The 121,896-nt window shown below is 41.9% G+C and overlaps 2 protein-coding genes across 13 annotated transcripts; both read left to right on the top strand.

Annotated features, from left to right (window-relative positions):
• The first annotated feature begins 2,117 nt into the window (after positions 1-2,117).
• ARL14EPL (ARF like GTPase 14 effector protein like) lies at positions 2,118-18,200 on the top strand. 12 transcript variants are annotated; one of them, XM_083404425.1, is made up of 5 exons: positions 2,551-2,609; positions 7,042-7,162; positions 12,892-12,936; positions 15,041-15,183; positions 17,083-18,200. In XM_083404425.1, exons 1-5 carry the CDS (start codon positions 2,566-2,568, stop codon positions 17,288-17,290), a joined length of 561 nt encoding a protein of 186 aa, XP_083260551.1. In that variant the 5' UTR covers positions 2,551-2,565; the 3' UTR covers positions 17,291-18,200. The 12 variants fall into 12 exon arrangements, with proteins under 12 accessions (XP_083260556.1, XP_083260551.1, XP_083260562.1 ...); XM_083404436.1 differs by lacking the exon at positions 2,551-2,609 and adding an exon at positions 2,659-2,834; XM_083404426.1 differs by lacking the exon at positions 2,551-2,609 and adding an exon at positions 3,565-3,964.
• Positions 18,201-23,983: 5,783 nt separating this feature from the next.
• COMMD10 (COMM domain containing 10) lies at positions 23,984-82,886 on the top strand. The gene is made up of 7 exons (XM_083404408.1): positions 23,984-24,080; positions 25,306-25,396; positions 26,095-26,205; positions 27,183-27,338; positions 38,042-38,152; positions 82,124-82,183; positions 82,688-82,886. The coding sequence occupies exons 1-7, from the start codon at positions 24,046-24,048 to the stop codon at positions 82,724-82,726; spliced, it is 603 nt and encodes a 200-aa protein (XP_083260534.1). The 5' UTR covers positions 23,984-24,045; the 3' UTR covers positions 82,727-82,886.
• The last annotated feature ends 39,010 nt before the right edge of the window (positions 82,887-121,896 follow it).

The following is a 121,896-nucleotide window of genomic DNA, read 5'->3' as shown; positions in this document are numbered from 1 at the left end:
AAAATAATATAATAAACTGAAATGGTGTCGGTCCAACTAACTTTTTCCAGATTAGCTTTTTTGTAAATGTGCATTTGGCAATGCGATATCATCTGGTAGCAGTTACCTCTGTGTGCAGTTGCTCTTTCCAAGAAAGGTTTTTGTATTACTGGCTCCTTCGCAGATTTAAATGCACAGCTGCAGGATCAGCGTAGCTTCCTCCTTCTTGTTTGTGGCTTGAGCAATTTTGTTTACAATAGGCTAAAGTATCTTCCTTCTTCTGCTCCAGTGTCCAATTTCCTGGAACTATCTTGCAGTCCTCTTCCTCATTTTGTACTACTAGGTCAGCAAAAATCTTCAGTGATTACACATATAGCTGCCTTTAAAGGTAAAGGCACCCCTGACCGTTAGGTCCAGTTGTGGATGACTCTGGGATTGCGTGGTCATCTCGCTCTATAGGCTGAGGGAGCTGGCATTTGTCCGCAGACAGATTCCGGGTTATGTGGCCAGCGTGACTAGGCCGCTTCTGGCGAACCAGAGCAGCGCATGGAAACGCCGTTTACCTTCCCGCCAGAGCGGTACCTATTTATCTACTTGCACTTTGACGTGCTTTCAAACTGCTAGGTTGGCAGGAGCTGGGACCGAGCAATGGGAGCTCACCCCGTCGCGGGGATTCGAACCACCGCCCTTCTGATCAGCAAGCCCTAGGCTCTGATTTAGACCACAGCACCACCCGCATCCCTTATAGCTGCCTTTAGATAATTTGACAGAAATACATCTTACCTTAATGAGGAAGTCCTGTGATTAAGTCACCTTGTGTGCCTGCAGAGTTCACTGTCTATGTAAACAAAAGAGCCCTGTTTTCCATCCTTATGGTTTCATCTGTACTTGGACCAGGTTGTCAAGGAGGGGGTCACCTTCCCAAGTCCTCCCTCCAAGCTTCCAATAACTCAAAGGTAGGGGATCGGGTTACAAGGCTTTACTGCAGTCTTCTCTGGCACCAGTTACAGACATCAAAAAGCAGTCTTATCTACAGCGTCTACTCTCCCCCCGCCCCCGCAGGTTGACTCCAAGATTTATAGGGCAGCCCCATCACCTGCTCCCACTTTGGGGACTAATTATTAACACCTGCCTGAGGGGCCGCACCCAGCGATACTTTACAGAATCACTCCCAGGTCCGGATTTAGGTTTGATGAGGCCCTAAGCTACTAACGGTAATGGGGCCCTTTATATGTCTAGCTGTCCTTTGTCAACAACAATTTGTCACTGTTTTTTGTGTTGAATATATGCTATATGGTAATTTATGGACCTGATGGGTATCTAAAGCCATTTGCACATAACAAAACATGTATTTTATCAGAGAAATTGTTGAACTGAAATACAATTAAGAAGTATATTAATAGTGACATTTTTGGGGGCCCCCAAGAGAGGGGCCCCTATAGCTTGTTTAGTTTATATGTAAATCCAGCACTGATCACTCCATGACACAGGTAGCTTTTCAGATAATGGACTCCTTTAAAGAGAGACATATATTCTACGAAGTTGGACATATGACTATCCAAGAGAAGCATTAAGACTATACTGAAATCCTCATAAGTTTGAACTGTTTATGCTTGATTACCCAAATGAGTAGTATCCTTTTTCTGTTAAAATATGTAAACTGTGTATAAGTCATAGCAGAGGATATGCTGGGTAGACTTTTGAGAAATAAGGAAAGCTGGCCCAGGGCATTTAATGCGAAAATGAAGATGTCATTTCTCCAACGACATTACATGTACAGAAGCTGACTGTTTAGTTGATTCTTATTTCAACACTGGCAATAGGACAGCACCCTCCATTTTACCTGAAGCTGTGTACGCCTTACAGCTAGGTCCATCCTTTTTCTCAATTTGGATTGAAGCTGGTTTGCAGGAAAATGCATCAAAACACAGTGCAGGCGACTCTCATATTATGTGGGGGTTAGGTGTGCAAAGCCACCATTGCGTATTGTAAAAAAACCATTGGGTCCAGTGGTGGGTGGGATTGCCGTAATCAATTTTCCTAGAAACCCACCCCCTTTGTATGTATTTTTATTTTTTTGCCAGGTGCGTAAAGCTGAATGTGTACAAGTTAAATGCACTTAAGTTGCAAATTACTTGTAATTCCTAAGGAACGACAAGATGGATACAGGATAGATAGGGATTGCTGCAAACATGAAGTGTCCACTGCCTCTCATACCAGCAGTTGGAAGGCATGGGATGGCTATGTTGTGGAGGCAAGACCTCCCTTGCTGCCTTTTTGTCACAATAAAAGACAACGGGCAGAAGGTCAAAAGAGCTTATTCAGTGCTGCAGCATAGAGGTGTGGCAGAATCTCTCCAAAAGACCAATCCCCGAATGCACAAAACCCAAAGCATTTATACTATCCTAGCAAGTGCATGCCCAATTTCTTCCTTTCTTGTGTTACTATTGACTAAGAACTTGAGTAGACAAAGCATGCTTAATTCAGGGATTCTTTCGATTGGCTACATGGCAGTTATTTCCTACCCCATCCTTATCTCGAGCTCAGGGGCAGACCAGGTGTGACCAGCCTTGCAGTTATCACTACATGATTATGCAGGCTCAGCAACCTGGCAGGCTGGGGACAGCTGGGTACGTGATGTGCTTGCTTCAGGGTTATGGGGCCCAGCTATCAGTTATGGAGCAAACGGGAGTGTGCAGGCTACTTTAGGGGATGTATGCCAGGTTTTGTGGCATACAGAGCTCTGGTCTTCCAAGAGAGAGCAATTGTCCAGGGGGCTCATGAGGAATGCCATAGGGGGCTGCTGCTGCTGCTGCACCCTCTGTGCCGCCTGAGGCAATTGCCTTGCCCCAATGGTAAGGCTGGCCCTGGAGGCAAGGGTTTGTGTGTTAAAGCGGGTATTTGGAATGAGAGAAATAGTGGCTGGTTCTGAAACTTGCATTGGGATTTATGCGTGTGTTATGTATCAAAATAATCATTGGCAGTAATTTTTATGCTAACGTAAAAGCTGTGTGAAAACCTTGCAAGGTATTTGATTTGTAAGTGGGATGGCAATTCAAACGAACGCTTCATAGTCTGTGTCAAAAAGAAACATATTTTTCATTCCTCGAGTGGCATGATACTGTCCTTGCGCCTTCATAGAACAATAGTGACACCTAATGGCATATTAGTTTAACTACATATTGCATGTTGCTGTACAGGTTTGTTGTTTGTTTGTTTTTAAGAAAAAAAAATCATTTTGTTTGTTTTTTTAAGTCCTGTTTCTTACTTCAAATTGACACAGGGCCTTTCGGCGTGACCAGTCAGACAGCCCCCAATTTCAGTTTTTTAAACTTTGTGAAATACATTGGTACCTTGGGTTAAGTACTTAATTCGTTCCGGAGGTCTGTACTTAACCTGAAACTGTTCTTAACACTTTAGCTAATGGGTCCTCCCGCTGCCGCCGCACTGCCGGAGAACGATTTCTGTTCTCAACCTGAAGCAAAGTTCTTCACCTGAAGCACTATTTCTGGGTTAGCAGAGTCTGTAACCTGAAGTGTATGTAACCTGAAGCATATGTAACCCGAGGTACCACTGTACTTTTCACTGACCACTGATGGAAATAACATTACAATGAAGGGAGATGGCACAGCAGGCCTGTGTTATATGTGTGGCCTACATAGCAGATGTAAAGACAGCAGAACCCATATTTAAGATAAAGAATAACACAGTGATGCCACTGCTTCTGGAATTGGCCCTACAGTGAGAAAGAGTGTTGTGGTCAACTTCAAATATCAGAATTTGGAGTACCATTTAAAAACAGCAAATTGTCAGTTACTTAGTTTTTTATATATATATTACCACAGTTGAGAGCACCATTTGGATTTTTTGTCTTCGGTGCCAGAGTTTTTGGCCTCATCACTGCAAATGGAGTTTGGTGTTTCCCTTTTGGGCATTATGCAACAGGGAAGCACATGAGTTTCAGATAAAAATAAAACATTTGCAGGTAAATGAAATGTGAGAGTTGGGTGTGTTGACTTTTTAAACTTCCAGCTTCCAAAAGCGAAGGGTGCTAAAAAGTTCTGACGCAACGTGGGAATTCAAAACATCTTTGGGTTAAATTAATATAATTTAATTTTGCTTGGTAAGTAAAATGTGTGAGAAATTGCATAGAAGTCTTTAAAAAGCATGGCCAAGTATTTGCAGTTATGTATTCTATATTACCTGACATTTTCAGAAGGTAAAATTAAAATTCTTTAGTTTTTAGGAGACTCTTAATCTCAGGGCTGTGGGTTCCAGCCCCATACTGATTCCTGCATTGTGGGGTTGGACTTCGTGGTCCTTTCCAATTCTGCAATTCTATGATTCTGTGGTAATCTTAGATTTACCAAGCTAAATGTTGTCCAGTCACAAAAATAATAGCAGGTTTAAATTCTTCAATCCAAAAACAATATTTTAAAGGCCGCTCACTGAAGATTTTTTTTGGGGGGGAAATAAGTTTCACCCCTTAAAATGACACGCCCTGCTCAGAGCCGGATTTAGGTCTGATGACGCCTTAAGCTACTGAAGGTAATGGGGCCCTTTATATGTCCAGCTGTCCTTTGTCAACAACAAATTGTCACTGTTTTTTGTGTTGAATATATGCTATATGGTAATTTATGGACGTAATAGGTATCTAAAGCCATTTGCACATAACAAAATATGCATTTTATCAAAGTAATTGATATAGAAATGAGCAAACCAGTGATATTTTAGGGAGCAGGCTAGCAGGCAGGGCCCATTACTTACACCATAGGAGCCCACACAACACAAAACACTGTTGCTGTATGTAGGTTTCATTTTATTTGTTTTTTATCTTATATTTTGGAAATATCGCCACCTTTAGGGAAAGCTGTCTAAAGCTGTTTCGTCATTAAAAAGTCCCTATAATTACCCCAAAATGCAAAACGAGCGAGGTCCCAACTAAAGAAGAATTGCAACAACTTTAGTTGACAGAACGCGCACAACTCGCAGACTTAACACACAGAAGGGAACAAGAAGAACATACATTTAAAGAAGATTGAAAAAGGTTTATTGAACATATGGAAATAATTGTGTACAGCTAAAAACGCTGGAAGCGTTAAGATAAATTCAACAGTGTAAACAGGTTTGGATGGATGCAATAATGGAATAGTTTTTTTGTAAAATATGCAGGGGTTTATGATATGAAAAAAGAGCCACGGAAAGAGAAGAAAGGAAGTAATGGTATCTTAAGGATGTAAAATGAGTATTTTAAATTGTAAAACAGAAAACTTAATAAAATTATATACAAAAAGAAATGAAAATATATAGTTAGAATGGATAGAAGTCCCTGTAATTAACTGAGCTTTCTAACTATAAAGAGGGAGAAGCCAGATACATTGTTCTCTGAAGTGGGATGGGATGAGAGGAGGAAGGGCTTATACAGTGGTGCCTCAGGTTAAGTACTTAATTCGTTCCGGAGGTCTGTACTTAACCTGAAACTGTTCTTAACCTGAAGCACCACTTTAGCTAATGGGGCCTCCTGCTGCCGCTGCGCAGCTGGAGCACGATTTCTGTTCTCATCCTGAAGCAAAGTTTTTAACCTGAAGCAATATTTCTGGGTTAGCGGAGTCTGTAACCTGAAGTGTATGTAACCTGAAGTGTATGTAACCCGAGGTACCACTGTACACACAAGGAGAAGCAGCCTGGAAGATTTCTGTTTTGGTGCAGAGGAATGGGGACAGGAAAGCACATTGGCCCAATTCCAGCTCCTGATTTATTCAGCTTATTTCCATGACCTCCATTCCTGATTGTTACAAAATTTGACCTGAAAGAAACCCTCTGTGTGTGTGTAATTTTATGTATTCTTAGCCAAATATATATTTTATTTTACTCTAAGCCAAATTAACTGCAGGCCTAATTTGGCTAAGAATAAAAGCAGCCGCTGTATCTCCTCATATTCTTTTTTTTATCTCAGATTTCTGGTGCAATTCAGGCCAGGCTCCGCCTCCTTCCTGAGTCCTCTATGTTGGGTGGGGCTGATGGGAGTTGTAGTCCAATATAGTTGGAGGGCTTCAGATTAGGGAAGACGGGCTCAGACTTACACATCAGGAGTAGAAACCGAAAGCTTATTCTTATTGCCGTACCCCAAAAACCTGGTGTCTTTCGGAAGTCGTCTTCTGCACGGGCCAGAGAGGTGGTGGGTGAGGTTGGATTTAGTACTGAGGATTGTTGGTGGCTTGGCTAGAAAGCCAAGAGAACATTTGTAGACCTTTATAGTATACAGTGGTGCCTTGGGTTACAGACACTTCAGGTTACAGACGCTTCAGGTTACAGACTCCGCTAACCCAGAAATATTACCTCGGGTTATGAACTTTGCTTCAGGATGAGAACAGAAATCACGCAGTAGCGGCGCGGCGGCAGCAGGAGGCCCCATTAGCCAAAGTGGTACTTCAGGTTAAGAACAGTTTCAGGTTAAGAACGGACCTCCTGAACGAATTAAGTTCTTAACCCGAGGTACCACTGTATTGCTTCAATACCTTTTAATATATCTCTAATGTGTACTTGTCACTGGCTTTCTGATAATTCTGTTAGTTTGTTTGCCCACAGCCAGCAGAGCTTTGTGACACGTTAAACACTTACAAATGTATTATTACGGCATACGCATCTGATGTAGTTTCCCGTCGTAACAAATTTGTTAGGTGTTTTTTTAATGTGCCACAAGGCTGTTTGGCATTCTTGCTGATAATGTTATTAGATTTAGCAGCCCTCAAATTGTCCTAATCTGCCGTTGTTGTTTTTTAGCATTTTCATTGTGCCTTCTGAAGCTTTAGAAGTACTCTTGCAGGAATTAACATGTGGAGATGAAGTATATCCATGGGATTTTTGGGGCGGCCAGGGGAGTAATATAAGAAAGAATGAATAGTAAAAAATCTGGGTTCAGTTACTATGGGAGAGAAAGGGTTCTGTATCTAGGTTAATGTGCCCTATAAAATGTCTCGTTGCTGCCATCTTTGAAAACCTTTAGCTGCCTAAAGTCTGGCACATGCTTCACCTGTATACATTGTACACCTGCCATTTTAGGTTTTGCGTACTTTTGACAATGGATGGTTCCTCAGAAGGAAATGGTCCAGCAGGAGAACAATCTGCAGCTGCGGGGCTGGTAGGAGCAATTAGCACTTTCACTAAAGAGCAAAAACAACAGGTAGGATATCTGAGTGCACACATATTATTTATTTCTATCTTTCAAAAGGTGTCTTCTAAATTACACTATAGAAAATGAAATTTTAAGTTGATCCACACTGTGGTTTTTATATTGTATTTTGTGTGTGTGTGTGTGTGTGTGTGTGTGTGTGTACTGCCCTGAGGATGAATGGTGGTATACAAATTTAGTAAATAACAATAAAATAAAAGTTTACATTTTCCAACCAGGGGGTTCCTCCCGTTAGAAATCTGTCTGGAACCTTAGTATTGATACAAATGTATAACATGCCTAGATCTCTCTTGGGTTTGGACCCCCCAACCTAACTATTTAGCAGCTCCAATATTCCTAAGTGCTGCAAGATGCCCATATTTTCAACCATCTTTCTACTGACAAGGGTCCTTATGGGACAAAGGAAATGGAGGATAGACTATGCTGTCAATAAAGTGATGTGTACTTTTCTTCATCATCTTAATGGGAGGGGGGATATATAGCTCAGAGACAATGTGTCACAGGTTCAGACAGTAAGTACGTGATTATTTATTAAGAAAGTGATTATTTATTGCATTTATTTGAGTTGCATTTTGTAAAAGGGGCAACTAATAAGTTTGATTAATATGAATAATTAATAATAATAATAATGTTTTCCCATAGCAGGAATTCTCTGGATGGCTCACAAAGCAAAAACAATATTTAAAAACAGTATAAACACAAAAAAACTATAACAAATTAATTTTAAAAAACCCCTAAAGCACAATTCAAAACTCAGCTTAAGACTCAGAGATTGAGACTATAAAGCGTTAATTAAAGAACAGATAACTCTTCACCTGGTGCTGGAAATTTCATAAAGATGGTGCCAAGTAGTCCTTTTTTTCTAAAAAAATGTTTAGGGGTATTCTCATTTTGACTCAAGAAAATGACCATTTTATTGTTCAAATCGGGAAAAATAAATACAGTAAATGGACAAAAGAACAAAGATTCACAAAATGTTTAGGGGTATGTGTACCCCTGTGTACCCCCAGAAAAAAGCACTGGTGCCAGTTGAACCTCTCTGACAAGGCTGCTTTGAAATTGGGATACCACCAATATCTTCTCCTGTTTCCAGTAGAATTTGGCATGGTGTTGGAGCCAATGCAGCTTGCCTGCCAGTACATCCTTGTTGCTACAATGACCAGGTTCACATGTTTTGGCAGCCTTGCTGCTGCCTCACCCCTCCCAGAAAACCACAGCCATACGGGTGTCAGGTTAGGTAAGCAGTACTCCACTGACCACTATTGACCACCCCTCTTCCTGTCAGGAGCTCAGCCTACACTCGAGTAGGACCCTGGCAGAGACACATGCCTGACTGGCATGTTCCCTCGCTCCTGGTCGATCGTTCGGAAGCTTCAAAAGCTTTCTTCTGCCCGAACATCACAGCGACCAATGTCAACCAACACCGGCACACTTAGGGATCCGCAGAGTTTGCGCATTTCGTGTGACAGACCTCAGCAACTCAGCATTTTGGCTAATCTACTTTATTTACATATCAACACACATGGAGCACTGCAACATGGCTCCCTCTCTCTCTAACCTCAGACAGCAAAGAGGGGAAAAACAAAGGACAATAGTCCCACTTCACGGAACACAAACATCCTGTCTCTGTCACTTCCCACTCTGTGGAGTCAAAGCATATACCGTCCTGTGAAAGACAGAAATCCCATGACTGCAATCATGGAGCAGGAATTCTAACACTTCCTTCCACATGGGACAGGTTCACAGTTTTAGTGTTATGTACATGAGCTGGAAGAACTCCAAGCAAAGCTTTGGGTTCATGCCTCTCCCCCTCCTCCTCTTCCTGTGCTACCAGAAGGACTTTGCCAGAATGTTTAAGATTCACTTCCCCCTAATTTTGGCTTGCTGTTGTGTATGAACCAGAAGTTGAACTATTGTAGCTGTCACAAAGAGTTGGGGTCAAATGATAGAAAACTGAAATGCTTGTTTGACCTTTTGCTACACCCCAAGGCCCCAGTGTTCCTTCCTGCCTCCTTTCCTGAATGGACCATCAGAGATGACCTTCGTTTCATCCCAGCCAACGTCCGGATACAGTTTAGGCCTCAGTTCATTTTACAGGCAAATATTTATAAATGCTCGGGGCCTTCAGTTGGAGTTACCTGGTGAGGCGCAATGCTATTCATCTGCCATGAGAGCAGCACAAAAGACTGGTAATTTTAGACTCCACTATTTCTGAAGCACATAAGAAACATTCACTGCCTATGTCAGTAGTTAGAAGCAAGTTCAGAACTCAGAACAAACTTTTCTTTTTTTGTAAGTTGGCTTCAATACCATGTTGTGTATAATTGGTTTATAAATCAAATTCGGAGATTTAAGCGTAGCTGGTGTGGTTTGATACAGTGGGATTCCAGTATTTCACCCCCTGTCCTGATCTTCAGCCTTTTAACCAAACTATGGTAAAATTCTATGGCTCTATATGGTAGCAGTTAATAATCCATTTGGCTAATCTATTGTAGACTTAATTCTGTTTACTAAGGTGGGGCCTTTAGGTACACAGTTAAGTTTGTCTTGTGACCCCCCAGGATGTGGCAGGATACAGGGAAGGGTAAGAACTCTGTAAATGACCTCGGAGTATGTCACAACCACAAGATCATCAGTTTCAAAACAATATACTTCACACCATGAGTTTATTTGCCTATTACATTTATATACCACCTCCATTCCAAGCTAATCAAGATGGCATGTGTAGTTCTCCCAGTCCCCACATTATCTTCCCAACAGCCCTGTGAGGTAGCTTAGGCTGAGATACTGCCACTGACCCAAGGTCATACAGTGAACTTCACTGCTTTCCACGCCCTAGTCCACAACTCTAACCACTCTGCCACAGTGTTGTTTTAACTGGGTCACTTTGTAGTTCCACAAGTACCCAAACCAAGAAATTTATGGAGGGACTGATTCAGCAACTAAAACATTCTCTGTCTTAGGGTGAAAATATATAGCCGCTCTGGGGTGGGCTAGCGTCATCATGTGTTTATGTTGACATGTGCATAGAATCCAGTTTTACATATGCTGTTGCTTAGACAAAAAGTGGATTAGTCAGGGATGTGTGATGCAGCAAATGGTTTTGTTGGGGTCATATAATAGGTTGTATTGTGCATAGGTACCGTAACTGTGCAGACTGCTATCCTTTGCACACAACACACATAGAGTTATAGCTAGTTTATTCTTCTCTGAATTGGTGTATTAGCTGCTTTTACTTTATCTGCTTTCTTATATATTGTAGCAGTTTTCTACCAGTGGTTGTTTTCCATTCTGCTTCCCTGAGAAGCAGAAATAAATACTCAGCTACATGGTGCAATGGCCCATCTGACTTTTTTTTTTTTTTTTGGCAACAAAGGGAATGCTTGTCAAAAGAACCTATCCATATGTGTGTATCAATGTTGTCAGCGATGAGGGTGGGGCAATGCAAACCACATGGACAGCAGTAGCACTCTAAAACAGCAGTGGGGAACCTCCAGCTGTGAGGCATCCCAGTTTGACCTACAAGTGTGTTTTGCCACACTCACCTGCCCTACTCATGAAGTTATATGTGGTTGCCTAAAAAAACTATCCTTTGTGGGATGTAATCCATTGGAGCATTCCTTGTTTCCCTAGAGTGGATACAGGCAGGGAGGTGTTACTCCAGCCAGTATAACTTCCTGTTCCCCTAGTCTGTAGCGTCCTTCCCCTGCATGTGACCAAAAAGATGGGCTGGAGAAGAGGAGGTTAAGGGGTGATATGATAGCCATGTTCAAATATATGAAGGGATGTCACATGGAGGAGGGAGAAAGGTTGTTTTCTGCTGCTCCAGAGAAGCGGACACGGAGCAATGGATCCAAACTACAAGAAAGAAGATTCCACCTAAACATTAGGAAGAACTTCCTGACAGTAAGAGCTCTTCGACAGTGGAATTTGCTGCCAAGGAGTGTGGTGGAGTCTCCTTCTTTGGAGGTCTTTAAGCAGAGGCTTGACAACCATATGTCAGGAGTGCTCTGATGGTGTTTCCTGCTTGGCAGGGGGTTGGACTCGATGGCCCTTGTGGTCTCTTCCAACTCTATGATTCTATGACCCTGGCTGACTCCACAAAAGAGCCAAGTCACGCAGCCATCTTTCCCTTGATGCCATGCTGCTCTCTATTTTGTTCTCCTGATGCTGTTCTCTTACTGTATTTTGCTGTCTGCTGGCTCTCAGCCAGCAGCACATGGGCTCTATCCCCATGTGGGATTAACTTACAATTTGCTATGTAATTATAAGCTAAAGCCTGCCTTCAGGGATCATACTGTGAGCTGAATGTGAGTAAACTTATTGCTACTTTTAAGGAAAGGCTCTTGTGTCTTTATTTTTTTAAGAGGGGGAAAAAGGGGACACCAGGAATAATGCATCTGGGCAAGCCAGATTGGATTGCTTAACTAAAGAGATTCAAATGAATCTGCAAACTAGCTTCCTGCTGTATTGCGGGGAATCTGCTCTGCTACATGACTCACTGGCGTGAGTGAAGGAAGGATAACGTTTAATCAATATATCCTCTCCCACTATCCTTAACATTTCCACATCCTTGTACCTGTATCAAAACTTCATGCATCAGTGATATCATCTGGTGACCACCTACACAGGTGCCTGATGGCATTGTGATGTCACGTGACAGACAGGTGAGGGGTCCCACCCACCTATCAAATGCACTTGTGCATGATGGGGGAGATAAGGATCTGGCCCAGATCCTGACATAAAGTTCCAGACACAAAGAAAACAGTCACACATTACAAATATACAACATGGGTTAACGCTTTAGCATCTGCATCCTCAATCAGCTTTTGCATCCTCAATCAGCTCTGAAAAGTTTGTGTGTGATAGAGAGGGGAGGGATGTATCCAGTACAGCTTAGCATGTGAAGGCTGCTTTAAATCCTTCCATGTGTCAGCTGTTGTTACATGGAGAGCTGCTTGCCCATGGAGATTCATCTCAGAGATTAGGCAGGTTTGGCCATGTAACCACAGATGTTGGAAAAGGGAGGTTAGCAGTTCCCTGGTGGAACTTGCTGGGACTTTATGGTGAGCCACGACGAACAACTCGTCATGTCACAACAGTTTCCACATGGAAGGATTTAAGGCGTTCAGCCCTAAGCTGATATTAGGAAAAGGTAACAGCCCGAGAGCTATTTAGTCAAACACAGGCAGGTGATATATTTTTAGCCACATAGGCACATCATTGCACAGTTGATCAAGCATAAGTCTATCTAATTCAGCAGACTGCATGTGTTTGGCATTTTCTCCTTCAATGTTGCTCCTTATCATTTCGCTTTCATTGTGCAAGCCTTTTATTAGAACAGATGCTTGGTTTTTTTCTGCAATTCAATCATTTGACTTGTCCCTCCTTCCCCCTCACCTTTTCAAACAACTAAATTAATACAGTAGTCAACTACTGACTTAGATATTTAAAAATAAATAAATAAAAGCATGACCTCATTCTTAGCTCCCGTTTGAATTTGTGCACAAATTTACTAGCTTACTTGTATTTTATTATGTATCAAAATTCAACCCTTTCTTGCTTCTGAAAATAAAACGGCCACCCTGAAATACTTTCCCTAGCTATTAATGTGTTGGCTTTTGGTTTATTCATTTTTTTCAGTACTTTGCTGTAGCACCTCTGCCTATTTTATTGTTTTTGCATCAGTGATTCTTTCCGTGCCTTTTCCTTGCCTTCAGATTCTTGAGTTGCCAGGCGAAGGGGATCAGTGGAAAAAGAAGACGGTAAGAGTTTGGAGGGAGGCAACTACCTAGCAGAGAGTAGCAGAGTTCAAGCATTTCCGGGGGGTGGGTATAAATAATATATTATTATTATTACTGTAGCTTCTGAGCTGAAGCCCTTGGTGTTTGAAGAAAGTAATATGACCTTTTCAGGCTGAAGATGCATGTCACAAGTGGGTTCAGAGGATGCATTTCCCTCCCAGTCAGAGATATCCTCTGAATCCATGGCCTTTCCCCCTGTAGATAAAGTGTCAGGGCCCTTGGTCATGACACCAGTACATTTTGAGTGGTTGTCTTGGCACCTAGGCAAACTGAGGGTCTCTTAGACATCACAAAATTAGCCTAAGTGAGCAACTCAACTATCATGCCTGCCTAGCAGCCTCCTTACTAGTGCTAATAAAGGTAAAGGACCCCTGACAGTTAAGTCCAGCTGCATACGACTCTGGGGTTGCGGCGCTCATCTTGCTTTACAGGCCAAGGGAGCCGGTGTTTGTCCGCAGACAGCTTCCGGGTCATGTGGCCAGCATGACTAAGCTGCTTCTGGTGCAACAGAACACCAAAACCAGAGCAGTGCACCGAAACACTGTTCACCTTCCCACTGGAGTGGTACCTATTTATCTACTTGCACCTTTTGGCGTGCTTTCAAACTGCTAGGTTGTCAGGAGCTGGGACTGAGCAACGGAAGCTCACCCCATTGCGGGTATTTGAACCACCGACCTTCTGTTTGGCAAGCCCAAGAGGCTCAGTGGTGCTGCCCTGTGTTTTCTTTGTTGTCATTTAACCTTGATCTGGTTCACAAGTAATGGTGAGCTATAATCAGGGGAAAAAAACCTATGAGGAGTGTGCTGGTGTGTTCTACTCAATTAGCATCTCTGGGACAAACAAACCACAAGGCTTGCCTTAGTGTTATATGTGAAGAGCATTTGAGGTTTGTTTCTCTCTCAGTAAACCACAAATGGATTCAAAGGTTTGTTCTTGGCTTACCAGTTAGTGGTTTGCACGTAATGTTTGTTTCTCCTATGGGTAGGTAAGGCAGAGTGGTTACAAGTGCTTCTGCACATTGCTTGTTCATTCACTGTAAACCGTGATTTGTTTCTGATGATGACTTACTGTTGACACCCATAAGTGTTGGTTTATCATGATTTTGTTCACCATTTCCAGTAGCAGTTAGTGCAGCTGCCTGTCTGGCCAGGACAGGTTGGCTGGCATTGCACCTAGTTTCTCCTTTGTGCATTGGCTATCTCCCCACCCCTGTGTTTGCCATCTGCTCTCTCTGCTAAATTATGACAAGATGAGGGGAATTTATAATTCATAATTTATAAAATTGCATGTGCCCTACAGCTGATGCCATCATGGTAAAAATAATCCTCCCCCTTGAGCATGCAGAAATGGTGAGCAAGAGAGGAAAAGAGAGCGATGGATGATTGAACCAATCCTTTCTCCTGCATTGCAACAGAAATCAGTTGGCTGCCTTTTGCCCTCCTGATCTCGTCTGTATTGTGATGGTCGACCATCCTTCCCTCCCTTCCTTCATGCACCCAGCAATCCACCACTGCGATTCATGAAGCAATAAAGTGGGTACAGCACAGCAGACAGGTTGTGGGAATGGCTGGAGCATCTCTTCTGTTGTCCCCTCATCCTGAAGTGCAGGCACTGGCTACAAGGGAGAGAGAGGGCCTTTTTGGGGGTGGCTCCTCTGTTGTGGCTTTCCTGATGTGCACAATGAGTTTTTGGGATAGGCATTGCTTTATGGCTTTGTGTTGGTCTGGCATTTAGTGTGAGCTTCTATCATCATTGTTACATTTCAAATGTGGTTTTATTTAACTTATTGTGCATCATCTGGAGGATCTGTATTCTGAGACAACTAAGAATATAGATAATAAATAAATAAGCGTAAGTGATAATGAAGTGGCCAGGTATATGTAGGTGTGGGTGTCAAACTTCAAATGGGGAAGGTAAGAATGTGAATGCCTTCCCTGTTCAAAATCATGTAACAACCCCCAGAATGCTTTAAGTTTGGGTCTGGCTTGAAATGGGTCCACCCTGTGCTACTGCCTGATTTAGAGTATTTTATCACTGTAACTCAGAACCGCTCGTTTTCTCTTAGCAACAAATAGAGCGTCAGCTGAAATGCCTGGCATTTCAAAATCCGGGACCGCTTCTAGCAGACTTCAACCCTGAAACCCGAGAGCAGCAGAAGAAAGCCTGCCTGTCAATGATAAACCAGGATTGTTTTAACAATACAAAGAAGTAAGTAACATGCGGCATCTTATTCTATATTTTAAATTGGGAGTAATTACAGACCATCATAATAATTACCATAAGATCATAAGGCTGGGTCCTGATGTTCATAATTTAAGACAGCAGTACGATGCAAACTGTCTTTTAAGCCCCACCGGTTTCTCTGGAATTTGCTTTCTGAGTAAAAAGGCACAGAATTGGTAATTGATTAAGATTCATTAGGCAGACAAGGGAAAAATCAGAAGTGGGGCCGAATGGTAACATCCATCTTCTCTGGTTCTCCATGCTCCAACATAGACTGTATCCTTTTTGGTAGCCCCAGTAGGCAGGTGTTCATCTGGAGTAGAACCACAGTTGATCATAAATATTACCTGCTCATCTGAGGGCAGAGCTGATTTTTCTATCTGCCGAGGCTGCATTCTCTTTAAAAAACAAGAGAAAAGCGCACAAAAGAAACTGCCATAAGTTATCATGCCATCCTTAGGGTCACTGCACTCAACTGGTTTAGAATTTTTCCAGTTATAATGGTAAAATAGTAACGGACAGCTTACATCTTTATGGAGACTACAGTGGTACCTTGGTTCTCGAATTTAATTTATTCCAGGAGTCGGTTCTACTCCCGAAATGGTTTGAAAACCAAGGTGCAGCTTCTGATTGTGCTGCAGGAGCCTCACTCAGTTGGAAGCTGTGGAAGCCATGTTGGACATTCGGCTTCTGAAAAACGTTCGCAAACAGAAACTCTGACTTCCGGGTTTGTAGCATCTGGGAGCCAATTTATTCGGGAACCAAGCCATTCGACTACCAAGGTACCACTGTACTTGAGTGCAGCAAAACTTTCTCATTCCCCTTCTTCACATGATATATTTAGTACAGTATAACAAACTCCATGGAAAATGTCCAGGATTTGGAGAAATGGGCCATCAATATGCTGATGGTACCCTTCTCTATTTTGTTTTTGCATCTGTATCGGAAGCAAATAGCGGCTTTGAACTGACTCTTAGAGACACTAATAAATTGCATGAGGAGGACAAAAAATAGTCTGAATCCCAAGAAAACTAGAATTGATGGTGGTTGTGAATTCTGCTGATAAGAAAGCAGGATAGGCTTATTGATAGTGCTCATCAAGAGCAGAAACCAGGACACCTCTAATTTATTTTAAATATGCTGTTTGCAAGACAGTACAGGAATGCAATTCCCTATCTCTAGTTAGTTTGGATTGTAATTAATCATGCTGGCCAGTCTTTGTGGCTAATGTTCCTGGCTGTCCCCTGCAGAATACTCCACTGAACCCTAGTTTGTTGATATGTGTGCCCATTTGTTAGGTAAGTTGTGCAACTGATCAGATTTCTGATATTTAGGGTCCTTTGTTAACTGCACAAATGACAGCTGTTCCTATATGGCTACAGTGCTTAAGCATAACTTAGCATGAACATCTAGGTTACCTGTGGAAAATCTTCCAGGGCACAGCAGTCCTTAGCAAACATCTTCCCCAAACAACCCCCAACTCATCCTTCCAAGTTGGACTTAGGTAATATGGCCTCAAGTTAAGGTCTGAGAATCAAAACTGTTTTTTCAGTACAGCAGTACCTTGGTTTTCGAGCATCTCGGAAGCCGAATGTTTTGGTTTTCGAACACCAAAAACCAGGAAGTAATTGCTTCTGTTTTCAAACTTTTCTCCATTTTCTCCATTGACTTTGGTGGACTTTGGACACTGCTCATTGTGCCTCGGTTGTTGAACGTTTGGGAAGTCGAATGGTCTTCCGGAACGGATTACTTTCGACAACTGAGCTACACTGTATATTGCAGGAGTATCAGGAGAAAGTATGGAGGCGCCCCCGCCGGCTTTCCCACTTTTATTTGCTTCGTACTCTGAAAACCAATGGCGATTCCATGTTTTCTCTTTTACAGACCCGTAAAGAAATATGACAAACACGGCCGGCTGCTTTCCAGTAAAGCGGATTTGTGTGACTGCCTGGAGAAGAACTGCTTGGGCTGCTTCTACCCTTGCCCTAAATGCAACTCCACCAAGTGTGGGGCAGAGTGTCGCTGCAACCGGAAGTGGGTTTACGATCAGATTCAAATAGAGGCCGGACCGGTTATCAGATTTCCGTTTTGAGCTGCTATTTACCTGACAACTGTTGTTGTGAAACAGAGGCTGGACTTATTTATTTATTTAAGAAGAAAGAGGGGCGTTATTCCTCCCGTTAGTTAGAGGAACAAAATGCCTGACGTGCAAAGACGGGTAGCAGAGATGTCAGGGTGTGACACGCAGACCATAATATTGAGTGTGGAAGAGAGCGGCGCTTAACACTTTCACCACTCACCACTTATCTGCTCCAAATCACTCCCCAAGCAGTCTTTTCTGCCTGTGGGGGCCAAAATACACGCACAGCCACATTTTGAACACTAGGTGTGTGGAGTTGGAAAAGGGCAGATGAAAAAGTTCAATCACTTTCTCATATCTTTTTGTTTGCTCTGAGCCAGGCGTTGGTCATAATATGTTGCCTGGCCTCTGAGTTTCTTCAATTTAAACAAGTTGGGAGTTGGAATTGGCTACTAGGAAGTTTATTTAATCTTTCTCATCTGTTAAGGCTTTAGAGAAGGAGGGGGGGGAGAGAGTTGAACATTTTCGTTGCACAGATCTAGCTGCCTTGGGAATAAACCAATTCAAAGCCAGCAGAAGCAAATTAAAGAAAAAGCAGGCCTCCCCTCTTTAAAAGCTCATTATTTCTTGACTGCATCTATACATGCCTCATATAGATTATTGTACCCTGTTATTGCTCAGGTGAAAAGACTGTGCCCTCCTGAAAATCGCACTGCAAAGTGACTCTTGCAAATAGAAGGAAGAAAGGGGGAACCAAGGAATTCAAGATTAATGAAAGCCTCTTCTTGTTCCCCAACGGGCTGCTGCACAACTCGAAAATTGATTCCTTCTGTGTTTATCATCTGTGCAGAACGAGGGGCTATCAAAGCAAATGTTTAAGTCCTTGAGCAAAGTTGCAGAAAATAAAGTTCGATATAAATAATGCCAAGCATACAGTTTTTATTGGTACGAAGACCTGGGTTCTAAATGTATTTAAGGAATTCATAGTTTAAAAGTTACGTTCTCAACCATTTTACACTAGTCTGCCTGTAGTGTACATAAAAAATGGAGATTTGTATTCATAAAAGGAAGCATGCAGGTGATTTTTGTTACAAGTGTCATTTCCAACTTTGAGTCCGTCCCCCCCCCCCCCAAATGAGTTGCTTACTCTTAAGATACTGTGGTCATAACAAACTGAAATGGCTAACAAGTCAAGGCTCCTTGACTGGGGAAAAAAATCAGCGACATAGAGGTTAGTGGAAAGGAAATGAGCATGTATGCTGGTAATATAGTGGTGTATATGAAGAGGTTATCAAATGATATAGTGTCTAAAATCACAATGAAAACAATTAGAATTTTGAGGGAGCCCCACCTTTCGCAGCGAAGAGAAACGCTGACATGTTTAATTGTTATTGTGTTTAACCAAGGTTTCTGCAGTGGTTGCTTCTCTTTGCAGTTTACTAATGCAGTTATGCAATAGCTGCACACTTAAATTGTTAATGTAAATTAAAACTTTAAAGAACTTTGGGCTAAATCCCATGTGAAATCCTGTGAGAGTTGATTGGTTCAGCCCTCCCCGCAATGCCTCTTTGCTAGGTTGTAGTTTTCTTTTGACTCCAATTGACCTCCACAAAATTGGCTAGGTGGCCTTGACCCCTTTTTCTTATTTCAGAGAAAAATAGAGCCATTACACTTCCTATTGGGAGGCTTGGTTGTTCACTTTCATTTTTCCCTCATCGGCTTTTAATGTGAGACAGGCAGCCACGGAAAATCACTTCTGATATGCCAACTTGGCCAGGTTTTCAGGTGGTGCTGTTTGGTATAGCTCCAACACAAGTCAATGTTTTGCTTAAAAGTGTGTCTAAAATTGAATTTTTAAAAATAGTCAAAGAAACCTAGTTTCAATAAATGAAGGCTTGCAAAACTCCGTAACTGAGATTGCAGCTTTACTAAGCCATTAAGGGAAACGTTGAATCAACAGTTCACTTCTTACTACGGTACCTTAAATTACTGTAATTTACCCACAAGTCCCTTCAATGTCCCACAAAACAATGTTTTGGGAAGTGCCCAAGTCACACTTCTGTGTTTGTGGTAGATTTGCAGTTTTAAATTTTGTTTATACTTTTATCCGGTACAAATTGTAGGGTTTGCTACATAGCATATGGGCTTCCCCTTTGCAGACAAGCATGACCAAAGACCAATCTCAATCCTTTATTGGCATATATACAAAATTCTGAAAGGTTCAGTACAATAAGACTACTCAGCAAAATCTGCATCTAACAATTCAACAGAAGTATAGTGTCCAGATCAAGTGAAGCAATAGTGCCACTCTATTCTGCCTTGGTCAAGCCACACCTGGAATACTGTGTCCAATTCTGGGCACCACAATTTAAGAAGGATATTAGACAAGCTAGAATGTGTGCAGAGGAGGGCAACCAAGATGATCAAGGGTCTGGAAACTAAGCCTTATGAGGAACGGTTCAGGGAGTTGGATATGTTTAGCCTGGAGAAGAGAAGACTGTGAAGAGATATGATAGTCATCTTCAAATATCTCAAGGGTTGTCACATGGAAGAGGGCACAAGCTTGTTTTCTCCTGCTATGGAGCATAGGACTCAAACCAATGGCTTTAAGTTACAAGAAAGGAGATTCCAACTAAACATCAGGAAGAACTTTCTGACAGCAAGAGCTGTTTGACAGTGGAACAGTCTCCCTCGGGAGGTTGTGGACTCTTCTTCCTTGGAGGATTTTAAGCAGAGGTTGGGTGGTCATCTGTCATGGAAGCTTTAGCTGAGATTCCTGCTTTTCAGGGGGTTGGACTAGATGATCAATGGGTCCCTTCCAACTCTAGGATTCTATGATTCTAAGTGAAGCAGGTGGCTAATGAAAAAAGACCTCAGTGGCAAAACCCTAGTTATGGAATGTCCTTCCCAGCAATGTATGCTCCCTGCACCACCTTTATGTTCTTTTCAGCACTAGATGAAGACATTTTTGTTCACTCAGGCTTTAAACACCTTGTTGTTTTACAATATGAGATTCTAAAGTTAGTAGTTTTTATTGTATATCTGTGTTCTTAATTATTTTACTTCGTCCTCTTCTAGAAAGCACTGTTTTTGTGCTGCTTTTCACTGTTTATATTTTTAAAAATAGCATTATAGTGTTAAGAATAGCATTATTGTGTTAAAATAGTATTATTGTATTAAAAACAAAAAAGCAGAGAACTTAACTTAAAAGGCAGCCAGATACCCTTCACTCTTTGACTCTAAAACTCTAGTGTGGAGTTTGGATTGTGCTCAGTTGACAAAGCCACACTACAACTTAATTTTTGTATCAATTGCAAGATTGCAGAGACCCAGAAAGAAAGTATCTGGATCATATCTTGAAATGTTTGCCGAGGCTTTGTTCCAAGTTTAACTGATTTTGAGACTGGCGGTCCTCAATCAGATCTACTTGGGTTTGGAAATATTGCTTATGTTCAGTTTTGTATTGTTAGGTAATGCTATTGAAAAACAAACAGAGCCTGGAAAGAGGTTGTGATTTGTGAATTTTCTGGCATAGTTATGCTCTTAACAGGCCAAGGCTGGTGAACATTAACTATGAAGCTCTCCCCTTAGCAGACGTTGATCGGTACGAGTGGTTGAATAGGCCAGACTCATTTTCCATCAAGTGATGAAGTGGGACCAGCTGGCATTTTGCCCAAAATACATCAGAATCACTCTTTGAAACCCAAAGGGGTGGCTTAATGGTCAAAACCTGGGATTGAAACTACTAGACTTTCTGGAGCCATAGGTCTCCCTGAGATGACAGCTCATCTTTTTTAAAACAGTGCAGATATGTTATCATGTAATATTCTACCCAGGAATCTTTGGGGGATTATACTTTTAGGGCCAGAATTGTTTTGCTATCATGATGATGCAAGTACCACAGTGCCTTAGGAGTATGTTACAGGGGCCTATTATATCATGTTCAAGTTACATAAGAGGGCCGGTTAAGTCAAGAGATCCCTCCAGCTGTTTATTGCCCATATTTGTTTCCCTCTGTAAACTCTGGGTTATTTTAAAATAATGCTGAATAAAATGCGGATACCACTCCTTTCTGTACTCACACATGCACAACGCCCCTTTAATGTGGTGTGCAGACCCAGGAAGAGGCCATAGTGGTGCAAACGCAGAAACAGTATTCTGCACCCGAAATAAGAAACTAGGAAGGCACCTGTTGATAGATGGGCAGGTAGAAAAACTTCAGGGGAGGAATGAAATAATACTGAAGCAAAGCCAGTTCAACATGCAGTTATTGAATATGTTTTCATAATTCAACAGTTTTGAAAAGACATCTAATGAATGTTTAATCTGATGACATAGCTGACAAGTGTCCCTTATTTGAAGGGACAGTCCCTTATTCCAGTGCCATGCCCCGCCGCTGTCCCTTATTGATGAATGTCCCTTAAATGATGTCCCTTAAATTTCAAAGGAAGCAGCTCCTCTCCCTCCCTGCCGGCCAGGGAGGAGGGAGGCTCCAACTGTGTTGCTTGGCTGTGTTGCTCACCCAATAAGAAGTCTAAGAATGACTGGAGGTGGAGCTTGCATGCCTTGTGTGTGGCTAGTTAATGCAAGCTGAGGGGTTTTTTGAATGCTGGGTGCCATTTTGTTGCATGTGCTGCTGCAAACTTTGCAGTGCAAAGCCAGGCTGGGGAGCCATCTTACGTTGAGGCTGCATAGGCCTTGTGGTGCATGTGATTCAGATTCTATTCAGTTGAACCTCTGGTTACAAAGTTGGTTGGACAGTGTTCTCGAAGCTACCAGCATGAGTTTGACCAGACTGCAGGAGGACAGGAAGACTGGAGTGCCTGGAACAGGTGAGGCTGCAGGTCCCTTATTTTGGTTGCTGGTCCCTTATTTTCAAGGCTGCTGGTCCCTTATTCTCAAATCTGTAAGTTGACAGCTATGTCTGATGAATGCCTAGGACCCTCATAACTATGGGACCGCCTCTCCTGGTATGTCCCACGGAGGACCTTACGGTCTTCAAACAAAAACATCTTGGAGGTCCCGAGCCACAGAGAGGTTAGGCTGGCCTCAACCAGAGCCAGGGCTTTTTTGGCTGTGGCTCCAATCTGGTGGAATGCTCTGTCCCAAGAGACTGCGGGACTTGACATCTTTCTGCAGGGCCTGCAAGACAGAGCTGTTCCACCAGGCCTTTGGCCAAGGCACAGCCTGACCCCCCTCCTTTGGTAATCCTCATAGAACTCTAGCCCAATGGTTGCCATTAATCTGATTTGAACTGATTTTATAATGAACTGATTTTATAATGTTGTATCATTTTGCTGTTGTTAGCCGCTCCGAGCCCGGCTTCGGCTGGGGAGGGCAGGATATAAATAAAATTTTATTATTATTATTAATGATGAAGGTGAACAATATCTGTATGGATAAAGGCTTCTGAAATTGAATAGTGCCCTCTTGAAAAAACCATGCTGTAAGATCTGGACTCCCTCCATGCAGACTGAAGGTACAAATAGGTGAATAAACCACATTTCTTAAAGCTACAGCAGTCTCTGCCATGTCTCAATTCTCCGAAGGAACACAGATCCTAAGAGCCTTCTTTTCTCTTTTTTTTAATAAATATTTTATTAAGTTTTACAAAAAGTATAAAGCGACAAAAAGTAAAAAATAAACCACAGCACAACAAAAATAGAAGAATACAATAACACACAAACACAAAACAGCGAAAAATATGAAAAAATAAAAATAAAAACTAAAAACAATTTTATCCTCATTATATTCTTTGCATTATCTTATTTCTCCGACCTCCCCAGACCTCCCATCTCTGTATTCCAGATCATATATTCAATCAGCAGATTCCTTCCCTCTGTCTTAATTTGATTTTATCATAATTTTAATATCTTAATATAACTACATTTCCTTATATCTTAAAGTATTGGGTCTTTTTTAATCTTTAAGCTTTTTACTAATAACCTTTTACATTCAATCTGGTGTCATCGGACATTCGTTATCTTATAGTGTTTCTGTAGATAGTCTTTGAACTTCCTCCAATCTTCCTTCACCGTCTCTTCTCCCTGGTCTCTGATTCTGCCAGTCATTTCTGCCAATTCCATATAGTCCATGACTTTCATCTGCCATTCTTCCAGTGTGGGTAGTTCCTGTGTCTTCCGAGCCTTCTTTTCTCTTGCAGAGAGTAAAGCTGGCACCCAACTTTTATAACAACCACCACCTATGTGTTGTACCCAGTGCTTTTTTCGGGGGGGGGCACAGGGGTACACACACCCTAAACATTTTGTGAATCTAAGTTTGGCCATATTGAGGGGCAGTATTTCAATATGAGTAGGAAAATGAGAGCACCCCTAGACATATTTTTTATAGATAAAAGCAGTTGTTGTACCTACTGAGAAGATCCATTAGAAAAGCAATTGTACCAAAAGGAATTATTGTGAGAATAAGAAATATTTCAAGGGGGCCCCTTTCACATTTTGTCCCCGCTCAGGGCACCCTGTCCCCAAATCAGCCCCTGCTGGGTATTATTATTCCTAAACAGTGACCCATTGGCGTAAAGTGATCTGGCATATGCGAGCTAAGCACTGCGCCGCCTGGCGGACAGAGAAGGAGACGCTCCGCTCTCCGTCCCGCTTTGCGAAAGCATCTCCGACGCTAAACCTCAGTCCTGTGGGTTGAAGTCGAAAGGCGGAGCTAGCTCGAGGCAGCCTGAGCCGGGATTGGCTCTCGGCTTTAGCTGCCTGGCTATTGGCTGGGCGGGGGCAGTATGCTCGACAGCGACCAAGATGGCGGCGCCCACTGTTATTCCGGATACCCTCAGGTAGGATCTGCTCTGCTGCCTCCTCCCTTGTGGGTCGGCCAAAGGCGCTGCCAACCCCGTTTCTCCCTTTAAATATGGCACGGGCAGGCGGGGGGTGGCGCCTTGAAACGGTTTCCAATGCCAAGGCTTCAAGTAGTAAAAACAAAGTGGTGTCTGGGCATGTGCAGGTTTCTTTCGCTGCACCAGCGTTACCTACCTAGCGGGGGACTGAGGCTGGGTCTCCGCAGCTGCAGGCTTGCCGGTATTCCTGTCTGAACAGTTCCGTGGCAACCGGGGTTGCTGTTGTGCACACGGTTATTGGGGAGCAAACTCTCCTTGAACTCAGCGGGTCTTGGTTTCCGAGACGTCCATCAAATTGTGCTGCAAAGAAAACCTATTGCTGATTTCCCCCTCTTCGCATAGAAGTGCAGTGGTAGGAAAAGCAACAGCAGCAGCAGCAGCATTTGCTGTTGAATAGCCTGTGATGTGTGTAGAGCAACGAACCAAAGGAAAATAGCAGTAATGAGCTCAGCAACACACACTTTTAGGCAGGGCGGAGGGTGGTGTGCTGGTTGAGAAGCAGGAACTAGACAGCCCAAAACCAGATGTAAAATTCTGCTTGGGTATAACCCACTCCAAGTCCTTTGTTTGCAGTTCCAGCATTTTTAATTTCTAGCTTCCCAGAAGCTGAAATGCTATGCTCAAGCATAGAATAAAGTGGTAATTCTGTCGTCTTTTTTCTACAATTTTTATTAACTTTTCTATTTTACATTTTAGAATATTCATTTAAACAACCTCAAAATTTCAGTGACTCCCCTTCTTCTCTTCCCATGGTTCACTTTGCATAACATAAATCCCTGCATATTTTGTATAAACTGAGCCATTCAGTATTCCATTATTACATCCATCAAAACTTATTTACATTGTTAAATTTATCTTAATTCTGCCCATGTTTTCAAATGTACACAATTCCCCCCCTCCATATATTCAATAAACATTTTAGATAAAGCGATAATTCCTGATCAGGAGACTGTTTCTTTTCTTTCCTTCGGCGGCTGCGTCTCTGGTGGAAGGTTTTTTCACAACACCTGTGTGTTCAGGAACTTTGCCTGGGAAAGTAGGCAGCCCTTTTCATTGTTGTTTAAACCTCTTCCTGGCATCTGAAAAGAGCAGGGAAAAACTTATTGTGCCCAGCAGGTCCCTTGTCTTTAACTGATTCTTGCCATCCTCTCTTCCCCTTTTCTAGTGTTCGAAAGGCTGTGTCCCTCATCAATGCTATAGACACGGGAAAGTTCTCTCGGTTGCTCTCCCGCATCCTTCAGAAGCTGCACCTAAAGGTTTGTATACACAGAGAGAAAATGACTGCACAATGCACAGTGAAATCTCTTAAGCTGGGTAGTATCCATGGGCTACAATTGAGTATAGATTCCAGAAAAGTACAATACAATTGCTTGTCCAAGTGTCTCTGCCAATGGGAGCTTTCCTTTGAGAGCTCTGTAAGGGCAATATTTTCTGCTGGGAGGAACACCTGGGGAAAAAACCATTCAGTAGATGTTTCACAGGTTTTTTTTAGCTTTGCGGGCACACTGATGGGGTTAAAAAATGCTGCTGTGGTCTGCTGTGCTCTCCTTTAGGCAATTTTATTTTGTGAACCATCCTGAGACATGCAGGTATAGGGTACTATATAAATTAAATTATTACTGCTATTACTACCACCACTAAAAATTATTATTCCACTCTCATGGGAAATGGCTGAAAGCTAGTTCAATGACAGCCAGAGGATGAGGTTGGAAGAGATGGGAGTAGGAGAGGGAGCTATATACAAGATGGTGACTCCTGTTTGAAGCTCTGGAGCGATTTTGCCTGTTAGTATAAATAATAATAAGCTAGGTGAACCAGTGGACTGACTCAGTGTAAAGCAGCTTTTGCCAATATAATTGACATTTATGCTGTTTGTGAAAAGGCATGAGACCAATCAATCTAGTGAATAAAATAGTATCTTAATTTTTGGTAAATGGGAATCTTTTTATTTCAGGCTGAGAGTACTTTCACAGAAGAGGAGGAAGAGAAGCTTCAAGCCGCTTTTTCAGTGGAGAAGCAAGATCTCCATCTTGTCCTTGAAACCATTGCGTTCATTTTGGAACAGGTATCTTCTATTGTAGTTCTATACTTTCAGTAAAAGGATGCAAAGTAGAAGGGATAATCCTCCTCCTTTAAGGTACTGCATCATTAAAAACACTTGGGATTGCTTCTTCGTGCTTTAAGATTCCTGTACCTGCATGCTTATTAGTGAGTAAGCTGCATTAATCAGAATGGAACCTACCTTCCAAGAAAACATGCATAGGATTGTGATCTAAATTGGGATTATCTGGGGTTGTAATTCAGAATCCTGTGTGTGTGTGCGCGCACACATGTCACACATGTAGTCTTCCCTGGTTCTTGCAGTGGTATATATAATGGTGTGCTGTAGTGCATGGAAATGAAGAACATATACCCATATGTTAACTGGGATGGGTGCATAGGAAGAAATAATAGAGCTGCAATTTGTTCCTGTTAGGCAGGCTTCCTCAACCTCGGCCCTCCAGATGTTTTGAGACTACACTTCCCAGCATCCCTGACCCCTGGTCCTGCTAGCTAGGGATCATGGGAGCTGAAGGCCAAAAACATCTGGAGGGCTGAGGTTGAGGAAGCCTGCTATTAGGCATGTAAATAGGTTTACAAGTAATGCAACATCCTGATCCTAAACATTGACTTAAGTAGGATTTTATCCTGGTGCTGTATATCATGTGTCAATTGTACAAGGTCTTTCCAGACAATCGGTTTGCCCTGCAACAAATGTGCAGCTAATCATTTCAAGGGTTCCTACAACTTTAAAGTATCCTTTCTGTTGCAGAAATATTTTGTTGTTAGAAACATTCTGTTCTTCCTTCAGCCAGTGCCCTCATTGCTGTTGTAAATTCTGTGCTAACTTTTTTTGTGCATTTTGGACATACCTACCTTGACTTAAATAATGAACCGTGAGTGTCAAATATTTACCATCACTTGGGTTGTTTAGCATGTTGTCTAGCGTATCAGCCAGGGGTGTGTGTGTGTATTGCATTATTTTTCTTTCTTTTTTTGCAGGCTGTGTATCACAATTTGAAGCCAACTGTTCTGCAACAGCAGTTGGAGCATTCCAAACTGGATCATGACAAAGCAGAAGTGTTTGCCACCACATGGGCTGCTGCAGGTCCAGAGACAGTGGAAAAGTTCAGACAGAGGACTTTGTCACCTCAGAAGGTAACAGTTACAGAAACACATAGAAAATACTTTTTTATTGGGACAGAAGGTACACAGCAAATGGTGAATGTGATGCATATAAGCTAAGAACTAGGTGTGTGCCAAAATTGAAAGAAATATTTTAATAGTGAAAACCTAGATTTTATTGCTAGCGAAGCAATGTAAACATTCTAGTGTGTGAACATACATATGCATGAGTCATTTTTGAGAGTTTGACACATTATGTTCAAAAAACAGCAACAAACCTTGCTTTGAACCTATTAATGCCTTGTAGAGAATCCAGTAGTTTACGTGACTGGATCGTTGGTTGAATAAGATACTTGGCTGGTGTAAGAGAGTACAGCATTAAATGATTCAAATAAGGCAATGAAACCATTTATTTAAGAATAACATATTACATATTATTATCGGTAGATGTGGTTACTGGTTGAATTGTGAAATGTACTTGGCCAGTGTGCCCAAGTTTCCTTAAGGCAACACGTACATGTAGCAAGATCAGAGCGCAGTGGCGTAGCGTGGGGGGTGCAGGGGGGGCCGGGCGCAACATCTGGGGGGGGGCGCGCTCGCACTCGCAGCTCTCTGCCCCTACCTGGCTCACTCACTCTCACTGCAGTGCTGGCTGTGCGAATCCGATCCGAGCCGCCGGGTCGCCGCCCACTGTGGAGGGGAGGGTGCCAGGCGTGCGGTGCGGTGCGGAGAGAGAGCGAGGGACTATCTGGGGGAGGGGCAGTGCAGCGGGGGTCCCCCCGAAAATTACTTGCCTTGCCCCAGGTTAGGGGGCACAAATTGCTTGCCTTGCCCCGGGTGCTGACAACCCACGCTACGCCACTGTCAGAGTGTTTATTCATTTATTTATTTCTTCATTTATTAATGTCGCAATACATTAATAAATAATATTCAGAGCATTCGTTTCTCTTGTATCACCACGAATCTTATTCTCTGCTGTGCCTCATCTTATTTTAATTGGTTGTCGCTGTACTGATTGTTTACAGTTTTCATTCATGTACAATTAAAAAAACATACATATGAGATGGATGCCTAAGGGAGATGGGAGGAAATTAGAATGTACTGAGTATTAAAACCTGGGACTATTAAAAAAAATAACCACCTCTGTTACTATTAAGAGCATAATTAAGGTGACAAATGGGTTTGGAAAGGTTTAAGCAAAAACTACTCTAATGGTGCTCTATCAAGAGAGTTGTGTTTACTTCTGTGCCTCATGTGGGATAGATTGCTTCTTTAAATGCTCTTACATACCCCATTAGGTAAGAAGGCAGGAAGGGGAACATTGTTTTATGAACTTTTATTATTGATCCCGTGGAGTAGCTGCCTTAGTCCAGTAGATGGTTGAAAGGCTACACCCTTCTAGAGAGGCAGAAGGTCAGAGCCACATGAAAAGGCAGGAGAAGGTTAGCTCGTCCTTCGCTCTGACACATTAGTTTTTTGGGATTTTTTTAGTATTGGGTGCTATTTTAACAAGAGCTACCCTCGTATTGCCTGGGAGAAGTACCAATCTGCAGCAGGCTCCATCAGCTGTTTCTGTTCTTAGCACTCATGTCTGCTGTTCTTGCATAGAAATGCCATATGTGTGAACCGGGTTGAATCGGTGTGATAGACATACACATACACTAACATGATTTTTGACAGCTTGAAAGGAAGGGCTCAGATTATAGTAGAGTCGTTAATGAAATCCACAAGCCAAATCTTCTCCCCTGGTAATTTTTTTAGAGGAGGTATCACTCTGCCCCCCGCCACTCAGCTTTCTAAAACAGTAGAAGGGAGCTGTCAACCAAGTTTAGGGGGCTGCCTGCCCTGTAGTCTACCTATGTTTGAGCAAAGTGTTGCCTTTGTCACTGAGAAATTGCAGTAGTTGCTCAGATGCAGATATCTCTCCCCTGTATGTGGTGAGTGTCGCCTGGCTGCAAGATGGCCTTTGCCATGCTAGGCTCCCCACGTATTTGCGTAGGAAATGCTCGTGAGTGTAAAGCAGCCCTTAGTTTGCTTCATGTTGCATAAGCCAGGACAGGAGGGGCTGCGAAGGGAGCTTGGGGTTGCTGGTGCTAGAAGAAATGGTGTAGGTTTGAATGCAACAAACCTAGGACTATAAAGGACGCACGTTCAGTAAAAGGCAAGCAGGAGTAAAGGAAAGGAGGTGGGAAGGAGAATATGGGAATGGGGCTTGAAGAGGCAGTGTTTGGAGCCCCATCAAAGGCTTCGTACATGGCCTAGGGGCAAAAGGTTGTGTGAAAAGGGATCTTTTGGGACAAGGAGGATGCCATGGGTAGCGATCACACAGGGTCTCCAGATGTTTAATGGTCTATTGATCCCTGTGCCCCCACTGTACTCGCTTCCCCGCTGCCACCAACCCGTTACTCTCGGGTAAAACACTGAGTCCAGACGATTGTTAAAAGTGAACCAAATAAACAAGTTTATTTTATAAACATTAACAAGTTTATTGTTTCTCAGATAATATTCCTGTCTTAACTTTAGTTTCTTTACCGGCCTATACCTTCCTAACACCTTCTGACTGATTATCTCAACTGTTTGACTGACTCTTAACAAATTCTCTCACTCTCTCACATCAGACTAGCCCAACCCACAGACTTATCCTCTTTGTCTCTTCTAACTCCAGACTGTCTTCGCAACCACCCTAACTCTAACTTCCTTCTCCTCCAAAAAACCCTCTGTGCTTAAACCTTATACACAATTAACTCCGCCCCTTGGGTGTCAGTATATGGAAACATCACCGCTGCAGACACACAGATTGTTGACATCACATGATGCGCCTATCTGTGGGAAAGAAGAGTTTCCCAGGACGTTCACAGGCTGGATAAGTCTTTGTGAAGAGTGTAACTTGAAACCTTCTGTGTGCGCATGTTCAGGAAGTTTATCTGACTTGCTAGAAGAACTGAACTGAAAGGACGTGTTTTTCTCTAGTGCTGTAATGTCAGAAATAAACATCATGTAAATAGATTTCTGACTTATTTTCTTTCCCCTGCGGAAGCAGGAGGGAGGGGTTGTGCATTTTACCCACGCTTGGGGAAATGTCGCCTATCAAAATCTCCCTGGTCTGTCTGGATATCAGCCAGAGGAGGTTACCGGTAAGCAAGCTCCGAGGACAGTGAGAGGGGCCAGCCTCTGTGGAGGGGGCTTGCAAACCGACATTGGGTTCCCATTGGTTAGTCATTTTACAATTAGTGAACCCTTTCCTTATGAACCCAGTATGATGTCGCACACCTAGGAGGGCAAACGGCACACCATGCCTCTGCTTTTTGATTTGTATTTCCAAGATTGGGTACAATAATTTAAATCGGGTCGGCAAAGTTTTTGTGGCTTGGACCAGTTCACGGTCCCGCAGACGCAGCTGTTGGCCGGAGTGCGTGCGCACGCATGTGCAAACGCTATTTCCAGTGCTCCTCCTGGCGTGGAGGAGGCGTGCACAGCTTCCCATTGGCTGCAGGAACTTCCTGCAGCCAATGGGAAGCCAGCCAGCATCGCGGAAGGGGGTCTCCGCTCTGCTCCATGCCAGTTTAGCATGGCGCACAGAAGCTGACCGAGTGGGCGGCAGGGGTCCATGGGCCAGTTAAACAACCCCCATGGGCCGCTTGTGGCCTATGGGCCTTAGGTTGTCGACCCCTGACTTAAATGAACATGAACCTTTGCTCATTTGTATGGATAGAACACAGGACGATATTTATTCTCACTGCCTTCATTTTGTGTTCCATGGGAGGGTGGAGGGAGGTGGAAGCAGTTATTGGCTTCAAATGGCTTCTTGTACAGGTATTTAACATAGATTAAAATCTCTGTCTGCCTGTAGCTGTTTGGAAGCAATGCGTTAGAAGCTGCCTTGAAATTAACTGGAATAAATTCAAAGCATGAGTGTTCACATTAACAGCTTGGTTAGGGGTACTGCTAATGCCAGAAGGAGCAGAACTATTAGAAGTAGATCCAGATACATGGCTAGATCTAATATAAAAATAAACGTTTAGTTTTATTTTTCTTTTGTGCTCAAGGGATGACATAATGAGGGACTGGTGTGGTCTGACTGATAGTTGATTATAACAGAGATCAATACGAGATTTATTACCGTGCCATAACTTTGTGGTTGCTCTTTTTTCATTGTGCTTATACTATTGCTGTGTTAGCAATCTTTTCTTTTTTTAAAAAAAGAAGAAAAATTCATCAAAAGACGATTCTACAGCTTTAACTTTTTATATATATATTTTATGCTGGCAAGATTCTGCTGCTAACCTGCTGAAGGTTGACACACAAAACAAAAATCCACAAAAGTTAAGTGAATGAATCCAGCCCATATTATGCTTTATAGCAGTGGTTCCCAATTAGCTAAGTACTGTGGACCTCTGCTTTTCAAAAACCAAGCCATGGACCCCTTACTTTTGAAAATGTTGATATTTCTATGGTAGTTTTTGTTAGGTGAAGGGTGAAGCCCTGGGTGGCTTACATGAACCTTCTGGTGTTCAAGGACCACCAATTGGGAAGCACTGCTTTAGAGGCTCAGATTTGCTCACAGTTCTTTTCTTGACACAATGATGTGTTGGATCCCAAGGCTGCAGTCCTCTCCCTTTCTCTGTGCCCATCGTTGCAAGTAGCCAGGCACTAAGAAACCTTATACATTCCTAGGTAGGGGGTACTGTGTGGCCCATTGGCTGCACCATAGCCACCAAATGTGATGTGATTGGGTTAAGCAGCTGCAACAGTTTGAGTCTGGGCTCCATGTCTGAAAGAAGCTTGCTACTGCTCAGATGAGATGCTTCAAGATTGGTGTTTAATGCATATGTAGCCACTGGCTCTAGTGGTATCCCAGTTCCCAGAGATGCCTTTGACACAGAGAATGCCAGTCCCTTCCTAGACAAAGGACAAAAATTAATTGCTGAGTTTTCTTTAAATATGGGTTAGGAGTTTTAACGGGTGTTTAAAAAAAAGGACATACAAAAAAGAATGGGAAAAATTAATAATCTCCCCAAGAGAACACTGTAAGCAAATCTAAACATAAGCTGAACTTTAAGAACCTCTTGTAAAGTAACGGGTTTTATGTACAACTTACACTTACGAGAAGTATGGAGAATATATTAATATGTAGATTGGTAAAAAATTGTTATTAGGACCCATGTAAGGGATGGGGGGAAGTCACAAGATTCAGAGAATCTCATGGCTTGATTATATAAAGAATTTTTGTTACCACTTTGTAATTATAAAAACTAATAAAAAATATTTCAAAAACAAAGAAAATAAAAAGAAAAATAGGACATAGAGTAGTGAGAAAGGTCCTTTAGAAGACTCTTTTGGAAGAAGCCCTTTTTGCTGAAAACGAGAAACATTTGCTGACGAGCAGGTGGTTTGTAGCTTCCCATATTTTTTCTGGCAATGTCCTCCTTTCAGGAGCTTAGAGCCACTGTCTGTTTAAAGATCCTCCTGCGCTAATGTTTAATGATGCTTATCTTCCTCTTTTTAGCTTGATTCCTAAAACGATGTTGGGCTTTGTCACCTTTGTCATTACTACAGAGGCTGTTTTAACACTGTTATAAATCACATTAAGTTCATTTTTAAATGCATCATCTAACCTGTCTACAGTCTCTTTCTCACTCCCCAGTCTCTTCACCTGTTCCCGCCTCTCGGGAGCATGAATCCTTCATGCGCAGATTCCTTAGCTTCAAATTGGAGCACAAATAAGAAATATATGCAAGCGTGACTTTTCAGTGCTGGAAACAAGCGCGTTGCTTCCAATAGCAACTTCCATCCAAGGTCAAATAGCACCTAGAGGAAGGGATTTTCATCAGGATCCCGAGGGAGAAATTAACCCTAACCCCCCTCCACTATGCCTGCTATTTAAGAAGAAACAAATGCAGGTTTTTCTTGTTTGAGCCACTGCTGTACACTGTCAGGTTTTTGGGTAGATGGGATTGGGAGGAATATGTAAACTGAATTGAAATTTATGTATCAAAAAGAGGACTGTGTAGGCCAATGTGACTATAAAGTGTGTTTGTGTAGGGTAAAAAGGTAAAGGTACCCCTGACCATCAGGTCCAGTCGTGACCGACTCTAGGGATGCGTGCTCATCTCACTCAAGAGGCTGGGAGCCGGCGCTTGTCCGCAGACAGCTTCCGGGTCACGTGGCCAGCGTGACTAAGCCGCTTCTGGCAAACCAGCGCAGCACACGGAAACACCGTTTACCTTCCCGCTGTAGAGCAGTCCCTATTTATCTACTTGCACTTTGGGGTGCTTTCGAACTGCTAGGCTGGCAGGAGCTGGGACCGAACAACAGGAGCTCACCCCGTCGCGAGGATTTGAACCGCCGACCTTCCGATCAGCAAGTCCTAGGCACTGAGGTTTTACCCACAGCGCCACCCGCGTCCATGCAAAACATGGGTGCCCATAATTAGTAGTTAGGGTTCCCACTTCACAAAAAAATGCTTGCTGAACTGGAAGTAGCTTTCAAGTGTTCAGGGAAAGCTCTAAGAGTTGTATTCTTTACGGCAACCCTGTAAAACAGGTTGATATTACTATCCCTCATAGCGTAGTTGGGGAAATGAAGGCAAAGCGAGATGGGGTGGCCTAAGGCAGAGATTCAAAGCAGAGACTGATTCGCAGTTCATTCTTTCAGCTGCTGCGCTGCACTGTTGGTTGAGGTTATCTGTGGTGGGCCGTTGTTCCTAAATAAAACAAAATATTGTGCGAACTGCAGCAGTGAAAATGGTTCATGGCACAGGGTGTTGGAGGAAGGAAAGGGTGTGTGTGTGTGTGTATTTCTAGTCAATTGTTTTTATGACTTTGTACAAGTTTGCTTAAAACTGTTTTGTCATCCATTATATATGTTAGTAGGGTCCCAGATTTTTCAAGCACCTTTAATTTAGATACTGTGAGGTTATGCAGTGCCCTCATTAAAGAGTGTCGCTGCTTAATGAAGGATTACTCACTGCATATGTATATAGTTTTAATTCTATCAATGTTTAATTGCTTTTTAATTATTGTTTTCGTTTTGAGCCGTTCTTGATTTTATCTGTAAGCAATCTTGAGTCCTGGCAGGGAAGAAGGCAAAGTATAAATATGATGATGATGATGATGATGATGGTACTTGCAGAAAGCAGCCTGCTGGCCAGTTTCTACTGAGCTGCATAGTCTCTGTCGGTGTTGGGATTCCTCCAAAGAGAACTATGTAGAATTTGGCCTGATCTTGCAAATACCTTGTTCTTAAGAGTGTATGGTTGGAATACATTGGCTGTTAAAGAGATTGTGTATGTGTGTGTGCATTGGTTTTTGTTTTGTAAATTCGAAACACATTGGTGGACCATGGGGAGTCTTTAAAGCAGGGAGGGACTAGACCACTCAAGAATGAAGTCAGCCCTCTCCCATTCTAATGTAATACTGAAGGTTATCCACTGTCTGATAAGTTATTGCTTCTGGGAGATGATTTTGAACTGTGTAATTCTACATATTAGGTGTGATAATTTTGCACGCACACATTCAAAAAATAAAACCCCAGCCTTAAAACTGGTGTTTGGTAAGAGACCTGCTGTATGTAACAATATATTGTTGTATAACATTTTTCCAAAAGCAAATCTCTGTAAAAAATAATTTTGCTTACTTGGAGGGTTCCTTAATTCTCAGCATGTGTTAAGTAACCCACTTCTCTATGCCTATATGCCTTGTCCCATTTTATTGCGATCATATATCATGTACTCTTAGCAGTCAGAATTGGATGGACTCTATTATATTCAATCTTCCTTTCAATAAAATAAATAGGTAAGCCATTCTGAAGCCCCAGGCAGCATATGGTACATTAATCAAAGATTTTGAAAGCATAGCTGTACTTCTAGAAATGTGGGGTGAAAACTCCACTTGAATTGCGCTGGAAAATCAGACCATCCAATCTATGAAAAGGTTACTTGTATTTTCCTTTGCTTGCTTACTCCGTTAATCTGCAGTGTAATTTGTGATTGTTCCAGTGCTTTTGTGGTTCTCTGATATTTTTTTAAAGTGTGCATTAAATCTGAATATATATATTTTCTAATAGTTTTCAATGCCACTGTGGTAAAATAACCATACGTCAAAGAAAGTGTAGTTGTGAGGAAAACCTGTGTTCCATGCACAGCAATGCTCGCATGGTGTACAGTGGTACCTCAGGTTAAGTACTTAATTTGTTCCGGAGGTCCGTTCTTAACCTGAAACTGTTCTTAACCTGAAGCAGCACTTTAGCTAACGGGGCCTCCTGCTGCTGCCACACCGCCGGAGCACAATTTCTGTTCTCATCCTGAAGCAAAGTTCTTAACCCGAGGTACTATTTCTGGGTTAGCGGAGTCTGTAACCTGAAGCGTCTGTAACCTGAAGCGTCTGTAACCCGAGGTACCACTGTATTGACACAACATCACATTTCATGAGTTGGGGATGGTAGAAAATGGAGCCAGCATGATGCAGTCGAAGAGCTTCTGAAATGGCTGATAAACGTGTGGAATTGTTTATGCCACAAAAGGAATTGTTGTTGTTATTTGTATTTATGAATTTCTCTTCCACCAAGGGACCTTGGGGTGATTCACAGCAAAATATTCATAAAACAACAACTCTTTAAACCTGCTCAAACCACAGAGTCAGTAAGTGAATAGAAAACCTTGGCTATAGATGTGTTTTTTTTGGAGCAAAGCAAACCATGGTCTCTGGGTTGGACATAATGTTAACTCAGGGACCATGGCTTGTTTCTTCTGTGAGCAAAGCGGCCAATATCTGTGCATTCATTATAAACTTTCATTATGGTTTACAATGACATGTGAGCAAGATATCTTGTGGCTTGTGTGTCAGAAATGAAACATGTTTTAAGATCACTAAAACCAGGATGGAAAAATGATTATGTGACACTAATACCTGTGTATTAAGTCTTTGTTCTGACAAGAACATTCCATCTTTCATCTCCTTATTTCCGTAGGAGACAACTATACTTGTAAAACAGAGATATATTAACATTAATAAGGTCAAATGTTTTATTTCTCATATAGTGGAAGCCCCAGGGCTACACTGGTAACTTTTCACTGAAAGTCTAAGCCCAGCTTAAAAAAAAAAAGTTATCAATTCTGTCTCAAACTTTTAGCAAAGTTGAAGCTTTAAATATCCTGATTTACAGTATTTAAACTGGTACACCATATGGTGTTCCTGTTTGATTTCCCCCTGTGGAAGTCGCGCATCTAAATAAATGTGATATATGAATGAAAACATTTATAAATAGCCTGGCTTTCAAGTATTTACATAAAAATAGAATTTTGGAACAGTATGGCTGTGAGGACCCAGTTGCCTTTTAGACAATGACCCAGGATCCTCTGGGGCCAAACAGATTCTGAGAGATTACGGTAACTCATTTAGGAAAATACTGTTTGCAGCTACCAGTCTAAGGGATGGTTAATATTGTAATGGGAATCCAGAATTCTCTACCCACATACTCTGGCTTACTGTTTCTGTTTTATTCATACTCACCCAGAGAATAAAAATCTCCCTTTTGAACTTTATAGCACTTGATGGAAACAATAAATATGGCCCAGCAAATAATACCAGTTTTCCCTCCCTTTTAAATAGGTCTATATCTATATCATGTATATCTATATATATCTCTCTATAAATCCTGGAAGTTTTTGTTTCCTGTAAACATGACAGTGGTGTTTGCCATGTGATACTTGCTTACAAAAATGTTTGGAAATAGAATACGGAAAAATCCCTGGGTTTAAAAAACGGTACATCATGTAAAAGTTTGCAACTTTGCCTTCAGGCTTGCATTTTTATCTGCTCAAGGAAACGGCTTTTGAATCTCATGCTCTTAGCCCTGCAAACCAAAAAATGGCTGACAGGTCAGGGATCTATAAATATATTTTCGTTGCTAGAATAAAGGAAAAGGTAAAGGACCCCTGGACAGTTAAATCCAGTCAAAGTGACTATGGGGTTGCAGTGCTCATCTAGCTTTCAGGCTGAGGGAGCCGGCGTTTGTCCACAGACAGCTTTCTGGGTCATGACTAAACGGATTTTGGTGCAGCGGGACACCGTGACAAGTGCCAGAGCGCACAGAAATGCTGTTTACCTTCCCACCACAGTGGTACCTATTTATTTACTTGCACTGGTGTGCTTTCGAACTGCTAGCTTGGCAGAAGCTGGGACAGAGCAACGGGAGCTTACTCCATCATATGGATTTGAACAGCCGACCTTCCAGTCAGCAGGCCCAAGAGTCTCAGTGGTTTAGACCACAGCACCAACAGTGTGCACCTCATTGCTAGAAGCCAGTAGCTTTGACTGAATGCACATAGGGAGCAGTTTGGCTGATTTGAGAAGGCCCTGTTTTCACATTGTAACCTCTCCAGCACAGGCACTTTTTATCTTTGCAGCTCTCACAGAGCTTTGAGAACTAGGAACTAGCAAACATCATTTGTGGTTTATGGTTTTAATCACAATTGCATACTTTTAGGGTGCTTGAAGTCTATCCTCATGAATAGGGTGATTGTCCTGGAATAAGCCTTATCTGTTACTTCATATAATTGCAGTGAAAACGACCCAGGCTTTAGGTTAAAGAAGAACTGAGTAAAGTTTCTAGAATTGTGTTTCTTTCAGTCTGTAGGCTCTTGGCGTTTGCTTAGGATCATCCTTGAAAGCTAAAACATTGATTTACCCTGGGTGGTTGTGGCGCATCTTATTTTAATTTGCATTTGTGTTTCCTAGCTTGAGTCTGTTGGATGGCAGCTTAACCTTCAGATGGCTCAATCAACCCAAGCAAAACAAAAATCTCCTCAAGCTGTTTTAGAACTTGGAATGAGCAATGAAGATTCAAAGGTAAGAAGCCTCAACTCATATCCATTGCTGCTGGTGATGATTCAGCTGGCTCCAGTTTTCAGATATCAAATATAGGTAACAAATTTAAATAGGCCTTGGTGTGTAGAGCTGCTGAGGTATCATTGCCCTGCTGAATGATCTGGGTTTCATGATTCTTATATGTGTGCCATGCAGGGAAACTCTTCTCTTGTTTTTGTAGTGAATTACTGTATCAGGGCTTTCTTTGGATCATTAAGGTGAAAGATGCTTCAAAACCATTACACATAATATTTATTTAAATTGCCATTTTCAGATCACCAGTAAATCTAAAGAGTATACCCTTAACCATCCAACTCAACTGTTGCAGCAGTTCAAAATACCTTTTTAATAAATTCAGGTAGGTAGCTGTGTTGGTCTGACACAGTCAAAATATATATATATATAAATTAAAAATTGTCCAGTAGCACCTTAGAGACCAACTAAGTTTGTTCTGGGTATAAGCTTTTGTGTGCATGCACACTTCTTCAGGTAAGTCCACCAACCTCACAAAGAAACTTGCACAGGTACAGACTGATATCTCCTTTCTGACTAAATGCAAGAACCTAAGGACATTATAAAAGGGACGCGGGTGGCGCTGTGGGTTAAAGCCTCAGTGCCTAGGGCTTGCCGATCGAAAGGTCGGCGGTTCGAATCCCCGCGGCGGGGTGCGCTCCCGCTGTTCGGTCCCAGCGCCTGCCCACCTAGCAGTTCGAAAGCACCCCTGGGTGCAAGTAGATAAATAGGGACCGCTTACTAGCGGGAAGGTAGACGGCGTTTCCGTGTGCGGCTCTGGCTCGCCAGAGCAGCGATGTCACGCTGGCCACGTGACCCGGAAGTGTCTCCGGACAGCGCTGGCCCCCGGCCTCTTGAGTGAGATGGGCGTACAACCCTAGAGTCTGTCAAGACTGGCCCGTACGGGCAGGGGTACCTTTACCTTTTTTTTAAAGGACATTATACCTAAGGGTCTTAGAATTAAGAACCCTGTACAATTCACCTATCCTACTAGGTATCTGAAGAAGTGTGCATGCACAACGAAAGCTTATACCCAGAACAAACCTAGTTGGTCTCTAAGGTGCTACTTTTTAATTAATATTATGAACGGCCCTGATTGTTGATTGAATCACAGAACTCTCACCTTCTTGAGCTACTTCCGAAGAATAGTCTGTAGTCTCGAAAGCTGCTGAGGGGTCAAGAAGAAAGAGCAAGTATACATTCCTCCCCCCAAATGCTGTCAGCCACAGCAACTAAGGCAGTTTCAGTGCCCTGAATTGGCCTGAAGCCCAAAAAGGATCCAGATATTCAGTGTCCTCCAAGCATGCCTGAAACTGGACACACACACACACCGAGCACCTTGCCCCAAAAGGGAACAATTGCCACTGAACAATAGTGGGCACTTCGGAAAATCCTCTTCTGGAGTGGATGTATCACTGCCTCCAAGGTTAAGTACAAATAAATAAAATAAATACTACAATATCTTAACCATAATACAAAGATTACACAATCCTAAAGAGCACTCAGCACATTTGAGATAATAGTCGATACCCATTACAATGAACTTCAATTTAGAAATATAAACCGTACCAATCTGTGCAGCTGAATTTGTGTTGGGGCAATGAGAACCGCTCATTACTGATGTTCCTGTCTCCTTTTCTGTCCTTTCTGATCCGTTCCCAAAATAGTCGGCCATCATTACCCACACATGCAGGACTTCCGTAAAATGAATGGCATATTGCATGTTCTCAGCATCGCCCTGATGCTCAACTCCAGAGCTCAGCACAGTCCCGTCTCTTGACCTTATGGGATGCCACAGGAACAATCCTAGGAAAAAATGGCTATTGTCATCCTCTGTGATCTCCCTGATAGAAGTGGGGAGATTTACTCCAGAATAGCCTCTCTAGCAACAGTTTCCCTCCACGATTACGAGCATTCACAGCAAAAAGTGGAACACAGTATTTTGGAATGCAGCCTGTGGCTTTGCAAAGCTCTCTTAGAGCCTATTGAAGTGGATGCTGGTACAACTTGCTCCTTGCAGAGGCATGATATGTAACGTTTTGTGCTCAAGCCCATCATTTTAAAAGGATCCTGTGAGTTCCCTTCCCAGAGAAATGGGACCTGGTAATCCTTATCACTTTCCCTATACGGATTATAAACAGGATTCTAGATTAATAGTGCCCCAACTTGCAGATTTACCTCCAGTTAAGCAGATAATCTCTTGCTGTATAAATTTTTCACTTGACGTAGGAGTTCCTTTTAAAATAAAGTGTTTTTATTATTGTTCTGGAAAGTTTCCTTGCCCTTTCCCTCAGCCAGTAGGTGTCATGCTGATTCGAATGTGCTTAGAAAGGAGTGAGGCAGTATGTTGTTCTCCACCCTTTCCCAAGGCACAGTGAGAGGTCCCTCTCTTCCAGTCCTTTGTACTGAACTCTTAAGAAGAGGTGTGGTAAGCAGTGAAACATCTTTCTGCTTTCTGAGCCCTTGGAAGACTTAGTGCCATGGTAACAACATACACCCTGTTCCTCTTGCCTGTTTGAGGCGAATGTGCAGTCTTGACTTTGCAGTCATGTGGACTCTTGAGAGATGGTCCACGTGATCTTGGCCAGGCACCCCCCCTCCTTGGGAGAAGGGTGGGATCTGTGGCAACCATGAGCTTTGGCTGACTACGCGGAGCTCTGATGGCATATAATACACTTGTCCTTTTGCAGGCAGTTTTTCAGTCCTCCGTATGTTTGCAGACATTAATAACTTTCTGCGTACATTGCATCTTGAATCTTCATAAAAACCAACTGAAATAAACTTGAACTACGAAGAGCCTTTTGTAAAAGTATGTCCCCTCATTAAATGAATGCTCTGAATTATTTATTTTGAGGAATGTATAAAATCTTGCTTTCAAGTGCGATGAAACACTTGTGTCTTTATTCTTTTAATCCTTCTCAGCTTCCTCTTTTAAAGCTATGCTGTCATACATTTATTTATTTATTTATTTATTTGCTGAGGAAAGCAACGAAGATTCCACCTAAACATTATGGAGAACTTCCTGACAGTAAGAGCTGTTCGACGGTGGAATTTGCTGCCAAGGAGTGTGGTGGAGTCTCCTTCTTTGGAGGTCTTTAAGCAGAGGCTTGACAACCATATGTCAGGAGTGCTCTGATGGTGTTTCCTGCTTGGCAGGGGGTTGGACTCGATGGCCCTTGTGGTCTCTTCCAACTCTATGATTCTATGACTTCAAAATCTGATTTTACTATTAGTAGTTGGTGGTTAGCTATTTATTGACCGAAATGTGTGTTGCATTGGCTCACTAGAGGGCAGTAGTGCTCTTCCAAGTGTCTTGTGTTTCTTTGACACATTGAATGCTTTCCCCCCCTCCCTCAAATAACATTGTTGAATTAGTTGTGAAGTTAGTTGTGGTGGGAAACAGTGTTTACCTTTCTAATCTACATACAACAATACGGTTCTGTTATACCCGCCTGCTCATTTTAATGCTTTTTAAATCAATGCAATGCTTTTTTCATCAGTGGAAACCTTATTGCCCCTTTTTAAGGAATCCCAGTGGACTACATACCTAAAGGGATTTCTTATTAGCTTGGACTCCTCAAAAGAAGCCACAGAGATATATTACCATTTTTTTGGCTTATTGTTTCAGTATGGGAACCGAAGAAGAAAGTTTGCAGTGTGAAACTTTGTGTGCTGTTTTTGGCCAAAGATGTTTCCAGTGCAGAAGAGAAAAGCCACTCTTCAGTATAAAAAGCAGCTTGTCTCTTTGGCAACAGAAATCTTGTGAAGCAAATAGCAAAGCTAAAGTGTGTTATGCCCATGTAGGCCTTATTTGGATCATGGCAGCAGTACTGAGTTCTGAGAGCTGATGTGTGCAGTCACTGATTCCATATGTTTTGTTAGCTTTTAAATGCACGGTATTGGATACTGATCCCCCCCCCCATTAAATAATATATAAACTGCCCACCATTCAAAAAGATTGTGGTGGTGTACAAAAAATAAATAAATAAAAATAAAATACAAGATACAGAGATACAAAAGAAGAGTATATTAAATCCATTTGTAAAACCCATCATTCTTTTAATCCCATCATGTGATCAGATACCATCTAGACATAATTTTAAAAGAAATTTCCAATAAATGACTATTTGGAGATAATTTAATATTCCATTTCCTTACGGGCTCCTACATCTTAAGGCATATTCCATCAATGGGAGGAGAATGAAGTGCGTAACTTGATAAGGTGCAACTTTTTTTGTTGAAGTGCTGGATAGTCGTCATTCATCATCATTCATCTCCCAGGGCTGTCTGTCTCCTTCCTTCTTCCCCCTTCTCTCTGCCCCTTCTCTTTCTCACTTCAAAGTGGGCTTGATCCCTGCGATCAGTTTCCCACCAGCTTGCCAAGTGAGTTGGTGCTATTAGCTTCCCCGTCTTCACTGGTGGCCACTGCTGATGTGAAGCACAGACATGGGAACTTGCCCCACGATCACCTTACTTGTACAGTTAGTTCCGCTTCATGCTATGGCCGGGAGACTGGCAACTTTCTACAGGGGTGCTGATTTCCTGTGGTGAAAATGATGTCTAGCATGGCTTTCTTCTTTAAGTCTGCCCTGTGCTGGAATAGTTAGGAGCGGAAACAGTTTTCTTGCCAGTGCCATGCTCAGTTGCTATTGTGTGATCTGTCTGCTTGCTGGAAAAAATAAGCGCAGAGTTTTTAAAAACATTCCTTGCTGGAAAAATAGAAAAAAGCAACACTTACGAAGTGAGTACAAGGAAATGAACGGATTAAACTGTGAGGACTCACCGCTTACGGTTAATGCTCTTTGTGTTGTTATGTCAGAGCTCTTTGACTCTTGGGGAATATTTTGCACTATAGATTACAGTGTTCTAACAGTAAGGGAAAGGAGGCTCTCCAAAACTTAGCAGTGACTGAACTGATGAAGAGAGATTTTGGTAAATTCAGATCTAATCACTTCTGGTAGATTATATTTATCATAAAATAAAAATTCCATTTTGCTTTGAGTTTATATTTAATCCGTCTTCCCAGGGTGCTGCCATGAAATCGCCTTGACAACAAAGGATAATTTATTTTACAAAAAAATTGGATTAGATTCTGTTTGCAGAGGGTGCACTATTTGTGGGAAGAGTTTCAAATTGGAAACACTCTGGATGAGAAACATTGTCTTTGCAAAATGTATCTTACTGGCTCTTCTTTCCTTTTTTTTTTTTTAAGCGTCTCCCTTCATTCCCGCTTACTGTTGTTACTGTGCCATAAATTTTCCCTTTCAGTGCAATTTGGTGCATGTCTGCTTGGAAGAAAGCCCCACTGTGTTAAATGGAACATACTTCTGTGAAAGTGCGCATAGGATTGCAGTCTTAACTTTTTGTCGTAACGACTGTGTTTATTTCCTCAATTGCCACTATTTCAACCGAACATATATTTTGAAAGTTCTTTTTAAGCTTTTAAACTATGGATGGATGGATAGTGTGCATCAATTGACTATTATACTGGAAGTCTGCAAAGAGATATTGATTGATTATTAAATTTGTTTACCGTCCTTCATCTGTAGATCTTGGGGAGGTTCACAACATAAAAACACAAAACATATAATAAAAACATGAACAATAAACTCCCTCCTGCTTCTTAATGGCTATTAGAATATTGCGTAACCTCCCGGTTGCAGAATCTTTGGGTTATGGCTGCGCCGCACATGTGCGCAGAAGCAGCACCTCTAGTTACGGGTTTTACAGGCTGCGCATGGCACCCTGAAATGAATTAAATCCATAACCAGAGGTACCACTGTAGTTCATTGTATCCTGCATGTAAATAAAAGAGCTGTGCTGACACAGCGCATATTAAGTGGACTACTCAATGTCATTTCAGGATTTTGGCCACATAAAGTTGCAGTTGTATGCCTGCTTCCCTGGTAGTGAGTCCTGTTTATCTTTCCTTCTGACTTCCGTCAGAGTAGACATGTATTGAACTGTGCTGTAAAAGGCTTTGAATGTCCTGCTTCCCCCCCCCCCCCCAAAAAAAAGAGGAATGTGTAAAGTAAAGGCTGTGTAAAATCCTGGAAGTAAGCCTTTCTCTTCTAAAACCTGGTGAACCGAATGCTGCTCCCCCCCCCCAACAACTTCCATGTACTTTAGATTTATTCGTACCATCCTGCAACATCAGTTTGACAACAAATGAATAATGGCTACGTTAGGTAAAGGTAAAGGGAGCCCTGACCATTAGGTCCAGTTGTGGCCGACTCTGGGGTTGTGATGCTCATCTTGCTTTATTGGCTGAGGGAGCCGGCGTACAGCTTCCGGGTCATGTGGCCAGCATGACTAAGCCGCTTCTGGCGAACCAGAGCAGCACTGCGTTAGACCTTTGTTAATTCCAGTGACAGCAAATTTTCCAGATTTGAGCCCTTTAGATTTTCTACATTTTGAACAGCAAAAAAATAAGATCTGTATCCATTGAATAATTGTACTCTTCTGTTCATCCTACGTAAATTTTCATCTCTTTTGAAAATATGAAGAGTAACTGTGGACATAATAAATAATAATAGTAATTTATTATTTATACCCCGCCCATGCGGCTGGGTTTCCCCAGCCACTCTGGGTGGCTTTCAACAAAGTATTTAAAATACAATAAAACATCAGACATTAAAAACTTGCCTAAATAGGGCTGCCTTCAGGGCTGCCTTCAGGTGTCTTCTAAAAGTCAGATAGTTGTTTATTTCCTTGACATCTGATGGGAGGGTGTTCCACAGGGCGGGCGCCATCACCGAGAAGGCCTGGACAGAATCCAACATTGTGACTTTAACTCTTGCAGTGAGACAGTACCATCCTGGTCTCTGGCAGCTCCCACAGACACCCCTAGTGCCCCCCCCCCCAGCAAATTTTCAGGGTGCACAAATAGTTGCAGAGAAGAGGAGGAGGTGTTGTTGTGTGATTCCTATATCACTACGTGAATATCTTCTAGAGGGAAAGCTGTCTGTTGAAGCAAAATGCATGAAGAGTTTTGTGGCACCCTGAAAACTCATAATTGTGTTCGTCTTTAAGGTGCCTCAAGACTCTTTTTGATTATGTGAATACAGTATCTGTTACATTCTTAATAATAAAAAAATAGTAGTCTGTATTGGTCATGTTGCCTCCTAAAACATGTATCTAGTGAAAGCTGCCAGAAGATGAAATCCACCACGCTGTGCGATTTGATGCATTTCAGTGGACTCCCACACAAATTCTTTGCTTTGAAAAGTGTGATTGTGCAAAGTAAAGGTAAAGGTACCCCTGCCCGTACGGGCCAGTCTTGACAGACTCTAGGGTTGTGCGCCCATCTCACTCAAAGAGGCCAAGGGCCAGCGCTGTCCGAAGACACTTCCGGGTCACGTGGCTAGTATGACATCGCTGCTCTGGCGAGCCAGAGCCGCACACGGAAACGCTGTTTACCTATTTATCTACTTGCACCCGAGAGTGCTTTCGAACTGCTAGGTTGGCAGGCGCTGGGACCGAACAGCGGGAGCGCACCCTGCCGCGGGGATTCGAACCGCCGACCTTTCGATCGGCAAGCCCTAGGCGCTGAGGCTTTAACCCACAGCGCCACCCACTTCCCTGATTGTGCAAAACAAACCTATTAAAGGAATTTACAGAATCTTCTTGACAATCTTTAATTTAAGCAAAATCAAATGATACTGAAATGTAAAACTTGCTGTAGATTTATTTCATGATTTCTTTCTCTTGTGGACTCTTATCTAGCCCTGCTTTATAGCAGCCTGATAAAAATCAAAGCATAAACATGCCACAGAGATTTATAAACTAAAATTACTGTTCTTTTCAAACTGAATACTTTTTTTCCAGTCTGTTCTAATCAAATGCTATATTGGCCCTTTCAAGTCTGTCCACAGGGTTCTGCCTTCTGAAAACGTTTCAGCTTGCTAACTTTGCCATACCTGTCGACAGCCTTTTTAAACCAGTAGTGCACACCAGGAAGTATAATTTTATCCGTATCCTATATCTGTGCTCTCTGCCCCTTCTCTGCTGGAAATTTGCCTTTCCTTTCCTTTCAAGGAGGGCAGACAACGCATATCCTCATAAATCTTGGAATTTCAGAAAATGCATGGGTACCTACAAGGTGGGAAGATGTGATTATTGCAGCCAACAGCACTGGCAGTGTTAGGCTTTAGGTTGTTCTTGGCAATTTCTGAATCTTCAGTTCGTTTCTTATAAAATGCAGAGGTCTTAAAGTGGTGTGTGTGTGTGTGTGTGCACGCACAAACACACACTTTGTATGTAGAAGTGACTGTTTTGGTACAATCTTCAAATCTTATTGCAGCCCCCAAACTGCTTTGATCTTTCTCTGCCGTTCCCCTGAGATACCAGTGATGCTGTGTAGTGATTTTGTAGGGAGTGTAACTTTTTAGAACAGCTGGGAATATGAGTGAAAGCAGACTATAAATAGAAGCGGGAAGTAGCAATGGGCTTTTCCCTTAAGCCTAGGTGCTTGTCGCTCAGTTCTGCTTTCAATGGTTACTTCTTACTGTTTGTGACTTATTCTTGCCTTGCATATTGGCTATTGGACATTGGTGATTAGGATGCCTCTTCCGCCATTGAACCTTATTGCAACATATTTTTTTTTAAAGCCAATTACGTTTTCAGTTTGGATCTGGACTTTTGCAAACTCTTGTTTGCAGATAATGATAAGTGATCCCTGAAGCAAGGAAACATGCTTCAGATATGTGGCAGATGAGACTAGAGACCATCTGATTGAGAAAGCATCTAATGCCTTTCCAATAAAAGCAGGTGTGGTGCAGGGAAGTTCCAGTATAAAGCAGACGGCGAGTTATAAAGCAAGCTGGTTGAAAACGGTTACTTCAGCAAAGTCAGTGTTTTTAGTGAGAGTACATTTTCAGGCCTTCGCAGTACCTTGCAAGTTATACAGGATATCCTGCTAAGCTGGTTCAATGTACTAATTGTAAAAAAGAGAGGACATTTTGCTGAAGTATATCAACGTAGTCAGTCTAACTAGAAATCACACATAGTTATAGTACCCGGTGTTATTATTTTGAGTGTGGACAGGATTAGTCACACACCTTGCATTTTGCTGTTAATATTTTTGCTACAGCTGCAAGGTTACCAAAGGATATGGAATGAATGCTGAATATTAGCTCAGGAATTTCTATATTACCTGAATTGGTTTCTTTGCATTAATTTATGCCATTGAGCACACCAATCATAATTTTGGCTTAGTAGCTGAAGAATCAGATTCCCCAGTGTGATTGTTTACCTGTAAAAAGTGACCTTTTGCTCCTCTAGAAGAGTTCTGTATCGTTCTTCATGGCACTCCTATTCTTGGCAGATGTGTATTTGATGCATTGAATGTATAGTTGAGGGACACATCCCTCCGCAGTCAAGTGCTGCTGCTGCAGGACAAACACAGTTTCAGCCGCATCAGAGCACCAGTGTGAGGGGAAACTTGGCTTTTGTTCTTAAAATTAAACTGAACAGTATGTGATACCTGCAGATCAGAAGCTATGTTGTTTACTGTTCGAAATTCGAGAAGCTGTGTTGGAAGGGATTAAAAACTTGATACGAAAGGGTGTTATTGAGGAGGCTGGTTAATCTGAACTGGTCTCATGATCTAGTAGACAGAATTTTAAACTAGCAAATGTATTCATACTTGTTCATAAGAACATTGGGCAGTACCTTTATTAGTACCAATAATCCCACAAAGCAATGAGCAGGCTAGAAATTGCACATAGCAACAGTTGGGGACGCTGGGAATGGAGTTAGTGCAGAAATTAGGTTGGATGTTGAAGCCTTGAGGTCTTCATTTCAGTTCAGCCTGACAAAGAAGATTGCAGGCTGAATTAGTCCCTGCTGGGTAGTTGCAGGTATTCAGTAATACCTAATATTCTAAGATGACAAAACAATGGCTGATCCCCATTTGAATAAACCTAGAGGCTGGTTGTTACCCAGCTCTGTCTAATGCTTTGAGCAAAAACGTGCAAGTTTCTGGTTAGGCAGGAAGCAGCTGCAAAGTAAAATATGGCAGTATTTATATTAGCAAAGCTGGAGATTAATTGTGGGTAGTACACTAGGTAAAAGTCATCTGAAGCCAAATTGTGTAGTATTGGTCATTGGAGGGCATGTAATCCCTCAGTAGTAGTAGTAATAATAATAATAATAATAATAATAATAATAATAATAATAATAATAATTTATTTATACCCCGCCCATCTGGCTGGGCTTCCCTAGCCACTCTGGGCGGCTTCCAACATCGGATGCAGAATCCCAATTCAGGTGGTAGAAAATAATCTCTGGCTATAACAGTGGTAACTCGGGTTACATATGCTTCAGGTTACATATGCTTCAGGTTACAGACTCCACTAACCCAGAAATAGTGCTTCAGGTTAAGAACTTTGCTTCAGGATAACAACAGAAATCGTGCTCCGGTGGCATGGCGGCAGCAGGAGGCCACATTAGCTAAAGTGGTGCTTCAGGTTAAGAATAGTTTCAGGTTAAGATCAGACCTCCAGAATGAATTAAGTATTTAACCCAAGGTACCACTGTATATTCCACTCAGTATGCAGTCTCCCAGGCATATAAACAAAGGCATCTGCATCTGTTCATAAGTTTTAAAAAAACACCACCACCCAAATCCGCAGTCCCTTCATTGGGACCAACCAAATGTCACAAAATAGTCAGCAAGGTTTCATGTTATCCAGTGCTCTTCATCAGGCAGGAATGTTATACAAAGCAAGGGCTGAGGGAAACGAGGAGGAAGAAACCCAAACATACAAAGAATAGGAGTCGTGAAACTCACTGGGTGACCCTGGGCTAGTCATTCTCATCTAAGCTACCCCTCAGAGTTGTTGTGACTTGGCATTGTGAGGTCCTTGGAAGGGAAGTGGGCGGTAAAAACATAAAATCAGTAATGCAGATTATTGGAAGATTAAGTTTCATCTCCATAAAACCTGTATTGTTTGACAAGCTGAATATTGCAGTCCATATTGTTGCATGTTATAAACACACTATAGGCTTAGCAGGGACCAAATAAGCAGTCACAGTGTTCCAGCAACCATTGCAGACATGTTTCAGGTAGCTGAAGTTACAGGTCAGCACCTCAATCAGTTACAAGGCCAGCAGTTTACATCGATCCCATTGTGCAGTTTGCAGCAAACAAGTTTGCCACCTGCAGCTATTCTACAACTTAACTTCATCACACTTACAGTTGTCGGCACAAAGGTACAGAAGGGAATGTCCTTAAACACAAATGAACACTGTGCGCAAAAAGGACCGGAGGAAATCAGTTGCAAGCTCATCTCTTGAAGCCTGCATGTTTGGCTTAGCACAATCAACTCCAAGCAATAATATTGCAGAATTGCTGAACTATCTGTAAAATAAATAAATTCTTACAGTCTATTTTTCTGTGTTTTTGCGGAATTGCAGAAATTGACTTCAAACTGTTTAGTGAAAGCTTGTTCTAAAGACAAGATTCAGTTGCTATTTGGAGAGAGAGAAAATCTCTGAATGCTTGCAGTTAGTGTCATTATTATTTCACCTTACAAGGATGGTTCCCGCCCTCTATTATTGACCCTTTGGATTGAGGACTGCTCTTTGTGTTACGGTTTTGGTGGCTCCACAGTTAAAGGCCTGTGTTGTATGCGCACTAAGATGGTAACAATCATTGAACACCCCTCCCTTTTCCATCTCGTATACATCTCCACTCTGGAGAGAGTGATTGGATCTGATTTCTTCATGTATATTTCTGCATTGAACATAAGATGAATAAAAAACCCCACATTTCTTCCAAACGTTACAGATTAGCAGGAGTAAAACACTTGCCTGTCATTAGCATTTATAATTTGCATGAGCTGAAATTGGAGCTCTTTTTACAAATTATTCAAAAAATGCCTTTTATGATATATGTGAATATTAATGCAAAACAGAAAGCAGAAGCATAAAAAAAGAATTTATTCATTGCTTGTTTAAATGTTATTTCACTAAATGAGGTGGGGTGGACAACATTTTAAAAAATCTATTAGGATGCACTTGGTAAAACAAACAGATTCAACATTGCAGCCAACTGCTGCTGGGTTTGTTAGGAGAAACACAATTTAAAAATAATGAACAAAACAAAGCACCCTCCCACACGTGGAAAATATTTAGATCTTATCTGGGAACAGGCAGATCCTAGAATAGGCATGTCTTTCCTTCCCTCCCTCCAGAGGTCTTTCATGGTCACTGAGGTATGGGAATAGTTAGTCCTGCTGATCAGTGAGGAAGCACGTTATTCCTGACACCACCAGTAAAGCTTTTGTTTAATATCAAAATATAGTTCTATTGTGGGACACGGGTGGCGCTGTGGGTAAAAGCCTCAGTGCCTAGGACTTGCCGATCGAAAGGTCGGCGGTCCGAATCCCCGCGGCGGGGTGCGCTCCTGTTGCTCGGTCCCAGCGCCTGCCAACCTAGCAGTTCGAAAGCACCCCCGGGGGCAAGTAGATAAATAGGGACCGCTTACTAGCGGGAAGGTAAACGGCGTTTCCGTGTGCTGCGCTGGCTCGCCAGATGCAGCTTTGTCACGCTGGCCACGTGACCCGGAAGTGTCTCCGGACAGCGCTGGCCCCTGGCCTCTTGAGTGAGATGGGCGCACAACCCTAGGGTCTGTCAAGACTGGCCCCTACGGGCAGGGGTACCTTTACCTTTACCTTTATAGTTCTATTAAAGAGCCATGCATATAGTTGAACTCCTCATTTGCAAGTCTTTCATGCTTTTTATTGCTAAAAGTCTTTTATCCCCACCCCTTACCTGTTTATTTGGAAAGAAATCTTCCAAATTCAGTGGGACTTTGGCCTAGCTGTGTGGACATTGAATTGTAGATTAAGACTGAAATCCTGTGCTCACTTACCTGGGAATGAGCCCGTTTGAACTTTGTGAGACTGGCTTCTGAGTAGACATGCATAGGGTGGTGTTATTAATCTTACGCTACTAATGAACATCTGTTCCCTGAATTATTAAAATATCCAAAGTGTAAAATAATTTCTCCCCCTGCCAGCTCCAGGTCTGGCTCTCTGATTGCTAACTTCAACTGCACATTTTATCAAGATTTCTTCCCAAAGAGCAAGGAGCTGCAAATGCACTTCACGTCAGACTTAAAATGATATATGTCTCCTCTTAAACCTTCTAGCTCATAGTAGCTCCGCCTCAAAGCTTCAGCAGTTTATATTGTACTATGACTCAAAATGATAAAGTGAATTGTAAAATGTCGCTATTAGCAGCTACTGGGGTTTCCAGATTCAGAGCTACACTGGAACTTTCAAAGTTTTTATTATGACCTTTTTAGTTTGTGACAGATATAAATAGCATACCTTGAAGAAGTCAATGAAACATCAGGTATAATGCATAGCATTGAGAATAATTACTCTATATATTAACAGGAATCAGTAACAGGCTGGGGGAGGGCCAGCAGTCTGAAGATGAATCCCAACAAGATGGACATGCTATGGGTATTTGGTTCTCAGGTCTGGGAGATTGGCGTTCTTCCTGTCTTCTTGACAGGCATGGATGCCCCTTTCTCTACTTTCTGACTGGCAGTATGTGCTATTTCCTTAAATAACCCGATCCAAAATGTTTGAGTTTTAACACAACATAAGATGGAGTACAACAACAACAACAATCCAGACATGACTCCATAGCTATTTGCTTCTGTTTTCAAAGGGAGTTGTTCCGAATTTTCTCACATTGTACGTTTGGAAATGCCTCCTCAAAATATCTTCTTTATCTGAAGCCAGATTGGTTGGGTTGAGGAGCAAAGCCACCTTTGTGGTGGCACCTGCTTTATGAAACTCCTTCCACAGAGAAATCCCATCAGGCCAGCCTGATTTTATATTATTATTTTTCCTTCTATTATCTCAGTAGGCATTTGGCAGTTTTGCATTGAGTGATCTGCTACTGCTGAAAACTTGGTTTACAGTGCATTTAGTTTTGTGTGTGCTAGCTTGGTCAAATTTGTTGGGGAAAGATGGAACGTCAGAGTTTGATTTGTTGTAGGCTGCCCTGAGAGCTCTGTAGAGCCAAGCTGGCCGGGAAAGGAACAAACAAATAAATCTTCTGTATGTTTCAAAGTAAATTAGAATGTTAACAGCCCTAGTGATGATTCCGGTTAGACGTTCTCTTTAGTACTTCTGTTCCTCCAAAAGTAATAGCTTGTGGGCTCACGATCATCAGTGGACTTGGGAAACCAGCTCTAGTGTCTTCCTTGTCCTCCAACATCCAAGATTGAAGACTCATTTGGCGGTGATAATGTACTTATAGAATATCTGCGATTGGGAGGATTTCATGGCTGCATTAGAGCGCAGCACTTGGGAAGATTTGGAGACATAAAAACTGTCAGGAAAATAAAGTAGAATTATGTTCAATTGTAAGTCCAAACAAGGCCCATATGCTGCTAGAACAGTAAGCCATTGTAAGGTTATATTATTCTTTGAGGAAGTTTTTCACCGCAGAACGTTTCCTTGTCCGCTCTTAGGTCCCTGGGAACTCGTTGTTCAGCACTGTTTGAACCAAATAAAGCCCTTTTGTAAAAAGTTTAAATGATGACATAATGACCACCCAGGTAAGAAATGTGGTAAAGGCCCTTGGTGGGATGGATTCCATCAAAGGTCTTATTAAAATGAAAAAGGAAGTTTGAATTACATTTCCTCATAGCTCTTAATGTATAATCAAATCATGCTATTTTTTAAAAAAAACCTTGGGGAACAAGAATTATATTTCTCATTTCTTCCAGAGATTGCTCTGATTTTTCTTAATTGCTACATCAGATTTTGGCCAGCAGGGGATTTTTTAAAAAGGCTTCACAACTTTTGTATTATTTGTGGGCAAGAGGAAGCTAACCTAAGTAATATGTGGTATGTGTGGTCTGAGTTAGGCTTTTATTGTGCATCTTTTAATAAATATATATTATAGAATGGATTTTTTTTAAGTAATTAAAAATAGAACTCTTATTGGACGACTGTCTGGCCTCTTAACTAAACTCCAAATCAGAGATTATAATTATAATAATGTTTTATTTTTATTTTTGCAGACATATTCATCTTAATACCTTATTATGAGAATAGTGGCAATCTGCACATCTGTTAACACTAAAGCTGCATTGTAAAGTGACCCTCATTATTGAACAGCATCATTTAAGGTCAAAGGGCACAATAAGCCTCCTGCTGTTGTCCCTTGTCATAAATTTCAAATGTACCCATAGTGCACATTTTAGAAGTTCCTTAGTTTAATTAACTGAGACTGCAGAAGCACAGAATTCAAAAATAAAGAGGCCAAGTATACCACTGGCTTTTTCACAGTTGTTATTTTTTATTACAAGCAATAAAATGTATTTGTGTATAGCCTTCACCCACCCCCGTATTTTGAAGTAAACGTAAATACCAGCACACATACACACTTTTCTTATTTATAGCTACAAATCCTTTTTTTTAACCTTAAGTTTCATTTGATTATGTTTTTTAAAAATCCTTTGTCTTATTACAGATAGGAGGGACATATCTACTATAGGATAACTGACATTTGTTTGCATTTTCGTGAACAAATTGATGAATATTGTAAAAACGCTTCAAGAAGGTTTTAGGCTAATTGCAGCAGCCCGATGAGGTTTGGGATACGGGCAATGGCTGTTTTGCAGGGGTGGTGGTTTGCATTCCTGACCCCCGTGCATGTTGGCGGAGCGCACACAAGTCCGCCCTGGCCACTTCCAGCTTGTGGCGATGCACGGGTGTGCGCAGTCACACGTCAATTGGATGCGTGTAAATTGGTCATTGCCTGTACCTCAGAGGACACCGTTTCATGTCAGAAGAGTCTTGGACCCATCCTGTTAACAGCTCAGGATTCATCCAAACCAAATGCACCCTCTTGCTACTACTTAGGCCTTCAGAGTCACATCCTTGTGGTGACTTGTTTCCCCACCCACTTTTTTACACCTGGGTTGCAGCATTACCAGAAACCCAACAGTTTTTACATCTCTTCTTCTGTTAATATTTGCTTTTGCACAAAACTAGGGACCTCTTGGGATGCGGGTGGCGCTGTGGGTTAAACCGCAGAGCCTAGGGCTTGCTGATCAGAAGGTTGGTGAATCCCCGCGACGGGGTGAGCTCCCGTTGCTCGGTCCCAGCTCCTGCCAACCTAGCAGTTCAAAAGCATGTCAAAGTGCAAGTAGATAAATAGGTACCGCTCCAGCGGGAAGGTAAACAGCGTTTCTGTGTGTTGCTCTGGTTCGCCAGAAGCGGTTTAGTCATGCTGGCCACATGACCCGGAAGCTGTACGCCGGCTCCCTCGGCCAGTAAAGCGAGATGAGCGCCGCAACCCTAGAATTGGCCACGACTGGACCTAATGGTCAGGGGTCCCTTTACCTTTACCTTTAGGGACCTGTTAGCTGTTTCTCAGCTTTTCACATGTCCCAACTAGGGCTGGGTGATATATTGATATATTGTCCAAAACCGCTTTGAAGTCCATATCATGATATCGGTTTCATAGTTTTTGACTTGGCAATATATTGCAAATCATGATGTGTGTGCATGCTATGCAACAATCACAATGGGGGGAAAACTGTGAAGCCAATGTTTCTACATAGCTCCATCCTTATTTTAGACATTGTGATATATCAATGTTTAGCTGGTGATATATCTTGATGTTGAAAACCAGATATTGCTCAGCCCTAGCGCTAACCACGTTGGACTGTGTCAGCTCAGTTTTAAGTCTTATTTTCTCTAGTGTGGAATAATTTTGATACCTGGTAAGGTTTTAAAGATGCCTGATTCCTGACTGAAGAGGACATACACAATCTCTACCAAGAATGCCTAACCTGTGGCCCTCCAGATGTTGCTGAACTAGAACTCCTATGATGCCCATTGCCCAGGGAAGGTGGGAACTGTAGTTCAGCAACATCTGGAGGGCTACGGTTTTACCACCCGTGATCTCTCCATATATGTTGCACCTTGAATAGATGCTCTATTGTGAACTGTGTAGCATCGTGAGCTGCATAAAGGAAAAGAAACTGAACATTTTCACGTTCCACAGTTGTTGGTTGCCTGTCGTTGCAATTATACATTAATTTTGCACATGTGATTTAGGTATCTGCTGTGCTTTAAACTCTAGGCTGCGTTTGGTATTGCAGCATAACCAGTCTTCAGCTGACTAGTTTCCAAGTCGCTCATTAAATCTTTCAGGTGTGTTACATTACTGAACTTTCAAGATAACAGTGAAAGGCTTCCTATCTGCCACCAGGTTCAGTCTACAGCCAGAGATATAATTTGAGTCGATAAAGTTTGATAAGATTAATGAATGTAATTGGCATATAAAATATCAGGATACAGTATATCAGAAACTGGATTTGTTTAGAAGCCAACCTCTTTTTTTTCTCCAACACAGCAATGTTTTGTTTGGGATGGTGCTGTGGGCACTTGCTGTGTGTGTTGCATTCAAGAAGGGGTGCCACTCTAGTCATTTGATTTGTGAGCTGGGAATGGAGAGGGTGTTCTGGGTGGCGTTTCTTAAAGTACTTCCAGCAAAATGACCTTTCTGGTGGGCTTTGTTTATGTCAGGAACTATAAAAGCAGAAGTGGATTAGGCAAAGAGATGATGACTACACTGAAGTTTTAACTAGTGGACATCATGTCTGAATGGGGTTTTGAACTTGGGTATTCCCAGTTCTAGGTAAGACAGCGGAGATAACAGGCCAAAAAATCAGTATCAGTTTATATCAAAATACTACAAAATAATACTTCTACCCGGGAATACTTGAATCTAGTATGTATGGTTTTGTAATTAATATTTAAGAATTCAATTGCACAATAAAACTTGGTATAACAACAACAATCAACAGCAACCACTGTAGCCAGTCCATCTAACTGGGTTGCCCCGGCCACTCTGGACGGCTTCCAAAACATAAACATAATAAACATAAACAAAATAAAACAGTACACATCGAAAGGCCAAAGGTTGGCTTGAATTACAAGGAGTTGCAAAACTGAGCAGTTACTGGCTTCTGTGTTACTATTATTGCCATCTTTGATATGGAGATCCTGGCTTATTTTAAACCAGAGTTCCCTGTTACTGCCAAAACAGAGAACTGGTTTAATGTGTTGGCCGAGGAGCCAGATTCAAATCCCAAATCAGCCATGAAGCTCACTTCATATTAACTTAGCTTTCACCCCAGGCTCTTGTGCCCTCCTTCCTCTCCCCATCACTTTCCTCCACCACAGGAGACCGGAAGCTTCTGTCTTAGATGAACACTTCAGCACGCTGTCCAAACTTAAACTGTGGTTAATCTTAGCTGTGGCTCATGAAAACAATTTAGCTTGTTTCCACTAAAATTAACCACGGTTTGTCCAGCTTTGGATGCCACAGTAAACTGTGTTTAATCAAAAATACACAGCAAAGTTTCCAGACTTCTACTTGTGGCCACCCTAGTGAATGACGGAGTGTGTGCAAGGCTTGGAAGAGGCTAGGCTCATTTTCATTGACTCTGAATTAGCCTACTACTTCAAGGTTATTGTGAGGTAGAAAGGAGAGGACCATGTGTGCTGCCCTAAACTCCAGATCGGAAAGACAAGATATATAAGTGAAATTAATTAATTAAGAGGAGTTGCTTTTAAGTAATGTTGCCACCTGCAAGATAATTTCAACACAATCATGAAGGTACAGTGGTACCTGGGTTGTCGGAACGTTTTGGATTTCGAAGGCCAAAAACCCAGAAGTAAATGCTTCCGTTTTCGAACGTGCCTCAGAAGTCGAGGCGTGTTTCCCAATTTTCTCAATGGAATTTTCCAACCACCCATTGCGCCTCGGTTGTTGAATGTTTAGGAAGTCGAACGGTCTTCCATAACGGATTATGTTCAACAACCAAGGTACTACTGTACTTCATAGCATATATTTCAGTGTTTGGGTTAATAATGGGAAAACCTTTACTTTTGCATTTTTAAAGAAGGCACTTTTAGAAATACCACATTTCTCTCTAACCTCCCCTACCCTCCACACCCCCCTAAATATGTGTATGAATAATCAGCTTTTTGCAATCAGGGATGTAGATGCTTGTATGCTGTTCAGAATGAGACACTGTGTCTGGGCAAAATTACTTATCAAACTGAAGATACTTTTTCACTCTAGTAACTTCAGCCAAACTAGGTCATTCAATAAATGTCAGTAAGACAGGAAAGTAAGTTAAATGTCACTTGAAAGAGGCACGTATGCATAAATTTGCGAGGCACTCTAAAAGCTTTTATAGGTAACATGACTAAAGGTTTTTTTGTATCGGTCTCTAGCGATAAATGAGTGAATGATTACATTAATTTATCAGGAGGTTTTCTTGCTTGCCTACTTGTTTATGTAAAATACCTAACAATGATGATAAGTAGTGGCGAATGAGAGAGCTTCTATCTTCTTGAAGTGGGTTTGAAAAGGCAGCTAGATTAGAAAAGGTTTCATGAGTGGGTTATTGTAATTGATATTGATTTAGGAAAAGTAACCTAATAGAAGTTACTGTTTTGTTGTGACTGTTCAAAGCCTTGCCATCTTCAAGCTATTACCTCTTGAATTCATGCCATGCTTTACACCTGTCACAATAAAAATATTTTCAGCATATATTGAAATAAAATTACAAGGCAGCTGGTTTTAATTTTCTCCTTCTAAAGTGGGTATCATGCCTATCTCATACAATAATCATGCGCAGGTCTTATAAACAGAAGCTTTGTACACTTATTCTTTCTTTCCAAATGCTCAAAACTTAAAAAAATTAGATACAATGTGTTTCCTTTTAGGAAGCTCATTGCTGCAAGTGGCAGGCGTATGTTTCCGTCAGCTACTTGCATTATGTTGGAGAAGCTGTTGCCAATCAGGTAAGCAGTTTTCATATTGGAACCCAAGATGGCTGCCACAAATTCACACTTGGTGAATATTTCATTCCCCATAAGCGTGAGAAAATTAACTCCAATTACAAAACTAACAAGGAGATCAATCATAATGTGTTATTTTTACTAACACATTATGATAATGTTATGTTTGTTATATGTTATGTTAAATAACATAATGTGTTATTTTTATTGTATGCATAAAATATCGCTATTCATACAAAAAAATGCAGCTAACAAAAACCACACACCCATATACACAATAAAAACCATGTAAAGATTTCAAATAATAGATCAGTTAATTATTAAAGGAAGATATTTTTTTCAATTCTTATGATAAGCTTGGTTTTCACCAGATTTTTAAAGGTTAAAACAGAAGATACCTGCTGAATATCTATGGACAGTGCAGGATTAGGCCAATTGTACTAAAGGCTTGATTTCTTTTTGCTATCATATGAGCTTCATCAACTTGTGGGACAGTCAGCAATGCTCCTGCAGATTATATTGTTGAGTAAAGCTTCCATGTAGCAGCTGATGCATGGTGAGGTCAGTCTTGCTCATTTGGATGATGGAGAGAACACCTTGTAGGGAACTTTTGCTCACTTGAACCCAGCTAAGTAGGATGGAGTCCCCTTCTAAAATGAAGATTTTATCTCCTATGCTGGCCTCCGGTGTGAGAAGGTCTGTAAACACTGGTTAGATGCTGTGGTGGCTTTCATGTTTTCTCGGCGAACCAGGGTCTTCTTGTGATTCCTACTGTATCTTCTTGAGGGTTATGGCTAGAAGAGGCATTAGGGGGAAAGGCAAACAGAAGTCAGTCCCTTGGATCAGTTTGTGTGGAGGGCATCCATGGCTTCTACTTGTGGGTGGTACCTGGAAAAGAACCTTGGTGTTTGGTTGCTGAGGTGAAAAGTGGACAGCTCTAGTTGGATCAGCCTGAATTCCCTTTGGATTTGGCAGAATAGTTGGTCAGATAAATGCCGTTTCCCTTGTTGTAGGGTCCCTCTGCTCAACCAGTTGGCTTGCTCATTTGCTTTTCCATTGACACACTCCACATTGACCTCTGCCCATGTCAAGAGCAATGGCTCTTGTTTAGAGCAGGTCCAAGATGTTGGCGTGAAGATACACCCTTCAGGTGAGTTCAGTGGATCTTTCCATTTGTTTCAATTCTGGAAAAGGTTGTTCATAGAAACTTGCTACTAGAAAGAAAGGGGTGTGTGTGGGTTATTTTGTTTTAGCAGTACTTTGTTGGTTGTGAGGTCCTTTTGAAGTCCTGGCTTCAGAACTTCAAAGTGCATAATCGCCTGATGTGATGGCTCCCTTCCCCAGACTGTGCTCACCATAGTACTTTAGGTGCGTATGTGTGTGTATTTTTTGTTGCGGTTTGTGTTCTAACAGCAAAATGAAATTCTTTTGGTCCAGGACTGAATGTGCCTCTGTATTAAGGAGCATTTGTAAAATTGATCTCTCTATTTTAGTAGGTATGTGATCTTACGCTGCCACTCTTTTTAGGGAGGTTATTTTTTTTGGTAAAACTTCCTAATGGACTACATCCACAGCGGGTGATGGTAATTTAACCGCTTAGTGCTTTTTCTGTCCAGTGATATTTCAACAGAAGTGCATTCTCTTTAAAACTTTTAAAGACAATGCTTTTAGAAATACTGCGTTGCAATCAGCTGATAAGAATGATCAAATAGTATCATGACAGTTGCACATTCTTATATCCGAACATTTGCAATGTTTGCATATGTTGCGCTCCTTTGTATGCTGAATACAAAGGGCATTGGGTCCTTTTGATGTTGCTTTAAAGAAGCTTTTTAGACATCTGATTTACTGAACAGTATTGCCCGCTGCTGTTTGTAACGGTTGAGTTGGTTTAGGAGATTTTAACTGTATTTTTTTTTAATTAATGGTTTATGATTATGTGTTTTATACTGTTACTTGCAAACTGTTCTATGGCTTTAATGAAGAGCATAACATTAAAAAAAATGATTTTCTTTTAATGTGCCACCTCGCACTATATGAGTTTCATGCAGCAAAATGCATAAACATACATACAGCTGAAGGAATGGAGATAACCCCACCGGAGTTGATATATGCTTAAAATTGGAGCATCACAAGGGTTGCTTTTGGCCAGCATCCAAAGAGCTACTTTAAGCATATTCAAGAGTTTGTACCCACCCAGAGGGATTTTAGATTTCAATAGGAGATTTCATCTCCTCACCCTTCCATGCCATACCCTGGATTTCTTTTGCTGCTCCCCTTGGTTTTGAGAGCTTTTTACTATACAGGATGCAAGGCAGCTGTTCATAAAACACAAGTACAGCTTTGGGTACGCGAAATTTGCTTTTGGGGTCTTGGCTTCTATGCAGAATAAGAGAAGGCTTTTATTTTGTCCAGAGTTTATGCCATTTAATATGCCTATTAAATGAGGAGTTACTCCTGACTTTTTAAATTAAGCAAGCAAGGGTTCAGCAAACCAAAAATGGCATAATTTGAATTTATATTTTGATTGCATATGTTAGTGCTTACGATGCCAGGGATATTTTTAAACTTCAAAGCCAAATAACTTTGTGGTAGCTACGCACACAAGCTCAAAGGAGTTTAGGTTTGGGCAGATTACTAGTCTAAACAATTTGTCGCGTAAAACCAATTCATATTGATAAATGACAAGCATGATATACTAACTGTACAAATTGTAACTAACATCTTGTAGTACGCGCTTCAGAGTGAAATACTACCTTTTGGGATTATGAAGATAAAAGTTTTCTTCAGCTGCGACTCTATACACATTTACCTGGGAACAAGTCCTACTGAACTTAATGGGACTGACTTATGAGTAGGCATGTGCAATATTGTGCTGTCACTGAAACTTTTATGCTTGCGTTGTGAGTTAACTGTTTAAGATAAGACCTTTACAGAACAGGACATCATCCGTTCCTGACAATCTTCTGGGTAGCTGTGTCAACATTAAGCTCTCTGATCCAACAGTGAATCCCTTCTAATAGTTTTTTTTTACTCTATGACACATCATGGGAACATGTATTTTAGGTGTGTCAAATGCTTTTCAAGTTGTTCCCCTATCAATGTCTAGTTTTCAAATGGTTTTTCTAGGCAATGAAAACTTTATTAATTTAGCGACAGCAGGTTTCCAGCAAGATCCGTTGCCTACTTTCCTAGTGATCTCATTATCTTCCAGCCTAATTAATGCAGATCTTACTGTTGCAAGTATCCTTTCCAAGCTTGACCTGCCTCAGAATAGAAATTATTCATTTCAACATTAACCACAGGTGATTGGAAGCACAACAAGGCCACTCAAAAAGAAGGGAGTGGCGTCTATATGCTTTGGGGGCTTTCGCAGGATGCAGAGGTATATGTGCTTATAAATTGAAAGGGTTTTCCTTTTTCTTTTTAAAGACCAAAATGGTTCTAGGACTTACAGAATTCATTGGCATTTGAAACTTGAGAGAGTAAAGGGATTTGAAAAGAGCATAAATTAGACTCCTGTAGACAGACCATCAATTGAGTGTATGAGGGAGAGCAGTGGAGATATTGAATGTTACAGTGTAAGCCGAAGGGAAGAAAAAAAAGGAAAGAAAATGGAGGGCAGGTGATGAGAGGCAGTAGGCCGCCTTAGAGCCCTAACAGCTTATATTGAATCTTGGAGGGAGTATTGGGGGGGGGGTTGTCCCCCCCCCCCACAGCCCATGCACTTATACAAGAATGTTTCAGCAGGAAATGAAGGAAAAAGGAACATGTTTCCTTTTCTAGTCTCCAGGACCCCCACCCACCACTATGCCGCTATTAAATGTTCTGCAATGAAATCCTTCTGCTAATACAGTGGTACCTCGGGTTAAGTACTTAATTCGTTCCAGAGGTCCGTTCTTAACCTGAAACTGTTCTTAACCTGAAACACCACTTTAGCTAATGGGGCCTCCTGCTGCTGCCGTGCCGCTGGAGCACAATTTCTGTTCTCATCCTGAAGCAAAGTTCTTAACCCGAGGTACTATTTCTGGGTTAGCGGAGTCTGTAACCTGAAGCGTATGTAACCCGAAGCGTATGTAACCCGAGGTAACTCTGTATATGGCACAGGGCTTGGGGTGGGGCCAGAATGTGTCCTTTCCTTTTTCTGTCCCCTGAAATGTCTCTCTCTCCCAAGAGGCCTGCACAGGGTTCCTGTTCCAGGCTAGCTGAAGCCCTGACCAGGAACCCTCCTCTGTTTAGGGACCGGAGATTACTGCAATGCTTTGTTACAGGTTCCACTGGAGAATGCTATATATAATCAGCTAAGCTTCCAAAACAAAACAAAGCAAACCTTAGTGACCCTGAATATTACCCAGAAATCTTTGGCAAAAACAGTCACAAGTAAGTGTTTGACACTGTCTAGCAGTCTTGGAAAATGGGAGCAGCAGACTCTGATGTTGTTGTTATCTGTGAACACAGTCTGCCCCTTTCTCAGCTCTGCTCCACAAGCTCAGGCAAGTGTCTTATTCTTTTATAAATGGAGCACTCCTAGCTCAGTTCTGATCATTTCTGTATGCACATAGTAATGTTTTGCTGATACTGAATCTAAAGAAAAAGATTTCTACTTATACTCCGAACTCCTCTAAGCACTAAACTCTGTGAGGAAAAAGAAGCAAGTATAATATTTGTGTTATATGGAGTTATACGGGTTATATTTGGGTAATGTGGAGTTTCTTTAAGCAGACATTATTCCTGCAAATCTTTCTAAAGTTGTTCTCTGTGCGGATGTTTCTTAATTTACAGGAAGCCTCCCTGCAGGAAATTCAAGGATGTAGCATCCTGTTGAGCAATAGGGTGTTACTATTTTTTGTACTTACTTCTTGGTTAGTTGGCTCATAATTGACGAATTGATAAAAACAGGAAAAGCATAACTTTTAGACAATATAATCACTTGAGCTGAGATTTTAAATCCCCTTTTGCCAGGAACTCCTTGCTATGCTGCATTGTGCTTCCTTTAAATTTAATCTCAAAGCCTACTTAGACCTTGCCAAATACAGTCATACCTCGGGTTACAGACACTTCAGGTTGCACGTTTTTGGATTGTGCACCGTGCCAAATCCAGAAGTACTGGAACGGGTTACTTTTGGGTTTCGGTGCTCGCGCAGGTGCAGAAACCGTACTTTGCGCATGCGCAGACACGGCGCTGTGGGTTGCGAACACTGCGGGTTGCGAACGTGTCTCCCGCACGGGTCACGTTCGCAACCCGAGCATCCACTGTAGACACAAGGGAGATCTACACCACCCTTGTGGTTGTTGTAAACATCTGCACAGCAGAGTCGTGTGGGATAGCCCCATGAGGAATTTGACTTCCACACGGTGTGCCTGGGCGACGTACCAATGTATGAGGCGATGTATGAGGGCCAGAGTGTTCTGGTGGCTTCACCCAGTGGTATACTGTGAGTGAAACCACCACTGCTCCTGAGTTCCTCCGCTTCCAGCGCCCGGTGGCAGGAACAAGCAGCCTTGGCCAGGCTTGAGATGGGTGTATGAAGGAGTATGGAGAATAGGGCATGCAGTGAAAGAGGTTTGAAATCAGGGTGGGGGACACGCACCACAGCCCAGAGGAGAAATCGGCTCTTTGGGAAATCAGCTGCCCTGAGGGGAAGGTACTGTGGCTCTGGGAAGGTGGCAAATGAACGATGCAAAGCAAGGAGACGGCGATTGTCCTTCCTCTCTTCTAGCTTGCTGGGTGGGTGTGTTGCATCCCCTCCGTTTAGCAACACAATGCATAGCCATATTGTGATGTTTGGCTGGTGATACAATGCAGTGTTGAAAAGCTGACATCGCCCAGCCCTACCACATGGTGTATGTAAGAGAGACAGACAGACATGAAACAATGCAAATACCTTGCAGAAGTTTAGATTGCCCATCACAGTTTGTGAGACAGCAACAATCCCATTTACTTGAAACTCCACCATGTCAAATATTTCAGTTGTGTTCGGAGAATGGTGTTAGAATTACTTAAATTATATTATTAATGGTCATTTAATGGATGCACCATTATCATGTCCCATTATGACTTTGCTTCATATTTCTGGTCCCTTTTTAAATAACCATCTTTGAAGAACTTGTGACAATCTCTTTCCCCTTGGGCTAGAAATAGTTCATAAACGCTGCTGTTTTGCTGTGGTTATAAATGTTGCTGGGTACTAACTTAAAGTATGTCCTTGTTGGTGCTGAATGCTTGCCTACTGTTCTGATTTATAAGCCAAACTCTTTGTGGTGTCATGATTTCGAAACACTTCACAGAATTAAATAGTCTCTTTGGACTAAAAGTCACAGACGGCCAGAACACCCAGTGGAGAGGAAATGTTACAACCCCTTTCTTTAACCTTGAAGGGAAGATGCCATTGCTCATAGGTAGACAATCTGCATTTGCATGCAAAGCACTTAATATTCAAACCTGCACCTCTTTTTAAAGGATCTCTGAAAGCAGAACTGGTAAAAAAGACCAGAAAGTTCTGCTGCCATTTAAGGACCGTTAATGGACCTTGTATATTGGTCCTTTGGTATAAGGCAGCTAAAGGCAACCTGATATAGGTAAGGCCAGTGTGGTTGTAGAGGTTAGAGTGTGGGACTAGGACCTTGGAGACCAGTGTTCAAATCCCGATATCAGTCTTGAAGCTCTTTGGGTGACCGTAGGCCAGTCATTCTCTCTCAGACTAACCTACCTCATAGGGTTGTTGTGCCAATAAAAGGGGAAAGAGAACTGTGTACACCCTAAGCTCTTTAGAGAAAAGGTGGGGTTTAGATGAAATAAACAAACAGGGAGTGTCTTGCAAAAGTACTGTATAAAGGTAAAGGGACCCCTGACCATTAGGTCCAGTCGCGGATGACTCTCGGGTTGCGGCGCTCATCTTGCTTTACTGGCTGTAGGAGCCGGTGTACAGCTTCCGGGTCATGTGGCCAGCTTCTGGCAAACCAGAGCAGCACATGGAAACACCGTTTACCTTCCCGCCTGATCAGTACCTATTTATCTACTTGCACTTTGATATGCTTTCAAACTGCTAGGTTGGCAGGAGCAGGGACCGAGCAACGGGAGCTCACCTGGGGATTCGAACCGCTGACCTTCTGATCGGCAAGTCCTAGGCTCTGTGGTTTAACCCACAGCGCCACCCGCGTCCCAATGCAAAAGTACTGTAGTTGTTACAAAATATGACATCCAACCTAGGGATCAGGTGGCAAAACCAATAGTTGCTTTTTTTCTCCAAATAATGGAAGCAAACCAAGTTTTCACTGAGGCATTCAGCAGAACCTCTGTGGCATCTATAATATACCTTTGTTTGAAAGCATTTTTACACCACTCTTTGCCAGAAAGGCTCCCAGGGTGACTTCCAGATGATCAGTCAAGACAGTCCTTTTTGCCCACAGGCTTGTAATCAAAAGATAAAAGGAATGGGGAGGAAAGAGGAAAACAAGCACCCTCAGGCACCATTTTTTAAACTTGCGAAGTAGTTTTTATAATGACCAGCTGCTCCCAAAACAGCTGAGTGGCACTGCTTCCCATCTGAATTGCTGCTGCAACCCGATGGGATGGATTCTGCCAAGTAGCACTTGAGGAAGGAGCCTGATGGAGCTGCTGCTTCAGCAGAGCTACTGGAGCAGCCCCAAAATTTGTTAACCAGAAATGCTAGACCAAATCCAGTGAAAAAGCTATTCTGATCTGGCAAATTTCCAGTTCGTAAAAGCATCTCTAACAGCTTTCGAAATTTGAGCCCGATATATATCTAAAATGTTCTTTTCTCCATTATGGACACAGTCAATATAATAAATGAAGTATAAAAGTGTAACACAAAACATAAAAACAGATGGGTACTGTGAATGTAGGAAAACCTGATCTTTTCACTCTGTTCAACAGAACTTCTATTCTTCTGTGTTCTGTTCCAAACGACGAGACTTCTTACAAAATAACACATATCCTCTGATTCTTCTTCGTTGCAGTCACTTCTAGGAACAGTTTTGCCATTATGCGAAGGATGAGGAATTTGTACTTTTTTCCCAGAAGCAAGGTAGCAAAAGACATATCAGACAATTAGTAATATCAGATTTCAAAACCCATCCCACCCCCTTTAGAACATATCATTGATATGTTTGTCCCAAATTCTGCAACAAGATCCTAACTCCTACTGTGAACGGAATATAGTCACAGAACGGCGTTTTCCATCCTTCCCCTTTTCACTTCACTGTACCCTCCTAAAAATCTGTCCTGGGGTTTGGGGGATGCTTGGGAGAATGGTGTGTAGGATATGGAGCAGGGGGCTGTAGCAGGTGGGGACAGAGGAAATGCCATTTCCAGTCTTTGATTTCTCTGTTTAGCAGACCTTCAGGCTTAGGTAAAAATAGGCATTTGAAAGCGTTGGTAGAAATAGCATGATTGCACCTTGATAGCAAAACAGTATTTTGTTAAAAGAAGGGTCTCGCTTAGCGACAGATTAAATGTTAAGTTGGCATCTGTGGTTTCACTAGAAGGCCCCTTAGGGAAGGGTGGTTAACTGGAGACCAGCTGGGCCAAATTTGGCCCAGGCATCGCCACTTGCTCACCCCCAGGCCAGACATATGTTTCCCCCTTACTTGGCAGAGTTCCTGTATTACCTCCAGACAAGTCCATTGATTACAGTAAAAGGTAAAGGTACCCCTGCCCGTACGGGCCAGTCTTGACAGACTCTAGGGTTGTGCGCTCATCTCACTCTAGAGGCCGGGAGCCAGTGCTGTCCGCAGACACTTCCGGGTCACGTGGCCAGCGTGACAAGCTGCTCCTGCGAACCGGCACCAGAGCAGCACACGGAAACGCCGTTTACCTTCCCGCTATAAAGCGGTACCTATTTATCTACTTGCACTTAAGGGTGCTTTCGAACTGCTAGGTGGGCAGGAGCTGGGACCGAACGACGGGAGCTCACCCCGCCGCGGGGATTCAAACCGCCGACCATGCGATTGGCAAGTCCTAGGCGCTGAGGTTTTACCCACAGCGCCACCCGCGTCCCACATTGATTACAGTAATATATGGCAAAACATAAACTTATTTACTATTTAAAAAATCATTTTGTATGTACGTTATTGTAAGCGATTGTATGCTTGTATGAGGGCTAGTTGAGTTTGAGTTCAGACTGTTGCAACAAAAGTTATGCGGTGCTTTTTTTAAAAAAAGTTGCTATTCCAGGTTATTAATTCTCGCTCTTTTCATCTACTATATTTTATAAACCTTTCAGCAGAAACCGCAATATCAAAGCAGTAGGCAATTATTGTTTGGCTGGTCTGAGATCTATTCAGGAGTTCACGCAGCTTTAAATTGTAGTCGTATGTTCATAATTATGAAGTCCTGTGTGGAAAATAAAATAATCTACTGCAGGGGTCCTTCCTGCGAGTTATTAGTGAAGGCATGCACTCACTGTGAAACTGAATTTCTAGTTATAGATCTTTTTGTCATGAACTTTTGTATCCAAACTGAATAATTAGTTAGTTCATCTTCTCATATACATTCATTTCCTTTTGTTTGGGGTCATGAACGGAATGTTCTTAGAGTGCTATTAAAACCTGGCTTTCTACAATTTTGGTCTTGTTTCCTGTTTGTGCCGGAATTTTTATTTTGTTTTTAATGTAATTGACATATATGCACCAGTGTATGTTCAGGGCACAGAGTGCAGGCAAAGGACGTTTAGTTGGTTAGACTATTTTTAGCATGTCCTGAACTGCATGTTGCTCATTTCTGCTGATATGTTAAAATATAATGTGCGTTTGGCCACTTCTCTCCATGTGGTTGTCGGGATATGACCCCATGCAAATGGCTTCACCGCAGGTAATCTACTTAAAAGCACTCTCACTTACGTTATGGCATTTCCCTCCAACACTCCCGGCCCACAGCTAGCCATTACCAGATGGTTTCGAAGCCTGTTTGGTTCTGTCTAAAAATCTCAAACTAATGCACTTTGTGTCGTGAAAATTCTACTCATTATTGATCCAGAGTGGATTCCAATGTATCGTTAGCAGAGTAGCAACTTAAACATGTTGCAGGATTCCCCCCCAAATAGACCAGAGGCCATTGTATTTCATCCAGCAGAGCTTTACTGCTACTGAAGGCAAATGAGCATAAAGGTCACAAATCCAATACATTCAGGATTGGCCCTGACCATAAGATATCCAGTTGCAGCAGACATAACCTTACAATAACTTATAATAAGTTTAAACACTAAGCATACTATGTACAGAACACCACAAAAAGAGATAGAAAGAGAACGTGAAACCCTGGCTTCTTCTGGCCGTATTATTATAGTCAGCATGACCTTGACTGAACGAGATAACCAAATCAGTTCAAACCAGCTGTACTCAGCTTATCTGAAGGAATAACCCAAACATCATGGACCTTCTGCTTGTTTCTTTCACACAGATAAGCTTCCAGAACCCTCTTGAACTAAGTAGAATAGGAAAGATCTCTGCACATCAGATCAATATGTTCTGTACTAAGAAATGCAAACTGACACTTGGACTATTTTAATGACACAGAGTACTTTTTGGTGACATGAAAGTCTCGGGGGTTCTGACAGTATCCCTCTACACTATACAATGCTTGCAGGATTCAGTGGTTACAACCCTGGAACCTGCAATGGGAGTACAGATCGGAGATGATGTATCATTTGGCAAAATGAGAGACCAAATTAAAGTTAGGGTATTTTTTTTGTCATTCCAGAAAGGAAAATGTGGAATGTTGTTTCTCTTTCCCCTGTATTTCCTTGCTTAGACTTGTTCTACACATCTACCAGAGTGAAGTGTATCAGTACTTTGAACGGTCTGTAAGTGATTCCATACTGGAAAAAGTCTGTAGTGTTTTCTGGATGTTTTAAGAGCATGGAATTAGCAGTAAATTAGCCTCTTACGAATTTCATGGATTTGATTTTTTTGTTGCTGTTTTGCATAAATACTTTAGCTTAATAATTTTTTTTAAAAAAACACCCACAAATTTATATTCAGTAGCATGAATATTTATTTTCACCTGTTTTTGTCAGTGCCAGGAATATGTTTTCATCCATATTTGAAGTGTTATGGTCATATGTTGAAATTATATCAATTTGTTTGATTGTGACATGTAAGTAAAGGTATAATCATAGTTAATTTAAAATGATCTTGGGTTGTGCAAAGTGGTTAGCGTTAGAAGGCGATTCAGGCTGGCATGTAAAGGAGATTCAGATTGGCAGCCAACTTGCTTTTCCGGTGTACGACCTCTTCTTATTAAGAGCAGCAATAAAGGGTCCATACTAATAGCCTGATTATTATTAATATATGCTGTCTTCTACTGACCCACTTTGTTTAGAATGTGCATTGGATATGAAGCGCCAAACACTGAAGAGTTGTAGATTTAAAAAATTCAGTTTGAAAGATGCCCTACCATTGTACATTTTAATAAGAGTTAACAGAAAAAGGTCTCTGCATGTTGCCAGGAGCAATATAGTAAAAGTCCTAAGTGCTAGTCATCTTATTGTCATGTAGAGGAATTGCTAATCTGGTCACTGAAAATTAATTTTCCTAGGATGGACAGGAAAGCAGATGGGCTTGTTTAAAGCCTGCATACTGATTGAGTCAATTTTTGGAAGGGAGAAAAATGTAGATGATACTGTAGGACTTTTAAAAAAGGATTTTTGAATTTGTTTTCTGATGTGAGATACTATGCAACAGCATAGGGTTAGTGGTATGTGTGTCACTCCCTCCCCCTTTACAACTATATTGTTTTACTGATGTGGTGAGATGGCTGGAGTACAGTCAGTATTTCTTGTGTTTATGCATTTTTTAAAAAAATGTAGCCTGTGGCTGTTGTTCAGTACTCTTAAAACAGAAAGTTGAGCTAGTTGATTCTTCTCTGAAATGCAGCCACTCCTTTAATTATGAAACGCCATGTCTTCTGTAACATTTCTCCTTTAGCTTTTTCAGCAGCAAAAACTGCTGATCCTTTGCTTTTAGTTTTATAGCCAAGAGAGAAACTGCAACAGCACACAACCCAAACTGTCCTATGCTTTGCCCAGCAACAGTTGCTATTAATACACTCCATAGCATTAAACTGTTATTTACAGATGCTGTTAAAAATGAACCCAGCCATATAGTTAAGAACATTCCCATGCTTACCTTTTCTTTTTTACGGATTTCCCCCCAGGGTCTTATTATGAGCCTTTTAAGAAAGATAAAAGCAACTCCGGGCTAAATATTGGCACGAGCAGCTTGTATTAAATGTTTCTTTGAAATGGTAACAAACAAACAAACAACCAACATATCTCAACCATTTCAAGGTAGGGACAAAATTAATGGGAAGGTATCTTAAAAAGCATAGACATCACCTTGCCAACAAAGGTCCGTATAGTTAAAGCTATGGTTTTCCCAGTAGTGGTGTATGGAAGTGAGAGCTGGATCATAAAGAAGGCTGATCGCAGAAGAATTGATGCTTTTGAATTATGGTGCTGGAGGAGACTCTTGAGAGTCCCATGGACTGCAAGAAGATCAAACCTATCCATTCTTAAGGAAATCAGCCCTGAGTGCTCACTGGAAGGACAAATCCAGAAGCTGAAGCTCCAATACTTTGGCCAGCTCATGAGAAGAGAAGACTCCCTGGAAAAGACCCTGATGTTGGGAAAGATGGAAGGCACAAGGAGAAGGGGATGACAGAGGACAAGATGGTTGGACAGTATTCTTGAAGCTACCAGCATGAGTTTGACCAAACTGCGGGAGGCAGTGGAGGACAGAAGTGCCTGGCGTGCTCTGGTCCATGGGGTCACGAAGAGTCGGACACGACTAAACGACTAAACAACAACAACCAATCTTGAAAGTGTTCACTATATGCCTTTAAAATGCTTTTTCCTTCTCTCTCTCTTTGTAAGAACAGTTAAAACATTGGAGGACCTGGCTTGGCAAGCCTGGCTATATCACACTCAGAGTCTGTCTGAAGATGTCATGGCACGGCATGGCTGTTTCCAAGTCAGACAATTTCTCGTTTCCCTTCATTTTTATACCCCTTTGACCTTTATGAAAGAATTTTGTTGCATCTCCTAGCTATGTCTGTGTTTATAGACTGTGATCTTTGGGCTGTACTGACTTAAATGGTGCTTCCCAAATATGCTGTATAGACAATTGTCTTTTTAGCTTTGCTATTCTTCAGTGTTTTTACTCTACAGAACAAACATTAGAACAAAGAGTACCATTCTACTCATAGTTCTTCTGATTCTATCCGGGAGCATACCCTTAGCAAAGTCATTCTATTTTGCTGTCATGGCAAGCCTTTGGTACAGGTCTATTAATATTTAAGCATCAACAATCAATCATAAATGAGAAATAGTCACCATCTGATGGACACCAGGCTTTCCATAGTGTCAGTTTCAGACACTGTGTTTAGGTAATCAATATATCCTGAAAAGTATAAAGGTGGCTCGGATTAAAATCCTTTAAAATCCTTGAAAGCGAGGCCATTGCAAAACACACAAAAATGACTGGAATGTTAACTGGCCAATGTGTTAACTGGTTAACGTGTTTGTTGTAGAGAAGATGTAGCGCAGAGCAAGACCACAAATTATTATTTTTTTTTTAAAAAAAAATCATAATTGTAAGATGAAAAATTGAACCCTGAATTGAGCAAGTCTGCTTCACAGGCCATATTGGGAAAAAACCTTCTTTGTTCTGAAGTAGAATCCCATTGCTTGTTGGGGAGCAATGGTTTGTGGTAGTCCAGTCAACATTTTGTTGACCACTGTGAGAAGAATGTTAGACTTGAGTTTGATCCTGCAGGAATTGTCTTATAATGTTTCTATTGATTACAGTGGAGCCTATTTTAAGAAAAATATACTTAAAACATTGGTGTGCATTAATGATTTATTAATCATTGGTGTGCATCACATCACTAGTTCTGGTAAGTTCTTCATCATGGCTCAGTCTTCCATTGTCTTAAAATTTGAAATGTAACATTTCCCAGTACACCTTAGGCCTTCCGGGTTAATCATGTCCCTGCTTTTGTATTTTCATATGGCTATCATATCACTACTGTCATTATGAATTAGGGCTCATATCCCCTGATAAACAAACCGTAGTTCTGAAATACACACAAAAATGACTCAAAGTTCTGTAAATAAGATGGGAAGATGCCTGTCTTTAAAGTATATAGTCTTCAGCCTCTGTTCATAAGGTTCTTCCAGGAACATCGACATTGTTTATAGTAATGTTACTGCTTATAGTAATAAATGTGTTCGCAGGACCAGTATTTTAAATGAAAATACAAGCTTTGGGACACTGACACACAAAATATAGGAAGACTTGGATTATATTCCAAACAAAAAGCGGTAGAGTTCAACCTCATTGATATGAATGACCCAGGGGCATTCATAATATTGACAAGAGATATTTAAACAAAGATGAGTGCTGTTGAAATAGATGTACTTTCTTATGGAACTGAATGGTTAGACGTGTTGGAGGACATACCATGAATTAGATTAAATGGGAGGTTGGAGTTAACATGTTTCTTACAGAATTGCAGCCGATTTTTCTTTCCACAGCTTTGTGGAAGAAAACGTGATGAGTCCAAATGTCCAGTAAGGTACCAATGAGAATCCAAATCAAAGCAACCTTAGCTGATTGGTGTTGAGCCTTGGGATATAGCTGTGGTTTCTTATAATAAAGTAAGCAAATGATGTGATGTCTTGGCTCAACATAAACACTTTTAAACCCGTGTGACTGGGTGCTTTTCTAGAGCTTCATTAGCCTGAAACAAATTTCTCCCCACTGAGCACAGTCTAAGCTGGTTTTGGGAATTTTGTTGATGATGATGTAGAAGAAGCTGGTTCTATTTTATGGGAAACTGTTATTGAAGAAGATATGACCAATCTGTGTCTTGCATATTGTGTTCTGTTCCTTTGAATATGGTGACATTAGTTTGAGTACATGACATATTATTAGTAAGCGTAACACTGATTGGTTCAAAAGTTTTTGCTCACCTGGTAAACCTACACCTGATAACGGTCATTGTTCAAGGGCAGTCCTAATATATTATTATGGATATCACTTCATCTTTATCCATTTTTAACTGCTGTAGTAGCAGCACTGAGAAGCTAGAGACTGACTGTGGGACCTGTAGCCTCTTCTTGCATAGGTTGGAAGGAGGGAAATGTGGATTGCCAAAGCCAAATGGCGTTACTGGATCTGACCTTCAGAACCTGAGTGTTATGACGATGGGCCCAGAGTCAGATTGGGGTGTGTGTGTCCTGATGGGAGACGCTGGATCCCTTGCTATTGCTGCCTCCTTTGGCAGTGAATCGTCTCCACTTTCTCCGTAATTTTATACCCTTCTGTCATGTTGCCTCTTCCTTGCCTTTCCTCTAAACTAAAACAGCTATGTTGTTGAGAAATATTAACTTGCTTTTCTCATTGCCTTTCCCTCTTGTGCTGTAACTGACTTCATTACTCCGGAGTTTAGGCAGTAATGTAATTTAAAAGATGAAGTGGTATGTTGATTCATTTCTGTGATTAAAATATTACTGTACCAAACAAAATGGATTTTGACTGAGGATGGCAGAGCTTTGCCTTTTAGCCTTTCTCTCTCAAATCTCTAGCTAATACAGTGTGATTAAGGTGTGTGTTATTGCATTTGATACAGTGTGCTTGGGTAGGAAAAGAAAAGTTCATTTTTAATACGTGGGATAAGATAACACTTAAGGAAAGAGTTGTTGCAATAGAAGCTCTTTCTTAATTTAATCAATGATTTTCAGTTAATAGTAAGAAGTCCGATTACAGAGCAATGCTAAGCCTTAATGATTTTCGAAAAGCAACTCTTAACATATATATTGCATTTTATGTTTGTGGCTAAGCTTTTTCCTAGTGAGCTTTTAAATCATAGTGGCATATCTGCACACACAGACACTTTTATATATACACACACACACACACACACATAAACAGCAGTAAATGAATTCTCTATTCTGATTGGCATGTAGTTGGTAACCTAATTCGCTCAATGTGTTCTGTTTGAGAATGTAAAAAAGCAGAAATACTGTGCCAGATAAGAGATCAGTACAGAAGGAAAGTAACTCTTGAATGGTCACAGTTTGCTCTTGGCAAAATTTCTTCAGCAGGTAAAAAGGTCAAGGGAGTCCACAAAATGTTCGCATTTCTATCCATGCTAATGCAAGTAAGTATCAACTTGTACTGTACTGACATCTTTCCGCAGGGCCTGTAAGACAGAGCTGTTCCACCAGGCCTTTGGTCAGGGCGCAGCCTGACCCCCTCCTCTGGCAATCTGCACAGGGTCTTGCTTGCTGGTTGCCATCAATTTGTTTTTGATTGATTTTATGGTGAAAAGTTTTTAGAATGTTGGATTGTTTTGATTGTTGTTAGCCGCCCTGAGCCCAGCTTTGGCTGGGGAGGGCGGGGTATAAATAAAATTTATTATTATTATTATTATTATTGTTGTTGTTGTTGTTGTTGTTGTTGTTGTTGTTGTTGTAGTAGTGGGTTTGGAAAAATAAAATAAAGCTGCAGTATAAAAACCAGAACTATCAAAGTTGTTTAATTATGCCCAGACTAAATCTTACTATAGAGTTCCATAACAGATAAAGACATCTTCTTTTTTTTGTCCTATTAATTGGATGAAATTGCAATGGGCTCTGTTCCCATTGAAATAAATGGGGTAAGTCCCATTTAATTTCAGTAGTAACTAAGTGCAGCTAAGTAGTGTGATCAGGGAACAGATCCCGGCCTATGAAATATTTATTATTATTATTATTATTATTATTATTATTATTATTATTATTATTATTATTTATTTGGGTTCCCTGAGCACCATTTAGGAAAACACTATGCTATTAAGGTTTTCTCTAACCTTCCCACTCCTTGCACCTGAAAACAGGTCAGTTAGGCAGCCAGCTGCTTCACGCCATACCTCCACTTGTTCCTCAAAGTGCTGACAGTGATGATACTTCAAGCCATCTAGATTTGTGATTTTGTGGACAGGGCTAGAAGTGCAGCCAGGTATCTTGATATAAGGTACTGCATAATCTGTGCAATCTGAAAGAAAGCATCCCAAGCTGTTTTTTAGCTGAACTCGTGTTTATTTTCATGGGATTAAATAGTATCTTGGGTAGGTAACACTGTGAAATCCCAATATTATTAAATAATAAATTTTATTTTTACTCCATATAGTATTAGACTCTTAAAAAGTAAAGGGTATATACTAGGCTTCCATTAGTTTTTACTAACAAACTATTGAAAATTCTGACTGCTTCTTTTGCAGCAAGAGCTATTTTGCAGCTCATTCACAAGCCAACCTGTCTCTCCATCTGCCTTCTTAGATGTGCTTGACATTAATTTGCCATGTTAGTGCCTTTTTTTTTAAAGGTAGCTTTTAGTTTTAAAACTTGACATCTGTCAGTATTATGCCAGTTTTACTTAGAACTGAGATGACTTTTTCATGTCAGAATCTGCATGTTTGATGAGGGGTACCCTTCTGACAAACAGCTAAAATATTTCCCAAGAAAAGAAAAGGGAAAAAAAGTTTCCCTCAGTTTTTATCCAGATCCTGAACACAGCTCAGATGAAGCTGTGCAAAAGGCCCTAAGGGCTGGTTTATTTTTGTAAGACTTCAGAGAGCCCTGCAAGCTTGGAGATGCTCATTCCTTCCTCAGTCCTGCTGCTGTTTTGTTGTTGTTGTTTAGTCATTTAGTCGTGTCTGACTCTTTGTGACCACCTGGACCAGAGCATGCCAGGCACTCCTGTCTTCCACTGCCTCCTGCAGTTTGGTCAAACTCATGCTGGTAGCTTCGAGAACACTGTCTAACCATCTCATCCTCTGTTGTCCCCTTCTCCTTGTGCCCTCCAACTTTCCCAGCATCAGGGTCTTTTCCAGGGAGTCTTCTCTTCTCATGAGGTGGCCAAAGTATTGGAGCCTCAACTTCAGGAGGCTCCAGTGAGCACTCAGGGCTGATTTCCTTAAGAATGGATAGGTTTGATCTTCTTGCAGTCCATGGGACTCTCAAGAGTCTCCTCCAGCACCATAATTCAAAAGCATCAATTCTTTGGTGATCAGCCTTCTTTGTGGTCCAGCTCTCACTTCCATACATCATTACTGGGAAAACCATAGCTTTTACTATAAGGACCTTTGTTGGCAAGGTGGTGTCTCTGCTTTTTAAGATTCTGTCTAGGTTTGTCATTGCTTTTCTCCCAAGAAGCAGGCGTCTTTTAATTTCGTGGCTGCTGTCACCATCTGCAGTGATCATGGAGCCCAAGAAAGTAAAATCTCTCACTGCCTCCATTTCCCCCCCTTCTATTTGCCAAGAGGTGACGGACCCAGTGGCCATGATCTTGGTTTTTTTGATGTTGAGCTTCAGACCATATTTTGCGCTCTCCTCTTTCACCCTCATTAAAAGGTTCTTTAATTCCTCCTCACTTTCTGCCATCAAGGTTGTGTCATCTGCATATCTGAGGTTGTTGATATTTCTTCCGGCAATCTTACCTGGAGCCAAATCATGGATTGGCTCTGCCTTACATTTGAACCCAGGCCTCTGGCTTGTTCCTCTCCAAACAAACCATGAATGGTAGTGCCAAGAATAAAGCTTGGTTACAGCTTGTGCTTTGTTTTGAGCCTTGAACAAAACAAACCACGAACCAGAGTTTGGGCATAACGCTAAGCCAAACCGTGGTTTGATTCTGCAGGACCTGTGAAGAGTAAAGCAGATGTGATTTTTTACACACTTGCTTATCCATGGTTTGTCTTATTGTTACGTGCAAACTGGACCATTGTTTTACGCCATGTTTTATTTTGTAAACTGAGACGCTAATTTATTGTATTTTCATCTGCTAGAAAGGATATATATTTTAATGCTGCATTTTAGTGGGGTTTTTCAACGTGGTTTTTAAATTATTACCTTGCATTTTAATACTACTTGTTTTGTAAGCCACCCAGGGAATGTGTGTTGATGGACAACATATAAACCTTGTAGTAATACATAAATAAAAGTAAACACAGCACAGCCAACGTTACAAGTCAAGGTAGGAGTCCAGCCTTAAATATATATTTTTAGTGTTCACCATGAGTCTCATCATTCATTTATTTATTACATCTTAACAGTATTTATATGCTACCCAATAACCAAGTTCTCTGAGTAGCTTACAACAGTAATAACATTAGTTAAAAAGTAAATGAAATATGCAGCATGCTGTCAATTCCAGGTTGCCAGTCACTAATACAATTGCACAAAATGTGGCAATATTTTAAATACATAATTCTGTTTTCATATGTGTTCCCTAGAAAGGCAGGGGAAAAAATAGAACCAAGTGCTTTGTGTCAGAATGCAGACTGGAAGTTAAGAGTGAATGAAATATGCAACATGAATCAGTACGAGGCTGAGTTGAAGGGTTTGATGCTAAAGTGCTGAAATCTCTCAAGTCAGGCATGAAGAACCTTTTTGGCTTATAAGGATCTAACCTCATGGGCTAAAATTGACAGGTGTACAGGGCTGCTCATTTGTCAGTCACGTGATGTCACAATGACACCAGGTGATTGGGTGATTTGAAGTCCCAAAGTCAAGACTTCAAAGCTAAATCCTTTGCACAGCTAAATCCTGCACACAGACTGTGCACAGCTAAATCCTGCACACCTGATTCAGCAGGTTTTGGCTGTGCCATAGAGTCAGAGCCTGGATTCCCTCACCAATGCACAATCGGAAGTGCACTTTAAGCGCATTGGCAGCTGCACCTCTGTAGGCCCTACACCTGATGTCATTTATGGGTCAGGTGACCGTGGTTTATGTAAAAGGGGCCAGATTTGAACTGCTGGAGGTTCCTCACCCCTCTCTTAAATAATATTTCCCTTGCATCATCAGTAGATTATTTTTTTCAAGACCAACTTCAACAGTTTACGTTTTGATGTGTCGTGAGCTATGAGGTAAAGGTAAAGGGACCCCTGACTATTAGGTCCAGTTGTGGCCGACTCTGGGGTTGCGGCGCTCATCTTGCTTTATTGGCCGAGGGAGCCGGTGTACAGCTTCCGGGTCATGTGGCCAGCATGACTAAGCTGCTTCTGGTGAACCAGAGCAGCACACAGAAACGCCGTTTACCTTCCCGCCGGAGCAGTACCTATTTATCTACTTGCACTTTGACGTGCTTTCGAACTGCTAGGTTGGCAGGAGCAGGGACCGAGCAACGGGAGCTCACCCCGTCGAGGGGATTCGAACTGCTGACCTTCTGATCGGCAAGTCCTAGGCTCTGTGGTTTAACCCACAGCGCCACCCGCGTCCCTTGAGCTATGTTGTACTGTTGTTTTAATGTTGTAATTGCTTTTTTTCTTTTACTTTGGTTGTCAATTGATCCAGGACTTCTTTTTAGTGGAAAGCAATGTAGAAAATGTAATATACCTAAACCCTATAAAGTATAAGAAGTTCTGAATGTTGATGGGCACCAAGGTTATTACATTTAAAACAAAAATTAAAGTAAAGCAAAATTTCCAGTCAGCGGTACTCTTTCACAGCATTGTTATATACTTATTTGTCGAATGGTTTAAAAGATACCCACAAAAGTATATTGAGGCTTTTCTTCTGTGACTTTCTGTGAACAGTTTTGGGCAACGTGGGGTCTGCGCTAACCAGTGCCAAATCTCGACTGACAGTTGAGGAAAGCATCCAAGTTTTGTTTGTATAGCGTGAAGAGCAAACTTCCAGGAATATTTTCTAACGTTTGTGTGTGTTTGCTTTTCAGAATTGTGTGTTAGTAGCATTGATTCAGTTTGCAGGTGATAAACTAGGAGGTTGAGACACTACAGTAAGTTGTTGTTTAGAAATGGGTCCCTCTTCTGTTGCTCTCTGTTTCAAGGCCGACAGAACATTTTACAAATCTTTCTCTTTCCTTTTAGCGTATTATGGTGTGTGTTTTTTTATAGAGAGAGGAGCAGCGGGAATCATGGCAGAAAGAACTCCTTTTCCAGGACTTCTGTTTTTTCATTCACTACCCCATTCCCAGCATTGCTTTGTTCCCTCCGCTAGAGCTAAGACTAGTCTCTCATACAAATTACTGGTCCTTTGTAAGTTCCCCCAGATTGCTAGAATAGGGGCTTTTTCTACTGAAGAGAGGAGGTGGCGTTGAGGTAGACATGCTGGCCCCAGTGATTTTATGGCTGTTAATAGCCACTTTTAAGGGTATGCATTGGGCAGTGTGTTTGCTTATGAAAATTCAGTATGCCAGTCCCAAGTTCCCTGAAATAGTTGGGCCGGTGGTCAAATCCAATCCTTGTAGTTCCTGTTTTTCTTTGAACCGAAAATGCATGTAAAGCACATCTTAAACCACTTGGGGGAAAGAAGTGTCATTTTAATTTGTTTAATCTTTTGGTCTGGCATGGTCACAACTGATTTTATTTTTTTTTAATAATATTTTATTAAGACTTTTACATAGAAAAAAAGAGAAAAAAAGAGAAAAAAAATACAAAAATACAAAAAAGAAAAAGAAAAACAGATAATAACAGTTCCATTTTCATAGTATTTCTTGCATTTGCTTATTTCCCAGACTTCCCCACACCTCCCCTCGCTGTATTCCAGTTCAAATGTTTGATCAGCAAATCCCTTCCCTCTATCTTATCTTAATCTTTATCTTAATATCTTATTATATTAAACCTTTAGTTCTGCATCTTTTACCCTTCAAATTTTCCATACTCCTTCACCGCATTATTACTAATAACCTTTTAACCTCCATCCGATGTCATTCTAACATTCATTAATTTTGTAATATTTCTGTAAATAATCTTTAAATTTCTTCCAATCACAACTGATTTTATACACCCGTTATAATAATAAATCACTTTACAGAAGGTCTGAGTCTAACCTTTGTGCACATCTTATTCAGAAACTCTTATCTGTTATAAAATACTGGTTATGTGAGTGGGTATTTTAGGAGTATCCAGTGTGTGAGAATGCCTTGGGACCTACTTAGTTGCTTGTTCTTCCTCTTGCTTCAAACATAGCTGAAGAAACCTTTTTATTGTTTTTATTAAAATAATATTTATTACTTTTTCAACAATTTAAACACTACAAAAAACAAAAACAAAAAAACCAATACAATACAATACAATACAATACAATACAAAGACACTACATAACACTAACACATTAAACTAACAAAACCAAACAAAAACAGTTTAAAACACTCAAACAATTTCAATATCTTGGCCTTCATTCACTTATTTCACCGACCTCCTCACACCTCCCTTTTTGTATTCCACTTCTGTCAATTGTTTCAGCAATTCCTTTCCATCTTCCTCTGTTTTCTGTCCTATAATTATCTTAACACATTCTAACCTTATTTTTCCTTTAATATTCTATTAATCTATTTATACTTAAATCCTTATAATCCTTCTATTGTTTTTAACCTTTCTGGAAAGCCAGAGTTCATTCTGAGCTCCCCTGACTTTCTTCCTGTAACTGTTGGGGATGGGGGCGGGTTGGGGGGCAGGCCAGCTCCTCATACAGGCTGTGGCAAGTGATGTATTTAATGTATGTGTCATGTTACATCCATGTCTGAATAGGCAAGAAAAATACTATATCAAAGGAAAGGGATTACCTTTTACAATATTTTGCTTGGCATTCTGAAAAGCTCCAAAGAATTTTCACCTTAAATCAACATACATTTTGCATTATCCTTGTTTAATGTAGATATACCAAGTAAGCTTATTTTAAAGAGCACCACCCCACAATTTAATAAACCATTCGTTTACGTTGGGGTTCCAATGTTTAGTACGCAGTAGTCTGGGCACTAAAATCCGATTCTTTAGCCTTCAGAAATTATTTCCTTTTGGATAACTTGATCAACAATGCCTACTGAAAAATTAGCTGCTAATGCAGTAGTTTTACCCGAAAAAAAGTACACTGGAGTGAGTAGGATTTTCAGTGCAGCCTTCAAGCAAACTGAATGGGGTTCTTGTCCCGATTTGTACCTTAATATCTGTCTTAATTGGGCTGGAGTGTGCTTTGTGTGTATGCGTGTGTTTGCCATCAATTTGTTCCCTGCACCTCCTTCCGTAGTCGGTTGTGCCAAGAAGAAATTCTTCCATACAGATCGATAAAGCAACACACCAGGATCAATACAACAGTGACAGCTTTTCTACAGGGATAGTTGGGCCACTGTGGTATAGAGAACAGTGTGCTGCACCTGGGCTGGGGAGACATGTACTTTTGGACAGGTCATTCCCTCGTGGCCTAACCCACCTGCTGGAGTTAGTTGCTGTGTATCCCTATGTACTTCTTCAGCTCTGGACGGGATGCAAGTGTGATAGAAAACAGTGCTATGTAGCTGGAAGCAAATGCAGAGGCACAATCAGCGTAGGAAGACATCACATGCATGCTTTTTTTGACTCACGTAGACCATCAGGTTGGATATACATATGGAAAAAACAATAATGCCTAAAACAATGTATTTAACGCCACCTTCAAACCACCATAGGATTACTAATGCACAGAGCTGTTATCGGTTTCATCCACTGTGTCCTTTTTCCTTTTCCTTTTAGTTTACCACTGCTTTGAAGCAGCTTGGTTAATTGTTAACTTTGACTAGAACGGCTGCGTGAATGGCTGTAGCAATCTCAGCATGAAAAGTTCAAAACTGCTAGATTAATTTGAGGTATTAACTCTGAGCTGATGTACTTGCTTTTAACGGCTCTGTGAGTTCAGTCGCATTCACTGCCTGCACAGTCTCCCTGCAATGGAATTTGCCAGCGCTTGAAAGGACTACTGAGAAAGTTGAAATGTAATCTTGTGTTTGAAAAGAAAAGCACAGCAATGAAATGATTTTCTTCCTTTGCATCTACTTTTGTTATGACTTGGAGAACAACTTCCAGAGGAACAAATGAAGTTGCAGACCAAAAAACATCATTTCTCTCTCTCCATAATGTAAATATGTACGTACTGTGAACATCTGTAGGAGTTTGTTGGAGTATTCTGCTCTTTTATGTCCCAAACTGCTGGAGTTAAAACTTTAAGAGTCACGATGCCTGAAGGAAGTGTTGCGGGTAACATCACATTATATGGGCTGACTCTTTTCTTCTCTTTCACAGAACATGGAGAAAGTGTTTGTGGAATTCAGTCATCAAGAGCTGTTTGAGTTCTATAACAAGGTCTGTACTGGTGCTTTTACAGACTTCCTAACATTTTGATAACCTTTCTTTTACCTTTAATAAGTCTTTATTACCAGTCCTTTGGTTCTAGCTGTTTTTGGTTTGAGCTTTCCTTGTAAACATGTAATAGCTTCATCCCCCAAAGCACTGCATCTCTGAGTTATGTCTCCTATAAAGCACTAACTGAATGCAGGTTTCACATTTGCCGCTGAAGTGCTTTCGAACAAGGTGATGCTTGCTATACCCTTTTAAATCTACAAACTTAACAAAAGGACAAGAGACTTTCAGGAAAGCATATCCTTATTTGTGCTTATACACATGGTGAACTCACCCAATCAGACTAAACATTTATATACGTTGCAGATTTGCAGGAATTAATTTCGTGGGGAAACACATTCAGGAGTTCTTGTTGCTGTTTGGATATATTTAATTTGCAGAGTTTATTATTTCTCTTCTACTTTCCATGTTTCTAAACATTTTTCTTTTTTCTTTTCTGTTAAATAGTTGGAGACTATACAAGCACAGCTGGATTCTCTTACGTGATACTGTGTGAAGACTTAATTTCTCCCACCACATTCCTCTCACTTCAATATTGAAGATAACTTGGCTGGCAGTGTTTGCTGAAATACTTAGTTGGCTGTTGTCAATAAATGGCTTATCTCTTCTTTGGCCAGTAACTTAAATTAAATCATTGACAGGAAAACTGAAGTTCTAATTGACTTAATCTCCTCAGAGTTTCCAGTGTTCAAGAACATGTATCATTGGGGGGCAGAGTATAGCTACCTTGTTTTGCTGTTCTTTGAATTACTTTGAAATGTATTGTGTCAGTTTTGGCTTTGGTGACGTTTTTGCAGAGAAGATGGTAACTTAAATATTGGTGGTCCATAAATGAAATGTGTTTATTGTTTTCCAAGACTGTAACCTATTCAAAAATTCTATTTTTAGTGGGGAAACTCCTCAGACTAGGTGTGTGAAGGCCTTGCTTACCTTCTTACCTAACTAACAATGGATCCAAGTATAGTCCACATAAGGTTTTGAACCCTACATATGCAGATCCCAGTCAGGGATAGTCTCTGCCTTCTGCTCTCCTAGTTTATAATCAAAATGAAGAAATCTAGAAAGGTTAAGGACAGATTTAGTTTGAGGCACAATTTGGGTCAAGCACATGAGATGGCCTTTTCTTGCTTTTCTCCAAGTTTCATAGATTTGATACTCTGACAGAATTTATCTTTTTACCATGCCTATACACCCAGCTGTTCTTCCTTCAGAATGGTCTTTTATGTGATTTCCAGGCATTCTCCCACTTAAGGCAGTAACCAGGACCAGGCTCCTCAATTCTAGCTGGCATATTTCAATACCACTACTCTTTAAGACTATGCCTATTCAAGAGGCTTAATTCTGCTAATGGAGATGAAATTTTTCCTTAGCTAATGAGTAATAACTATTTCCACCTGCATGCTATTGTTCCCATCCTTTACCAGGAGGTCCCAGGGTGGGTTACAACTATTTAAAAATACAGTGTTTTAAAAAAACCCCCAGTTAAAACAGATTACAATCAAGAGAATAGGGTGGGTCTTAAAATATATATCTCAGGTGTCAAAGGCAACAGTAAGGAGGTGTTCTTTAAGCATTTGGCAAGAATTATACAACGAAGATGACAGATACACACGTGTCTGTCTGTCTGTCTGTCTGTCTGTCTGTCTGTCTCTCTCTCTCTCTCTCTCTCTCTCTCTGTGTGTGTGTGTGTGTGTGTAGGGGGGAATTCTGCAATGTAGGGACTTCTGGAGGGAATACCTTCTCCTGGAGTGCCCCTTATCTCCCAGAAAAGAAACTTCTGAAGGTGGTAGAACTACAAAGTGTGTCCTCTCTGCCGATGTTGGCACCCTAAACCCCTACCCAACCTGGTGGCAAGTCAGCATGTCAAAGTTCAAAGACCAGGGGTCAAAGTCTATCCTGAAGTGCAGTCCCATAGAGCACCAGGCACATCCAAGCCAAGGTCCACCAACATGGGCAGTTGAGCAGACACAGCACCTCAGTTCTGCTTCCCTTTGGTACTTTGCATGCTGATTGCAGCACCTGGGCTTGATGAGGCTTATGACCTTCACCTGTTCCAAGCCTACTGCAACTGAGGAATTGCACTCCTCCTCCTAATGCTAACAAGCCTCCAGTTAGTGAGCTGGGCTGTGAGCCCTGGCCTGCCTCGGTCTCCTGGATCGCCTCTCCTGCTGCTCCCTATGACTTAGAGCCTGCCTTGGAGAAAGGGGTCCTTCTGGCTCTGGTGATGGGTCATGCTGCTCTGGTTCCTGTGCACCGACCTTCATCCCCATGCCATTCTCCATCACCCTGTGAGTACTTCTTTCCCCATTCTATGTATGTCCTGGTGTGTCCCAGTCCCGGCTACACCCCTTGCCGGGATCCCCTTCCTCCTCCCTGTTGTCTTACCAGTTCATGACAGCCTATAGTCTTTTAGATGCATGGGGCTTGTTGCTCTAACCGCTAATGGTCTGCTGGTCTTGGAAGAAATAAGATGCGTGTATGGTATATTACTGAGCAGGGACAGGGACCTTTTTTCCAGCCTATGAGCTGCCTGCTCTTCTGGGCAGCCTGCCATGGACCATGTGCGTTTGGTGGGTATGGCAAGACACAAAAGCAGCCAGAGTAATAAATGTAAATTTCACCTTTGTGCAGCTTGGTTTCTACACACCCACCCTCTCGATCCTCCATGCAGGCAGGCAAGAGGCATAATCAAGCATTCAAGGACACATTCAAACCAGGCAAAAGGGACTTGGGGTGCAACTAGAACCAGTGAGCAGTGTGGCTTGGGAGCGTACCAAGGGCTTGATAGAAAGGCAGAGAGGGCCACATTTCCCCAGGTCTGAGTTTCCCTATTACAACGCATGCAAGAAACAAGGAAGGAGCAAAGCTGGACTCAAATCTCCATCCCAACATGCAGAGATTTCTCAGGTTTGTAGAGAATTTTATGTGGCGAGGCGTTTACACACACTACCCTGTGTCTGCTATCTGACGTCAAACGGTTAAGCAAAAGTTTGTGCATAGTGGAGGGACCATTGTTGGAGGAACTGGACATGGAGGAAAGGGTTAATTTCCTTCATGAGTTTAATCCCTCCATGTATGAGATAAGCTAACAGGTGCAAGGTCAGCCAAGCCAGTTGCTATGACAGCAGTCCAGTGTCATCTATATTAGTGATTAAGGTATGTCCGGTCAGTGAGTCCGCCCGTGAGTCGGGAGTCTGTGTTACATCTTGAATTGCTGGAGCAACAGAAATGCTTTCTAATTATATGTATCTGTATCTGCAAAGCCTACAAGGTGTGTGTGTATGTGTGTGTGTGTCACAGAATTGTAGAGTTGGAAGGTACCCTGAGGGTCTTGTCCAACCTTCTACAGTGCAGGAATCCTGCCCACAGCTGTCAACATCAGGAACTGTATTACTGAAGCCTAACCTTGAAGTCCAAACTATTTTGGACCTTAAACTGCCTCTGTGTAGTGGCTGGAACTGGGGGGAACTTTCGCTGTGTGAGTATCTCACCTTCAATTCCCAACGACCATCGCCCAATAGTAGGGCGTAGGCTTTCTAGGGAGAAGATCCCAGGTTCGGTCCCTGCCATCTCCGGCGAAAGGGGTTAAGTAGTCAGGGAAAAGACTTTTCAGCCTTAAACTACAGAGAGCTTCTGTCGGTCAGAGTATGCAGTACTGGCCTGGATGGATGAACAGTCGCATCTTGGTTAAGACAGCTTCCTAGGTTCCTATTTATTAGTGCATATTAACTCCCAGTCTATGCAAAACAATTTCCCTTAGAGATGGCATGGTACATTGCCATCAACCTACCGTTGTCTTTTAGTAATTGATGTGAGGTTACTTGGCTAATTAAACATGATGGTAAAAGCATGGCTACTGTTTTAAGTATCTAAATGTGATTCAGCTCTAGAAGAAAAGAGGAGGGGATGGGACATAATGTTGAAGAAGCAGAACAGATACTGTGTCCTACAGATACAGTGGTACCTCGGGTTACATACGCTTGAGGTTACAGACGCTTCAGGTTACAGACTCCGCTAACCCAGAAATAGTACCTCGGGTTAAGAACTTTGCTTCAGGATGAGAACAGGAATCGTGCTCCGGCAGCAGCGGGAGGCCCCATTAGCTAAAGTGGTGCTTCAGGTTAAGAACAGTTTCAGGTTAAGAACGGACCTCCAGAATGAGTTAAGTTCTTAACCCGAGGTACCACTGTACATGGGCATTTATGACAGAGCTGAAGCAAAAAAGAAAAAAGAATGTGCTGAACTGTAACTATGAATCATTTCCAGATTTTGCAATGATTTATGTTTCAGGCTCAACTTACATCTTCTGAAAAGCCATCAGCAGTGTTTTTGCATTTAGTAGGCAGCAGTATAAAATCTCAATTTACTGGTGACTTTAATTTCCTGCTAAGAGGTATATGGTTCATGATCAAAAGTAAGATAATATAACCTGAAGTCACTGAGTGGATTATATGATTCTTCTCAGTGATATGGATGCCAGATATGTGTACCATTTTGCGTGCTTTGTGTTGTTGTTTTTTATGTTAAGATCTGCGGATGAAGGGCAGTATACACATTTAATAAAAAATAAAAAATATTTTAAAAATAATACCATAGAGCTGAAGACAATCCCATACTTCCTAGGCATGCAGTATTGATCCATAATACACCCTTTACATATTCTGCGAAGATGCTGATACTGTAATTCCCTACATTGTCCCGGCCTAACCTAATGGGTGCTCTTACTAATTTCTGCCTGACTTGAGGGACAAAGGAGATGAGAAACCATTCACACTACTCTCAGTTGCTTGAACGACTTAAAAGTAATTACCGGTAGCAGGCACAAGGCTCCCCCCCCCCCCAAAAAAAAAATCTGGAAGTGGTGCTACCATCTTGCTGTGGTCAAGATAAAAAGCAACCGCACTGCAAGCCTGCTTATTTCCAAAGGAAGAAAAGGCCCATTCACATCAATGGAAGCTTTTCTTCCAATGTAAATAGCAGGCATGATCCTCTTGGTCAGGACCACCGCAGGGGGCAAAAAGTTAATGCCCCCTACCACCCATACCAAGGTCTCAATTGGGATCTTCCTCCCCTCTGCTGCCCAGCTCCCTCTTATTTTATTTAAAGAGATATTTACACTATTTCTAATTGTATGAATGGTGCTTTGTCTGTTTTAGCCAGGACGTTCGATGAAACAGTGGCATTAGTTCCAGTATTCACTGCTGACCATAAAATGATAACCACCTCTCTCTCTTTTTGCTTTTTCTGTGTTAAGGTGCTCTCTGAAAGATATAGGAAAAGTGGCATTATGCCTAAATGACATTTCAGTGTGATTCAGAGTGTATTTCTCTGAAGTTGGAAAGTTCAGGCTGGAATTCATTTGGATTTCTTCAATCTATAAAAACAAGGGGGATAAGGGTTTGGATACAGTGCGGCATTTCACAATATCTCAGTTTAGACAACTTGTTTTGTTTTAGTAAAATGATTCCAGAATAGATACACAGATGGAATGGTGTTTTCCTAATATACTCCGTTAAAACCGATTCAAAACATTCACACACAACCTTACTGCCTGTTATTTCTTCTGATTTCAATTGCCTCTCTTAACAAGCCTTTCAGAAAACCTCCCTCAAACCGTCAAATGTGTTTAATACAGGAGCTGTTTCTCCAGGTGGGCCAGGTTAGGAGAAGCTCAGCACTTCAGATAGATTGTTTTTCCATTTAAATGGATTGCAGGCCAGTTCTGGGATCACTTAGGCCAGTGTTAGCTTGCTAGTTCTCTCCTGGTGCCCTTTTCCTGGTTGTTTCCTTTGCTTAGAAATCCTGATCTTCAAGAAATCTTCTCCACCAGAGGTTTCCCTGAATTCATAGAATCAAAGAATTTTAGAGTTGACTCTACTAAGACCCCTAGACCCCTTTTCACATGTACTACTGGCAAACCAGGTGTCCGCCATCTTATATTTGTGCTGCTGGTTATTCCTGCCAAGGTGCAGAACTTTACATTTGTCCCTAATCAAATTCATTTTGCTAGTTTTGGCTCAGTTCTCCAATCTGTTAAGGTCATCTTCAAACCTGTCTTCTGCGACATTGGCTATCCCTCCCAGTTTGGTGCCATCTGCAAATTTAATGTTTCCTGTTTTGCTGCCCTGTAAGTTAAACCACAGAGCCTAGGACTTGCCAATCAGAAGGTCGGCGGTTCGAATCCCCGCGACAGGGTGAGCTCCCATTGCTTGGTCCCTGCTGCTGCCAACCTAGCAGTTCAAAAGCACATCAAAAGTGCAAGGAGATGAATAGGTAGGGAAGGTAAACGGTGTTTCCATGCACAGCTCTGGTTTGCCAGAAGCGGCTTAGTCATGCTGGCCACATGACCCGGAAGCTGTACGCTGGCTCCCTCGGCCAATAAAGCGAGAAGAGCGCGCAACCCCAGAGTCGGCCACGACTGGACCTAATGGTCAGGGGTCCCTTTACCTTTACCTTTAAGAACCAAATTGAAGCCTGCTGGAATTACGACCCATAAAATGCTGGCGTTTGGTGCTTTGGAGAGTGCAGTCTTAGACTTGTCTTTGTCTTCAGTGATCTGCTGCTTGTGAAATGAAACTAAATGAGAACTTACCGGGTTCTAGGAAAACATGTCCGAGCCATTAAGTTCTGCTGCCATATGTAACAGGATAGAATTCAAAGGTGAGAAACCATTTGGAAGAGTTTAGAATTGTGTGGAGAACAGAAAATAAATCTGAAGAACTGGTGCTACTAAGATTAATGACAACAAAATAGGAAAGTCATATATTAAAAGGTAAAATATAAAATGCTGCACTCCGGAATGTGTTAAGAATAGTGAGGGAACGTCATTGTAATATAAAATCATTCCATAACAACTCTAATAATTATTTATGGAATGCCTCTGCCCAAACCAGTCCTGCAGGCTGCAATTCTGTATACACTTACTAAGTGGCAAGTGCCATTTAATTCAGTAGACAGGCTTATGAATAAAAGCATGTATGGTGTGTGCTTAAACCAAGTTAATATTTATTTTATTCTAATAAGTTATAGTATTGGTTGTGGCCAGCTGAAATGACAGAGAATAGAATCCACAGCTTGAAACCTAAGACTAAGGAGCTCAGATTATCTAGTTCAGTCTGTTGCATCTTACATGAATTTCCAGTACATGGATCTCTTCAGATATCTATCTAGGCTCATTTCCAAGCTTCCTTCCACGCAACTTGAGTTTCAGTATCTGCCAGTCTCTTGTTGGATCTAGTTTACTGTTAAACTTTCCAGTGTTTCGCCATACTACTAAAATTGAACATTTTCAGTGCATTTAAAATGTATCAGATTCTTGTAGAACCTTGCAATTTTTTCTGCACAAAGTCATTTTCATTTGGTTGCATATAACTTAAGTTCTTCTCAGAGTAAACCCACTGCAATTAATGGACCTAATTAGTCATGCCTATTAATTTAAATGTATCTCCTAACATATGACTTAACATTGGATGCAACAAATAGTTTTTAAAAGAGCACTAGTCCCCTTTGGTAGAACCAGGTTTTGCCTTTTTTGTCACTAATTTTAAAAGGCTACCATAGACTCAAAATTATGCTCACAGAGGGAGAGAAATCCCATGATCCATTCCGATGTTCATTTACCTGGATAAAGTCTTGCTGTGTTTAGCAAGACTTAGTCTAATGTAAGTATATGTAGGATTGAAGCCCGAGGGTTCAGAAGTCTGATAGTGGAAAATCCAGTTTTCACTCCATCTATTTCAGAAACCTTCTAAAATTCAAAACATATAAATTCAATAATCAATTAATGATAAACCAACTGTTATTTTAACACTCTATATAAAGAAAAATCACGCAGAGCTGATACATTAGTAATTTATATATCATTTTAAATTTCCAAACTGGGACTAAGACACAATGAATGTTCAGGAAATGGTAAGCAAAACTGTCCCTTCTGAAAAACTGTGTTGGACCATTATTATTTCCCCCATTTTATAAGATGGGGAACTGAGGCTGACTTAATGAAAGCCTTCCAGTGAGCAAGTTTGTAGATAACAGATTGGCACTGCATTATTTTCAATCCATTGGATCATAGTGCTTTTTATGATATTGTAATTAATCTGAAGTTGTGTGTGAATGCTAGTGAGTGACACACACTATACGATTTAAGAGAGAGGAACTTCAGGGCAATGTCCTATCCACTGAACCATAGTATCAGATTTTACATCTAAGCTAAAAAGCTTTCAGAATTCTGCCAAACGCTAAAGAGTAAACCAGCATGGTGATTTCAAATCTCTATTTGGCTAGAAGCCTGTTTCTTGAAATGTGGCAGATTCAAAGCCATATTATATATCTGCTACAACCTGTGCTATTTTTATAGAAAGATGATGTTCCGGAACTCACCTGTGAGCTGAGTTCCCCTTTGGGGAAAAAAAGCCATGCTTCCAGAAGGCTATACCTGTCTAGTTAGAACTTCTGCAGTGAATTACTCTAGTTTCCATATGTTCTTACACACTGAAGATTGGGAGTGGGGTGGAGTATGGCGCAGCTTAGAGGTCAGATTGGCAAGACTCATCTGACCAGCATTATTTATAATGGCTTATTGTTCAACGAGAGAGAGAGAGAGAGAGAGAGAGAGAGAGAGAGAGAGAATGTACCTGTCCATTGGAAAGGAAGGAAAAAACAGCACCGTCAAGTCTTGGCATGCAGTTCCATTCTGAAAATGAGTAATTGTGGTATGAAATGACATTAGCATTTAACTCCCTGTGTTGAGGTTTTTATACAGGTGAGGTGTATAGAATAGAAAAAAAGAATAGAAAATAGAATAGAATAGAAAAATAGAATAGAATAGAAAAAAGAAAAGCAGACTTTACAATCCCACAGGGAAGTCATGTTTTGCTTATAAGGGATAATGAATTCATTCTTTGGAGACCAGGATGCTTGTTCTGCTTGCATTCTGTACTGTCGGCTGAATAATCGCCTAACAAACTATGCCCATAGCCCTGCGATTTCATTTCTTTCCTAATATGTACCATAAAGCTGCTAACCTCTTCAGCAAATACACCTAGGTTGGGGAATGTCAGATTGTACAAACACCATTTCCCACTTGTATCTTTCTTTTAAGTAGTATTGATATTTGATTAAAAAACATATCTGAAATAATGCTGATGGATAGCACAGGTTTCTCTCCCAGATGTATTTTACAGACTGCTGAAGCAAAGCGTGGAGGGGAGAAAATGAAACACTTTGTCAATACAAGATGTGCTAAATAAACCAGCTAGAAAAAAGAAGAGAAGAGAAAAAGATGGGGAGAGAGGTTTATGCTTAAGCAGAACCAACAAGTTTCTTTAAAGCAGAGATCTTGTGAGACAAGAGGGCTGAATCTATGGAGAATTTCTCTGATACCACCCCCAGTGAAATGTATAGGAAACATGGTGAAAGCACAGCTATGATCTTGTGCGGTTCCCATTCAGTTCAATGGCACTATGCTCAAGACATTGCTGTTTTACTTAACAAACTGAGTATATCTTAGTGAGGAACACATTCAGACAAGTTCACACAGCTATTGCTTCCAGCATGAGCTAACTTTTCCTTCTTTTTTGTTGCCTTCTGTTTTGTGCATGCTTTGGTCTCGCAGTGATTCAGCGCATAGTCAGAGTTGTGGGCCAACCAATAGTTAGGTTTCTAATTAATAATTGTTGTTTAGTCGCTTAGTCGTGTCCGACTCTTCGTGACCCCCTGGACCAGAGCACGCCAGGCACTCCTGTCTTCCACTGCCTCCTACAGTCAAACTCATGTTGATAGCTTTGAGAACACTGTCTAACCATCTCATCCTGTGTTGTCCCCTTCTCCTTGTGCCCTCCATCTTTCCCAACATCAGGGTCTTTTCCAGGGAGTCTTCTCTTCTCATGAGGTGGCCAAAGTATTGGAGCCTCAGCTTCAGCATCTGTCCTTCCAGTGAGCCCAGGTTTGAAAACAAATCAGAAACTATTTACAGAACAAAGAGGTCTGACGGCATTCCACCAACATAAAAGTGTGTTTTATGTGAGAGTAGGAAAATGGATGGACTTAGTGGTGTGACTCCAATTTTATATGCAGGAAACACAGGACTGTATCTAACTAAATCGTTGAACAAAATGAAATGCCCCCCCTGTTCCCCCACTGCCTCCAAATCTGCTCTGAGGTTTTCCCCAACACTTTGGAGCAGGTTTGTGGACAGGGCAGGACCACAATACCTCACGGACCGTCTATTTCCATATGAACCTACCTGGACCCTGAGATCATCTTCTGAGGCCCTCCTTCATGTACCTTCTCCTCAAGAGGTCCAGAGGGTGGTAACACGAGAACAGGCCTTCTCTGCAGTGGCTCCTCATCTATGGAATGCTCTCCTCAGGGAAGTTCGCCTGGCACCTTCATTTTAACCAGGTCTTGGATTGATCTGATTTACATCCTATGCCCTTTTGAAATGTGTGGGGTTTTTTGTTGTTGGGGGAGGGTACTATTGGGTTGTTTTTATTTTTATTATGTATTTTGTGGTTTTATATCTTGATTTTATTCTGTGAACTGCCCTGAGACCCCGGGTATAGGGCGGTGTGTGTGTGTGTGTGTGTGTGTGTGTGTGTGTAAATAATAATAATAATAATAATAATATAGGAAGAGGAAGGGAAAGCTACATTGGGCATGCAGTGATTTGGGTGACTACGTCCCATAGACTTCAATATTAAGGTGAATAGCTATTTTATAATTGTATTTCACCCTTTAAGGGATTTTTCTAATAATCCTGTACTAGAGCGAACACTTTCAAGAGTCAGAAGAACTTCATAAGTCTCTAATTATGGTGCCTTTGTGAACTTTCTCTGGTGCCCACAAAGCCTCTAAGCCCAGGGGTGCCAACTTGAATAAAATATTGGAGGGGGAGGTAAGCCCTGCCTCACATGCACAGCATTTGAATGGCAATGCCCATCACCTTGAGGGAGCTGGCCCCCTCAAATATTTTAGGGGGGGGCTGGAGGGACCTTGACCCCTAGGATTTGGCTCCTATACCTGAGCCTCCAATCTGCTCTGTAAAGCCACCTCTGCGGGTGTTATGCTAGTGTCAGATACATAATGCGAACTGCTGCTTTTTCTGTGTGCATATCATTCAATGGCAAGCATGACTCTAGAGGTCAAATTATGACGACAGTGGGGTGTTCAAATCCCAATATATTCTGCTTCAGCTATCTAGCCAATAAGTGTTGTGATAAACAGCCGGCAATAAAATCCAGGGCCGTTTCCTTAGCTGTTTTTGTTCTGTAAAAGTACAGTTCTATTTAAATACGAAAGTCAGCAGTTGCAACTCTGAATGCAGGCGGAATGGGTCTGTTATATAAGGAAGTGTCATTTCTGCAGTGATGTTTTGTTGTTTTTGCAGAGTAGAGGTGTGCTTTAATTTCTCACCACCCAGGGACAGCAAAATGTTTATGTAAAAAGACTTCTGCTTCCTCCCCTGCTTTATAATAACTGCTTGCCTGTTGCTCCGTAGGGAAGCTGGAGATTGGTTCTAACCGGGGTGGGGATAACACTCCAGATTTAATCCTGACCATAAGAAGGTAGATCGCAAGGTGTATGGTTGCAGAATGTGTTTTCCTGAGATAAGAAACACAAACCATTTGGTAATCGGAAACATTCAAGGCTCAGCTTGGTCAGCTGAAGAAATGCAGATGGAAACATGTCCAAAGATTCGCCTTACAGTGGACACTGACTTAAATGTCTTTTAGAATACAAGGGTATTGTTACTTTGCATTAATGAACCCTCTGTGGGCCCAAGCCTAGACTAAGTATAGAAGCAGGAGCATTGGAACAATTAAAAATACACAATAAAGCATTATTAATAAATAATATATTTATTATTTTGAAGTAAGACTCAGAATAAGCAGAATAAGTGTTGTAGATACTTTCCCACATTTATTATGCTATTTTTGTGATATACAAATGACATGAGAAAATGGTATACTTGTTTGTATAACATGGTATACTTGTTTGTATAACATTATTCTTGTTTATAGCCCCCCCCCCCCAAAGAAAGGGTACCAGGAGGCAAATGTTTCCTAGGAGGTTTCCTATCCAGGCACTGACTAGGCCCAGACCTACTTAGGTTTAGCAAGGTGATACCTTCACGTGACTCTGGGACAGACGTGTCACATATAAAACCTTAAATTAAAATGTTAAGTACTATTGTTTAGCAAACGAGCACAATTCACTTCAGCTCCTTTTGCAGTGCTCCCGCTATTATCAAATGGGCTTTAACGGAGGAGGAAAAAAGCCCAATGAATTGCGCCTTTTTGCTTTACATCTGTATGCCTCAAGTAAATGGTTGATGGACCATGAGAATCCTACATGAATAATGAATTACCGGTACTAGCTCTGAAACCAACAACTTGTTAGCAATCACTCCTGTTCCTAAACTCAAAAATGACTGTCTTTGTGTTTGCCGATTTAATGACTATCCTTCTTGTGAGCACAGTCTGTTGTGCTTTTCCATACACTATATCACCAAAGCAGAATGATTATATTTAGCACATATGTGGGCGAAAATACCAAGTGTGTGGCGTGGGACACATTTTCTTCTGAGAAACTGCAGTATAGCTGTATCAGCGTCAAAAAATTCAGGCACAATATTTACTTATTAGCTGATGCTTCATCTATGTGCATATGTGTATGTTTGGATATAATTAAGTGTTTAAAAAGAAACAAAACTAAATAGCCGCTATTAATAATGGTTCATTGGAATAACATCCTTGAATACCCAGTTCTTTGTCCAGAAATAGAAACTGAGGTAAATTTGCCACTTATTACCACAGAGCAGCATGACACCCCTTCATTCCAAATTTCAAGCTGCCTATCCACGCAGCAGGAAAGAGATTCATTTTAAATTAAACATGCCGGGAAGTGGACTTCAAAGGGAACAAGGCAAAATTGTTGCTTTCACGCTGGAAATTCTCAGAAATGTCTGCACCAGTGGTCTTTGGCCCCCTATATTTCTTGCAAAAATTAATTGCTCCTCTTACTTAGCCAGAGCAATTAACTCGCAATAAAGGACCCTCGCAGAGAGTTCTCTTGAAGAGGTGAAATAACTGTCTAAGTGCTGGCTCCAAACTATGTCCGAGAAGACAAAATAGGGTAGCAGCCAGGGCAAAGCTTAGCAAAACAAACACCCCGTGTTTTTAAAGAGCCAGCTGTCCTTGAAGGATGCAACAACCTGCAGTGTTGTGGAAACTGTGGATTATACAATGGACAAGAGACGCATGGCCTGTCTCAACATGCCTCTATTAGCTGTAATTAATGTTGTTGCTACAGAACTGCCCACTACTACCGCTATATTCATGCTTATAATTACATGAGGAACACACATTTCCCCCCAAGAGTTTTTAAGTACAAGAGATTGGCTTCATTCAGTCATTTGGCTGACATCTTTTGTTCCTTTTCAAGCTTTTCTTAGAAAGCAAACACACTTTCTCTCATACACCATAATTTTAAATAGCAAAAGGCAGATAGCTGCTAGAGTTGACTGCATTGAAAGTGCCAGTATAGTCTCAATGAAATAATAAGAAAAAACCATTGAGTCTTGTTTTCGGATCAGGATCCAAGTCATTGATTTAAAATGAATATACCATTCTACTAATTTTCTAGGTTGTGAATGCTACAAAGGTAGAGCTCTTCCCTGCCACTGAAAGGATTACGATTTCCTTTCAGTTGCTTCAGATATATGAAATACAACAGAGCAGAACTGTAGAATATCACGTAAGGGAGGGGAAATTTTTCAGCTTGAGGGCCATATTCCCTTGTAGAGAATCTTCTGGGGGGTAGATTCAAAAGTGGGCAGGGCCAAAGCTAAAAGGGGGTGGAGCAATGGATTTGACTGATCTCCTATACAGTAGACTATTTTCCATACAAAAACCAGAGGTTTCTGCACACATGCAGACATATTACTGTCCAGGCAAGCAAGCAATCTTCAAGAACATATTGCACCCAGGTAAAAGTGCTTGAGGGCATGGAGCAGGGCTGAAGAAAGAAGCTGGGGCCTAGGAAGAGCCCCAAGGATGAGAGAGAGCATTGGAGAAAGCGCGCGAGAGAGAGCGCTAGAAGGACACCCTCCAAGTGTCTCTATTTTCCAGGGACATCCCTGATTTAGAGAACCCATCCCAGTTTCTGATTTGATCCTGGAATGTCCCATTTTGCCTTAAAGGTAAAGGTAAAGGTACCCCTGCCTTATGGGCCAGTCTTGACAGACTCTAGGGTTGTGCGCCCATCTCACTCAAAGAGGCCAAGGGCCAGCGCTGTCTGAAGACACTTCCGGGTCACGTGGCCAGCGTGACATCGCTGCTCTGGCGAGCCAGAGCCGCACACGGAAACGCCGTTTACCTTCCCGCTAGTAAGCGGTCCCTATTTATCTACTTGCACCCAGGGGTGCTTTCGAACTGCTAGGTTGGCAGGCGCTGGGACCGAACAGCGGGAGCGCACCCCGCCGCGGGGATTCGAACCGCCGACTTTTCGATCGGCAAGCCCTAGGCACTGAGGCTTTAACCCACAGCGCCACCCACGTCCCCTTAGGCCATTTTGCCTTAGGATGTCCCTATTTTCATTGGAGAAATGTTGGAGGGTATTGAGTTATCCACCCCCCCAAACCGCCTGAAGTCAATCTTGTATAAGGAAGGTTCTTTAAAAAAATAAATAATGTTTTATTATGTCTTTATATATTTTGGAAGCTGCCCAGAGTGGCTGGGGCAACCCAGTAAGATGTGTGGAGTATAAATAGTAAAAGTATCATTATGGTAGGGGACGTCCCTACTTTCATTGGAGAAATGTTGGAGGGCATGGTCTCAGGGTCTGAGGTTCCCCACCTCAGCTTGACATAAGGTCTCTGTATATCAGAAACATGTGATAGTGCAGAAGTGAGGCATGTACTCTTGAATAAATAACATCTATGGAAAAAGCAAAAACTAATTTTGCAAGTATCAGCGGTTGAAGATGACAAACATGCAATGGTGTGTTATTTATTTCTTTAAAATAATTTTGACAGTGTTTTGTATTGTCCAGAAAATATATCTTAAACAGTTTACGGCCTGTGTATAATACGTGTGTGCGTTTCTGTCCGCATGCCCTCCGATTATATTTGAAAGGAATAATGACTTATTCTGATAATTACCTCGCATGGCATTTTTATAAGCTTAAAATTGGTCAGGTGATTTTCCTTTGTGACTAATATGTGGGCTTGCTTAGAATGATGGCATCTATGCAACGGCTTCCTTCCATAAGAAGCTCATAATTCTGTCAAGGAAGGTGCCAACTGTAAGCAGCACACATGAGTAATGAATATATTTTTAAAAAATAAATTGTGGACACGGAGAGGAGGCACATGGAAAAAGCTAAGCAAAAAGAAGTTGCTAACGAAAAGCTGGGAAGGAGAGAACTCTTAAGATGCTAATTAGCCATTCTGTTGTCACATTTGTATTATCCCTTCCATTGTTGGGTTAACCTTTGCTAAGTAAACTGCACAGTAGCTATATGGGAAAGACTTTTGAATGTGGGCGAGTGTGAAAGGCAGGTGTGGTCCTCCTGCATCTTTAATTGGCCTCTTAAAAGATTTGCAGCTTTCAGAACTCGGAGGGATAAGATACACACACACATTTATAAGTACCCACTTTTAAACTCTTACTCTGATTAACGGGGTATTGTGTACTTGGTGCCACATGCCAGCCCCATATCTTCCCATGACATCACCAAGTTCCCATTTAGGTTGGCTTAAGGACATGGGTGGCGCTGTGGGTTAAACCACAGAGCCTAGGACTTGCCGATCAGAAGGTTGGCGGTTCGAATCCCCGCGATGGGGTGAGCTCCCGTTGCTCGGTCCCTGCTCCTGCCAACCTAGCAGTTCGAAAGCATGTCAAAGTACAAGGTACCGCTCTGGCGGGAAGGTAAACGGCGTTTCCGTGTGCTGCTCTGGTTTGCCAGAAGCGCCTTAGTCATGCTGGCAACATGACCCGGAAGCTGTCTGTGGACAAACGCCGGCTCCCTCGGCCTATAGAGCGAGATGAGCGTTCAATCCCAGAGTCGGTCATGACTGGATCTTAATGGTCAGGGGCCCCTTTACCTTTAAGGTTACCAGATTTTTTTCAATGAATCTGGGGTCACTTCCTACTAAATAAAAACCCCCTACAGCGGAACATGGACTTAGGCCCCCAGCTGTGGGAAGGCGAGGGCCCTGGTACATTAAGATGCAAGGCACCACCTCTGGGAAACACAACAGCACTGATTTCCCAAGATAACCACCAAATAGCATTTTAGGCTTGTCTTAGTTGAGCAATGTGATGACTATGAAACATGAGGTTGAGATAAGAACCTGAAGCACACACTTCCTTTCCTGTGTCTTAGAAGTGCTGGTTCAAACTGACTAAAAACCTGGATGCATCACATTTTGCACATCCTGTTTCTACTTGGGCAAGAATGGAGAACATAAAGAATCGAGAAATAAACTTGCAGCATCTAATACTTCACTCTTGAGCAGAAACAACTGGAAGCCGGGTGGTTGATTCTTCCCAGAAAACGAAAGGAAAACTGAAGCGCAACTCTAGTTGATGATCTGGGTCTGAGAGTAGTTCCCCTCATTATCCTCCTCCCCATCTTCATCTCTTTCTCTCTCTCTCTCTCCTGGGGGTCTGGGAGTCCAGAAGCCTTTGCCTCTAAAAGAGAAAGGGGTTGTGTATCAGGAGTCTGTGCTGTACAGCTTCAAAAGACCTGCTTTTGGTGAGGTGAGATACCAGCAGCTGCAGTTTTAGCATCTGCTGTTTCCTAAGCGATGCCTGGATTGAGAGAGGAAGATAGCGCTTGATTCTGTTAATTCACCTTTGCTGCGCACATATTTATGGCTTGGTGACACAACTGCAATATGTGTCATTCTTGATCACAGTTAGCTTCTGACATTGCATTAGCTTTTGTGCCGTGCGCCGAGGTAATTTAATTGAACTGGGAAGTGAGAGCAAGAGCATCGCTCAGCTCCATTCGCTCTCCTCCTTATTTCCCCCTCATTGCTCTCAGCCTCAAAGAGGAACCCTCAGAGGATGCAAAAGTTTTTAACGGGAGCCTGCTAATTGGCAAATGAGTAAAAAAAAAAAAAAAAAAGGAAGTCCTTTCTCAGTTAACTCTCTCTCTCTCTCTCTCTCTCTCTCTCTCTCTCTCTCTCTCTCTCTGTGTGTGTGTGTCCGTGCACACATATGCATGTGTGATGAACACTGACATCACTTGCACCATCCTCCAGATGTTGCCCTATGCCAGAGGGATTTTCTTTAGCAGAAGACATTATCCTCAACTAAGGATGACTAGCAGACCAGAAAGCCTCTTGTCAGGTAGAGTTTTGATATGTTAAGCACTGCCCTAATTCCATCATGCTAATTTGATCACTTGTTCGTTCATTCAGCTATAGCAAAAGGTACCTAAGAGTATTTCCTGCTTCTCCAAAAATCTGTCAGTGCGACTGAACAACCAGGGTTTGCCTAGCCTTAGATGATATTAGACCAACGCATGAAACTGAACTAGGAACACAAATACGAAGCTTTCACGACAATTACAACTTTCTCTTTTTTATTTTGCTGGTCAGCATCCTTCACAAATTCCCACAAGGCATGTCTTCTTCACAATCACTTTCCTGCTCCAGAGAATGAGACTGGTAACCATTTATCAAATCAGTGTGATTTGCACAAGATTCTTTACAAAATTATGTTGCAGAGCCTTGTCTGGACAAATATGCCGATTGACTTTTTCTTTCTGGGAAGTGCTGGGTCAGGAGATGGGGATTTCACATCTCTGAATTTTGGTTCTTGCAGAACACCCACTTCATATAACTGAGCACAGGGGAAGGCTCAATTTTTCCAAAGCTCAGTAAACAAATGCCTGCTTACATGCCTCAATGGATTTCTGTTTTCCAGAACTCAGGGGAAAAGGGCTACTGATGGGGCCAGGAGGATCTCTCTCTCTCTCTCTCTCTCTCTCTCTCTCTCTCTCTCTCTCTCATATCTATCTATCATCTGCTGTTTTGTGCAAGTCTGGTATATAGTCATACCTCGGTATAAATATGCTTCAGGATAAGTATTTTTGGGTTGTGCTCTGTGGTGACCCGGAAGTAACGGAGCGCATTACTTCTGGGTTCCTCTGCTCGCGCATGCGCCGATGTCAAAATGACGTCACGTGCATGAGCGGAAGCGGCGAAACGCGACATGCGCAGTCGTGTCTTACATTCTATTAAGGATGCGAACGGGGCTCTGGAACGGATCCCGTTCACATCCCGAGGTACCACTGTACTGGAATATTAGTAAATAAAATAGTAAATAAATAAAATGGTCTACACACAGAAACACTTGCACAAATACCCATAATGGACCCAGGGTTTCTAGAACTTGGGGAAGGGAAAAGAACATACAGTACCAATACGTCCCATCAAGCACTGTCAGCTAGTGGGAATAGAAAACATTGTGATAGAGTTCAACTGAAAGCACTCAAGTATGCATGAATATGCACAAAAGCACACAGAGAAATAATGGATCTGCGTGACCCATGGGCTCATTAGCCCTCTGGTGTGCCCACAACCCAAATGACCAGTACATGCACAATCCCCTTGCTGCCATAACTGCCTGTAAATACACATCAGGTAGTCATAAATGTAAGGAAATTAAACAAAGGGGACTAAAAGAAACTAAAGGGCAATCGTTTTTCAAAACAGGCAAGGCCTTTCTGCAGCCTAGCTCAGGCAATGCCCTGAAGAGAAAAAACAAGATGAAAATGATTCTAATATAGGGACATGTATCTGTGGCAATTGATGATAAGGGAGGGGGGGGGGAGAGCTTTTAGTAATGCAACTCCGAGCTAATGCTTTCAAAAGATAGGTCATATTACCATTAGAATTACCTCATTCAGAATAATGTTTACAAAAAGCAGTATGTTTCTGTGCACTCTCCAGCATGAACATCTGTGGGGAAAGGGCCACAGTCAGCCTGCCCATGAGGCAAGGTGAAGCAATTGCCTCAGGGCAGCGGCCATGGGACCAGGTGCAGATCCGGGCCCATGAGGAGTGTGTTGCCTGCTGCCACCGTCTACACCACCACCTCTTGGCACCATAGCTGTCAACGTTTCCCTTTTTTAAAGGGAAATTCCCTTATTACGAATAGGATTCCTCGCAAGAAAAGGGAAAAGTTGACAGCTATGCTTGGCACCTGTTGACTCCTCCTCCTCCTCCAACGCCAACACTGATGCCTCCTCCTCTTCCTTGCCACTGCCACCTCATCTCACCCCCTCTCCAGCCACTGGCCTCCTTTTTGCCTCTGTTTCTCTTCGGCAGCAGAGGGGGGAGAGTAGGGGATTTGTTCTCGAAGGGGGCAGGGGAGGAATCAGCATCAGCAGGCAGGTAAGCAGTCGGTCAGTGGAAGAGAGAGTCGGTCAGTGAGAGAGTCGGTGAGTCAGTCAGTCAGGGAGAGAAAAGACTGAGTGTTATCTCTGTGTAGATAAGGTCGCTGCAGAAAGCAGCTGAAACACTCAGTGCACTCCAGCATCTCCATTTGTATATAGTTTGTATAGTACAGTAGCTGTTAGTGAATAAAAGAAGATATTCTTCAGCGCTGTCGTCCGAGTGATTTATGCTCTGCTGTACTCTGCTGTACAACGACTGTCTTCTTGTTGAAGTGATTTGCGGTGCTCACAGCTCTGAGTTGTGAGTCCACAGCACTTAGACCTGTTCCTGAGAGAAAGGTGGTCTTCTGGAAGTGCTACCCAGCTCGCTTAGCCCAGTCGGGGCTGAGTGGATGAGTCCAGTTGGTGACACTGGCTCAAGGGCAATGCTGACAGAAAGAAGGCACTTTCCACTTTGCCTCAGGGGCAAAACATGCTGGCCTGGCCTTGGAGGGGCCTTTGCTTGCATAGTTATATACGCAGTGTTCTCCACGGGATCCGGTTGCCAAATCCCGTGCGAGCACATCATTCTAAGGGCCTTCTTGGTGGCTGCTCCCAGACTTTAGAATTCCCTCCTTAGAGAAGCTTTCTCCTTGTCTTTCCACTGGCAGGTGAAGACTTTATTGTCTCAACAGGCTTATTGGAACTTATTGGAACTCAACAGGCTTTTTGCTTTTAGAGAAAGGGCTTCTGCTGCTGCTGCTGCTGTGGTGCTGTTTTAGTTGCAATCATTTGTATGGTTTTTAATAGATTTTAAAAATGTATATATAGAGTTTTAATTCTATCAATGTGCAATTGTTGTTGTTTTTTTAAATAATCCTCTCTCCCGCCCCCAATATCTCCCATTTTTAAAAGCTGTTCTTATTTTATCTGTAAGCCAACTTCAGTCTCCGTCAGGGGAAAAGGTGGGGTATAAATAAATACATATATATATAAGAAGAATATTGTTATATGCACAAACCACCACCACCCTTCTCTACAGAGATTCAGTCTCTTTCTGCAGATGTTGGGAGAGGAGCCTGAAACAATGGAGCTAAAATAACTGCATGGGGGGGGGGGGGCTAACATGAAAACCTGATTACCAGAGGCAGAAGTGGGGTGAATGTACAAGTGGCAGTTCCAATTTCAAACTGCCTTTTAATCTAAGTGGGGGGTGGGGACTCTCATCTGTTTCCCCCCAGATATGCTTTGTAATATATACACCAAGTCTGTCTGTGGAGTTTGTACCATACTGTTCCTTGGTTATGTGTGTGCAATTCTGAATATGTAGCAGAGACTCTTACATTATTTTCCTGGGGCTAGTTGATAATATTTTTTTTTTTAAAAAAATCTCAGTTCTGTCAAAGATAGCTCTACTGTGTGATGTTCCATGTCTGACTCCAGGCAGTAACAATTCTTGCAGCCCCAGGTGCCATTTCACTAAGCTCTTGCATCATTTTTTCTGCTTTCTTGTTGTACACAGGGAGTTCTAAAGAACTGCACACCGTACAGATGGCTGTGAGACCAATACAGTGGTACCTAGGGTTACATATGCTTCAGGTTACATACGCTTCAGGTTACAGACTCTGCAAACCCAGAAATAGTACCTAGGGGTAAGAACTTTGTTTCAGGATGAGAACAGAAATCGTGCTCCAATGGCGAGGCGGCAGCAGAAGGCCACATTAGCTAAAGTGGTGCTTCAGGTTAAGAACAGTTTCAGTTTAGGAATGGACCTCCGGAACAAATTAAGTTCTTAACCCAAGGTACCACTATACAGGTGTTAGAATGAACAGTGTTTAAACATGTTATGTAGCGGGGTTCACAGGGGTACACACACCAGCCTTGCCCCAGCATCCCTATCTCTGCCTGCTTCACCCTCAACCTTCCTGCATTGAGCAGAAAGGTCTGAAGGGGCGTTCTAAGGCCCCTCAAGATGGGTGTTTCATTTTGCTTTTTGCATATGTATTGCACAATGTCATTTACACAATAAAAGTGTGTTGCGTGCCAAGGCTCTGTGCTCTGCAGTTCCCCATTGATTAATAAACACACAGACATGAGTAATTAGGATTATGGGCTGAAACAGACCACAACTTTATTGATTACAGATGTGAGCGGTTTGGCTTAGGCATTGGGTGAAACCAGGCTATATCTTGACTCCTGCCCATCTGCAGGGAGTCAAACTGAGGGTAAACCACCAGAAGGGGGAGCCCTGTGACTTACATCAAGTGGGGCACTCTGAGGGGTCCCCGTTGGGGTCATGGCATGGCCCTAGCCCACGCCTGGGCTTCAGACAGGATCCACACACCCCGGATCCCTTTAACAGGATACCCTTATCGAGGAGGGGCAGGTGGAGGCTACAACCTCCCCTTCATTAAACAAAGGTTTATCTAATGCTTAACCGCCACTTGAGCAAAAATGTGGTGTAGTGGTTCAGAACAGTAATCTGGTGAACCGGGTTCGTGTTCCCGCTCCTCCACATGCAGCTGCTGGGTGACCTTGGGGTAGTCACACTTCTCCGAAGTCTCTCAGCCTCACTCACCTCACAGAGTGCTTGTTGTGGGGGAGGAAGGGAAAAGGAGATTGTTAGCCGCTTTGAGACTCCTTTGTTGTTGTTTAGTCGTTTAGTCGTGTCCAACTCTTCGTGACCCCATGGACCAGAGCATGCCAGGCACTTCTGTCCTCCACTGCCTCCCGCAGTTTGGTCAAACTCATGCTGGTAGCTTCGAGAACACTAACCAACCATCTCGTCCTCTGTCGTCCCCTTCTCCTTGTGCCCTCCATCTTTCCCAACATCAGAGTCTTTTCCAGGGTGTCTTCTTTTCTCATGAGGTAGCCAAAGTATTGGAGCCTCAGCTTCATGATCTGTCCTTCCAGTGAGCACTCAGGGCTGATTTCCTTCAGAATGGATAGGTTTGAACTTCTTGCAGTCCATGGGTCTCCTCCAGCACCATAATTCAAAAGCATCAATTCTTCGGCGATCAGCCTTCTTTTTGGTCCAGCTCTCACTTCCATACATCACTACTGGGAAAACCATAGCTTTAACCATACGGACCTTTGTTGGCAAGGTGATGTCTCTGCTTTTTAAGATGCTGTCTAGGTTTGTCATTGCTTTTCTCCCAAGAGACTCCTTAGGGTAGTGATAAAGTGGGATATCAAATCCAAACTCCTCTTCTTCACTGATAACACCCTCACACCTGCAACCAACCTCTAATGCCCTCTACGATGCTTTTCAGCCAGATATCGTTTCCTATGTCAGAAAGGTGTACTCCGTCGTTATGGAAGAAGGCCTCCTGGTCGAAAGTAATGGCAGGGTGACATATCACACAGCCATTCCATTGTAGCACTTTTTGTGCCATCACGATTAGCTTGCTTTCTGGTCCTACTGATGTCCACTGGTCAGGACGATCACGCCAGCAACGCCTCTCCAATAGCTGATACCAAATAATGGTTAATTCTGGGTACAGGGCCACAAGCCTATCCAAGTCCTCTTTGATGTTCCAGGTCTGGTCAATGCCCTTCCTTAAAACCAAGTCGTTTTTGCCCAGCTGAACAACCAATGCATTGGGGGGCCATATTGCGCAGCAGTAGACGCCACGATGGGCATGAATTCATGCCACTTCATACCACATCTTGTTGACCAGGTGTCTCTGACATTCAGAGGAAGCCCCAAGCTGCTTCCCATGCCAATAGTGATGACACACATGTTTGCCCAGTGGGGGTGCTGTGCCCCACAATCCAGATGTTAATTGCATAAGTGCCTGAAAATGACAGAATGACACAACTTTGTTATTGTGGATTCTTACGGACATATATGTGTTAGAACTCCAATGACCCATATTTTTTATCCTGTCCGTGGGAAGACCCCAATGGGTGGCCATCATGGTGGCCCCGATCCTAAAGGAATGGGCTACAAAATCCATGACTGGGAGGCTGCAAGCCTGTATGGCCCTGTGTATAACGCGAGTAAATTGATGTATAGCCAGGCGAGAATGGTCTTGGTGAATGAGGAAGGGGCCCGGGAACAGGAGCTTGAGGTAGAGATGTCTCCTGGTGTCTTTCAAGGGCCCTTGTGCTCTGAAGCCAAGGTCCAGCATTGAGCAGAAAGGTCTGAAAGGGGGGTTCTAAGGCCCCTAAAGACGGGTGTTTTGTTTTGCTTTTTGCATATGCATAGCACAACATCGTTTACACAATAAAAGTGTGTTAGTGGTGGGTTTCTACTGGACCAGCCACACATCAATTCACTTATTCTGTGTTACCTACCCCATTACAGTGGTACATACGCTTCAGGTTACATACGCTTCAGGTTACAGACTCCGCTAACCCAGAAATAGTACCTTGGGTTAAGAACTTTGCTTCAGGATGAGAACAGAAATCGTGCTCCGGAGGTGCGGCAGCAGCAGGAGGCCCCATTAGCTAAAGTGGTGCTTCAGGTTAAGAACAGTTTCAGGTTAAGAACAGACCTCCAGAACGAATTAAGTACTTAACCCGAGGTAACACTGTATTCCCATCTGGAGAGGACAAAAAAAAGTGGGACAAAAAAAAAATGGGAACATGGTATAACTGATATAAAAAGTTACAACATTTATTTATTTTTAGTTCCCCCCTTTCTGTAAGTTGGAGGGGACTCTGAAGGGGAATCCTCCAATGCAGGAATCTCTTGCCCAACATAGGGCTCGGACCCATGACTCTGAGATTAAGAGTCTCACACTCTTACCAGCTGAGCTGTATTAGAACCTTCTTAGTGTGAGGACTGTAGCTGGAGTGTTTGCTTTAAACTGCTGCTGAACTGTTTGAATGGTTCCATTGAACTCCAGTTTTATATGTTATTCTATGGCTTGTGGGCATCTCAGATCCTTTTGAATGCAGGGCAGTCTAGAAAACAAATAATAAATAATAAAAAAATAAAAATCTCACAAAGAATTTAGAGGTCTGCAGATTATTAGTGACATGTTGTAAAAGGATAGGACAGGTAAAAGTACCTGTATTCAAGGAGAAGGCAGGCTTGCAGTCAGTCGAAGACATGTTGTCATAATATTCTTTAGAACGATACTTAGGCGTCTTGAAGTCACCGAGCAATCATGTTACAAAAGACAGCTTGCCTGAGTGCTCCAATTACTGAAGTATTATGCAGCTTCGACGGCTGTGCTCCTGTAGGACTGGAATTGTTCACGAGATCGATAGTGAACCACAAACTCTCTCTTTGTTTGTGTCTGTGACTTTATCCTAGCTCAGGTAAAAAAACGGCAATAAACGGTTTGCTATTTATAAAATATGAGTTGGTGCCCCTACTCCCAAAAATAGCATCTTTGTTTTTGTTTATTTTGTTAATTTCTTTTTAAAAAATCTAAATAGCAGGGGAGACAGATGGCAGCATATTACATCATCAGCTAAATACAATGGATCAATTCAGGATTCCAAAGTTTGACATATGCTGTTGGGAGCAGTTGATGTAAATGATGCATGGCTACATACATAATAAAATGCCGCCATACATCTTGAAATGTGGCAAGTTTAGCAAATCCTTGTGGGGCCTCAAAATGGTACCAGCATTCTTCTCAGAGATAGCAAAGCATATATTATACCAGAGTATCACACCTAAACCCTCTTAACATTTTCCATTTTTGTACAATAAATGAATGTGCAGCAAATAAAAATATTACACGTTCTATACATACAATGGTACCTCGGGTTACATATGCTTCAGGTTACATACGCTTCAGGTTACAGACTCCGCTAACCCAGAAATAATACCTCGGGTTAAGAACTTTGCTTCAGGATGGGAAAAGAAATTGTGCTCCGTCGACCCGGCAGCAGCAGGAGGCCCCATTAGGTAAAGTGGTACTTCAGGTTAAGAACAGTTTCAGGTTAAGAACGGACCTCCGGACCGAATTAAGTACTTAACCCGAGGTAACACTGTACAATATTTGTATTGTTTCCATCAAAAATGGAAGGAAGGGCTTGTTGTGGGTTCATCTTAATCTGTATCTGTACAATATTTGTTATCTCTTTAAATATAGCAACCCAAAATGGTTAGATTTGGGGACAATCCCACCATACAGGGAAATCAATGAAGTCTTATGCAATAATAAACTTGATAGCCTGTAAAGTGCCACACAAGGTGCTCTTGTTGTTGTCTGAGCAACCTCTTTCTCTCTACCTCTCTTGGGAAGGGGAGATTCAATGCTTCCTTACAGACTCTAGATGCCCTTGCAGAGACCATAGGATTGCAGGGTAAGGTAGCAAAAAAGAGGTTGTAACTGGGACTTTCTGAATGCAAGGAACACATTCTACCAATGGGGTCTTAGATCAGGGAAGAAGATTATATCAGTATTAGGCAGCTTCCAATGCTCCTACTTAACCCACTCTTCTACTTGTGCCCTAGAAAGTCCATTCACCTAGCCCATTAAATCAATGGCTATTTTACTATAGTAAAATAAGGCTTCGCTGAACCAAGGTTCTGTGTTGGTAGAGACAGCTAACGCTTAAGTGCCTTCAGCATTTGCCTCCAGTCCTGATTATACTGTCATGCTACTGATTTGTAAATTCCATATAAAGCCTAGCTCACGCTGGTAAGCCTTATTGCGCTTCCAAAAGATTCCCAGGCTTACCCTTTGCAAATAAATGACTACAGTTATTTGCAAATTGCTATACCTTTGTCCTTCCACTTCCGCATCACTTTATTATAACTGGTGTTTACTCAGCGCACTCCAGCCAATAATGAAAGCGAATTGCATGCTTTGCCACTGCTCTCGTAATATTATCCTGATCTCCTCCAAGGACTGTTTTATGCATTATGAAATTGTACCTACAATGGACCCCTTAATGCAGAAGAATAACACGCACCATTTTCTCCACGTGTATACTTTAGGACTAACTGCAAGGGGCTTGGTGTCAGCAATGCCTCCCCAACAAAGCATATGGGGCCGAAAAGATAAGCAGCGATTTTATGAAGTGAAGTGTAATTGTATAGGTGTCAACGCATAGTCTCTCAGTATAGAGGTGTGCTCAAGCTAGCATTTTGTGTAAGGTGGCCTAAATCTTTGAGGGAATGTGAGTGAAATGCAGTTGTGCCAACTCTAGGAGATGGAGGTGTCTTCTGCCCCCTCCATGTTTGTTTGAAAGTGGTCCAGCCCTCCCAATATCAAGGGGGTAAGGCTTGATATTGATGACATCATTGATGATATTGAGGCTTGATGACATCACAGAAGGCTGCACTAGCTGGGAGGACTAGCGCACCGACTTGCAGAGCATCTTCTGATGTTGGGGAGACCAGTGCGGCCTAGCAGAATGATGTCACACACACGCACCAGCAGGATCTTGGGGGCAACCTGGCACCACTGAGTGAAATGGTTTGCTGCAACTTCATCCCTGTCTATTCCTTCGCAACATCACATCACATGGCCTGCTTTTAAAGCCTTCTCTTGCCACACTGCGAAAGGGCTGGGAACAATTTCAGTTTAAGAATTCTGCGATTAGCCTCCCTGTCTACTTAACAGTTTCTCTTCTCAGTAGCTTTAAAGTCTCCGGGCTCTGAATTCAATTAGTTTTCCAAACAAACTCACCAAATAGTTATGCCAACTTCTATATTTAAGTGGTGACTTAAGTGGAAGCTGAGAACAATTTTCTTTCGGTGGCAATGATTTCCAGAAGCAAACAGAAAGGCAGGTGCTGATAAGTGTTCTAAATTAGCTAGTCCTCATTTACATCTATGTCATCCACACCTGGTTCCCATCACAGGGCAGTGGTTGTCATGACAACCGTAACTTGGTTACCTCAGCCTCATGTGGCACCAAATCTGCCCCTTGCTGACCCTTGAATGCTGGCTAGAAGTTCACAGCTGAAGGGTACATTGTGCACCTAGTTTTGCATCCAGCGAAGCTGCCCGATTAGCCCAAAGACTTCAGTGTCATGTGTAATGGGGGTTTCCTCTCCCTACATGCTCCCGCCCCCCCCCAAATACTGGAGAGTTGAGGGGAGCCACAGAACCCATTGGGTGGGTGTGTAATGAACTGGCAGGGTGATGGGGAGCAGGAGGAGTGATGTCGTATTGCATATTATGATGTCTTATTGTGCTTTTAGTACAGTTGTACCTTGGTTTTCGAACAGCCTAGTTCTCAAACGTTTTGACTCCCAAATGATCGAAACCCGGAAGTGACTGTTCCGGTTTTCGAACATCTGATAAGGCTTCTGTGGCTTCCGATTGGCTGCAGGAACTTCCTGAAGCCAATCAGAAGCTGCGCTTTGGTTTTCGAATGTTTTGGAAGTCGAACAGACTTCTGGAACGGATTCCGTTTGACTTCAGTGGTACAACTCTATTTTTCTTTTGCCAAGAGTGGCTGGGGCAACCCAGATGGGTGACATTAATAATAATAATAATAATAATAATAATAATAATAATAATAATAATACTTTAAAAATGACGGTGATGGTGACAAGGTGATGGGAGTTAGTGCACAGGAACCAGAGCAGCTGGACCCATCACCAGAGCCAGATGGGCCTCTGCCCTGACTCTGGCAGGCTCTGAGGTATAGGGAGCAGCAGGCAAGGGCCCCAGCTGCTTACTAGCTGGCCAGGTGCGGTTCGCTAGGTCTGGGAGGAGGGGTGTGATTCCTCAGCTGGAGTAGGCTTGGAACAGGTGAGGGTCACAAGCCTCATCAAGCCCAGGTGCTGCAATCAGAATGCAAAGTACCAAAGGGAAGCAGAGCTGAGGTGCTGTGTCTGCTCAACTGCCCCTTTGTTTGGACTTTGGACACGTGGATTGACCCTGGACTGGAGAGTTGACATACTGACTTGCCACCAGGTAGGCCAGAGGTTCAGGACAGAGGGGCGGGTCACCCAACATAAGTAAACATTCCCAGTTCAGGATATTGAACGCTTATTCTTAACATGGCCTCTATAACTCCTTTTTAGGATGAGTTGTTTCTTACCTGCACATGCCCACACATTGCAGCTCATAGTAAGCTGTAGTTTCCCCTTAGCATGATTATTATTATTTAATTATATTTTATTAAGATTTTTCATGTTACAAAGCAAACTGATAAGCAGGGAAAGGCACACCTATTGTCTCCACTTTCAATTCATAGTCTTTTTCACAGTTTGTTCACTTTTGGTGAGAGACACTTTTGTCATAGACATCTTGCAGTTGGGGGAGAGAGATGGGGGTATTGTTCTTTACTTCTGTTGCCTATTATTGGTGTAGGGAGGTTGTGTCAGCATCATGTGTCTAGGTCCTTTGTTTGTGTGTTCATTTATTTTTATTGCTGTTGTGAGAGGTTTGGGGTTTCTGAGCTTGGTTAGTTGCGTACAATTGATTGCACGGTGTGGGGCTAGGTTGTCTCTCAGCATGATTATGCACTCTGAATATGTTGGACAAAAACAGGGGTCAGCAACCTTTTTCAGCTGTGGGCCAGTCCACCATTCCTCAGACCATGTGGTGGGCTGGACTATATTTTGAAGAAAAAAAAATGAACAAATTCCTATGGCCCACAAATAACCCGGAGATGCATTTTAAATAAAAGCACACATTCTACTCATGTAAAAACACCAGGCAGGCCCCACAAATAACCCAGAGATGCACTTTAAATAAATGGACACCTTCTACTCATATAAAAAACACACTGATTGCTGGACCGTCCATGGGCCGGATTAAGAAGGTGATTGGGCCGCATCTGACCCACAGGCCTTAGGTTGCCTACCCCTGGACAAAAAGCTTTGCCTGAGGCACAAGAAAGTAAAAAAGGATTTAAAATGGACATGTGGTATTGATTTTTTGGGGGGAGATTTTATGTGTATGAGTGGGACAGAAAAGGATTGAACTTAGAGGCATGAATTTAGTGGCAATGGTCAAATCTAGCCAGTTTTTATTTCCAGTTGAAAATCGGTACCAAACTGAAGAGCCTTTTTCTTGGCTCTTATATTTCCCTGAATTGAGAATCTTCTGGCAACTGAAACAAGAGAATCCAAGAAGACGTGGTTTTGTTTTTAGTGGAAGTTTTTTTGATGCCAAAGAATTTAGGAGAAGTGGGCCAATGCTGCTTGCCTCAACACATTGCTTGTGGGTGTTATGACTAGTCATCCCTCCCTCTTCCTTTGCTGTTGGTGTTGCCGAATCCCCACGGTCAGCTCACGGCCTTCTGGTATCAAGCTGAAAGCAAATCCTGTCCTGTGGGCAGTGCTCAAGAACAACTTGAACAGGTCAGAGCTATAAATGCATCAGGACAATTTAGTTATGCAGAACTTGGTTCCTTTATTTCTGAAAAGCTGGTGCCTTTGAATCACAATGCTGTGCCATTAGCAGCTTCCCTGAAATGTGGCAAAATGCTAAATGTTTTTTCCGTGTGTTTTTTTTATATAAAGTAACCACCAGAAATTCATCTAGTCACCCAACCTTTCCACAAAAAGAAGTAGGGAGTGGGAGAGGCAGTGAACTTCCATGCCTTCGTTCATGCTTTGTGGGTGTCTACTTTGAGTGGTGAACTAAAGCAAACTGGTACCACTTCTAAGCAGCTATAATGAAATGACGGTTGGGGAAGACTACCTGCCGAGATGCCGCTTTTTTAGGGCTAGTTCACAACTGATAAATTTCTTATACGGGCTGTATCTGCTGTGTGGGGAAATAGGTGCATGTATCACCCTGAGTGCTTTTTAAAGTAGCAAGGCAGGTTTACAGCTTCTCGAGGAAAATAACATATAACTGTGGCAGGTTGCTTCGTGCCACTCACTTCCCAAGCAGTGCAAAACTCAAGGGGCAGTGGATATAAAGGTTTTGTGGGAGAAAAGGTGGAGGGTTTGAATGAACCGAGTGTGTTTTAGGAGGGATGTCTTCGTATGAAAAATGCAGGCACAGGGACTCCTATCTGGATCAGGGCTATAGCAGCTGTGAAGGTGTTAAAGCCCTCTTTAAGGTAAAGGTAAAGGGACCCCTGACCTTTAGGTCCAGTTGTGACAGACTCTGGGGTTGCGGCGCTCATCTCGCTTTATTGGCCAAGGGAGCCGGTGTACAGCTTCCGGGTCATGTGGACAGCATGACTAAGCCGCTTCTGGCAAACCAGAGCAACACACGGAAACGCCGTTTACCTATTTATCTACTTGCACTTTGACATACCTATTTATCTACTTGCACTCTGACATGCTTCCAAACTGCTAGGTTGGCTGGAGCAGGGACCGAGCAACGGGAGCTCACCCTGTCACGGGGATTCGAACTGCCGACCTTCTGGTCGGCAAGTCCTAGGCTCTGTGGTTTAACCCACAGCGCCACCCGCGTCCCTACCTAACAACTTACACTTGGATAAACCAAAGTGCCCATTAGAGTAACTGACCTTAACTAAAAGGGCTTCAAGAATGAACAATGGAGCCTTTCATTAACCAATTAACTTTTTCCTCTGTGCTTAAAATTAGCAACAACCTTACACACTTACCTAGGAGTAAGCCCCATTGATATGCTGTCAATGTAATAAGAGCCTTATATGATTCTTGCTTGGGACCCAATTATAAGCAGCACTTGGGTGAATCTGGTGGCAGATGAAGTTCTGACTCCTTAGTTGGTTTGATCTTTGGCCTTCTAGTGGAAAAGGTTTATGCAGAGTACAGCAAGGAGCTGTTCAAGGTCATTTCTTCTCCGTAAAAAATATATGACCCCTGCAGGATCACCAAGGTTGATGGAATCAACACTACCCGAATGACAGGCAAATTAAAGCTCTCAGCTGCTTTATTTTACAAGCCTGTTTTTCATCCTCAAAATGCAAATGATTTATGAAATTAAAATAAAGTCAACTTATCTTTGGATGGTTCTTTGTTTTTAACAAGCCTTGACAAGACAGCTAAGATGTAGCTCTCACATATGTAAAGTCAGAAAGCAAAGAGTTTCAGGAAGAGAGGCCGGTTGTACTTTTCTCCCCTCCTAAATTATCCGGAAATCAAAGATTCAGTTTTGTGCAGCTTGACTGACCTCAGAATCTAATTCCTCTAGATGGACAGTGTCACAGTCACAGACCAAAAAGCTTTGAACTCCTAGTGAGAACCCCTCATTCTTCACATTCCTATAGGAAAAGGAGAAAAGCATCAGGATCTTTTCTCCATTTTTTATGGCCCCAAAACAGCTATCATTGTTTGCTTACACCTAACCATCAAAGTATGATGATGCTGTATGAATTTTCATAATCCAAAATATTAGTCCTGATGGGTAAATTTTGTGAGTTGGGAAGACAAGAGGAAAAAGTAACTATTATGGTTTCCAGCTTTTTAGTGATCTCTGTTCCATTTGTTTTAAACACCAGTATTGCCTGCAGACATTTGTCGATGGTATTCATTCTCTCACTCCCTGAAAACTTTGCCTTATGATTTCTGTTGATCAAGTTGCTTTTACAAGTACAGGAGCAATCCAGGCCAGGAGTGATAGTCAACCAATTTTATCCAGAGTAGATGTATTGAAACATGACCAAGTTAAGGCCATTCATTTCAGTGGGTCTACTCTGAGTAAAATTTAGCTAAATATCACCCCAGTCCCATCCCCCCCCCCCAGGCCAGTTGGCAACGGTACTAACAACAAAGAAAAGAATGAGAGAATCAGGGGTAACAAGGAGATGAATATGAGCTTATGTACTTACACTACTTAAGCTTCATTTAATTGTGGATAAGGACTGGAGGGTTAAGCCAATTCAAAAAACAAATCTAAAAGAGCCATTACTTCACTGCCTATTTTTGATAAATAAATATGCCCAAATACTTGTGTTAGAAATTCTAGTTACTTTGGCAAAGAAATCAAAGAGTTTTTCCCCCTTCTGCAAACAATATTAAGCTACTGTCTTGCTCTTGTAGTTAATTGTGATGAACATATTGTCAGTTTTACTCTGCCTTTTCTACACCTTGCTTGCATGAACTGAATCAGAGACCTTTGAGGAATGCAGAAACTGTCTCCGCCTGTCTCCATATTGGCAGTAGTATCAATGAAGGGTGTCTTCAAGAAAGGTGTTTGTTGTGGGACTGGTACACCTCATGCATACAAGCTTTTTTTTTTAAATATGCTGATAACTAGTGTCTTCTGCTTTTTTGGGATATCATTTCTGGAGCTTCTGAGGAACTCACTGTCCTTAATGAGGATTTCCGTCCCATGCTTGTTATGCTACAGTGAAATGGGAATTACTCACCCCCATTTTGCTTGAATGTTTTGTCTGCTTGATCCATTCTTCCACACTTCTTGTCTTCCCTTTGGCCAGTGGTTGTCCATCAAAATCAGTTGCAATGTATCGTCCAAATACAAGCGAATTTGTTTGGTGCATAAATATGCAGCCCCCCATCTGTAATTGTTCATGCTTGTCCTCAATTTAGAAGAAGAGTTTGAATTTGATATCCTGCTTTATCACTACCCTAAGGAGTCTCAAAGCAGTTAACAATCTCCTTTTCCCTTCCTCCCCCACAACAAACACTCTGTGAGGTGAGTGAGGCTGAGAGACTTCAGAGAAGTGTGACTAGCCCAAGGTCACCCAGCAGCTGCATGTGGAGGAGCGGGGAAGCGAACCTGGTTCCCCAGATTATGAAACTATCACTCTTAACCACTACACCACACTGATTCTAAATCCTGCTGTTCACAGGGCTAGGTACTTGATACAGGTTTACATTAGATTAGGCCACCTGTGCCTTTTCCTCCCTGCATATGCTACAGGCGAAAAGGGTGATTGCGATCTTGATATATGCTCACCTGCAACACCATTGGGCAGATGCAGACTGTCTACATCTGTTTTCAAAGGAGTCTGACTTTGAAAATAAAGATCCTCATTATAGATCTATATGAATTGCCTTTTCTGCTATCCTTTTGTTCTTCATTTTCTTACTCATGCAGCAAACAAACTAAAAGGTCAATATAACTTTTCTTGCTAAATCTGAAAGGTATTCCCTTGGTGGGTTTCTTTTAATCATCTAAAGTAGTTGTTCTGCCAGGGGTATGCCAGTAAATCTTGGCGCTGCCTCGGAGGCTGTAAGACTTTGCCCATTTCAGAACCATGTAATTACAATGTTCTGCGAATAGAGGTATAAGTGACAGATGTAGAAGAAGAGTGTGTTTGCCTAGCAGCACGATTTATTGCCCTATGTTTATGTGAAATAGAAAACTCAGTCTTCATTGAAGAATATTAAATCACATGTATCTTGATGTCTATAGTGCTTGGGTTTTAACGTTGCATTAAAAAAGAGGCAGATAATATGAATAATTTTGCTCCCGGTGGCCTGTGATTAATTTATACGCTCTTAGTCTTTTAGTTTAGACGCTCTGATTTTCATTTTGCAACTTAAATGCAGCTTATGATAAGCAGTTTAGAAGATGGAAGGTGTCGACTGTAACTTAAATAGGGTCTTACAGGGGCCCATTACACATGGGCATGAGAAGGATCATTGGCAGCAGCTTGTGCCCATGATCGAGGGAGCCAATGTCACATGTAATGCTGTGATACCACACACGCAACGTCGTGCTCGTGACACCCTGATGTTGTGCTTGTGATGTCTTGTGACATCATGACACCCTGCGCATGATGTTGTGACGTTGCTACTGGTTATTGAGGGGGCTCAGCTTCTTCCGTAAAAACATGGGGGGGGGGGAAGACACACAAAGTGCATCCGCCCCCAAGAGCTTTTATCTTCCTGCTGCCCCCAAATGCTTTTGCTAGTACTACCTGAAGATTTCACTTAAAAGATGTACCACTTCTAGGTAAAGGTAAAGGGACCCTTGACCATTAGGTCCAGTCATGGCCGACTCCGGGGTTGCGGCGCTCATCTCGCTTTATTGGCCGAAGGAGCCGGCATACAGCTTCTGGGTCATGTGGCCAGCATGACTAAGTGAACCAGAGCAGTGCACGGAAACGCTGCTTACCTTCCCACCGGAGCGATACCTATTTATTTACTTGCACTTTCATATCCTTTCGAATTTCTAGGTTGGCAGGAGCAGGGAGCAATGGGAGCTCACCCCATCGCGGGGATTCAAACCGCCGACCTTCTGATTGGCAAGTCCTAGGCTCTATGGTTTAACCCACAGTGCCACCCGCGTCCCTTCACCACTTCTATCCGGCAACAAAAATGGATTTCCTGGGTATGGTGTTGTAGTGCAGAAATCCAGACATCCTCCCACCCATTGGCTGTTAAAAATGCCTACAAATTATGGTAGATAATTATAGCGGATAAATATAGAGATTATTTCCTCCACCTTGCAAATTACAATAAACCCATCTGAGCTGCTGCTTCCAAATGCTCATATATATCTTTTTACATAATGAAGGAGCTCCTACACATAACAGTTTAAGGGTTGAAATACTTCCTAACGTGTTTACAGGGTTTTCATAGCTATTTCAGTTCACAGTTGTTCAGTGTGAAAAACCTTTCTCCATTTAAATACTCCCATGTCTATCAATACGTTTTCTTGCCCATATGTTTTTTTGGCCTGTTTGATTTAACCCTGTGATGCCTTCATATCTCATAGTTATGAATAACCAGTTAGGATAAAGATAAAATGAAAGCAATCTGTTCTACTTGCTGTTAATATCCTGGGACAGATCCTGACCCCTTAGCACAGAGAATGTTTGCAGCCATTCCAACACGTTAAAGGAGCAAGGAGAAAATTGCCAGCGATAGGGAGCCAGTTTTTAAGCCTTGTATTTGTAATTCATATTGAAAATGCTACTTGGGATTCATTCAGTCTCTTTCATTCAAAGAGGCCAAACAGTTTTATGAATGGTTTGAAGTAGGTTTATTCCATGGATACGTGTCACGCATGCTTTCCTGCTTAGATAAGTATAAATCAAAGTTTGACTGAGACAATATAATTGCTCTGTGTCAGAACAAAGTAGAGAAGTCAGATATTTAGTCTTCTGATACAAAATCCTAAAACGCTTTAGATTTTCTGGAAGAAAATCATTGTAAATGATTGGACCAATTTATTATCTTTATGGAAATTATGACGTTTCTTTTAGTATTTATTTTCTGCATTTATATAGATATTCCCTAAAAAGAGTTCTCTGGCTTATTTAGTTCATGTTCCGTAGCTTATTTATTTCATGTTCCATGTTATATACTCTGCTGTTTTGTAGCTGGTTGTCTATTTCCTTGTTTCTTTTTAAGACAAAGACGAGGTTGTCTCTAGGTTTCATTCCATGTGCGTCTAACCAGTGCTATTTGAACTGTTCATTGTCTTTCTTAAGACAATAAAGAATAGGGGAAGGTAGTAAAGATCACAGGAAACATGTCCTTGATTGCCTTCAGAGAAAGCATCCGTCGTAAAAACCTCATTGTGTCCGTTGTCTGCTCTAAAATATGTAGTCAAGAAGAATTTGTTTAAAGAAGGGGAAAACTTGAACGTTTGGGTTGCCGACCTTTCCCCTGACTACAAAGCCAGGGATTTATGCTTCAATAAAGCACAACACAATGCAGAGGTGGAAGGCTGAAGGCTGGTGCTTGGCAAGAAACTCTGGTGAGCAGAGCTGTCAAACTCTCTCATTTGTTGGCTTTGTATCCTATAGGAACGTCCTAACAGATGGTGAGCTGCGGCAGCCGTTCATCATGGCACACCACAGCACTGCCTCTGCTGTGCATGTGGATTCAAAGACCCAATGACCTTCAGGTTGCAAGCAAGGTGGAGCAGCCTCTCTTCTCTGATGCGCTGTTCAGGATGGTTGAAAGAGATGCGGACGAATGTTTTTCAAAGGGAGAAAGACACAATTAGACTGTATGCACCTGCCTCTTAGCAAGTCAGACAACTGAATCACTTAGCTCAGTATTGTCTCTTCTGATAGCAGCTCTCCAAGGTCATGTGCAGGATCAGGGATTTGAATTTGAGCCTCTGTAAACCCTTGGGAGGAGTGCAGAAAGAAGAAATAACAATGGTGCGCCTTGTAGCAGCAAAACCCGTCGCTTTCCTCTGCCCCAGCTGCAATAAAACATGTCTGTCCTGTATCAGCCTCTACATCCACAGCAGGCACTGTAACTCTCCAACAGTTTGACATAACCCACGAAGGCACCCGAGGCAGACAATGTTCTGTAAAATTCTCCTTACCAGTTGGGCAGATGCTACAGGTGAGTGGCTCTCCATATGGCCGAATTTTCACCAAAGTAAACTGATGCTTGATAAGTGGTTTTCTGTATACATGCTAATGAAATGGGGGGGGGGGGACCTGGAAAAAAGGCTTAAACTCTGAGATTTTGAAATGTGATACTTATGTAAATCCATTTCCTGCCATGGATATTTCCTCCAGGTTGTGGGATTCCCTCTCTATGGAGGTGTATTTGGCCCCCATACTGCAAACTTTTAATTGGTTTTTCTAAACTCATTTAATTTGGGGCTGCTTTCTCCTTCATAAAATCTTCTTTAAAAAGCTTATGGTTTTAAATGGTTGTTCATGGTTCTACTCTTGTAAATTTTTTAGTATTCTGCTTTTATTTTGTGTAAGCTGCTGTGAGGTGGCTATGCCCCAAATAAGTGGTCTATAAATAGATAAATATGGGAGGTGGGTGGCGCTGTGGGTTAAACCACAGAGCCTAGGACTTGCTGATCAGAAGGTCAGCAGTTCGAATCCCCGTGACAAAGTGAGCTACCGTTGCTTGGTCCCTGCTCCTGCCAACCTAGCAGTTCGAAAACACGTCAAAATGCAAGTAGATAAATAGGTACTGCTCCGGTGGGAAGGTAAATGGCGTTTCTGTGCGCTGCTCTGGTTCGCCAGAAGCAGCTTAGACATGCTGACACCCAGAAGCTCCCTTGGCCAATAAAGCAAGATGAGCACCGCAACCCCAGAGTCGGTCACGATTGGACCTAATGATCAGGGCTCCCTTTACCTTTACCTTTTAAAATAGATAAATGCACTATAGATTTTGTAAAGTGATCTGACGCTATGCGTTTGAATACCTCATAAGATATAAAGACCAAATTTTGCATGATGGTTCCTAAAACCAAGGAGCAGGTTTTTGTCTGCACTGTGATACAATTGAATACTATTTTGATTCAAGATGGTGGACTGAACCTTTCAAAACTGCCGTGATTCTAACCCCTGACATCAAAACTACGCAGATTTTTACGGTTTCTTAGCAGTACAAAGCTGCTAATAGCATTATAAATAAATATTCTTTCCTGTTTTCTGCTGTTTTAAGATCAATAAGGTACAAGGAATGGCATGTTAAGTGACCTTGCTACAATTTTGTGTTTGCTGTGTGTTTTGTTTTGCCAGTTCTCACACTGACAGGGCTCCCTTTGAATTGTCTGATTGAGGACAAAGAAAGTGGGAATAAAGAGGAAGTGACTTCGATTTCATATTTAGCTTATCCCCATCCCTCTGCACTTTTGATGATAACTGACACACATAATGTAAAATGAAGCAAAATTAAATGGATCAAGCAGCCACGGTAGATTGTTTGAGCCTTAAGTGCCTGAGAGATCAACTGTAATTTAGCACCAAATGTCTTATGCCAAGCTACAGATTTGGAGGCTGTGAAGAGGGTGAAAGCTGCTGTTTCTTGGCCTCCTATATATTGGCTGACCCTGCAAGTTGCCAACTCTACAAGTTGAGAGAAACGAGCTTCAATTAAATCTGCCACTTTTTCTCTCCTTGGCACAAGGTGAAGTGGAGTCTGAGTGCTAGAAATGTATTGATATAGAAAAAGAACATTAATTAACTCAACTGCAACGACAGAAAACCTCACAAATGATGTAAATTGTTCTGTTGGTTTGGCCTTAGTTTATGTTACAATGCGTGGGGGGGGGGGAGATTTTTTACGCAGAAGATCCTATTCTTGCTTATCTTTTTCTCACCTCTCTCAAGCACCAGCTCCCACCATGCGTCTTGTTTTGCGTTCAGGAATGAATAAGCGAATACATGAGAGGCAAGTCAAATGTGACCTACACCTGTGTGCGTTGCTAATTTCTTTTCTCCTCCAAATAAATGCATGCAGCAGTTTCAAGATGTATGTGTAGGTTCTATCTCCCCCCCCATAAACAAAGAGGAATTGTGATATTATTCAGAAAGAGAGAAATAGAGAAAGAAATAATTTATATGCCCCCCCCCCCCAGTTCGGTATGAACAGGGAAAAGCAGCAAGTAAGGTTGGAGGAGGGGCTGTGTACACCAACCATCCCCACCACCTCCACAAGTTGGAGGGCAACCATCAGAAAACTGGAGTTTCCATAGTTCCAAAACTGTTCTTAGTGTGAATAGTATAGAAGTCAAAAGTGTGCTAAGGACTGAAAGTGTGAAATTTATGGCATGTAATGCCTTAAGAGAGAATATTATGAAAATGATATACAGGTGGTACATGACACCAGTCAAGCTAGCAAAAATATATCATTTGCCCGATAATAAATGCTGGAAATGTAAAGAAACGGAAGGCACATTCTTTCACCTTTGGTGGACGTGCCCAAGGATTAAGACCTTCTGGGAAATGATCTATAATGAAATGAAAAAGGTGTTTAAATATACCTTTCCGAAGAAACCAGAGGCCTTTCTCCTGGGCATGGTCGGCCAACTGGTGGCAAGGAAGGATAGAACCCTTTTTATGTACGCCACAACAGCAGCAAGAACACTCATCGCGCATTATTGGAAGACACAAGACCTACCCACTCTGGAAGAATGGCAGATGAAGGTGATGGACTACATGGAACTGGCAAAAATGACTGGCAGAATCAGAGACCAGGGAGAAGAGACAGTGGAAGAAAATTGGAAGAAATTTAAAGATTATTTACAGAAATATTATAAAATTAATGAATGTTAGAATGACATCGGATGGAGGTTAAAAGGTTATTAGTAATAATGCGGTGAAGGAGTATGGAAAATTTGAAGGGTAAAAGATGCAGAACTAAAGGTTTAATACATTAAGATATTAAGATAAAGATTAAGATAAGATAGAGGGAAGGGATTTGCTGATTAAACATTTGTACTGGAATACAGTGAGGGGAGGTGTGGGGAAGTCTAGGAAATAAGCAAATGCAAGAAATACTATGAAAATGGAACTGTTTTTATCTGTTTTTCTTTTTCTTTTTGTATTTTTGTATTTTTTTTCTTTTTTTCTATGTCTTAATAAAAATATTATTAAAAAAAAATAAAAATAAAAGTGTGGCCCATTTCAGGTGTTCAGGAAGTGGGGAACATGTATGGGGGAACCAGCATGCTGGTTCTGCCCCTCCCATTACTGCACTGATATCTCTCTGTGAGTTGGAAGATGAGTACCTGAAGCAGGGACCTTGCTTCCACTCATTTAGGCTTCCCA

The sequence above is a fragment of the Podarcis tiliguerta genome (assembly GCF_965153285.1).
Source record: "Podarcis tiliguerta genome assembly, chromosome: 11".
NCBI classification, from domain to species: Eukaryota; Metazoa; Chordata; class Lepidosauria; order Squamata; family Lacertidae; genus Podarcis; species Podarcis tiliguerta.
Note: the sequence above shows the minus strand (reverse complement) of the source record. Positions and strands in the feature narration are given on the sequence as shown.

Bases quoted from the DNA above. Each gene is read 5' to 3' on its own strand.
- ARL14EPL (XM_083404425.1), top strand. From the start codon at position 2,566: ATGATTATGCAGGCTCAGCAACCTGGCAGGCTGGGGACAGCTGG. The intron at 2,610-7,041 runs GTACGTGATGTG...CTGCCATTTTAG, and splicing joins GGCAGGCTGGGGACAGCTGG to GTTTTGCGTACTTTTGACAA. The intron at 7,163-12,891 runs GTAGGATATCTG...CCTTGCCTTCAG, and splicing joins CTAAAGAGCAAAAACAACAG to ATTCTTGAGTTGCCAGGCGA.
- COMMD10 (XM_083404408.1), top strand. From the start codon at position 24,046: ATGGCGGCGCCCACTGTTATTCCGGATACCCTCAG. The intron at 25,397-26,094 runs GTTTGTATACAC...TTTTTATTTCAG, and splicing joins TTCAGAAGCTGCACCTAAAG to GCTGAGAGTACTTTCACAGA. The intron at 82,184-82,687 runs GTCTGTACTGGT...TCTGTTAAATAG, and splicing joins TGTTTGAGTTCTATAACAAG to TTGGAGACTATACAAGCACA.